Source organism: Helianthus annuus, chromosome 9, assembly GCF_002127325.2.
Source record: "Helianthus annuus cultivar XRQ/B chromosome 9, HanXRQr2.0-SUNRISE, whole genome shotgun sequence".
Classification (NCBI taxonomy): domain Eukaryota; kingdom Viridiplantae; phylum Streptophyta; class Magnoliopsida; order Asterales; family Asteraceae; genus Helianthus; species Helianthus annuus.
In genome coordinates, this window is record NC_035441.2 from 185,291,477 (window position 1) to 185,418,736 (window position 127,260).

General features: G+C 34.9%; 11 protein-coding genes and 1 long non-coding RNA gene across 19 annotated transcripts; 4 read left to right on the plus strand and 8 right to left on the minus strand.

Moving 5' to 3' along the window:
* The first annotated feature begins 26,661 nt into the window (after positions 1-26,661).
* On the plus strand, positions 26,662-29,376 carry LOC110880115 (trihelix transcription factor ASIL2). 2 transcript variants are annotated; one of them, XM_022128684.2, is made up of 2 exons: positions 26,662-26,824; positions 28,091-29,376. In XM_022128684.2, exon 2 carries the CDS (start codon positions 28,133-28,135, stop codon positions 29,231-29,233), a length of 1,101 nt encoding a protein of 366 aa, XP_021984376.1. In that variant the 5' UTR covers positions 26,662-26,824; positions 28,091-28,132; the 3' UTR covers positions 29,234-29,376. The 2 variants fall into 2 exon arrangements, with proteins under 2 accessions (XP_021984376.1, XP_035833908.1); XM_035978015.1 differs by lacking the exon at positions 26,662-26,824 and adding an exon at positions 27,244-27,347.
* Positions 29,377-30,003: 627 nt separating this feature from the next.
* On the plus strand, positions 30,004-34,391 carry LOC110880114 (vacuolar protein sorting-associated protein 45 homolog). The gene is made up of 9 exons (XM_022128683.2): positions 30,004-30,315; positions 30,769-30,970; positions 31,055-31,362; positions 31,454-31,579; positions 31,649-31,723; positions 32,310-32,451; positions 32,539-33,103; positions 33,897-34,028; positions 34,099-34,391. The coding sequence occupies exons 1-9, from the start codon at positions 30,226-30,228 to the stop codon at positions 34,157-34,159; spliced, it is 1,701 nt and encodes a 566-aa protein (XP_021984375.1). The 5' UTR covers positions 30,004-30,225; the 3' UTR covers positions 34,160-34,391.
* A 605-nt stretch (positions 34,392-34,996) lies between these two features.
* On the minus strand, positions 34,997-38,881 carry LOC110880113 (pentatricopeptide repeat-containing protein At3g16010). 2 transcript variants are annotated; one of them, XM_022128681.2, is made up of 3 exons: positions 38,496-38,881; positions 35,827-37,681; positions 34,997-35,358 (listed from the first exon to the last, which is right to left on the minus strand). In XM_022128681.2, the coding sequence occupies exons 1-2, from the start codon at positions 38,578-38,580 to the stop codon at positions 35,838-35,840; spliced, it is 1,929 nt and encodes a 642-aa protein (XP_021984373.1). In that variant the 5' UTR covers positions 38,581-38,881; the 3' UTR covers positions 34,997-35,358; positions 35,827-35,837. The 2 variants fall into 2 exon arrangements, with proteins under 2 accessions (XP_021984373.1, XP_021984374.1); XM_022128682.2 differs by having other exon boundaries at positions 35,822-37,681.
* Positions 38,882-41,737: 2,856 nt separating this feature from the next.
* Positions 41,738-51,880, plus strand: LOC110880112 (regulator of telomere elongation helicase 1 homolog). 3 transcript variants are annotated; one of them, XM_022128678.2, is made up of 24 exons: positions 41,738-41,995; positions 42,936-43,177; positions 43,275-43,423; positions 43,534-43,615; positions 43,705-43,852; positions 44,374-44,530; positions 44,600-44,776; positions 45,761-45,879; positions 46,031-46,079; positions 46,636-46,777; positions 46,865-47,019; positions 47,956-48,047; positions 48,124-48,237; positions 48,320-48,388; positions 48,947-49,033; positions 49,146-49,205; positions 49,307-49,422; positions 49,499-49,556; positions 49,706-49,811; positions 49,902-49,954; positions 50,082-50,543; positions 50,622-50,767; positions 51,480-51,588; positions 51,653-51,880. In XM_022128678.2, the coding sequence occupies exons 1-23, from the start codon at positions 41,894-41,896 to the stop codon at positions 51,562-51,564; spliced, it is 2,970 nt and encodes a 989-aa protein (XP_021984370.1). In that variant the 5' UTR covers positions 41,738-41,893; the 3' UTR covers positions 51,565-51,588; positions 51,653-51,880. The 3 variants fall into 3 exon arrangements, with proteins under 3 accessions (XP_021984370.1, XP_021984369.1, XP_021984371.1); XM_022128677.2 differs by having other exon boundaries at positions 51,480-51,570; XM_022128679.2 differs by having other exon boundaries at positions 46,031-46,076; positions 51,480-51,570.
* Positions 51,881-57,408: 5,528 nt separating this feature from the next.
* On the minus strand, positions 57,409-60,488 carry LOC110880110. 2 transcript variants are annotated; one of them, XM_022128676.2, is made up of 6 exons: positions 60,329-60,488; positions 60,115-60,247; positions 59,126-59,229; positions 58,622-58,766; positions 58,349-58,504; positions 57,409-58,300 (listed from the first exon to the last, which is right to left on the minus strand). In XM_022128676.2, exons 1-6 carry the CDS (start codon positions 60,367-60,369, stop codon positions 57,587-57,589), a joined length of 1,293 nt encoding a protein of 430 aa, XP_021984368.1. In that variant the 5' UTR covers positions 60,370-60,488; the 3' UTR covers positions 57,409-57,586. The 2 variants fall into 2 exon arrangements, with proteins under 2 accessions (XP_021984368.1, XP_021984367.1); XM_022128675.2 differs by having other exon boundaries at positions 57,409-58,504.
* A 5,484-nt stretch (positions 60,489-65,972) lies between these two features.
* On the minus strand, positions 65,973-68,091 carry LOC110880109 (tRNA (guanine-N(7)-)-methyltransferase). Of its 3 annotated transcripts, XM_035978016.1 has the most exons (3): positions 67,957-68,090; positions 66,805-67,562; positions 65,973-66,153 (listed from the first exon to the last, which is right to left on the minus strand). In XM_035978016.1, exon 2 carries the CDS (start codon positions 67,559-67,561, stop codon positions 66,806-66,808), a length of 756 nt encoding a protein of 251 aa, XP_035833909.1. In that variant the 5' UTR covers position 67,562; positions 67,957-68,090; the 3' UTR covers positions 65,973-66,153; position 66,805. The 3 variants fall into 3 exon arrangements, with proteins under 3 accessions (XP_035833909.1, XP_021984366.1, XP_021984365.1); XM_022128674.2 differs by lacking the exon at positions 65,973-66,153 and having other exon boundaries at positions 66,666-67,562; positions 67,979-68,091; XM_022128673.2 differs by lacking the exon at positions 65,973-66,153 and having other exon boundaries at positions 66,666-67,562.
* Positions 68,092-73,767: 5,676 nt separating this feature from the next.
* Positions 73,768-74,463, minus strand: LOC110875109. Its single transcript, XR_002556517.2, has 2 exons — positions 74,155-74,463; positions 73,768-74,066 (listed from the first exon to the last, which is right to left on the minus strand). It is a non-coding gene; the product is annotated as an uncharacterized LOC110875109 (long non-coding RNA).
* A 9,383-nt stretch (positions 74,464-83,846) lies between these two features.
* LOC110880107 (mitochondrial arginine transporter BAC2) lies at positions 83,847-85,866 on the plus strand. Its single transcript, XM_022128671.2, has 2 exons — positions 83,847-84,382; positions 85,102-85,866. The coding sequence occupies exons 1-2, from the start codon at positions 84,149-84,151 to the stop codon at positions 85,792-85,794; spliced, it is 927 nt and encodes a 308-aa protein (XP_021984363.1). The 5' UTR covers positions 83,847-84,148; the 3' UTR covers positions 85,795-85,866.
* On the minus strand, positions 85,827-87,110 carry LOC110880108 (pyridoxal 5'-phosphate synthase-like subunit PDX1.2). Its single transcript, XM_022128672.2, has one exon. The coding sequence runs from the start codon at positions 86,947-86,949 to the stop codon at positions 86,110-86,112; it is 840 nt and encodes a 279-aa protein (XP_021984364.1). The 5' UTR covers positions 86,950-87,110; the 3' UTR covers positions 85,827-86,109.
* Positions 87,111-88,381: 1,271 nt separating this feature from the next.
* LOC110880106 lies at positions 88,382-89,498 on the minus strand. Its single transcript, XM_022128670.2, has one exon. The coding sequence runs from the start codon at positions 89,170-89,172 to the stop codon at positions 88,570-88,572; it is 603 nt and encodes a 200-aa protein (XP_021984362.1). The 5' UTR covers positions 89,173-89,498; the 3' UTR covers positions 88,382-88,569.
* A 1,199-nt stretch (positions 89,499-90,697) lies between these two features.
* Positions 90,698-94,841, minus strand: LOC110880105 (ATP-dependent DNA helicase DDX11). The gene is made up of 8 exons (XM_022128669.2): positions 94,646-94,841; positions 93,871-94,512; positions 93,699-93,787; positions 93,283-93,636; positions 92,706-93,188; positions 92,403-92,624; positions 91,255-91,774; positions 90,698-91,148 (listed from the first exon to the last, which is right to left on the minus strand). The coding sequence occupies exons 1-8, from the start codon at positions 94,815-94,817 to the stop codon at positions 90,937-90,939; spliced, it is 2,694 nt and encodes an 897-aa protein (XP_021984361.1). The 5' UTR covers positions 94,818-94,841; the 3' UTR covers positions 90,698-90,936.
* A 2,039-nt stretch (positions 94,842-96,880) lies between these two features.
* On the minus strand, positions 96,881-99,199 carry LOC110880104. Its single transcript, XM_022128668.2, has 3 exons — positions 98,556-99,199; positions 97,781-97,966; positions 96,881-97,351 (listed from the first exon to the last, which is right to left on the minus strand). Exons 1-3 carry the CDS (start codon positions 99,018-99,020, stop codon positions 97,070-97,072), a joined length of 933 nt encoding a protein of 310 aa, XP_021984360.1. The 5' UTR covers positions 99,021-99,199; the 3' UTR covers positions 96,881-97,069.
* Between the last annotated feature and the right edge of the window lie 28,061 nt (positions 99,200-127,260).

Here is a 127,260-nt window from a genome sequence, read left to right on the forward strand (position 1 = left end):
TGGGTGTTTTTGTATAAAAAATATGATAAAGTGGGTTGATATATATAGTGGGGTAAATTTTTAAATTAAAAAAAAAAAAGTTAACTATTTTGACCGTTTGCCAACGGTCTAATTTGGATCCCCAAGAATTTTTCAGCGTTTTAATTAAAACGCCACATTCGTTTTTTTTCAAAAATAACGCCCGGTCACGCCCTGTATAATAGGGGCCGGGGCGTTATAAGGCGTTTTTTTTTTTTGAAAAATTTTTAAAAATCACGCTCTACTACGGACGGTCTAACAATATAAATGTTTTTAAAGTGTATACCACAACAAAAGAAAAGGTGATTTTAAAAATATGGAATATTAAATTAGAAATTGTTTAACTGAGCTTAAGTAAAATTCATCAGATACAAATTTAATAAAATAAAAAAGAGTTGCAATAATGTCACATATAAATAGCTTTTGAATGAAAAAAAAAATCAAGGTGAATCTTTGTTGCAAGTAATTCACAATTTATTATAAATAATTAAACTATACATGTATTGTGTATTTCGTATAAAACACTGTGTTACTTCGTGTTCAATAGTGATAAGTTTTGCCGAAATATGAATTTGTTATTGATGATTACCGTTAAATCTCATAATTATAAAACAAAGTCACGCCAAAACAACCGCACGTGTTTTCATAAACCCATTAATATCATGACGCTTGTATTAAAAAATATTGACATTTAAAAAATGCAAAATGAAAAGTTCAAACATACCATCGCATGACTCGTAATCTTAACGGAAAACAAACATCTGTTTTGACTCGTCATTATCGAATTTCTTGTTACAAAAACATTCATCCATATTATTGTAAAATAAATGTATTGTGTACTTCGTATGAAACATGATTTGGTCATTAATTCATGTTAGCGATGATTAGGGGTGTTCAAAACCGGATATCCGAAAATTCGGATATCCGAATTTCGGATATCCGAAATTTTCGGATACCATGTTTTACTATCCGAATCCGTATCCGAAATTTCGGATATCCGATTTCGGATATCTGAAATTTCGGATACGGATTCGGATAGTAAATCGGAAATCCGAAAATCCAACTTTTTATTTAATTTTTATTTTTTCATTATTTTTTTCATATTCAGAAACGGATATTTTGGATAGTTTCGGACATCCGAATATAAGTTTTCGGATATTTTTTGGATATTTTCGGATATTTTTCGGATATTTCGGATACTTTCGGATATCCGAAAAAAATGAAACTTAAATTTTCGGATATTTCGGATATCCGAAATATCTGAAAATTTTGAAAATCACTATCCGAATCCGAATCCGAAAAATTCGGATAACCGAAATTTCGGATATTCGATTTTTCGGATATTTCGGATTTGGATATCGGATATTTCGGATCGGATTTTTGGATACGAATAGTTTTGAACACCCCTAGTGATGATAAGTCAAAAACGAAAATGGCATTATTATTAATGACTATTGTTGAAGTTCATAATTACCATAAAAGGTCACGTTGAAACAAGTTCATGTGAACTAAGCCTTGGTTTTCGATTTTCATAAACTAGTTAGCATAACACTTGAATTAAAAACATACTGAAATAAAAAAAACGCATAACTAGAAGTTAAAACATATCATATCATGACTCGCAACTTCAACGAAAAACTTTTGTTCATGTCCTCCAACTCTAAGCTTCCTTGACGTCGATTTCTGCCCCCAAATAAACTCTAAGCTTCCTTGATGTCGCTTTCTACCCCTAAATCATCATTGTCGCATTCCTTGTTACATAAACCTCCATCCCTATTTTTTTAACATATCATAACAACGTAAACAAATAATAAAAATTATCAGTTTATACCGTATGAATTTTTAGCTATCATAGTATATATTGGTGATAAACGAAAAAGAAGAATACACATATTTATTTGTTTGTGTATATATGATTTTTGGAATTTATATTAATAAAAAAAATCTTACTTGTGCATGGAAGTGTCACTCATTTGCTTCTTGCTTTCCATGTTGCATATGTAACAACGGTTGAGGAACTCCTCTGATTGGCGGTGACCATTGGAAGACTCCCCACGATACATTCGACGGTGGTTACCACCACCACCACCACAGTCTGTTGCCACCATGGATTTAGGTATAGGGTGGCAATCAATGACATTGTTATCATAAAAGTGAGTCATTTTGGCGTATCCATCTTTAGTTGACACAACACAAGTGTAGTCCTCGGAGCGGGTGATTTCATCTGGGCTAGTCGGGATCACAATCCCATCACGAGCATTGATGGACCGAGTCATCAAGAAATCTCTTTGCTTTGGGTGATTCCAGTTCCAAAGGTCGCCTGGAGCGGAATACAGAATTTGAAGGGCAATGAGTGGAGGAAACACAATGAAATTGGAATTCAAAGGAATTGGATCATGAATGATGATTGTGAGACCCTTTGGAAATATGGAATATTAAATTAGAAATTGTTTAACTGAGCTTAAGTAATATTTATCAGATACAAGCTTAATAAAATAAAAAAGAGTTGCAATAATGTCACATATAAATAGCTTTTGAATGAAAAAAAATCAAGGTGAACCTTTGTTGCCAGTAATTCACAATTTATTATAAATAATTAAACTATACATCTATTGTGTATTTCGTATAAAACACTGTGTTACTTCGTGTTCAATAGTGATAAGTTTTGCCGAAATATGAATTTATTATTGATGATTACCGTTAAATCTCATAATTATAAAACAAAGTCACGCCAAAACAACCGCACGTGTTTTCATAAACCCATTAATATCATGACGCTTTTATTAAAAAATATTGACATTTAAAAAATGCAAAATGAAAAGTTCAAACATACCATCGCATGACTCGTAATCTTAACGGAAAACAAACATCTGTTTTGACTCGTCATTATCGAATTTCTTGTTACAAAAACATTCATCCATATTATTGTAAAATAAATGTATTGTGTACTTCGTATGAAACATGATTTGGTCATTAATTCATGTTAGTGATGAATTTAGGGGTGTTCAAAACCGGATATCCGATTCGGATAGTAAATCGGATATCCGAAAATCCAACTTTTTATTTAATTTTTATTTTTTCATTATTTTTTTCATATTCAGAAACGGATATTTTGGATAGTTTCGGATATCCGAATATAAGTTTTCGGATATTTCGGATATTTTTTGGATATTTCGGATATCCGAAAAAAAAATGGAACTTAAATTTCCGGATATTTCGGATATCCGATTTTTCGGATATTTCGGATTCGGATATCGGATTTCGGATCGGATTTTCGGATACGAATAGTTTTGAACACCCCTAGTGATGATAAGTCAAAAACGAAAATGGCATTATTATTAATGACTATTGTTGAAGTTCATAATTACCATAAAAGGTCATGTTGAAACAAGTTCATGTGAACTAAGCCTTGGTTTTCGATTTTCATAAACTAGTTAGCATAACACTTGAATTAGAAACATATTGAAATTAAAAAAAACCGCATAGCTAGAAGTTAAAACATATCATATCATGACTCGCAACTTCAACGAAAAACTTTTGTTCATGTCTTCCAACTCTAGGCTTCCTTGACGTCGATTTCTGCCCCCAAATAAACTCTAAGCTTCCTTGATGTCGATTTCTACCCCTAAATCATCATTGTCGCATTTCTTGTTACATAAACCTCCATCCCTATTTTTTTAACATATCATAACAGCGTAAACAAATAATAAAAATTATCAGTTTATACCGTATGAATTTTTAGCTATCATAGTATATATTGGTGATAAACGAAAAAGAAGAATACACATATTTATTTATTTGTGTATATATGATTTTTGGAATTTATATTAATAAAAAAATCTTACTTGTGCATGGAAGTGTCACTCATTTGTTTCTTGCTTTCCATGTTGCATATGTAACAACGGTTGAGGAACTCCTCTGATTGGCGGCGACCGTTGGAAGACTCCCCACGATACATCCGACGGTGGTTACCACCACCACCACAGTCTGTTGCCACCATTGATTTAGGTATAGGGTGGCAATCAATGACATTGTTATCATAAAAGTGAGTCATTTTAGCGTATCCATCTTTAGTTGACACAACACAAGTGTAGTCCTCGGAGCGGGTGATTTCATCTGGGCTAGTCGGGATCACAATCCCATCACGAGCATTGATGGACCGAGTCATCAAGAAATCTATTTGCTTTGGGTGATTCCAGTTCCAAAGGTCGCCTGGAGCGGAATACAGAATTTGAAGGGCAATGAGTGGAGGAAACACAATGAAATTGGAATTCAAAGGAATTGGATCATGAATGATGATTGTGAGACCCTTTGGTGGTGAGTTTTTAGGGATGAAAATGGACTTTTGTTTGAAAAAAAGGTGTTTGTCGAGTGAGTAGAGTCCCAAACCTGATGAGGGTGAGTTGGCTCGGTGGCTCGGTGAGTTACCCATTTCGCACGAGGGCCTGCATCAACCCAACTCAAAATGTTATGTATTTAACAGTGTAACTGTTTAATGCCTTTCGTACGTTTTGTACCATAAGGCACTTTGTACGTGAACTTAACCCAATCTAATTAGAAGCTGACGTTTGTTTTTGAAAGACTTCTATAGATAATCTTTGCTTGTATTTGTGATAAAACTATATTTTGAAGTACTCTTGCTTGAAAACAAAATGAAAACATATTTAGCATAGGAAAATTAATATAAACAACTTTTTTCGGTTAAAGTATGTTTTTATATAAAAAAATATATTTTTTTACTGAAAACGAATATTTTACAATTTTTTGACATTATGTAATATGTAATAATATCATGACATGAGGCATGTGATGCAGGTGTTAACAAAAGTTTCAGTTTTTCCATGATGTGAAGTGCTGCAAGGAATTCATTTATTCCAAAGAGTACATCCTTCATGGTAAAACATAAAAGTTAAATATAAAAAATGCAAACAAATACTCAAGATCATAGTTTTTTTTTTTCTATAGTTTGATGACACATTGCTTTTTTAATATATTTTGATTTTGAATTTGCCCTTTTAACCATAAACTGAGGGGGAAAAACAAACATAAACTTATTTTCACAAGATAAAAGGTAAAAGCATATTGCAATGGTTTGTGCTTGCAAAAAAAAAATTATAAAATAACATGTTACCTTATGTCTATGATGTGAACTTGCTTGAATTAAAAAAAGGTTCCACAAAATTGAATTAAAAAATGTTTTGTCACAAAATTGCCCATAATTTTATAACTGTAACTGAAAAAAAAAACATGTAAGAAGTATTGGTTGTTGATGTGAATGGCTAGAAAAAAAAAAAAAAAACTCATCTCAAAAAGATTTTATAGAATATAAGAATGAATAAAATGGGAGCTTGTAGATTTTGCACTGGGCACCTTACTGCTCTTGGTATGGAATCACCCCCCAAAACGGCAAAACCCAAGTGCTAACTTTTGTGTATAACATCATGTGTATATGTATATATGTGTATGTATATATGTGTATATATATGTGAGTGTATGTATATATGAATGTGTGTTTACTCCTTGTAATTTTGTATAAAATTGTTCATGTTTTTTTCCCAATGCATTATCTTTCTTTTTCTTCACATTGCACTTGTTTACACTATAATAGTTACAAGACTGTATATATGCTAAAAAAGCTTTTATACATGTTTAAATTAAAGAAGTATAATTATAAATTTAAAAAGGGGGTGGCGGCGCAGCTTGTTGCCCGTCTACCAACCCATGATTTGTAATTTGCTCTAACCTTCTAATGAGTTCTTTCTTAAATATTAAACGCATATTTAAAGGTGATAAACAAGCAGAAATTTATAAAAGAGTATCCTCAAGATTAATAATTATAGGATTTTATAAAATTCGTATAAACAATTTAACTATGTAATAATAAATAAATATATAAACATTACATTACATTAAATTGGATTATATGCTCAATCAAATATAACCTGATATTAAAGTGTTTAGAAGTTTCTAGATTCTCACTATTGAGCTTCAACAACTTCACAAGAAATGTGTGACTGCTTGTTGAATCATAAAATGGATTATGTTAAAATGGTATAATGATGATGTATAAAAAGGTTTATTGGGATTTGCATGCTTCCGAACATACCCGTTTCGTCTTTATCTGTCACGTGGAAAACCTTGTTTTTCTTTATCTTCTCATGTATCATTCCGTTGTTATTCCTTTTAATCCTTATAGTAAGTGGTTTGATTGTTTTAATGGTTTTGCCCTAATCTTTTAAGAACAGTCATTTTACTCTCTGATCTTTCTAATTTATCATCATTTTGCTCCGAACCTCAAACGCCATCTATTTCCACCGTTAATTCATGGTCACGTGCTCCTCACATGAGGAGCATTTTAGTCTTTTTCCATCCTCTCTATTAAAAATACCTATAATCTTGTTCACTTTTAAAACCCTAACTTGTCACAACCTTATCTTCTTCTAAATCTATTGAAGCTTAAAACCTGACATCTCATTCTCACCATTTATCTATCTCCGTACCATCACCCACCACAACCAGTTGCAAAATAGTGTGAGGGGGCACGTGACCAGAAATTAACAATGGTAATAGATGGTGTTTGAGACGGGGAGCAAAATATTGATAAGTTAGAAAGATCAGGGAGTAAAATGGCTATTTTTAAAGGATTTAGGCAAAACCATTAAAACGACAAAATCATAAGGAGTAAAATGGAAGTTTACTCTAATCGTTATATTTGTTTTTCTAAGTCCAGTTCCTCCGTGGAATGTTTAGAAAAAAAAAATCGAATGTAAAATCAAACTGATGACTAGTTTAAAAGATTTTTATGATTTTTAATCAAACCATAAATATCCTACACTCCTAGTTATAATATAGTATAGATGGTTTAATGCTAAATTGTTCATGTGTAAACACCTTCCTTTTACTTAAATATGTCATGTGATGTTTAACAGTAAGACCACGTGTAATGGTTAATGCCGTGTAAGAGGCATTTTTCGTCACATCACCATTATAAAGTCCCTTCAAGAAATGTGAAAGGCCTAGCCCTTTTGTACGAGAGGCCCTTTCGTAGGAAAGGGTCTGTTACTCGTTTTGTTTCGTACTTTTCCCGTATTTTGCAATGTGATTTGAACCTCTTTCACATCAGGATACTTACACTTTTGTTTACCCATTTCAGGGTAACTTCGGTGTTCCAAACTTCAACAACCCACTCTCGGCTTTCGTGGAACCCTACGCAAAACTGTGAGTATACTCGATCCCATTTTCATTTTAATCACTTTGGGTGCAACATGTACATTATACAAAATCACGCAACACTATGATACTTGTTTATCCACATCACACTCTATCCATTTTTAGACATGAAACTTGTTATACTTGTTAATCTCATATGCTCTGTTTATGCTGTGTTTATATGCTTATTAACTTTGCAAGCCTACCTTAACAATTATAGCTGTCACACCCCAACCAATGGCGGAAACATCGGGATGAGACGAAGTGTGAAGATTGCTAGAGTCATCATAACGCTATTTGTGACAATATTTAATAAACCGATTTCATTTCATAATTCTTTTGTCAATATTACAAAGAAATCAAATAACATCAAGTTCAAAGGAAATACAATACAACATAATCAACATTGATACAACGATTAAACCTAAACGTCTATATGTGTATCTAGGCATCAACGCTATTCATAGCATCATCGTCCTCAACCTGTAACATGTTTAAAATAAAGTTCAATGCAAAAGCAAAGGCGAGTATACAAGTTTGATACGTACATAGCAAAAGATAAGTTTGAACAATTCCTCATAGCAAGCATGTGATTCAAGATAAACATTTAAACATGGCATGTGTCTAACATATCAAACCAAGAAAACGCAATATGCTCATGACATAACCGATGATAAAGGGCAGGTCGTTAATCATATAGCGCTACATATGTCACGGTTTGGCTCGTACGAAGTTAATGATAAGTTCAACACATAAGAATCACCCAAGTTTAAAGTATCAAGCCATCACGCATACAAGCATGTTATAGGAATGTTCATGTGTTAAGCAAAACGTTCATGTGTAAGTTTGTTGGTAGATAAAACATGTTACACCCCAAAAGTGATAAAAGTAAAAGGGGAATACGAGTATACTCACAAAGTTTGCATATGTTTTCCGATTATCCAATGTGACAAAGTTGACGAGGTTGGAAGGTTGAATGCGTAAGGGTTTAAGTTCAAGCATGTTTAGAGTCGAGATTCGGAATGAAAGTGACATGAAAATATTATATCAAAATATTCATCTTCACACATAACACTTGTATGACACTTGGTAACCACAAGGGTTATAATGATTTCATGAGTTGAACACCCATAAGAATCATAACAAGGTTTAGGTCCTTAGATGATAACCTACTACTTTGACAAATGAATATGATTTCAACATCAATGATTCGAGTGTACATAGATAGTATTTAGGTTGTATAATATACACATATTAATAAGTCCAAATGTTCAAGTATTCAAGTAAGAGGTAGAAGATTACATCTTCATTTAGGTACCTCAAGTTGAGTCATGGGTGTCATGGATGGGGTAGGAAGACAAGGCTTCCATTTAGGTACCCCTTTGATGTTCACCACTACACTTGATGTAAAAACAACCAAGGAGGGTCATGAACTAAGGTCTTTACATGTATGTAAAGTAAACTAACTAATAGAAATCATCAAATCATGTGAGGATTGTATGTTTGGACAACCCAAGTTGTTCCATAATCACTCATGTATCAAAGACTATGTTTGACATGATTTGTGGGTTGAAACCCTAGACAAAACACCAAGTTTATGAGGTTTAATCCTCTGATTTCAAATGTCTCAACCTTGTTTTTAAGCTTAACCAACCATGGGATAAGTTGTAAGCATTAGGACATAGGCATGAGATGTGTTAGACACAAGTTGCATAGGTTTAAACAAGTTTTGAAGAACATAAAAATCAAACAGAAAGTTTATGGATGATTTCGGGGCATTTCCAGGTCTGATTTCTCCAAGGAGAAGTCTAGGAATCGAACCCCATGATTATCCAAGTAAGTAGGAAAAAGAATTAAGTGATTTCGTTAAGAAATGAGTGAGTTATGCTCATTTTCGTGAAGGGGTGTCAATCTGCTCGAACCTTTGCTTTCAGCTACGGTTTGGAGGATGTTTTGAGAGTTTTTAGTGTTGCAAAAGTGGTAGAGAGGCTGGTTATAAGTGGTATTTATAGGGGGAAGGATTAGGGTTTCAATGGGTTGGGCTTTGGAAGTGTTTAGAAGGGGTTACACCTTGAAACTAGCCCACAAAACCCAACTATATGGGGCTGAATTTTGCTGAATTGGGGCTGCCATATTTCTTTATTTTTTTATTTTTTTAAAACATTATAATGAGTAATTTTGTTAGTTAAGTTGTGTAATAATATGCAACAATGTTTCCCCTAACTTGTAACAAGGTGAAATATGAAATAAAACATGATTTAACTAGGTAAAAAGTGTAATGTACAAGTATGTAACATGTTTGTAAGTGGCAAGTATATGTCACATATTAGATGATTAACCGTTGTATAAATAAGCATATTATTAGGGGTTTTTAGGTATCAACAATTTAAGGACAAGCATGGACATGCATCGTGAATAAGTATCGTGTAAGTATGAATTACAAATAAGGATTCGATGTACAATGAATTCGAACGTATGAACATGTATGAATATGTAGATGGTGAATTTAAAGAAATACGAATTTTATTTATGATCCAAGTCTCGGATTTTACAACGAGAAGACGACTATAATAATACAAGATTTCCAAAAATAGCATTACAAGGCGAGCTTTCTAATTATGGAAAGTACGTAGAAGCAGGGCGTTACAATAGCGCTATAGGATTAACGCTCCGCCCGTATACTTGTGGTATTGTTAAGTAAAACACATTACACCCTCTTCATTTCATGTTGGGTAAACACGATTGCGTTAAACTCTGGTTTGACTCACACCCCCAAAATCCACATGCGAAGTATCACCGCTTGGAGGCGTGACTGACCATGATCAAGCCACCAATCATATTGAACAATACCATTAAGTAAATAAAACCAAACCCAATATAATTGGTGTTTCAAAATAAACCAAACATGTTTAAGAAATCAGCGGAAGCATAGTAATGTTTGAATAACCAAAACATAGTTTAAAGTTCAAATATTAAGCATAGGACATAACAGTCCATATCCCACAACGACCTGTCCTCCTCGTGCAAGCTCCATAAGCATCTATCGACCTGCAAGGCATGTAACAACGAGTCAACAACAAAGTTGAGCGAGTTCACAGTTGGTGTTCTTTGTTAGGTTGTTTCAAAAACCATGAGTTCGTTTGTAAGTTATAGTTATCCCGTTTTCCCTGTTTCCCAAACATATTCGTAACCCGTGGGGGCTTCCCCATGTGAACCACTAGACCCGTTTACCATATCGACCACTGACTAAAATAAGTTGGTGCCCTGACGTCAATGTCTATCATCATTGACTAGTGCCCAGATCCATTAGTTCACGCCTGTCCTCTGCGGCACGGTGTGAGGCTTGTCAAACCTAAATAGCGCTATCTAACTAATGACCCGCTCGCCATTGGCCCGGCGATTAAGTCGATATAAAAATGAGGGACTTAATGATAGAGTTTTGGTCTAGAATCCATGTTGTCACCCTTCAGTGAAGAGGGTGTGTACGTGTTCCAAACCAGGAGATCACGCAGTTCCCAATTAAATCCTTATCACCTGTTGTCACCCTTCAATTAAGAGGGTGTGTACGTGTTCCAAACCAGGATATCACGCAGTTTTGGTTTCAATCCTTTACCCATTCCCAACCCTTGGGAATCCCATGCCTTGTTGAAAGTGTGAACTCACCTTGGTTTGCTCGGTATGCTAAACTATGTGCTCACAAGTAATCAGTCAAGTCCTATAGTATGCACGTATACACAATCAGTTTTCGTTCGTAATGACTCGCACGCAAAATCTAATGTCACATAGTGTGCTTGGCAGTCAATATCATGTACCACGTAAGCAATTAATCAAATTCATGCAATTCATGCTTCACAGAAATGTCTTTCATAGTTTATTCTAACATGGTTGTCCATTAGCATACTTAACAGAGTTAGCAGGCTTAACAGAATTAACATACTTAACTTTATTAATAAACTAACGGAGTTAATAAACTAACAGAGTTAATAAGCTTAACAAAGTTACATACTTAACAGAGTTAACTAAGTTACTGTTTCCAGTTTGACAGAACACTCAGCGAAAACACATATGACAAAAACACTTAGTGGTGAAAATACTTCAGGCGAAATCCCCTTGTGGCGAAATCACTTTGGACGAAAACCCCAGGCGACGAAATCCAAGGGTTTTCGTCGGGCTTAGGGTGTGACGAAAACACCTAGTGTTTTCGCCTGATCCTGTGTTTTCGTTGACTACGACAGCATCAACAATATCAGTTACGCAAAACAACAACCCTAATCATCACTAACAATCTCGACGGTCTCAACAAACAAATCGTTCATTCATATCAGTTTGAAATCATTGTTTTATCATAACAGAACCATTGAACATCTACTCAAGTAATATATGATCACATATCCATCAAGATTAATCCCAACATAACATACAATACACGAAGATCTAGTTACTTATCAATCATCATTCATTCTTACGATCCTAACTACTTCATAATCACAGTTAACACATGATAATCAAACAAATAGTACATGATGAAACAAATCAAATAACTATCAACAGTTGATTACTAACCTAAGCAAAAGAGACAGTAAATCGATCGGTGAATGAAGCTCGAATGCTCAAGACTGCCGTCGGGTACAAAGGGTAGAGAGAGGGAAGGTGAGAAGTGATTAGGGTTTGCCGATTAAAACTCTCGCGTAAAGATTAATATCAAAACACTATAACCGGTCACTACTGGGCCGAAGCCCATTTGTTTTCGCCGTCCCACCTCCTGACGAAAACACTAAGGTGTTTTCATCCAGGAGTGTTTTCGTTGGGGAGGGGTGATTTCGGGTGGGGGTGTTTTCGTCCAAGGTTCCATTCTGTTGTTTTTAAATATACAAACATAATATTAATACAAAACATATTATTAACATACACACTTATAATGCACACCAACTATAAATATAAAAGCAACACTTTGTGAACAGTTATTAAGTCAAGTGGAGACCTTGAAAACTCGGGTTGTCACATTATCCCCAACTTGAAAGAAATTTCGTCCCGAAATTTAGCATGTGGTTACTAAGGAAGCTAGTTATGTTGCGAGGTTTCCTGGTTTTCCTGGGGTGTCACATATAGCTTACACCCATACAACATGTTAGTAACTTGTATACATTTGTCATGTTGGATATGAGTACACTTGAAACATTTTCTTATTATACTATATATCAAAACTTGTATACTCGCCAACATATTTGTTGATCATATTTTAATACATATTGCAGGTTGATAGATGATGAACGAAGAAACAAGTTTAGGGTGGACTTAGATACACGCTTAAATGAATAAACAATTATTTATGATTCTTTTATTTGATGCTACAATGTGATCATGTTTTTGTTTGGTTGAACGATGTATGACATCTAGCATTTATGAAATTTGATTTAACAATTATTGTCACAGTTTAGTGTTATGAAGCCATGAGCAATTTGTCACACCCCGAAATATCAGAGCTGGCGTGACTGGACCGGTATCTTCATTGCACAGCGGAAGCAAATAAAGCTAAGACTTCTAGAAAGTGAACGCCGTTATGTACTCGAATTCCCATGGGTTCTCCTATTCCAACCGTTCCATAGTTTTGAAAATGCAACATGAGAAAGAACATGCGAAAAAGTCAACATAAAGTTGAGCGAGTTCATAGTTTGTTTTGAAAAGATTTAAAATAAATCTTTTTGATAACCGGTTTTAAAGTTGCTGAGAAAATATAGTAAAATCATTTTCTTGGCATGATATATGAAAACTGTGAGTCTAGCCCACGAGAGTCTTTGTGCATTGCACGGGAGAGAATGGGCCGAGCCCAAACGAACCTTTGTAAGCAGGATCAGCGTGTCCTCTTACTTAGGTATAGTTTGAAAAACGTTACCAAAGTTTGTAAATCCATGTATTTGTGAGTTTACTTCAAATGAATCTTAAAAACATTTGAAAATCTGAGTATTAAAACTGGTATGTAAGCGTCTATGAACAGATCATTAATGTTTTGCAAGGACATTAATATGTGTGGCGACATAGGAAGCACTCAACCCTAGCGGATTTCCCCCGGTCCACCCGGTTAGAACAACAAAAGCACTACATGGGCCACACAAGGACCCAAGAGTGGGGCTCGCTACACCCGATAGATCTACCACTTTTGCCCTCGGTCTTATACAAGATTAATGGCACTTAAGAGAGATTACTATTCGCTCACCTGATCTAACAGTTCATTCCCTAGCTTAACCATACCCTAGTTAACGTATAATGTGAGAGTTATTCATGTCCTTGGGCCTCTGCCCATGTCCTTGGGCCTTTGCCCACGCCATTCGTGTTATTAAAACTCATGCATGTTTCGAAAAACACTAATGTTTTTATAAACCGGTATGTTTAGCATAATCTTTTCGTAAACCATTTGAGTTTGTTAAAATCATGTCGCAAAATGGTTTATAAATATGCAATATTCATTTATCGAAACCTTGTGTGATTTTGCAAAACTTGCATGTCTTTCCACCCCCGAAAACATTTTATAAAAATGTAAAACAGTAAAAAGTGGGGGTTATGAACTCACCTTGATATTCCTGTGCAAAGCTAGTTTAGTGTGATTCCGTAGTGTCGTTCCAATAACGTGAATTAGCTAGCGTGCATCTAGTATTCCTAAGAGGAAATAACATATCAGTTTTCTAATCTAAACGTAGCTAAACTACGTGTCCGAGCTCTACCGAATCGTTAACTAAACGGTTCTATAAAGGTGCTATCTTGACTTAGAATAACCAATCCATGATTATTTGATCCCATTTATAAACAGGATAAATACTAAGTCTCGAGAGCGACTTAGTTTTCTAGTGTTTTAGGCTATATATATATATTTATATCTATGAATATAAAATATATTTACATAGCCTTGTTAGTTTTCGCGAATAGAAATATGTATACGGATAAGGTTGCGTCTTGTTGTGTCGTATATGATACGGTAATATACCGTTGTAGTTTTCGTAGGATGGAAATATCTAAGTATATATTCATATACTTAATGTTTGAACGAATATAAACAAATATATTCTTTTTATAATAGTATTTGAACTCTAAATAATTTAGATAAACACAAACAATTATACTTATTTATATGATTTCCGAACATTAGACGTTTGAAATAATATAAAAGCTAATTTAATTCGTATGAGGGTTTAAGGTCGGCATTTGAAATAAATACAAACCTTATATTTATTTTACAAATATGTTCGGAAACATCGACGTTTGAATTAAATAGAAGTTCATATTTGTTTTATGAAAAACTCCATGCCTCGAGTTATTGGCGTTATGAAATAACAAAGATGATCATGTTTATTGTACATAGATGTCAAGTTTCGTTAAGTGGTAAATTAAGTTTGTCGGATGTTATACTTTGTTTTTGTAATTCGTAAAACATCACCAAAATAAATATATCTATATATTCATTTTATAATAAAAGCTCGGATTTTCAACAAGTGTCGTTTTTAAGCTTTAAATACGTTTTGGAATTCGGGTTTTTGCGAAAAACGGACAGTGTTTACTCTGTTTTTGGACAATCCCGACAACTAAGTTGTCGATTTATTTACCAAAATCCAATCAATTACTCAACAACATAACACTATATATGTAAATTTCGTCAAAGTATCAAAACTAAACTAATATTTAGTCGAATCGGGTCGAGCTCGGTCGCGTAACCTAACTATCTAAGCTAACGAAATAAATATTTGCTACGTCTAAACTTTACCGGGTCCTAGGTTGACCGCGTTTGACCCGAGAGTTGACTGCCGTTGACCGTCCGTTGAACCGAGTTGACCAGCATTGACCAGTCAACCTGTTGTGTTGACTGGTTTGACTCAGACCCGAACTGAGTTAACCCGGTTTGACCAGTCAACTCGCTGCGTTGACTCGGTTGACCCGTTGACTGAGTTGACCATCTTTGACCTACTTTGATCGGAAACTTCTTGTTGACGACTGTTGACCGAGCCAAAATGTTGACCGAACACGAGCCGAGACCGAAACCCGACTCAATCGGTAACACCACCAGAACCCATCCACCTCGCCTGAAACATTCACGTCGGTCGGAGAAATAAAAAGAAAAAAAAAGAAATATAAATAACACATAAAAGGCTCACCGGAGACACCACCATCGTCGGACTTCACTGTCGCCGCCATGAGCGGCGGCGCCGCTCCACCTCAGCCGTTCTTTCTCTCTCTCTCATCTCGATCTCTTCTCTCTTTCTGTCCCTCTCTCTCTCTTTCCTGCTTCGTCGTCATGCCACCACCAGACGGTGATGATGGTGGTGGTTGTTACACAGATCGAAGGAAAAGGGGGGTGGGGTTGCAGGTGTCGGTGAAGGGGAGTGGGTGTGGTCGTCGGCTAACCGGCACCGGCTCCACCTGTGACCGCCGATTGTTTGATCGAGAGGGAGAGGCAGAGTATTGAATCTTTGTTTATCTAATGTTGAGATTGTAGAGGGTATTTGGGGTTTGAAATCTTGATGAAGATGATAAAGTCTCAATTGAAGCAGACATATAATCGAGTGAGAGAGAGAAGGCAGGTAAAGTCTGTGCTTTTGCTTGAGGATTAGGGTTTTCAAATGTAGGGGAGAGCAGATGATGATGTTGTGTGCGTGTGTTTGTTTGATGTTAGAAAAAAAATGAGGATAAGGTTGGTTATGCAATATATATCTAGGGTTAGTTTTTAGTGGGCTTTGGGCTTGGGCCCAAGGCCCACAAGCCCAATCGCGTGTTTCAAGTGACCCGTAATCAAAACCCGTTATTCTAATAATTGTCGTAAAATAGTGTCGTTTGTCGGGTTCGACGCGTTCGTTCGTCGCTTTAACTAAAAATCGCCTAAAATACTACGTTGACCGTTTTAATTCCGTTTTTCGGTCCGGTTTAAACTACGGATATTAAAACTTAATTGCGGAGCTAAATATTTTGAAAAAATTTAATATTTGTTGGCGTCGTTAGTATTTTGTTCGGTTTCAGTTCGTTACCGTGTATTGTTCCGCAGATTTCTCCAGCAATCACCATATGCGCACTGTAACGTCGAGTAGGCGTTCCTAGACATTACAAAAGCCTAATTGGGTTTACTCGTGCCTTAAACACTATTAATTATTGCCTTAAACGTTCGCTAATTGCGTAATTAGAAGCCGTTAATTATCGGTTGTCACATTCTCCCCCTGTTGCAGAAATTTCGTCCTCGAAATTTAGACTATGTTATCTTCCCAGAGTTGTGTCATTCCTAGGTAAGTCCGAATAATAACAAAGTGAATGATCACGTAATCAAGTCAAGACTTATTCGACTTATGTGAATTCAAGGTCATTTTTCATCAATAAGAACTCAACGGTTCAACTAAGTTTGTTCCAGAAATCGAGGTCAAGTGAACGAGATGTTGTGATACTATCACCAATGTAACTAGGTTTACTGGGTTCAACAAAAGAGGAAATTCAACCAATGGAATTCCAAATGAACGTTCACAAACTGCAAACCAATTTTTTTTTTAAACAATAGAATTCACTACCAACAGAAACTGGTGTTGGTTATTGTATATGATTGAAACTCGAGTTTAACAAGTTTAAATAAATAGACTCATAAAAATTATTTATCAACAATCAACCCGTTAAATGAATAAAATTAACGTGTTGACATTACCGAGTTGCAAGGATACACCGAAACAAAATACAACTGAACCTGGTGTATCATCGTCTTAATACATATTTGCATTAAGACTATTCGAACGATGTGTCAAATGAAAAAAAAAAACATAAATAGTTTCCAATGAAACGGCTGATCGTGATTAGCACAAGCTACAAGTCTATACAGACACCACAAGGTATCGTAGTGAATGAAACAATTCAATAATAGCGGTGATCGAACAAGTATCACCAGTGTTTTGCATGAAACACTCGATCATGATTAGCCCAAGCTACAAGTTTATACCGACACCACAAGGCGTCGTAGTGAATGAAATAATTAAACAATAGCGGTGACCGAACAAGTATCACCATGTTTTAAAATCAGACGAAAGGTTTAACGAAGTAAATCTGAATTGTTGTTTCAAACAAATCTGATAGGATTTTCAATTGATAATGAAATGAATAAATAATGTTTTTCGATCGAAGATGAAAGAGCACTAAATATCGCAAAACGTTCGATCGATGATGAATGATCTGTTAAGAGGTACACCGGAATATGACATAAATTTGTGTACCATTATCTTAACACACGATTGTGTTAAGATTGCTTTAATATGATAAACCAACAAAGCGGATTTAATATCAATAAACAAATAAATAAATAATTAAATCCGTACATGATGTGCGTAAACAAGGTTAGCGCAAGCTTCAAATTTATGAAAACGTCACCACAAGGTGATCGTGATCAAGGAAACGATTCAATGAAGTCAAAGACCAAACAAGCCTGTTATGGTTCAAAGCGAATGAAGTGCTTGTTAGGATTATGTTGAATATGATAACTTCAAACCATCATATTAGGCCTTGAATTGAATATATACCATGAGCAAGTTCAAACAATGGAACTTGGTTTAGTCACATTCCAACAATGAATGCACGTACCGATACGAAATTTCGACATGGTTACAACGAAAAACCATGTATGTAGCTTGAAAAGGAAAGGAGTTTCAACAAGTTTCATTGACTCGATATCAAGGAGTCAACGCTTTGCAACAATGCAATCATCCAAATCACAATGCAATAATCGACATAGCGAAACAATATTGAACATTGATAAAGCAACAATTTCGAGTGAAGTCACATGCGTAACAAACAACGCATGTAGAAATATGAATTCATCAAGAATGAAACAAACGAGCATTCGCTATTACGAAAGAACATTTTTCGTGATGCAAGGATCATTAGGGAGAGTGGAAATATGAAAGTCTACTCGCTATATGCAAAAGTCAGAATTTCAACAAAAGAAGTTTAAGGACTTTACCTGGAACTTCGTGTGATGGTCGGTTGTTAGGTGACATTACCATGGAATGTCGAACATAGCGTATTCGCCATTAATGAAGTAGGGGGAATGCGAAGACACGTGACTTCTTGTGCAGCACCAATAGTTGCGAGTCTCTTTAGACTAAGTATCGATCGTTGCGAAATCTTGTTTAAACGTACCTCAGCGTGTTTGGTGTCGTTTGCAGGATCACGTGGTAATTTGCCGCATTTCGATCAGTAATTCTCTCGCTGACAGAATTAGCATCGTTGTTGTCGTGTCCATTTGCGTTTTTCCCGAGGCCTTGCCTCGAAAGTCGTGTGTGATGTACTCCGACGTCCGCTGACGTATAGTTTAAGTTTCATGTATACTTGTGCACTAGCGTTTCGTTCCGCGTAGAATGTGATGTGTTCCGACATCCGTTGACGTGTAATTTGAGGTTCATGTGCTCTTGTGCACTAACATTTCGTTCCGCGTAGGTTACCTGCTCGGGTAAGTGAAATAGCATAGACGGCATAATATAATGGCGTTTGCCCGAGTTAATAGTCACAGTTCTGACGTAATGACCTTTAATGGATTTTGACATAAGTTCTCCAAAGGTCCTAGATGCATGTTATCAAAACTCTCAAGTTTTTGCTTACTTTATGTAATCGTTACGTGTACCATGTATCAAACACAACACTTGTGTATTTTTAAAACGAAAACGTTTACTCATTGTTTCGGCAACGGTTGGAACCCATATTCGAGTCCTAGGCGTTCTGTATATATTCAAAGGCTTAACAATCTAAGTCCCAGGGGAAAGTGAGGTTAAAGCCTAGGTATCTCTACACACAACCCTAATTCGCTGAAACCTATAGCTCTGATACCACTCTGTCACACCCCGAAATATCAGAGCTGGCGTGACTGGACCGGTATCTTCATTGCACAGCGGAAGCAAATAAAGCTAAGACTTCTAGAAAGTGAACGCCGCTATGTACTCGAATTCCCATGGGTTCTCCTATTCCAACCGTTCCATAGTTTTGAAAATGCAACCTGAGAAAGAACATGCGAAAAAGTCAACATAAAGTTGAGCGAGTTCATAGTTTGTTTTGAAAAGATTTAAAATAAATCTTTTTGATAACCGGTTTTAAAGTTGCTGAGAAAATATAGTAAAATCATTTTCTTGGCATGATATATGAAAACTGTGAGTCTAGCCCACGAGAGTCTTTGTGCATTGCACGGGAGAGAATGGGCCGAGCCCAAACGAACCTTTGTAAGCAGGATCAGCGTGTCCTCTTACTTAGGTATAGTTTGAAAAACGTTACCAAAGTTTGTAAATCCATGTATTTGTGAGTTTACTTCAAATGAATCTTAAAAACATTTGAAAATCTGAGTATTAAAACTGGTATGTAAGCGTCTATGAACAGATCATTAATGTTTTGCAAGGACATTAATATGTGTGGCGACATAGGAAGCACTCAACCCTAGCGGATTTCCCCCGGTCCACCCGGTTAGAACAACAAAAGCACTACATGGGCCACACAAGGACCCAAGAGTGGGGCTCGCTACACCCGATAGATCTACCACTTTTGCCCTCGGTCTTATACAAGATTAATGGCACTTAAGAGAGATTACTATTCGCTCACCTGATCTAACAGTTCATTCCCTAGCTTAACCATACCCTAGTTAACGTATAATGTGAGAGTTATTCATGTCCTTGGGCCTCTGCCCATGTCCTTGGGCCTTTGCCCACGCCATTCGTGTTATTAAAACTCATGCATGTTTCGAAAAACACTAATGTTTTTATAAACCGGTATGTTTAGCATAATCTTTTCGTAAACCATTTGAGTTTGTTAAAATCATGTCGCAAAATGGTTTATAAATATGCAATATTCATTTATCGAAACCTTGTGTGATTTTGCAAAACTTGCATGTCTTTCCACCCCCGAAAACATTTTATAAAAATGTAAAACAGTAAAAAGTGGGGGTTATGAACTCACCTTGATATTCCTGTGCAAAGCTAGTTTAGTGTGATTCCGTAGTGTCGTTCCAATAACGTGAATTAGCTAGCGTGCATCTAGTATTCCTAAGAGGAAATAACATATCAGTTTTCTAATCTAAACGTAGCTAAACTACGTGTCCGAGCTCTACCGAATCGTTAACTAAACGGTTCTATAAAGGTGCTATCTTGACTTAGAATAACCAATCCATGATTATTTGATCCCATTTATAAACAGGATAAATACTAAGTCTCGAGAGCGACTTAGTTTTCTAGTGTTTTAGGCTATATATATATATTTATATCTATGAATATAAAATATATTTACATAGCCTTGTTAGTTTTCGCGAATAGAAATATGTATACGGATAAGGTTGCGTCTTGTTGTGTCGTATATGATACGGTAATATACCGTTGTAGTTTTCGTAGGATGGAAATATCTAAGTATATATTCATATACTTAATGTTTGAACGAATATAAACAAATATATTCTTTTTATAATAGTATTTGAACTCTAAATAATTTAGATAAACACAAACAATTATACTTATTTATATGATTTCCGAACATTAGACGTTTGAAATAATATAAAAGCTAATTTAATTCGTATGAGGGTTTAAGGTCGGCATTTGAAATAAATACAAACCTTATATTTATTTTACAAATATGTTCGGAAACATCGACGTTTGAATTAAATAGAAGTTCATATTTGTTTTATGAAAAACTCCATGCCTCGAGTTATTGGCGTTATGAAATAACAAAGATGATCATGTTTATTGTACATAGATGTCAAGTTTCGTTAAGTGGTAAATTAAGTTTGTCGGATGTTATACTTTGTTTTTGTAATTCGTAAAACATCACCAAAATAAATATATCTATATATTCATTTTATAATAAAAGCTCGGATTTTCAACAAGTGTCGTTTTTAAGCTTTAAATACGTTTTGGAATTCGGGTTTTTGCGAAAAACGGACAGTGTTTACTCTGTTTTTGGACAATCCCGACAACTAAGTTGTCGATTTATTTACCAAAATCCAATCAATTACTCAACAACATAACACTATATATGTAAATTTCGTCAAAGTATCAAAACTAAACTAATATTTAGTCGAATCGGGTCGAGCTCGGTCGCGTAACCTAACTATCTAAGCTAACGAAATAAATATTTGCTACGTCTAAACTTTACCGGGTCCTAGGTTGACCGCGTTTGACCCGAGAGTTGACTGCCGTTGACCGTCCGTTGAACCGAGTTGACCAGCATTGACCAGTCAACCTGTTGTGTTGACTGGTTTGACTCAGACCCGAACTGAGTTAACCCGGTTTGACCAGTCAACTCGCTGCGTTGACTCGGTTGACCCGTTGACTGAGTTGACCATCTTTGACCTACTTTGATCGGAAACTTCTTGTTGACGACTGTTGACCGAGCCAAAATGTTGACCGAACACGAGCCGAGACCGAAACCCGACTCAATCGGTAACACCACCAGAACCCATCCACCTCGCCTGAAACATTCACGTCGGTCGGAGAAATAAAAAGAAAAAAAAAAGAAATATAAATAACACATAAAAGGCTCACCGGAGACACCACCATCGTCGGACTTCACTGTCGCCGCCATGAGCGGCGGCGCCGCTCCACCTCAGCCGTTCTTTCTCTCTCTCTCATCTCGATCTCTTCTCTCTTTCTGTCCCTCTCTCTCTCTTTCCTGCTTCGTCGTCATGCCACCACCAGACGGTGATGATGGTGGTGGTTGTTACACAGATCGAAGGAAAAGGGGGGTGGGGTTGCAGGTGTCGGTGAAGGGGAGTGGGTGTGGTCGTCGGCTAACCGGCACCGGCTCCACCTGTGACCGCCGATTGTTTGATCGAGAGGGAGAGGCAGAGTATTGAATCTTTGTTTATCTAATGTTGAGATTGTAGAGGGTATTTGGGGTTTGAAATCTTGATGAAGATGATAAAGTCTCAATTGAAGCAGACATATAATCGAGTGAGAGAGAGAAGGCAGGTAAAGTCTGTGCTTTTGCTTGAGGATTAGGGTTTTCAAATGTAGGGGAGAGCAGATGATGATGTTGTGTGCGTGTGTTTGTTTGATGTTAGAAAAAAAATGAGGATAAGGTTGGTTATGCAATATATATCTAGGGTTAGTTTTTAGTGGGCTTTGGGCTTGGGCCCAAGGCCCACAAGCCCAATCGCGTGTTTCAAGTGACCCGTAATCAAAACCCGTTATTCTAATAATTGTCGTAAAATAGTGTCGTTTGTCGGGTTCGACGCGTTCGTTCGTCGCTTTAACTAAAAATCGCCTAAAATACTACGTTGACCGTTTTAATTCCGTTTTTCGGTCCGGTTTAAACTACGGATATTAAAACTTAATTGCGGAGCTAAATATTTTGAAAAAATTTAATATTTGTTGGCGTCGTTAGTATTTTGTTCGGTTTCAGTTCGTTACCGTGTATTGTTCCGCAGATTTCTCCAGCAATCACCATATGCGCACTGTAACGTCGAGTAGGCGTTCCTAGACATTATTAAAGCCTAATTGGGTTTACTCGTGCCTTAAACACTATTAATTATTGCCTTAAACGTTCGCTAATTGCGTAATTAGAAGCCGTTAATTATCGGTTGTCACACAATTTGTTTTCGTCTCAGTCCGATGTTTCCACCATCGGTTGGGGTGTGACACTGTTCTTGTGTAATAAACATAGTGTGTAAACGTATAATGCAATTGATGTTTCTCTAGTGTTTAATACAATATCTTTACGAACAAATGTGTTTGTGCCATGTGTCTGTTGCACCTCGCGTGCGCTTCCGCTGCGAGTCGGGGTGTGACAATAATGGAATGGACAAATGAATGATTTGGATTATTAAAATTCCACTGTCTTGTTTGATTACCGTTTAGAATGAAATGAATCATTACATTGTGTTGTTTGGCAACCAAAAAGAGACAAAGGAATAAAATAGGTAGTGGTGTGGCGTTAGCAAGTGAGCGGCAGTGGGTGGTGGGTAGGTGGCAATGATGGTGTTGGCGGGGGTAAGTGGCGACAATGGTGGGGATGGTGGAGGTGATAAAGGGTGAAAGAGGGAATAGAAATGAAGGAGAGGGGAGGGGGGTGAATTTGCTATTTAGAGGGAATATGAACCCGTATATAATAGGCAATTTTATTACATTCATGCATGCACCCTTATTTTTTTCACTCAGTGATACATTCCATTCCGTCTTACGTTCAAGCAATACTAAACACTATGGTAGTGTTTGGCATGCATAAATGAAAACGGAATGGAATGGACAACTACGAGAGAATGAAAAAACTAGTTTTTAGTTGGCCAATGTAATGAAATCACCTATTACTTCAACCATTTCATTCTTTCTAAAAACCCTAAATTCATTCCATTTACCCCCTTATTTTTTTCATTACATTTCCTCTTTCATCCTACATCATCGTTACCACAACAATCGTCGCCGCCACCCACCATCGCTATCACCAACCTCCGCCCCCATTACCGCCACCCAACACCACCATCCGCCACAGCCACTACTACCACCCACTCACCACCAATTTAATTTTATTCCTTTGTTTTTTCCCGTCTACCAAACAACACAAAATAATGATTCATTTCATTCCCACATGATAACCAAAATAGACAACAAAATAGGTTAATCCATTTCATTCCTTTATCTATTTCATTCACTTATCTAATCCATTGCCTTATACCAAACAAAACTACCTAAAAAACATAATCACCACATTAATTTATATGGGTGGAGATACAATAGGAAGATTATTTGGCTAGGAAGGCTAGGAAGTGATCTTGACCATTCATTAAGTTAATCAAGGGCTAAGATTAAATCAGGGAAATTGAAAGGAAGAAAAGAGGCGCGTGAGTTTGTTCAAGGGCATTCTAGTCAATCCAAGCCAATAGATTCTCTCTCCTCCAATTCCCCCCTATTTTTTAAACGTTAATAACTCTTTCATACGACATTATTTTTTTATAAAAATTGCACCAAAAAAACGAGCGTTTTTTTATCTTTAAAACGAGCATACTATTGCTATATTTTTTTAAAAAAAATTTAAAACCCAGTTGCGTAAAACGCAATAGAAAAACCACCAGTTACGTAAAACGCAATGAAAAAAAAACCTAAAAAATGACATTTTTCTACAACGCAATGCACCAAAAACACAAAGAAATGACTTATTTGTAAAACGCAATGGCCAGAGAACACATAAAAATGTGTTTTACCTAAAACGCAATGCACCAAAAACACAAAGAAATGTCTTATTTGTAAAACGCAATGGCCAGAAAACACTTAAAATGTCTGTTTTCTAAAACGCAATGGACTGAAAACACATAAAAAAGTGTTTTACCTAAAACGCAATGCACCAAAAACACAAAGAAATGTCTTATATGTAAAACGCAATGGCCAGAAAACACTTAAAAATGACTCATTCTAAAACGCAATGGACTGAAAACACCTAAAAATGTGTTTTACCTAAAACGCAATGACTAAAAACACTTAAAATTATGTTTTTTTTTCTAAACGCAATAGCCAGAAACCACATATAACTCTCTTATTTCTAAAACGCAATGGACACATAAAACTGTCTGTCACTGTGAACTGTCTGAATTGTCTATGAATTACTGTCTTCAAAATGAGCCAATTTCTGGAAAATTAATTTTTCTGATGCGTTTTTAGTACAGCAATTTAATCGAAAAAACCCCAGCCAGGGGCTCTGCCCCTTGGACCCCGCCAGGGGCTGCCGCCCCTGGGACCCCGCTACCAGGGGCTGCTGCCACCGGACCCCCGCAAAGACCGTAAAACACAATGACTGAATCAAAAACCCAGATCATGAAAATGAAATTAAAGAATTTCTTACATGGATCGAAGCCAATTTCTTCATCAATTGACGAAAATTGAATGATAGAAACACTTATCAACGCTCGAATCGAACGAATCGAGTGATTATCTCCGAAATCATCGGCAAAACGAGATTTTTTTATGAAATTAAATTGGGTTTTCTTCAAAAAAAGATGAAGAACACGTTGATCGGGTTTTGAATCATTGATTGGTGATGAAAATCGCACTATAATGTAGTGATTATTGAGATAGAAAGTGAAGAAATAGTTGAAGATGGTGGGTTTTGAAAATGGTGGGTTTTGAAGTTACTGGGTTTTGAAAAAGGAAGAAGAAGGAGTTGGATTGACTAAAATACCCTTTCTCTTTATTTTAAAATTTGGAGTAAATTACAAGTTTTGTCCTTTATGTTTACATCAAATTGCAGGCGTTGTCCTTTTGGCCAAAAGTTTACAGTCGGTGTCCTTAACCTTTCAAAATCTTGCACATTTTGTCCTTTAGGTCAAACCTGGTTAGAAATCTCAGTTAAAAATTATCATGTGTAATGCACATGAGGATAAAAAGGTAATTTTACTATCAACCCTGTCTATTCCCTATTTATAACCTCACCCCTCTTTCTTCAACAAATGATTAGGATTTAATGTAAACCTCCAGGCTTACGAACGTATTTATGTGTGAGTAAGTATAAACATTCACATATACCTGTCGATTACAATCTCCATACGAAAAAATACCACTTACAATTTAAATTCTGAAGACAATCAATTTTAAGGGTAGAATACCAAAGCAACTACATTTAACGCTTAACAAAGAACAAAAGGAACCTTTCTTGTTAAAACTGGAGAAAGGGAAGTCACCACTTGAAAGCAGCCGATGGAAGAACAAAAACTCAAGGAGGAAGGAAGGAACAGGGAGGCGGCTTTGACATGGAGGCTGGAGTGAGAAAACCCTAGATGGGAATTCAAAAGTACGGGTGTGAAAACCTAGATGTGAATTCAAAAGCATACTTGCAAAAAGCGAAACCATTAGCAACACCGGGAATATGTGAGCTCTAGCGTCCTTTCACCATTGCTGCTAACCACTATATTGCTGCTTCCCTTTAATTTACAGATCATGAATCAATGTTGAAGGAAGAGGGGTGAGGGTTATAAATGGAAAATATAAAAGGTTGAGAGGGAAATTACCATTTTACCTTTATGTGCATTGCATATGATAGTTTTTAACTGAGATTTCTAACCAGGTTTGGTTTAAAGGACAAAACGTGCAACATTTTGAAAGGTTAAGGACACCGCCTGTAAACTTTTGGTCAAAAGGACAATACCTGCAATTTGATGTAAACATAAAGGACAAAACTTGTAATTTACTCTAAAATTTGCCACATATCATAATCCTATGGCTTCCTATCCTTCCTAGCGAAAATTAACTTCCTATTTGACAGGTTTTACATAACGTGCGGGTACTAGATCAACTTAGTTATAACTAAAGAATCTCCGCCGCATTGCGGCGGGTCGCAATCCTAGTTTATATAGTATTATTAGTAATCCAATACACTTTCATGCCCATTCGGACCATCCAAAGTGGAGGAGACCCACAAGTGGGACCCGTACGCCCCGATTGTTACATCCTCGCGGCCCAAATATAAATATTAAATCTCTTCCCGATGCACACACACATTTTCTTCAACACCCCCAAACCATCACTCAGATTTATTTATACTCACTCACTCAACTTCAAATTAGGGTTTCTCTCATCCTCAATCACATAAATCCCCACTTTATCTCTTCATCTCTACACAATTTCATCCAATCCAGGTATAATTTCACTCATACATAACTTCCTAATTTGTTAAAAAGTACTGAAATTTTAACATGTTCAGCTTAAATTACTTGTTTTCAAAGACGATGCGATTATGTTTGCTGTATTGTTCTTTAACAGCTTTAGATTAGTTCCTGTTAAGAATAGTTTCTGTTTGTTGATAAAACTAGTTAACATAATGATGTGTGGTTTTGAGAAATTGATATCCATTATTTTTTGAAATTTAATTGTGTGTTTTTTTCTTGTATAGGGGATGAATTTGATTGTTGTAAGTTCATGTTTTTGTTTGGTAGGAGAAATGCAAATTAGCTAGGGTTTTAACTTTTAATGGACTATGCAATTGTTGGACTATACTATTACTATGGTTATTAGTGTGAGCTCACGGGTCCACCTTAGGAGGATTACGGAATCATTCAAAATTGTGACTTGTCAGTCATTGATACTATGGTTTGAAGAATGCAGGACTATGGAGTTTTGGCAGAATTACTGGACCGAAACTGAAGACTGTATTTTTTGGGGGTTGTTATTATTTTGGCAAATTGGATTTTAATAATCTCAACTTTCTCAATTGGCCGATAATAATCCCAACTCAGTTATTTGCTGATAATAATCCGAACCGGTCCAGCCAATAATAGTCTGTGTTAAAAATAGTTTAACGGAGATAAGTTTTTTTCTGAATTATAAACCGTTGTTTTAGGGCTTTTGATTAGAACGAGGATACGAGTTGATTGATGTAAAATTTACCTCGAAATACTGCACCAAACGACGAAAACGGTGCTTCAATTCGGGTGTTTAAACTTTCAATTAACAAAAATAAAGCCGTTTAGAGCATTGTTTTGAGATAAGTTTTACATAAATCGACTCGTATTCTCGTTCTGATCAAAATCCCTAAACATCGGTTTGTAATTCGGAAAAAAACTTAACTCCGTTAAGCTATTTTTAACGGCGGACTATTATCGGCCAAAAGTGGACCAGTTCGGATTATTATCGGCCAAATTAAGAAAGTTGGGATTATTTAAATCCAATTTGCCTATTATTTTTTTTATGTTTTTTTTCCGTCCGAGCTTCTAGCTTCATTCCGCTCCGACTGCGGGGGTGTTTTGGACTATTCTATTATTATGATTGTTGGTGTGAGCTCACAGGCCCACTTTAGGTTTCTAGGGTTCATATTCCGTTTTCTATATATTGTAATGCATTATTCGGTAATAATGAATTCGGCATTCGGTATTTTACCCTCTGTTGACATTTTTTTTTTGTTGCAGTTTGGATTTTGCGGACTTCTGTTATTGCTCTTGTGTGTTTTGATGGATGATGCTCGTGAATATAGTCCAAATCAAGGCTATGGGTCGTCGTCGCAGCTCCCGAAAGCGTATGCTAGTGATGTGAATTACAATCAGTCTCAAGCCGTTGTCAAGTACACTGACGAAGAAGATGATGAAGAAGAAGAAGAACAAGAAGAAACAAACGTTGGTGATAATGGGATGAATGAAACCGCTCTGCAGAATCTGGACGACGAAGATGATGACGAGGATGATAATGATAATCGATATGACGATGACAGGGATGATGACAACGGTGAAGATCAAACTGGGAGAAAGAAAAACGAAATTGTTAACATGCAACGGCATCCCAAAAAGAGGAAGTTGAAGAGCTTGTTATCAAGTTACGAACTCGCACCTCGGGTCCCACCACCTACTTCTACACCGAAACCATTGTTTGGTGGGAGAAACACACTTACAGATTGGACCGAACATGAGACATTCGTGTTGTTAGAAGCTTGGGGAGATCGGTATATAAAATGCGGAAAAAAAAGTCTCCGATCTGAAGAATGGCAAGAAGTTGCGGACCGAGTGTCTCGGGAATCAAAGATGGTAAGAACCGATTCTCAGTGTCGGAACCGTTTGGATACGTTGAAGAAAAAGTACAAGAAGGAGAAAGCAAATTTAAAAAGCGGCAAGATTGTAAATAGTAAATGGGTGTATTTCAAGAAAATGGATATGTTATTGTCACCAGTGGGAAATGACCGAAATGCTACCATAAACCCTAGCGTTAAGCAAAATAACTCCGTTGTTGTCCATGAAACAAGGGGTAGTTCTGGTAATTCAGATTATCATGAACAAGATGATGACGATGATGATTCGGATTTGCTTCCACCGAAGAAGTCAAAACCCGAAGCTTCGTTCAAATTGCTTGCGGAATCGATTAATAAATTTAGCGAGATGTATGAAAAGATCGAGAACAACAAGATACAGCAGATGATCGAGCTGGAGAAAATGCGGATGGATTTCCACAGGGATTTGGAATTGCAGAAACGGCAGATACTTGATAGAGCGCAAGCCGAGATTACAAAAGGACACGGGGATTATGAAGATAATGACGTTTCTGCTGGAAACGTTAGCGGGTGATGTATCTTTTGATTAGCGTATATTGACCTGTTGTGTAATAGTAGGGTGTAAGTGTAACTGTCTTGAGATTCTCTGTGCAATAAACAGGTGTATTTTAAACATTTAAAGTACTAGTTGGTATAAAAGTGTATCTTTGTCATCTATTCATTCTTTCTTGATCTGTGTTCTGTTTGGTGAATTCGAAAGGAAAACTCAAAATGTACGTTATGAATCTACATGTGATCTTGGAGCGAGGTGCTGCTATGTTTGGCCTATTTATTGGTGTTAACAGTGGCGGATCTTGCCTGTTGAATGTGTCAGGGCCGAAAGACACGGGCACTAAAAAAAACCCGGGCAACCCAGGGCCAAACATAGTATATATAAAAAATTTCGATCGAAATGCGGAAATTAGCACTAAGGCCGAAAAACTTGCCGGGCCGTGGCCCTGCCACACCCCTACTAAGAACCGCCCCTGGGTGTTATTGTTTATGCAATACTTTTTTTATACCTGAACGACGTATGGTTAGGATGTCGCTAACCTGGTTAATAGTATGTTAATATCACCGAGTTAGTATTCAAATCTCCTCTTTGCTTGGATTGAACCCTTGACCTTCAAGAGAAGCAAAGCTTCCCACCTCCCCCTTGACCGTCGATGAGAATCGAGTACGTAAAAGAGCAATACTGATATTTTATTTTTGATTTTTTTCCAACTCTTTTTCTACTTTATTAGTTTTACAACAAGCCCGGCCCGGTATGCTTATAACATAGTGTTTATCAGAACCACATCGGGCTTACAAGCATATTCTATTACCCGACCCGATAACCGAACCGACTAGTACCCGAAAAAAATACCCAAAACAAATCATGGGTAACCGACCGACCCTAAAACTTGAATTTATTTATTCGTTATGAACAGTCGCATTGAGGATTAGGAAATCACAACCTGCAATTGTTGTTGCGATCTGAATCCCTAAAATAGATCTATCTATCCCATTGAGATTTGGATTTTAAAGATGGTGGTGGTGTCATCTGTAAGAGACTACATAAATCGTATGCTACAAGATATTTCTGGCATGAAAGTCCTCATACTTGATTCCCAAACGGTACTCTTCTTCTTCTTCTTCTTCCTCATGTAATTATTTCTCATAGGGATCATCAATTCATGCTAGGGTTTACTTATTGGGCCAAATTTATTGATCTACAACATTTGCTTTCATAGTCATTGCTGCCTTTAAGTTTGATTACCTGCTGCTGCTGTGATGTAGAAAAGATACTAGAATTGAGTTGATGTATGTTGTCTTGTGTTCATGGTTGTAAAAATCCCGACTAGTCTCCGATTAATCACTAATCAGAGGTTCACCGGCCAAATTTCGACCAAACCTTGTAAATTTCTGTTAATTACTTAAAAAATGGGTCAATGAGGGGTTAAAAAATGTGTGTATATAACTAAAAATTACATATAAAAATCCCGATCCAGTTAATTCCGATTAATCGCGAGTCGGTACTCCACGGACCGACTAACGCCTAGCGATTCTTACAACGCTGGTGTGTTGCAGGTAAGTGTTGTGAGCGTGGTGTATTCTCAGTCAGAACTTTTGCAAAAACAAGTGTTTCTGGTAGAATTGGTTGATTCGATTTCCATGTCAAAGGAGTCCATGTCACATCTCAAAGCCGTTTATTTTCTCCGCCCGACTTCAGAAAATATTCAGCATTTCAAACGCCAGCTTGCTAAACCGAGATTTGGAGAATATAACCTTTGTAAACAACTTCCTCTAAACCTCGATTTCATCTTTCAATTCATTCTGCAGCATTGTATGTATAATTATTTTTTATTTGTTGCAGTTTTTTCAAATATGTTGAATACTACTCAGCTCCATATCTTAGCGGATTCAGACGAACATGAAGTTGTTCAACAAGTGCAGGAGTTTTTTGCCGATTTTGTCGCACTAGACCCCTACCATTTCACTTTGAACACACCATCAAATCATATGTATATGCTCCCTGCTGTCGTAGACCCTCCAAAGCTACAAACTTACTGTGATCGAATCGTAGATGGAATTGCAGCCATCTTTTTGGCTCTTAAAAGGAGGCCCGTTATTCGATATTCACGAACATCTGATATCGCTAAACGCATAGCACATGAAGCTTCTGTCAGTTCTTCATCTTTCTATTTTATTTTTAATTTTCTTTTGCATACTAATAGTTCTATATTCATGTTTTTTTCTCCTGTCGATGCAACAGAAGCTGATGTATCAGCAGGAAAGTGGCCTTTTCGATTTCAGACGCACCGAAATCTCTCCTTTGTTGCTTGTAATTGATAGGAGAGATGATCCTGTTACTCCTTTACTGAACCAATGGACTTATCAGGTGCCAATCTTTGTAGTTTTGGTCCGTAAACTATTGGAAACCGTAATGCTGATTTGTTAAGTTTTGTAGGCTATGGTGCATGAGTTGATAGGTATTAAAGACAATAAGGTAGATTTAGGAAATGTTGGAAAAGATGAGCAGCAGGTCAGATTTCACTTCTTTATATATTATCCACATGTAGGGGTGTAAACGAGCCGATCCGAGCCCGAGCCCGACTAGGCTCGAGCTCGGCTCGTTATGTTTTTATGAAGCTCAAGCTTGAGCTCGGCTCGGTTCGAGCCTACTTCTCTGAGCTCGAGCTCGTCTCACGAGTAAAACCCAAAGCTCGAGCTCGGCTCGAGCTATTTCGAGAACAACCACAAATGAGTTAAAAGCTCGGCTCGAGCTCGTTTCAACAGCGATTAAGCGAGCCAAAGCTCGGCTCGAGCTTGGTTCACCAATGTTATCATCATCATTATTATATTATATATATAAAAAACTAAAATTTTGTTTAGGCTCGTTTGGGCTCGCGAGACTAAACGAGCTTTGTATTTCAGGCTCGAGCTCGGGCTCGATAACTAAACGAGTTCTATTTCAGGCTCGAGCTCGTGCTCGGGCTCGTTAAGGCTCGACTCGTTCAAGCTTTCAACCGAGCCGATCACGAGTAGCTCTCGAGCCTCTGGGCTTGTTTACACCCCTATCCACATGTAATTTCAAGAATACATTGTGATAGTTGTTATTTACGAAACAGGAGGTTGTATTGTCGTCTGAACAAGATGCCTTTTTCAAGGCTAATATGTATGAAAACTTTGGAGACATTGGAATGAGTATAAAGCGGATGGTGGATGATTTTCAGCAAGTGGCCAAAAGCAATCAGAACATTCAAACAATAGGTTTGTACAAACATCTATTATCTCTACTCGGTACTAGTTACAAAACTGCAACAATCTGACTGTAACACTTTTTTTCTTCGAGTGCAGAAGATATGGCTAAATTTGTTGACAATTATCCAGAATATAGAAAAATGCAAGGAAACGTGTCTAAGCATGTAACCCTGGTGACAGAAATGAGCAAGATAGTTGAAGAGCGAAAACTTATGTTAGTTTCACAGACCGAACAAGAATTGGCTTGCAACGGTGGTCAAGGAGCTGCATTTGAGGCTGTGACAAATCTTTTGAATAACGAAAGTGTGTCGGACATGGATCGACTACGGCTGGTAATGTTGTATGCTTTACGTTATGAGAAAGAGAGCCCTGTTCAACTGATGCAGCTTTTCAATAAGTTGGCTTCTCGGTCCCCCAAGTATAAGCCTGGGCTTGTACAATTCCTTCTAAAGCAAGCAGGGGTTGATAGACGAACGGGAGATCTGTATGGTAACAGGGATATCTTGAATATTGCACGTAACATGGCTCGTGGACTAAAGGGGGTTGAGAACGTCTACACCCAGCATCAACCGCTTTTATTCCAAACAATGGAGAGCATTACAAAGGGCAGGTTGAGAGATCTTGATTATCCTTTTGTTGGCAATCACTTTCAGCAGGGCAGGTTTGTCCTCTATGATATGACCAGTCTTCTTTTCAGTAACCTTTTCTATTTTACTCGTTAGAGATACGACTAGGGCTGTAAACGAACCGAACGAACACGAACAAGGCCATGTTTGTGTTCGTTCGTTAAGAAAATTAACATGTTCGCGAACTGTTCACGAATGCATACCGAACATAAGTTTATGTTCGTGTTCGTTCGTTAAGGAAATTCAGTTGTTCACGAACAGTTCGTGAACACTGGTCTCGAACACAAACAAATAAAAACAAACGCAAACAAACATTTAACTTGAAAATAAAAACATTTTTATCTTTAAACATTGGATATAAGTAGTTAAATACAACAATCGAATGATAAATCAAAACACAAGAAGTCTACTAGACCACTAAACGACGAATCAAGTTTAACTAATTTAGACATAATTATCCCCAAAAATGTCTTAGAATGTCCAAATTTTAGTTAACTTTGAAAAAAATAGGGCTTCAAGTTTTCAATATGTTTAGATAAAAGGTTTATTATTTATTATTTTTTTGATATAATCAAATGGACACGAATGAACGTAAACGAACGTATTACGGAATGTTCACGAACGTAGTCGAATGAACGAGACCTGTGTTCGTGTTTGTTCGCTAAGCTAACCAAACGAAACTTTTTGTTCGTGTTCGTTCGTTAAGCTAATCGAACGGACATAAACGAACTTCCTGCCGAACGGTTCACGAACTGTTCACTGAACGTTCGGTTCGTTTACAACCCTAGATACGACATAACACGAACCTGCTCATTCATAACTTGGCAGGCCACAAGAGGTGGTGATCTTTATTGTTGGTGGGACTACATACGAGGAATCTCGTTCAGTTGCTCTACAGAATTCATTGAATTCCGGAATTCGCTTTATACTCGGAGGATCCACTCTTCTAAATTCTAAAAGGTACACACATAGCTATGATGACTTGAAGTTCTGAGATATGAAGAAGATAATCTATATTTGGTAAATGCAGGTTTCTTAAGGATCTTGAAGAAGCTCAAAGGATTGTTCGATCAAGCACCGGTGTTGTTTAGATGTTAAATATGAATTTACATATTTCTTTTTCTTGAAATTGCACTTGGGATATGTGTTTTAACTTTTGAGCACGCGCTGGAGATGTAAAAAATTTAACCGGAGATGGACCTGTCAATCGAGCTCTGATAATTGTTCGAGACATGGACCATAGTATAGTGGCTTGTTTGATGTGGTTAATAAGATCTTTACAGGGATATATACATGAATGCTAGCTGTATAATTTGTTTTTTGTTAGTACTATAACTATCGGTCGGAACTAAAATGAGCCGGGTTGAATGGATTTAAAAAATTAGCGAAGAAATAGTCGTATTGAATCGTGATTGTTTTTATCATATACTTTAAAAACTTGTGCAACAAATTTTATATGACTAGGGCGGCATATCTCGGATTTGACTGAAAAACCCCTAAAACCGAACCAGTAAAATCCCAAACAGGTGGGTTTTTCGGTTTTGGGCAGTTTGCCTCACAAATCGGGTGGGTTTTTTTATATACCCAAATCCGGGTATGGAACTGGGTTCCTCGAGCTCGAAAACAAAATGAGCCTTTTTTCGAACGAGCTTCTTTCAAGCGTCGAGTTTTTTGAACACCCTTAGAAACGTGTGTGCCAGCGTTGTTATTAGCCCATGATCAAGTAGCCGGTACTCACAATCAAGAATTCCATCAAAACCGTATGAAGCCTATAACCATATCTGGAAAAAGAAATGTTTTTCAACCATGACTAAAGTCTTTGATCACCACGTTTAACAGGAATATCTTTACCAGCTTCCAAATGATTATGAAACACAAACCAGCAGCCCGGTGTGACGATCGTGTAAATATAAAGAATTGGGCTGGGGTTTAAGTTAGTTATATATGTTGATGATTAAGAAGTTATACAGTGTTTACGAATTTTATTTCGAAACTGTAACACAATAAACATATACAAATCCATCCATCATGTTTACCCGTAAGGAAATAGGCCAGTAAACCAGTCGGATTAGAGTAAACTGTGTGACTAAAGTCATTCAAGCATCTCTATTCACCACCAGGCCCCTTAAAACCACCTGCTAGGGGTAAATTTGTCTTTTTAGTTCATTTCGGACTCTAAACAAACCTGTAATCACCAAATTCGACGTTTTGCGTCTTGCTAGAGGATCAAGATCACAGCTTTGACCACAGAGTCTCATAGAAAAATTGATTTAAATGAGCCCGTTTACGCCTGGAAAAGATCAAAACCAAAATGAAACTAATAAGTTGTTAAATATTAATCCTGTCAATAATCTAACTTCTAGAAAAGAGTAAATTACGTTTTTGGCCCCTGTGGTTATATCACTTTTACTATATTAGCCCAAAATAAGAATTTTTAACATATCTGCCCCCATGGTCTCTATAACTAACCATTTTGGTCCCTAAGTCTAGAGATCATGGGGGCCAAAATGGTTAGTTATAGAGACCATGGGGGCCAAAATGGTTAGTTATAGAGACCATGGGGGCAGATATGTTAAAAATTCTTATTTTGGGCTAATATAGTAAAAGTGATACAACCACAGGGGCCAAAAACGTAATTTACTCTTTAGAAAAAAAAAGGAGACTCCAATAAAAAAAAGTGAAATCAAATAGTAAAACCAAGAAACATAAAAAACATAACTTTAATAATAAAAAGTGATATCATATGGTAAAACCTTACAAAAATCATTTTTATGTAGCTTGATGTGTTGGATCTTCATCATCAATCTTGCCAACTGCATCAAGTATCGATGAATACGTAATAGCATCATATTCAAAACCACATGATCGCATCTCTCTCATAAGTTTCGCAGCCTCATCAAACATGCCCGCGTGACTAAGACACCCAAGAAGTGTGTTATAAGTAACCGCATCCGGTTTATTTTGCGAACGCTTCATTTTTTCAAACATAACCATTGCACGTTGCGGGCCACCACATTTAGCCAAGCCATTTAAAATTATATTATGCGAGTTTATATCCGCCACACAACCGTTTTCTTCCATATCCCTCATTAACGAATACGCTTCATCGATCAAACCGCCCCGTACCATACCCGACAAAAGCGCATTGTAAGCGTAAACATCCGGAACCGACCCCGTTTTCTTGATCTCGTTAAAAAGATCCTTTGCTTCATCCAACCGCCCACATTTTCCCAAGTTTTTTATCATAACCGCGTATACCCTAGAGCTAGACGACCCGCAATTTTCCCTTAATTCTTGAAACAACTCGTTCGCAGCTTCGTAACGTTTCGCTTTTCCGAGAGTGTTAATTATACTACAGTAAGCGGCCGGGCAAGGAGGAAAGCCCTTTTCATCCATTTCTTCTAGAAGCAACAACGCTTTTTCGACTTTATTAGTTTTACAACAACCGTCGATGAGAATCGAGTACGTAAACGAGCTCGGAACAATCCCCTTCTCCTTCATTTTCTCGAACAATAAAAAAGCTTCATACGATGACGTTTTAGAATCAAAAAGAGCCTTAATCATAGTGTTGTACGTCACTACATTCGGTTCACAATGATACAGCTTCATCTCCTCGAAAACCTTTTTAGCATCAGCTACAAGCCCGGCCCGGCCCAATATGTTTATAACATTGTTTATCAGAACCACATCGGGCTTACAACCTTGTTTTAGCATGTTTACGTAAACCCCATATGCTTCTTTTACTTTCCCGGCTTTTCCGAGCCCTTTTATCAACTCCGTATAAGTGTAAACAGTGGGCGCGCAATTTCCATCTTTCATTTCTGTCACTAAATCTAGCGCCTTTTCTACCCTACCAGCTTTAAAATGTATTCCTAATAACGTTGTGTAAATTTTCGCATTCGGATGAAACCCGTTCTCCTTCATTTCGTCAAACAATCTTATAGCAGGTTGATCATGGCCTAATTTGGCAAAAGCCGACATCAATGCACTGTACGTTATCGTGTCGGGAAAGCAATTACCTTCATTACACATCTCACTGTAAAGATCGTACACTTTGTCGGGATGATTTTCTTGCATTAGCATTAAAATAATGGAGTTATAAGTACTTGCAGTCGGTTTGCATTTCCGTCCTTTGACTTGATAAAACAGGGAAAGTGCTTTGTTGACCATCTTTGACTTTCCTAGTAGTTTAACAATTTCCGATAAATCTTTCGGATCGATAACAACTGAATTTCGTACCATTTCTTGGATCATCTTCCACATATCCCCAAACATTCCGGAATCCGCCAAACAGTATATTAAAGCCATGTAAGTAGTTGAATCATGCTCAAAGTTTCGTCTTTTACCAGCCCATTTAAAAAACCGCATCTTAACATTAACGTCTACGTCTATATTCAAAACCTCACGAACTAATCGATGATCAACTCGTAACTTTAGTACCTCTAGAGCCTTTTCTGCATCAGGCCCCCACTTGAAAATCTTTAGTATCCTAATAAATCGCTCGTCCAGTATCCTTGCAGAGTTGTTCTTTCTTGATGTTCTTTGATTAACAGGTAAATTTCTTGTATCGTCTCTGGGACCCGACAACCGGAACATTTGAACAATCTCATTTTCTGCCATGACAATTTCATCTCATGTTCAGACTCAGAAGATGACAATGATTCATACAAACTAATAATATTTGTATTGAACTTGAATTAGCAGCATGCATACCCATATCAAATTAGCATTTCAAACAGAAAAAAAAATACAATTTTTTTAGGCAAATTGGATTTAAATAATCCCAACTTGCTCAATTTGGCCGATAATAATCCCAACTCAGTTATTGGCCGATAATAATCCGAACTGGTCCACTTTTGGCCGATAATAGTCCGCCGTTAAAAATAACTTAACGGAGTTAAGCTTTTTTCCGAATTACAAACCGATGTTTTATGGATTTTGATCAAAACGAGGATACGATTCGATTGATATAAAACTTACCTCGAAACGGTGCTTCAAACGACTTAATTTTTGTTAATTGGAAGCTTAAACACCCGAATTGAAGCACCGTTTTCGTCGTTTGGGGCAGTATTTCGAGGTAAATTTCAACTCATATCCTCGTTTTGATCAAAATCCATAAAACATGGTTTGTAATTCGGAAAAAAGCTTAACTCCGTTAAGTTATTTTTAACGGCGGACTATTATCGGCCAAAAGTGGACGAGTTAGGATTATTATCGGCCAATAACTGAGTTGGGATTATTATCGGCCAAATTGAGCAAGTTGGGATTATTTAAATCCAATTTGCCTAATATCAGAAACAAAAACCGCAGCATTATTAAACTAAGTGTATAGATTAAAAGGTTCAAATGTATCTACTTTCTGCAACTAAAGATCATTATGTTTGACATGTAATGGAAAAAATAAGAAAGAATAAGAATGCACACCACCTGTTTGTTTAATTCTCTCAGAGAGAAAAGGCATGGTAAAGATAGATCGTTGCAGTGGTGTTGAATGGAGCTTCATCTTTGGCATTATTGACAAGATATAGCTGAAATTTATTGTTGACCGCCCTAATCTTTGAACCACTGAAAGGGTTTTAGGGTTCTTACACTGGCGAGTACAGAATTCTTACACCAAATATGGAGGTTTCAATTGACTGTCACTCGATGAAATGTTTTGTTTATCGAAGGGGATGGGGAATGGGTGGCAGTGGGGCGGACAGTGGTGGCGATAGGGCGGTGGGGGAGTGGTGATATGGAAGAGGGGAAAAAGTTACGGTGAGTTGGGTTTTTTATTTATTTTTTTTAATTGAGTTAAATCCTATTTTAGTCCCAGTGGTTTGAGTCATTTTCCAGTTTAGTTTAAAGGTTTCATTTTTCGCCTGTGGGTCCAAAAATGTTTCAGCGTTGCCTTTTTAGTCCACTAGGTTAACTTCATCCATTTTTTCTGTTAACGAGAAGCACAATTCGGTCATTTTTTATGTAATTCTGTGAACTAAAAGGGCAATTCGGGCATATAAAATGACCGAATTGTCTTTGTCGTTAACAAATATAATGGATGAAGTTAACCCAGTGGACTAAAATGGCAACGATGAAACTTTTTTCAACCCACAGGCGAAAAATAAAACTTTTAAACTAAACTAGCAAAATAGTCTAAACGACCGGGACTAAAAGGGCATTTAACTCATAAAGGTTTTTTTTTTTTTTCAATTTGGATCGAATATTACAGAGGGCTAGTGGACCTTGTTCCAATGAGTGATCCACCATGAAATAGGTTGCTTCATCAAATATGCATGCCCACCAATAGCCCATATAGCAATTGGCTCATATTTTGGATTTTTTTTTGTCGTTTTCTTTTTGTATTAGTGTCAACTTCGACCTGCTAATCCACGAGTACGGCCCGTTTTAACACCCCTATCATTGAAACATATGGGATTAAGTGGTTAAGAACATTTCCAACAAGACGTCTGTGTGCTTAGATGGAGGGCTTGTGGGACGAACAAGGGTTGAAGAAGGCACTTTCAAGCAAGGTGCGTGAGAGGAGGCGGATGAGGAAGGGAGAGGACATGAATTTGTCCAATTTATGAAAAAAGGAGAAGGGTTTGGTTAGGGCGAGCAACTAGCTAACTACCGAGGTGAATGAAGGAGAAGACACGTTGTGACCCGTCCCGTTGAAATTGCTCTAACTAAACAAGTTGGATTCTGGGAGAAATAGCTCCTTAGTTACTGACCAAACAAAACCTTGGATTTGTTAGGGGATTTTTGTAATTTAACTATCACCGATCAAACTGACCAAACAAAACCTTGGATTTGTTAGGGGATTTTTGTAATTTAACTATCACCGATCAAAAGATTAACTTTGTTTATGTTAAAAAAAAGTTAGCATCCTAAAACTAAAACTAACCAGTTAAATGAGAAGATTAAAATAAAACTAAGTGGGTAGGTTAATGTCGTTTATATATATGTTATAAATTTTAAATATATTACGATAATGTTAACTTTAAACTTCTTTATAAGAAAAAACTCCCAAATAGTGTTTTTTTTCCATCAAATATTAAAAAAAAAAACTAAAACACAAATTAAAGCCTCTTATTTTCACCTATATATTTTAGTCGAATTCTACGTGTCACATCTTTTAAACGTCTTGCTCATTAACGTGAAAGCATAATGATGTGGTTAGCAGAGTCAAACTAACTCTCATACGGACATCACATTACACACACTTTCCTATTACAAATACGATTTTAATCAAATGCAACATTTCTTACACGATACAGCAAAATTGATTTTTGTCGGCTAAGACGACCTAGGTAATCAACCATTTAAATCTAAGTGCTTTTTAAGAAGCTTCGTTTAGCTTTTAGATAGGCTATTTAAAACATAATAGGGGGTAGGGGCGCGCCGTGATAACACAATCTTCACACATTGATCCACGTGATACACCGCCTCCGGTAAAGTTTTCAACGCGTTGAATTCAAAACCCATGTGACAAGCGGTCAAATTAAAGAGATTATGAAATTGCCAAAAGCTTCCTGAACTTGAAGATTTGTAGGTTTTGAGGGAAAAAAAGAGAGAAAGAGAGAGAGAAAGGTGAACTTGAAGATATGCATGATTTAAAAAAGAAGAAAAGAAGAAATGAACTAAAAAACAACCGCCCATTCATGGAACTCGAGCCCACAACTTTATTATGCATATGTTTATAATTTTAGTTTGTAATTTAGGATTTATTTCAATGAAATTTATAATTTTATTGTTACTTTATATTTTAAAAATAGAAAAAAACCATCACTAGTGATGAACACCCCTAGTAAAATCCATGACTAGTAATGGAATGAAGCTCGATGACATGACCTAACTTGATTGGATGTTGTGAATGATGGAACTCTATCACTAGTAGAGTGCCCCTACCCTTATCATTTAAAGTTTGGTACTTTGATATATCCTCAGTATTCATTTGTATAAGTGAAATTAAGTGAAGTTTTAATTTTAAACTATTCATTAACCTTTTATTTTCAATAACTTTATTAGTTGTTTGCAACTATCAATTCTTCAATCATTCAGAGTCTAAATCATCTAACATCAATTTTATGTCTAAACCCTAGTTTGCTAACCGAGAACGATAGAAAATAAAACAAAAACAATTAAAAATACACCACGAAAAGACTTAAAATATTATAAAGTTATTGACTGTTTAAATTGTCACTAGGTAGTGATGCATTATTATATTCACAAAATCAACTTAAACCACCAAAAAACACGACACACCTTTAAATACGTGTGAGTTAAAGTGATAATAACTTTGCCACAAATAAATACAGGAATCGTTTTTGAGTATTACCTATTCAATCCATCAACCTCTTCAAATAAATACGAGGTAGTGTTTTACCCATCAACCCCTAACCCTAACGTATGTTAAACGGTAACCCCACAATTGAAACCCTAATATTAATAATTTCGAAATATGTCATTTCTTGTAACTTGTAAGTAGGGACGAGCATGGTACCCGTTTAACTGAAAGTACCGATACCAAAAAACTGGGAAAATTAGTACCGGTATTTACCAGTATTTTATCTGTAAATACCGATACTGTACCGATATAGAAAAAACAGAGAAAAAAGATATACTCGGTACGGTACGGTACCATAGTGATACCTGGCCCCAAATCATCATCCAACCTAGTAAGTTCATTTTGTCGTGAGAAGTACTGAACACATAAATGGCGGGAACTTAATTAGAGTGAAGCTTCCCGTGAAATATTTCTAGGGTTCGGAAACAGACACCGAGTGAGGGTCATTGACACATTTCATCCTCAAATTCCTCCATTTCGAGCATAGAATCAGTGAGAGATGCCGACGTACAAGATCAGAGGAATCAATGTGGAATTCCCCTTCGAGGCATACGATTGCCAGCTTGTTTACATGGAAAAAGTCATCCAATCTCTTCAAGAGGTACGGTTACATTCTTCATATCTTTTCCAGTCGATTAAATCTCTCTGTTCTCGTTTAGTATAGTTTCCTAATTGCTTATATACTTGTCGAAGCAAAATCGTTAGGTTTTAGGTCTCATATCATCATTTACAGCTTGCCAATATCACGAGCCCTAAACTAATTTGGATGTGAAATAGTAAAAGAGGCTTACTTGATAATTTGATATGTGGTTTACATCTTAATCAAGGCTAATTTGTGTTGTATTAGATTAAACCTATATCAAAGTATTGTTTGTAGGGCTGCAAACTAACCGAACGTTTAGCATACAATCCGTTAACCATTCATTGGGAAGTTCGTTTGTTTAGTTAAATAAACGAACACGAACGGAGGCCGCGTCTGATCATCTGTATTCGTGAATGTTCAGTAACGTAATCTTTTGTGCTCAATAGTTCATTAGGGTTTCTAAATTTTATAATTTCTTCAAGTATTATCAAATTTATACTAATAAAATATTTAATAAATATTTGTGTATTGTATTTTACATACCTGTTAACAATTTAGGGTTCACAACCTTTGCAAATCGTACCTTTAAGAAATTTCTCTTTGCCACCTACATTGTCGACATCATCTTCTTGAGGACCACCGTCTTTGTGATGAAAGATGATGATTTTATCCGAAATTCAATATACGTTTGTTTGTGTTGGTTTCTGTTCATGAACTCTTGTTTGTGTTCGTTGGCGTCGTTACCTAAATTAACGCACGAACACAAACGAAAAAGTCTCCAACGGTAAGTGTTTATGAACAGTTCGTGAACACATTTATTTATTTCCTTAACGAATCTTGTTCGTGTTCGTTCGATTCATCTTCAGCCCTAATTGTTTGTAGTTTAGTTGTGGCTAATGCCTTCAGTTTTGGTGCCTGTATGTTTAATTATTCAATTACAATGCTTTTGACAATGCAGAAATCTAATGCACTGTTGGAGAGTCCTACCGGAACTGGCAAAACTTTGTGTCTTCTGTGTGCCACTTTGGCCTGGAGAAAAAGTTTGGGTAGTTTCTCAACTGGTAGACGCGCAGGTGGCAAACTTTCAGAAGGTTCATTATCCCAATCAGAATCACCGAGGTTGCCTACGATAGTATACACTTCACGCACTCACAGTCAGATTCGGCAAGTGGTTCAAGAACTGAAAAGAACTGTGTACAGGTCAGTGTTGATTTCTTCTGATAATAGTTGAATTCTACATTAGTTAGTTTCATGTTTTCAATGATGTTTATCATAAACACATAAATTACTTATGCAGACCCAAAATGGTTGTGTTAGGATCTCGGGAGCAATTATGCATTCACCCTGATGTAAGTTTACTTCACGGGAAAACACAGACAAACGCATGCCATTTTCTATGTCAAAAACGTACAAAACGTTACTGTACCCATTATCCACGTGTCTCAGGTAACATATATTTACACAACCCTTAGCAAAAAAAAAAAACTTGTTTTTCATCATTTCATTGATGACATGCCAATATTTATCATTTTATATATTCTTTTTTCTTTTCGCAGAATTTGTCAAAAATAATCCTGGTCTTGGGGATGAACCTATCGACATAGAGGACTTGGTTAATATTGGGAAGAACAACGGACCGTAGGTTTTTTCATCTTTTACTTGTAACAAATGGGGAAAGTTTGTTTCAAAATACTAGCATTTCACTCCATCTTGTTATATGTCATCAGATGCCCTTATTATACATCACGCGAGCTCCACAAGGTTGTTGATATCTTATTTGCACCGTACAACTATCTTATCGATCCTGGCAACCGAAAATCTTTGACCATCGAGTGGGAAAACAGTATAATAATATTCGACGAAGCTCACAATTTGGTAAGCATTAATATTTAGCATAGAGTAAAACACTATTTTCGTCCTGAGGTTTGACCAGTTTTGTGACTTTCGTCCAAAGGTTTGTTTTGTTTTCGCATCTGGATCCAAAAGGTTTAAAATCTTGCCATTTTCATCCTGCGCGTTAACTTCATCCATTTTTTCCCTTAAGTCAGGGGTATTTCCATCTTTTTGTTAACTTCAAACGCAATTTGGTCTTTTTCACTTTATGTAAAACGACTGAATACCCTTAAAAAATACTAAATTGCCCTTTAAGTTAACAAAAAAGACAGAAATACCCCTGACTTTATGGAGAAAAATGATTGGAGTTAACGAGGCGGATGAAAATGGCAAGAAATTAAACCTTTTGGATCCATATGTGGAAAAACAAACCTTTGGACGAAAGTCGCAAAACTGGCCAAACCTTAGGGACGAAAATGCCATTTTACTCTTTTGCATATACTTACACATGATTATGTAACGCACATGATAAATAAACTTCACTGTTTTTTATGAATATATAGGAGAGCATATGTGCAGATGCTGCTTCTTTTGACCTCCCTTCTACGCTCTTAACCACATGCATTTCCGAAGCACAAACCTGTGTCGACATTGCTGTCAATAGGAGAGATGCATTAAATGACAAAACATATAATCCTGAAAATTTCGCAATTCTTAGAGGTAGCTATTATATCTTTCATCTATGATAAAAAGTAAATGAAGAAATTACGCTTATGAATTGGTTTTCAGGACTTCTGCTTAAGCTTGAGAAGGCGATTGCGGCAATTTCTATTAATTCAAAAGAAATGGGTTTTACGCAACCTGGGGAGTACATCTATAAGTTGCTTAAAGAACTAGATATAACGCACAAAACAGCATCTGTGCTTATTGATGCAGTTGATGATGCCATGACACTACTCGAGGAAGGTACAAACTACACACCTACTATTATTGTTAGTGCATAAAGTGTCTGTAGCCGTTTTGGCAGTGTCTAGATCTATGTATAGGTCATATGTATGTTAGAAGTTAAGTTAGACAGAGTTTTGTACCTGATGTAATCCAATCGAATGATTCATTCAATTGGAAGTTTAGTCGATTGAGTCTTTAATCGTATGGCTTATACGTTTGTAAATGGTCAGTCGCATAGCTCATCCGATTTAGTCCAGTCGAATGAGTCATTCGACATGTTTCTATAAATAGATCAGCTCATGCGACTGAACATAACTCTGTCATTTGTCTACCTAGTCTGATCTTTCACGTGTAACAGAACTCTGTCCAAATTTTGTCAGATAATCGAAAAACATTTATTTACTTACTTGTGAACAATATCTAGCATGTATCATAGTTGTCAATGGTGATCGTAGCGATAAGCGATCGCTATAGCACGCTACGTAGCGTATAGGTCTAGTGTCGCTATTAGGGTTGTAGCGATGGATAGCGAGAATAGCGACACTTCATTTTTTTTTTGTTTTTATTTAATATAAATAGCAATATAGCTATAAAATAGCTGGATTTTAGGTTTTTGTTAAATATACATGTAAAATAGCATACATACCAGGGTATTTTGATATAATGTACATATAATTTTTTTTTTTTCTAGTGTATCGCTATTTATAAAATAGCTGCCCGCTATTTATCGCTATTCGCTATGTAACACATAGGTACCTTATCGCTATTTGTCGCTATTCGCCATTAACAACTATGGCATGTATGATGGATTCCGCGCTTCGTACATGTTAAAAACATAGAATTCTAGGTGTTAACGTGAAAACGTAGGGACAAGATCTGATTAAGGGAATTTCAATTATGTCAATAACTGAACAATTCAAAAATACAATCTTTTGTGTTTTGTTTCATCCAGCCTTTGAAATTGTGTAGCATGTTTTTAATGTGTCATTATTTGTTTTACAGATGCAAAGACGTCTGATTCTCAAAAGACAAAGGGAACTGTGTGTAGGTTGGAGACTATAGGGGACATTTTTAAAATAATCTTTAAAGAAGATGGGAACGCCCATGCTAAAAATTATCGTGTAAGTTTGAACCTTGAGGTCAACACTTTGGGAAAAGCTTATACTGTATGATAATTAGTTAATTACTTTTGTACTTTTAATGTTGCTTATGAACTCTGTTGATGCATGATTTGTTTATGACTTTAGACACCGTATTTATTGTTAACTTCAGGTTCATGTTCAAGAAGTTGAAGTTAATTCACCTGATACCATTAAAGGATGTATGCATTTTTCATAGTTTCAGTCTCTTTTTATAGAAATTATTTTAATAATCTTACTAAGTTATTTTTTAAAATAGTAAAATGCCATTTTCGTCCCTGAAGTTTGGTTAGTTTTGCGACTTTCGTCCAAAGGTTTGTTTTTTTTGTATCTGGATTCAAAAGGTTTGAAATCTTGTTCTTTTCATCCGGCTCGTTAACTCCATTCATTTTTCTCCATTAAGTCAGGGGTATTTCCGTATTTTTTGTTAACTTAAAGGGCAATCCGGTCTTTTTCACATTATGTACAATCGTGTAGCATAACGTACAAGTATTCACTTAAAGGGCAAATCGGTCCTTTTCACTTTATGTACGAAAATACCTCTGACTTAATGGGAAAAAAATGGATGGAGTTAACGAGCCAGATGAAAATGGCAAGATTAAACCTGTTGGATCCAGATACGAAAAAACAAACCTTTGGACGAAAGTCGCAAAACAGGCCAAACCTCAGGGACGAAAATGGCATTTACACTTTTTAAAAAAATAGTTCTCCGAACTTATTTTGTATTTGGTGATGCAGCTAAGAAATCTAGAATTTTTAGCTGGTGGTGTTTTAACCCTGGGGTTGCAATGGAAGAATTTGCGAAAAAAGATGTTGGATCTATAATATTGACATCTGGCACGTTATCCCCGATGGACTCGTTTGCTGAGGAGTTGAAGCTGTAAGTTAAATATTCATATGTTTTTTTCTTACCTGAATACATATTCTATTTCCAAACAACTCACTTCGTTTTATTCTCACAATCTAGTAAATTTCCCGTACGTTTGGAGAATCCTCATGTCATATCGGATAATCAGCTGTGGGCTGGAATTGTCCCAGTGGGTCCCTCTGGTCATCCGTTCAACTCTTCTTATAAGACCCGTGATTCTGCTGAATACAAGCTAAATTTGGGCAATTCCATTGGTAAGTTTTCGGAAAAAAGTAGTTGTTTGTACGGGTCAAAACATGAAGGTTTTTATATAATTGCTTCTAGGCCTGTAAATGAACCGAAGAAACATGAACCGAGGCATGTTCGTGTTCGTTCATTTAACTTTAACCAAACACAAACACGAATACGAACATATAATCGAACACATTTTTTGTTCGTGTTTGTTTATTAAGAAAATGGGCATGTTCGTGTTCGTTTATGTTCGTTCGTTTAAAACGTAAACGAACAGTTCATGAATGTAAACGAACATAAACAAACAAGCTTAAACCAACATAATTTAACAAATAATAAACAACACAAATGGACATAATTGAAGAAACATAAATGAAAATAAAGGAATTTTTTATATAAATTAGTGATTAACTAAATTAAATTCCATTGGAAAAACCATTGTTATTACTAGAAAGCCAAATTACCAATTAGTTATATTATATAAGTAGCTTGAAAGTTCCTTTTATGTTTAATCTTTATATAAATATAACTATTTATGTAGCTAAATAGAAACACACATAAACAAATGTAAATAAACAAACATAAATGAACACCAATGAACGAAAATAAACGGACGTTCACGAACAAAACCTTTTTTCATGTTTGTTCGTTTAATTAAATGAACAAACATTTGTGTTCATGTTCGTTCGTTTAATTAAATGAACAAACATTTGTGTTCATGTTCGTTCGTTTATTAGATAAACGAACTTGCCGCCAAACAAGTTCACGAGCAGTTCATGAACGTTCAGTTTGTTTACAGGCCTAATTACTTTGTCAACTTTGATTACAGAAGTTATAATATTTGATAATACTTACTTTTTGAATAAAATGTTTTAAGAGGTTTTTATGCATGTAAAACACACTCCTCTGACCCGTTCCCTTTTTAAAGTTTTTGATGAATTTTTGAAACCTGTTTCCAGTGAATTTTGCTCGAATTGTACCAGACGGGCTGCTAGTATTTTTTCCATCTTACTACCTGATGAATCTATGCATTGAATACTGGAAAAATACGGTATGGTATCTACTAAAACTGCTGTTATTCAGTTATTGTGACTAATGCTTTCTGAAGCTTGCTTCGTGTTTCTCAGAGCGGAGCTTCAACAAATACTAGTAATTCTAGTACAATATGGGAAAGAATCTGTAAACATAAGCGACCTGTTGTGGAACCTAGACAATCTTCACTTTTTCCTGAGGCTATTGATGTGAGTAACTGCTTCAGTTTTTTTAATCAAAATTTGTGTTTTTTTATTGTTATTGTTGTAAATGAATTTTACTTTTGAGCAGGATTATATGTCCAAATTAAGAGATACTTCAAGTAATGGTGCAGTATTTTTTGCTGTATGTCGTGGAAAGGTACCATTTCACCCTGACAGCAATGTTGGGTGTGTGTGTATATATATATATGTATATAGGGCAAAGATCCGTTAGGAACCACCCTTTATTGCGAGAATCGCGAGAACCAATGTGAACACAACCAAAAATGCCTAAAAATAGCTAAAAACACACAATTTTTTTTAAATATTTTTTATAAAAAATCGCTACTTTTCGTAGCCAAAAAAAAAAAAATTTTTTTTTTGGCTACTAAAAGTAGCGATTTTAACATAAAAAATATTAAAAAAAAAAATTTAGATTTTTTTAGGTTTTTTGGGGGTTTAGTTTTTAGCATTTTAGCTGGGGGGGGGGGGGGGTGGAGGTTAGGTTTTTTTAGCTATTTTAGGTTGTGTTCACATTGGTTCTCGCGGTTCTCGCAATAAAGGTGGTTCTCCCATGAACCTTACCCTATATATATATATATATATATATATATATATATATATATATATATATATATATATATATATATATCTGTATCTGCATTATAGATTGCTGATGATCTTTCAACTTGAATTTAATTTTTGAACTATTGATTAGGTAAGTGAAGGACTAGATTTTGCTGACCAGGCTGGTAGAGCTGTAATTGTCACCGGCATTCCATTTGCTTTGTGGAATGATCCTAAGGTATTCTTATGTCGCTTTTAATGTTATCTGATTATGTTACATTAATCTATGTTGTCATGCATTTAATTTAAATATTGTTCTTGAATTCGGCATTCTGATCGCTTTATGGCAGGTTCGGTTGAAGCGTGAGTTCTTGGATGAGCAAGCACGGTCGCAACGTACAGGATCTAAGGTAATTTTGATACACAGGAGCAAATCCACTTAAAACTAATCGTTAAATTACCATAATTGTATTTTTCTTTACTGAAAGTGTAGTTCTTTTACTTTTTCTAGGTTTTGACTGGAGATGAGTGGTATAGTCAACAAGCATCACGGGCTGTAAATCAAGCAGTTGGACGGGTCATTCGTCATCGTCATGATCATGGAGCAATCATTTTTTGTGATGAAAGGTTTTTATTTATTTATTTATTTGTTTGTTTATTGTTTAACTAGATTATGGTACTTATTTTAAGATGTGATAAATAGGTTTGCAAAACCAAATCATCAGTCTCAAATATCACTCTGGATACAACCTCGCATCAAGGTGAACCTTCCCGAAATTAATATTATAAACATGTGGCAAATTTGATCCATTTATTTATTTATAAATTGTTATTAAAATGAAATTACTTTTGTACGTGTATATATATATATATATATATATATAAAGTTACTGATATGTTCCCTATGCAGTGTTACTCAAAATTTGGGGATGTAGTTTTCACATTGACAAGATTTTTTCGAGATGCTGCAATCAACTATCCAACAAAGCCGAAGTTAACGCAGATTGAGGAATCAGGTTAACAATCTTTTATATATATTTTGAAATGAAGTTAACAACACTCTTACATTCTGATCTTGATGTCTTCTGCATGTTTTGACTTTTCAGGAGTCAAAAGTAGTCTGGTCAAACTTGACCCCGACATATTTCTTAAGCCCTTGGTATGTACTTGATTATTCTGATTGCATGCTTTGTATTATCTAGAGTTTGCAAGATGGGCTATTTATTGGGAAACGGGTCATTATATGTTTCTACGTTCTTCGTTATAATACTTGATGGGTATTTCAGGTTGATAAATCACACTCTATTGAATCATCATTTCCGGCTGAAGTCAAACGAGGCAGCATTTCCAGACAGCTTCACGAAATACTTCCTGCCAATCGCTCAAATCTTTCTTTTAACGATCAAAAACTGAGTTCAACCTCGAAATATACAAATAATAAGATTTTAGAACAGAGACTAATCATAAAAAAGGAAACGGTCGATTTGACCGAAGACGTAAGACCAGACGAAGAAACAGAAACGTGCAGTCAACTAACTGCACCCTATTTTGTAAAGAAACGTAAATTAGAAAAAGCTAAATGTAACTCATTACAACGGTGTGACAAATCTTGTGGCCCGCCTGTGCAAGAATGTTCATCGTTGCAAGTCAAAAGTGAGAGTCAACTTGTATCTTCAGGTATCCGAAGTGGAGTGTCGAGTTCGACTTCCGGCGATCAAGAGCAAAAAGGAAAAATGTTTATTAACCAGGTAAAAATATTTTGTAGAGGTGGTAACATTAATTTTTACCTTTTCAAATAATTTGTATACTTTTATAATGTTTATCAGGTGAAAGAGAAGCTTAGCGATGGAGAATACAATGAATTTTTGGGATTTATGAAGGCACTTAAGTCTAAGGCCATGAAGATAGGTCATGTTCTTGAAAGTATCATAAAAATATTTTCCGCCCCGGAGAGACTTTCTCTTCGCCAAAGGTACATAATGCTTTCGTTAGGTGTCGCAATTTTGACCAATTCACTAACCATGAGCGGATCTGCTTTCGTTACCTGTTTTTCATGCATTATTTGGTTGTTAATAAGTTAAAAATAGAGTAAATTGCGTTTTACATCCTTTAAGTTTGAGTAATATTGCAAACGATGTCCTTTGACTAACGAAATTACATTGGATGGCCTTTTTGTTACATTATCGCATCATGCGTTGTCCTTTTGCCCTAACCCAGTTAGTTATTTATGTTAGCTCTTAACCTGTGACTAACGAAATTACATTGGATGGCCTTTTTGTTACATAACTCATCATGCGTTGTCTTTTTGCCCCAACTCAGTTAGTTATTTATGTTAGCTCTTAACATGTGTCACTCACATGAGGGTATAATGGTCATTTTCACTTAAAACATATCTTCCTCTTGAAGTTTCACGGACAATTAATATATTTTTGTTTAAGTTATTAAGTGAAAATGACCATTATGCCCTTATGTGAGTGGCACGTGTTAAGAGTTAATGGAAAAAATTAATAATGTTAGGGCAAAAGGACACCGCATGGTAAGAAACGGTGACATAAAGGACATTCAGTGTAATTTCGTTAATTAAAGAACATCGCCTGCAAATTTGCTCAAAGTTAAAGAACGTAAAATGCAATTTACCCAAAAAAAATATGTACATATTTAATCTTCCATCTTTCCATTTACAGATTTAAGGATTATCTTCCTGCAAAGTATCATTCCTTATATGAGCATTACATACAGAAAACCAATGATCCAGCTGTAGATCTATGACAAATGGTACTCTAATCTCATCCGGTATTTTACACAAAAACAATTTTATTTTTTATTTTTTTACTAATGTTTGCTTGAACCCTTGCAGCTTCAAACTTATAAAGCAGCATTTCTAACAAGAAGCTGATGGCTTGATATATTGAAGGATGCACATGTAATTTTTGTTTTTTTGCCAAGATCCAGCAGTTAGAAATATTCAGGTTTATCACTAAATGTGGCCAAGATCCAATTTGGAAGTATAAGTTGTATGCTATTCCTTCGTAAATTGCACCTTGATCAATGAGAAGTTATATTTATACCAAAGATTCTGAATTCATTTTTTGTATTCAATATTCCTTTTGGGTGCAACTGCTTTCTTTTTTGTTCTAAATAAATCATAAAAAAGAGTAAAATGTCATTTTCGTCCCTGAGATTTGGCCAGTTTTGTGACTTTCGTCCAAACGTTTGTTTTTCCGCATCTGGGTCCAAAAGATTGAAATCTTGCCGTTTTTATCCGTCTCGTTAACTCCATCCATTTTTCTCTGTTAAGTCAAGGGTATAAACAAAACAAGCAAAAAAACAAAAAATAAGCATTTATCTCTGTTAACTCCATCCATTTTTTCTGTTAAGACAAGGGTATTTTCTTTGTTAAATTATGTACAAGCATTTAGCATAATTTACAAGTATAAACAAAACAAAACAAGTAAAAAAGACAAAAAATACCCTAGACTTAACAAGGAAAATTAGATGGAGTTAATGAGCCGGATGAAAATGACAAGATGTTAAACCTTTTGCATCCAGATGTGGAAAAACAAACTTTGGACGAAAGTCGCAAAACTGGCCCAACCTCATAAATGAACGAAAATGACATTTTACTCCATCAAAAAAATGATTTATCATGTTTTGATGCAGTAATAAGCTGTTTAGAGAGTGTTTGAGATTGGTTACCCAAACTACTTATCCGGTTATTTGTGATTTACATAATATAAGTTTTATAGAATAAAGTTGCTTATCTCAGAAATGAATAAGCAGGTAATTAGTTTTAATAAGAGCAGATGGATATTAATATATGCTGGCTGACCCATATAAAGCAAGCATTCAACTCCATTGGGTTGTGTAATATTATGATGCTTAGTTATCCACATAGATAGCATACCAATGGGCGGTGCTAAATTTGTCTTCTTTCTTTTTCTCAATTTGATGATGGTCCTGCATGCAAACGGACCCCCCCACCCCCAAATGGAGTTGCTAACAATTAGGAATGAACTATATCCACATAGATTTTTAACCTTTTTCTTATTACCTAAATTCATTAAAAATAAAAATTAAAAAATTTTGTACACAAGTATGATCACCCTCATCCCTTCAACGGTGAAAGCAATTATATTAGGTGAACTCATTCTCATACCTTTTTTATTAGATTAATCGTTAGTCGGAGGTTCATCGAGTATTTTTTATCTAAACGGTTAGTTAATTAGTAGGCGGTCAACAGTGGTCAAATTCAGTTCTAACTTCTAACTAGCCAAAAATCGGTGGCAATCTAGCGATTCTGGCCAGATTCTTGACAAAAACCTGTAAATTTCAGCAATTAATTCTATTTACTTGAAAAAAATGGGTTGAAGGTGTTAAAACATGTCTACTTTAAAAAATTCCTATAAAATGTGTGTATATGCATATAAAATTAAAAATTACATATAAAATCTCAATATGATTAATCTTAGTTAATCCCGATTACTCAATAGCGAACGTCTAGCGATTCTTACAACACTAGTTTTGACCTAAAACCATTTTAACCGAACCCAGTTTGATTTTTAGACTTATGATATATTTACCCAATATGACCAAAAAAACAAGGGAAATTGGCCTGTAATAATCTCACCTAGATCTTATTGGCCATTAATAATCCCACCTCAGAATATTCCCCCCATCAATCCCACCTTTCACATATTTTTCCTACAATGGTCCCCCGTTAAAAAAACTTAACGGAGTTAAGCTTGTTTGCAAATTACAAACAAATTTTTTAGGGCTTTTGATTAGAACGACGATAAGAGTCTATTGATGTAAAACTTGCCTCGAAACGGTTCTCCAAACGATGAAAACGGCGCTTCAATTCGGGTGTTTAAATTTCCAATTAACCAAAATCAAGTCACTTGGAGCACCATTTCGAAGTAAGTTTTACATCAATGGACTTGTATCATCGTTCTGATCAAAAGCCCGAAAAATTTTGTTTGTAATTTGGAAAAAAGCTTAACTCCGTTAAGTTTTTTTAACGGGGGACCATTGTAGAAAATATATGTGAAAGGTGGGACTGGTGGAGGGAATATTCTGAGGTGAGATTATTAACGGCCAATAAGATATAGATGGGATTATTCGAGGCGAATTCCAAACAAAAACAAACCCCATGCGCTAAGAAAAGAAATCCATGAAAAAAAGGAACAAGTCCATGTCAATGATTAGTATGAAATTCCAAATAAAAACAAACCACAAAAAAACAGGTGGTTTGAACCTTTGGTTGGCGCGTCATCACTTTATAAGCCAAGTGTGGTTCCGTTACATAACACCCAAATTTAGAATCAATCCTCTTCTTCTTCTCCTTTTTTGTTTTCCTTCACTCAATAATAATATTGTTATCATTATTCTATACCCATCACCACACCACAAATGTGTTATCCTCCTGCTGCTGCTGTACCCTCTATCATTGGATATGATTTGGAGATCCGGATCAGGCGCTTCGCCGCTCTCGCCATGACGGTGAACCACGCGGTTGCGGCGGTGGTGGGTGGTGGTGGTGAAGAAGAAAGAAGAGTGAAGAAACAGTGTCTGTGTTCACCGACGCATCACCCGGGTTCCTTCAGGTGCAGGCATCACCATTCGGAGTATATATGGGCTGCCCGACCCGCCCAGTAAGGAAATAAATAGTTTAAATGTTTAGTGTTTAATCCTATGCAAGTGTATAATATGGGTAATGAATGAATTGTTTCTTCTTCTTCTTTTTTTTTTCTTTTTTCCTCATGTAATGATTCTGTTCATCTATCTGTCTGTTATTATATTTCCTTTTTTTTACATTACTTTTTTTAATAATATCTTAAACGAGTATCATCATCATACTCGGCCAATCCCACTAATACTATTGGCAAAGCGAAGATATGGTCTGAGAAGGGTACTATATCCCGTAGCAGTGGCGGAGCTTGAGATTTCCGACCGGGGGTCGAAAACATATATACAAAAAATTTCTATAAAACCAGGGGGTCAAAATGTATATACCCAAAAATTTCTATACGAAAATTACATACTCTCCACTACTGAGCGAAAAGTTCGGGGGGTCGGCCGCCCCCACAAAGCTACGCCCTTGTCCGTAGGGAGGGAGAGACTGCTTCCGGTGAGACTCCCGGCTCGATAATAGTTTTGCATCAAGCCTTGGACCTAAGGCACATAATACTCGGCAATTGGGACAAGGCCAATTAGTGCATATACCACTTGTCTTTCGATACGTGATTAACCGTCTCCCGCTTTTAACGTTATTTTCACAAAATTAGTAAAATCACGTTAAAATTAGTGCAATTTCACTTTTGCCCCTGAGGGCCCACCCATATATAGATGACATGCGCATATAGTAAACAGGGCGTATATCTTAAACGAGTATAATGTTACTTTTTTTTCAATACAAGAACAATTCAAGTAGATAACTAATAAATCTAAACTATGTAGTATGTAATTTTACATTGTGTTTGGTAGATATATAGAGTTAGAAAAAAGAGTGATATAAGCTGTCTCTAGTAGTCTAGTATATTAAAGTTAAACCAAAATATATATCTTTTTCTTTTCATAATGTTATATGCATAATTATAACATTAAATGTTAATTATAGGCAACTTTATGGATTCATGGATCATGGTTACTTTTCTTAAAGAAGCAAACCTCTGTTATAGAGAATGACAACTAGAGTTAATTCAAGGAATTGGTGAAACTAGAGGTGTAAACGAGTTTTAGTTGTGTGAGCTAGTCAAAATCGACTTTGCCAAAAGACTCGAATCGACTCGAATTTAGGTTAAAAACTAAACTCATTTAATAAAGCTTAGCATGAGATTCACATGAGTTTGGTTAGACTCACGAACCTAAACGGCGATTAATATAATTATGTAAATGTATAATATAATTATGATTAATATAATTATGTTCTAAAAAAATGTAATATATATTATGTCATATATGATTGTAATTATACAAAAACCATTGTGTTTTGAGCCTTAGAGAGTTCGAGATAGAGTGGGAATGTTATGTTACTTTTGATTCGGAATTATTTCAATATGAGCAAACATGACAAAAAGTTAACCACTACAAAATCACATGCATAATGAATACAAAATTAGGTCATATATCACTTCAACTTTATGAATAGAATCAGAGCCAAATTGAGTCACTTCATGCCATCGGCCGACGATCTAATGAGCATCGCTGAAAAAATGACGCTTTTAGTAACGTCAGTCGAGGTTATTCAAGCATTAGTGACGTGCATACTTCAATCAAAAAACTTAAAGAAATAGAATTAGAGCTTGTCATGAATCTCGATATTGAACATTTGATCAGGGGCCGACAGAGGGTGTCGGGGGGTGTTTAGAAAAATGTAACCCGGCCCAAACTGGACTGGAAAATCTTAAATCTAGTGTTAAGCATTCGAATATTGAAAATTTTCAGACAACCATGAAAAAAATTATGGTTCCGCAACTAAATGTGACCATGAACTTGAGATAACGATGAATGCATTATCAAGTATTTTGAGAATGTATCACATGAGGAACTTTTTTTTTTTTTTTTTCTAAAATATGTGTTAAAAGAATATTGCTAAAAATGATATTTTAAATAGCATTATTGACGAATCTTGCTTGATGGATGATCTTTTTATAAAGTATCCCTAATGACAAATCAATTAATACCAATAATAAAAAACTTTGTCCATTTTAGTTCAACAACTTTACTGCTTTAGGAGGTCTAACTCAAAACCAAAAGGCAAAGTGGTTTAAAATTAGTCTTGTCCTCAATCGGGCAATGAACTTCAAATAATATGCTAGACTATGTGATATAAGCCTAATTATTATTAACTACACAACATTGTTTCATCAATTCATCAAATGACAATATTTTCATAGCAGGAATGATCATTGAACCAGTTATGCTTGGATGGGTTTCAAAAATCACATCTTAAATAACTTAAAAATTAATTAATTATCATAACTTTTATAATAATTATTAAAGATAGAGCATAAAATATTAAAATTATTAAAAAAGACAACATTTCAATTTTTTTTTCAAAAATGAAAAAAGTGTATATATATATAGAGAAAGTATAATGTACAAAATGGCTTAACCTACATTAACATACGCGACAGAATTTATAACGTGCGTAATTATTTTTTTCACCATTATAACGTGCGTGATTATCACCCAAAAACTGCTCCCATGCGTTATTAGGGCTCCCATGCGTGATTATTGCCCAGATCTGATGGTTGAGCGCGTCGCGTACGTGAAGTAGGATAAGGACTTTAGAATAAAAAAAAAATCCATTTTCGTTAAAACCAATTACGAGACCAAAAAATACTTTATTTTAAAAAAATAACCCGATTTCATTGAAGTTTATATCGAAATGCTCAGAAGAAATAGATAACAAGCACAAGTTATTTCAAAAAAATCAAATTAATTTTTGGTGTTAAACTCAGCACTTACATGCCACATAGGATTTTTTTCATCGATACCGTGTAGACTGCCTTAAAACGGGCCTAGAAACCTTCTAGATTCAGGTTTGATGGTGGAGGTGGATCCGACTTTTTTACACTCAATTTGTACTATTTACATTAACTTGTGTTCAAGTTCAACAACTAGTAAATTTCATATGGTATGGTATTAATGTATACCGGTAAAACTTGTGTTCAATAACACTCTTTACAAACACCAATTCTACCAAAAATATCAGAAAAAAAACACTGATTAATGTAAAAAAAAAAAAAAAAAAAAACCTCCTACATGTTATACTCAGTCGATCTACGATTTATGAACTTGCTCTAAAAGCAGCTAACCGCGCAACAAAATCATCATAATCCGGAAGTTTAGGATGCACATGACTTCTTGAATCCGGTTGATAAGTGACCGCCCTTGATAGCCCTTTTCTTTCATCTACAACACCAGCAGCAGCCACCGGTTCAGATGGAAGCGAACCGCTTCGCTTTGGTGCAGGTACATGCGATGGTTTTCGGCTGTAGTGCGACAAAAGCTTGTCCATTTTCTTTTCTTCATCAACAAACTTATTTTCACCATTTGGAATAGTAGAACTTGTTTTTTCGACGCCATTGTCCCCGCGAGACGAACCTACAGCTTGCTTTAACGGCTTTCGAATCCGCATTGATCTTGGTATCTGTTTACTAATATCATCATTAACAGCTGTCTTTTTGCTTAAATCTGGTTTAGTATAAGGAGGACCCATTGACCTTAACCCATTTGTGTCTGTTGACTTTTTGGTTGACTCGGTTATGATGTAGGGCGGAGCCATTGACTTATATTCATTAAACTTTCTTCCTTGTGGTATATCCTCAGAAGCACTATCGTCTGCGCTAGTTGCACTGTCGCTGCTAGAGCTACCGTTGCTTGACCAACAAGGCGATAACCGACCATGATCATGTTTTTCTTCCTTTTTGGTTTCGGTTTCGGTTTCTGCCCTTGATTTGTATGGCAGATTCTTTCCAATAGTCGGCTTCTTGTGTTTTTCTTCCGCTGTTTCTTTTTTCATGTTTGTTTCCAGATCAGTTTGACGTCGGGTTTTAACTGATTCGTTTACAAATGGAGGCGGTTTGTACAGTTTCTGTTCCAAAACCTTTGAATCCCAATTTAAATCGTATTCCAACGCAATCTCTTGCATCATTTGCAGCTTTGTATGCTTCGCGGGAGGGGCTGCCTTCAAGTTCGTGACAAACTATAATAAAATCGCATCCCTTTTAGTATTACTCGATTAAATACCACACGAAACAAATCAAATTTAAAAAGTTTTAAAACATTTTTTTACCAGGCATGTGTAAGAACTAAGAAGTACCTGTTGGTTGACATACGGTTCAAGATGATTCGCATATCGCTCAGCGAATAACGTTCTTAATTCGCGCAATTCTGGCAAATCCGAAAATATTGCAGCAGCAAACATCAAAGTTGAGATTGCTTCTTTGCATTGCTCAGGGCATTCCCTACATGTGACAGAAAAATAGAATTTAAATCCAAATTTCACAAGAACATATGATTTAACAATAGAGTTAATTACTGTTTTCGTCCTTCTGGTTTGTCAAAAATCACTATTTCAGTCCATTAGTTTAAAAATTGCGATTTCAGTCCCTGTGGTTTCACTTTCGTAACCATTTCAATCCATTTATTCTGTAAGTACAGGGACTGTAATGGTTACGAGATGGACTGAAATGGTTACGAAAGTGAAACCACAGGGACTGAAATCGCAATTTTTAAACTAATGGACTGAAATAGTGATTTTTGACAAACCAGAAGGACGAAAACAGTAATTAACTCTTAACAATATTTACAAATATATTTATACCTTTGTTTATTCATAGCTGAGAGCTCGCTTAAAACGAGCAAGCAACATTGTTCGACATATTCGTAACACCATGATAGATTCTGGTCTGCATATAACTGTTCAACCTGTTTTCATCAAATGATCAATCTTGAAATAATTAAAATCAAAGAATCTTTAAAGAAATTCAATCTTGTTTATACATAACATCAATGATCAATCAATCTAATAGCCTAATGAAGATTAGTCATTAATTGAACTTCCTAGGGGTATGCATGGGTCGGTTATGGCCAAAAACCATAAGCAAAACCACGATGTCGGTTAATGAATAATCATAACCATAACTGATCGGTTATGGTGGTTTTGGTTAATCGGTTTTGAAGGTTATAAGTCGGTTATGGGCGGTTAACCATGAATTTACGTCTAGCTAAAAATAACTCAAATTTTTTTTACCACGGAATAAATTGTTATTATACCTTTGTATATATTATTATATTACATATAAAAAGTATATATATAATCTATAATATTAAGACTGATTATTTATGAATATTCAAACACAACGATATGATATAAACAACAAATTCAAACAAAATTTCAACCAAAACGATATGATATAATTCATAAATTCCAAAAAACGTCTAATCAAAAAACAATTAACCGACCCATCGGCTTTTAAGTTGGTTCAGTTTTATTGGTTAATTCGGTTATGAGTCGGTTAATTCGGTTTTTTCTCGCCCTTCCGGCTAATCAAACCTGCAATTTTCATGGTACCAAAGACACATTCATCATCAATTATAAAATCAAACAACTCTCCTGAATTCACGTGTAGAATCTATAAATATTAACTTTATTATTATAAAACATTACACATAATATGAATGAAACTATTTATTGTCAAATATGGTCCACCTATATTCCCAGCTACTTTCAACTATAATTCGTTTAAATCATACGCAATCGATAATCATACTTATCAAACAAGATTATAACATATAACATAAAACATTTACCCTATTAAACGCATTAGAATCAAGACCGGTTTTAATAAGATCAGCAACATCATTCCTCAAAAACTTCTGCATTGCGTTCCTCTTTCTCCGAATCATCTCGATTCGCTTCATCGTCAGCTTGATTTCCGACTTACTAACAACATAAAATTAATCATATAAAAAACTATAATTCACAAAAAAGAAAAAAAAAATACATAATTCATCAATTCCTCACCATCTGGAGTAAAACTTGCTCTTCAAGAATCCGTCAAACATGTTTACAATCAACAATTAATCACACCGGAAAGAATACATATAGATATTGTATCTATAGGTGTATCTAACAAATGAGAATTAAAGAAGGTGAAGATGTATCTATAGGGTGGGGAGAGTGAAATCTGGTGAGCTGTACAATTCAGTTATTGTGTGGTGGTTTAAAAAAGTGGGCCCAGGTCAACGAGATGGGGACTATGTTTTGTGAGATCAACGGTGAGGATGAGATTGGGGGAAAGTGGGGCACCGATAATATGGTGCCTTGTGTCACACGAGATGTTTGCTCCGCCGAATATACGAACGGAGTGGGTTGACACGTTGGAATAACTTTTTGTTTAATGACGACTTTGCCCTTTAGGTAAAACACCGGCAAATTACGCATCATTAATAATTATCATTTCAGATATATATTTTTGTGTATTTGATAAGATTGGATGAATGTGTATTTGGTAAGATTGGATGAATGTGTATTTGATAATTAATACTAAATCTTTTTTATCTTTTAAATTTTTAAATTTGTGAATATGATATTAGGGAATACGGAGTAGAGCGGCAAACTTCTTGTTTACCGCCATTTGTCGATCGGTGACCCAATGCCAAGGATAATGTTTACTGAATTTGGGGTGAAATCGGTGAACTTTCACCGATTCGGTGAAGGTGAAGGAAAGAGGGAGAGAGAGGGTGTGTGGTGGGGTCCATGTCATCTCAACCAATCACACATTTTTCTTTTAAAAAAAAAAATAGTTTACCAATTCATGAAGTGTCAAACCATTGCCAACACTTTTGAGCATAGTTTAAACACTTTTCATTAAATGACATGACACACTCTCATTGGTTGATTTTGAAGTTTACCACTTTCAAGTGTCTAACCACTCTCTACACTCTTATGAAAGTTGTTAGGGTGTATATAAAATTACCCCATTATTCATTCAATAATTATTTAGTGTAATTGATAATGTTAATTTTGTATCAATACGGGTAAAATTATTCTACAAAGACTCTTAAAGATAAGAACTGCACAAAGACACAATTGATCACAAAATATAACACAATGTTTTAAACAATCGGAACATGAACAGGAAATTTCATTCATTTAGTTAAATAAACGAACATGAACAAAGGCCGTGTTCGTTCATTTATCTTCTTGAACGTTCGGAAATGTGTTTGTTTGTGTTCGATATCAATAGTTCATTAGTGTTTTTAATTTTTATATTTCATTTAAATAATTCAAAATTCCGACAAATAAATATTTAATAAGTGTCAGTTTATTATATATTATATATCAGTTCATGAACGTTTGTTTGTGTTTATTTGTTTCCATTTGTGTTAATAAACATTAGTTTGTGCTTATTTGTGTTCATCAACGTTTGTTGCTAAAATTAACAAACACAAACAAGTTCTTTTCTTAACAAACGCACACGAACATAAAATCTTGAAAAATAGAGCACAGTGACGAAGAAAAAAAACACAATGAGTCGCGAAAAAGACACGATGATTCAAATATAGAAAATACACAATGACGCAAATAAAAAGACACATGATGTAAACAAAAAGTCTAAAATCCACAAGCTAAATATCTAAAAACAAAAACCTAAAATCTCACATCGTATATTTCGATGAGATGGTTTCAATGCCGATTGAATGAGGTCAATCGGAGCCTGTTTGATACCCTTTGCACATAATCTTATTTTTAGGAGACTTTGTATTTGATCCTAACCCTAAGCATATCTGATTAAATATAACACAATTATATATTGTTTTTGGAACGATGAATTTATTTAATATGTCATTCGTAAGACTTGAACTCAATACCTTCAAATCTAGGTGTTGTTAAACATTTTATCTTATAACACAACTAGAATTACCACCCGCCGCAATACGGCGGGGATTCATTAGTTATATATTATGTTAGATGAAAGGCAAATGTTTCTCACATGACCACGAGCCTATGTGTAAAATAGAGAAAAAAAAATAACTAAGTCGATCTCTGACTCGCACGTTGGGACAGACCTATCAAACGGGAAAAATAGACGCGCTGCGACGGACATGTCAAACAGGAAAAAAAATAGATGAAAAAAACGTTGAACCTCACACGCACGTTGCGGCGTGTTAACTCGGAAATTTAGAACGACACGTTAAACGGAGAACTTATGAAAGATGAAAAGTATATAAGAGACTAAAGTGGAAAGTAAAAAAAGTGTTGAGATTAAATTGCGAAAGATGAAAAGCTTTGAGTTGAAAGTAAAAAAAAATTAAAGGAGTTAAATTGCAAAAGATGAAAACTTTTAAATTAGAAGTGAAAAATCAAATTAATCAAAGGGGTTAAAATATCAAAGATTAAAACTTTAGACTTAAATTTCCAAATATTGAAACTTTAGAGTTAAAAAAGAAATCACTTTCAAATTATAAAAACAAAAGAGATAAATAGATTTAGTTAAATTGATGTTTAATAATATTATTATTATTATTTAATAAAAAAGATAAAAAAAAAATAAGAGTGAGAAATTACCAGATAATGACACGTGTCCAAAAAGAATTTTTGTTTATTAATATAGAAAGATTATATAATACGTATAAGTTCAATACATTTCAATTTAGTAAACTCTAAATCACATGGATTTCCCTATCGTTTCATACCTATAAGTTATAATATCTATACTATATAATAAAAGAAACCATATTAGGGACACTTGTCATCATATTAGGCCTTCTCTTATAGATAATTATTATTTTAGTTTAATCTTTTTTAATTAATAATTAACAACTCTATATTAAATTAAATAAATTTTTTTTTGAAAGGCCTTAAATTAAATAAATAAACAAACAAAACCCGAACTAAGAGAAATTAGATTTAGTGTGTAGATTCCTAAATTTTTGCAACCACCCGAACAAGAAAGTAATAAATTAATATTGAATGTTATCCTAATTTATTAAAAATATAACTTTTTTTATTAATTGGTATACAAAATTATATTTATTCAACTCGTGTAAAACGCGGGGTTTTAAAAATATAACTTTTTTTATTATTTACTATACAAAGTTACATTTAAATAGCACGTGTAATACACGAAGTTTTTAAAGATATAACTTTTTATCATTTGCTATGTAAAATTAGATTTATTCAACACGTGTAATACACGGAGTTTTTAAGAATACAATTTTTTATTACTTGGTAGATTTTTCAACCCGACTATACACGAGTTTTTTAAAGATACGACGTTTTTAGTATTTAATATAAAAAATTGCATTTATTTAATATGTGTAATACACATGATTTTTAAAGATATAACTCTTTTTTAGATCTATTCAGCACATGTAATATACAGGGTTTTTAAGGATGTAATATTTTTATGATTTGGTAGATTTATTCAACCCGATTATACACGGGTTTTTAAAGATACGACGTTTTTAGTATACAAAATTACATTTATTTAATCTGTGTAATACACATGGTTTTTAAAGATATAACTATTTTTTATTGTTTAATATATAAAATTACATTTATTTAACCCGTACAATATACGGTGTTCATAAAGATATAACTTTTTATTATTTAATATATAAAATTACATTTATTCAACCCGTGTAATACACGGGGTTCTAACCTAGTTGAAGGATATATGAATATATCCTGCTAGTATTAAATTAAATGATTTAGCTCATAATTGAAGGAAATGGGCTAAGAACTTGATGCTTTCTAAAAGCTTGCACGTATGATATTGTAACGAATATATACGTCCCTGTTTATCCATAAGCTTTTTATGAAAAAAATGGATAACTTTAAACAAATTTATATTAGAAAAGGTTTGGAATTATATGCTAAATGTGTGGCTAAAAGAGAGCAAGTAAATGAATTCCAACGAAATGACATTTGTCGGACTCATAATTTTTTTTCAATAGGGTCCATTTTTTTGATGTTTAAAATTTTCATAACAAAACGTCAAAATTTTCGAGTAGGTCCTCGTTCGTGTCGGGTTAGAGCGATGTTTGAACTAGATTAAAAAAAACCCCAGAAAAAACAGACTATACAAGGATTACACTCATGACCTCTTGTTGTTAAAAAGGGAGGTGTACCACTACACCAGCTTTTCTTTTCTTTCTATAATGTCCACCTAATTGTATTTATGAGGTCCTTATAAATTTAAAATATCGGATCTACTAATTTTTTTAAAAACATTAGTGTCCGGAAATCCCGACTCGTTCAATATGGGTCCGCCCCAGCATTTATGCCCTTCTAATGTAATGATAAAAGGTGGTTATGGGAAGCATTTTAACACCACCAAGTTGACTTGTTAATCTAATTGATGTTTTTAAATAGAAGATGTTCATAATGGCATCCAAATACATCACTTTTGATTATTAATAGTGATGAATGACTTCTTTTTGTTATATTATATCAATAAGTGTTTGACATTGTTTGTGTTGATACATTGTCTATTCGAGACCACTAATAGATAAATACTTATATCACATTTAACATGATATATTAATTATTTATCATAGAAATTGGTCATGCATAATAATTATAGATATAAATTAGAAATACAAGAGCTTAAATGGGAATTAAACAAACCTTTTACTTGTTTAGTAAAACCTTAAACATAAACTACATATATATTTATTATTGAATAAAAACCCTTAATTCACTAACTAATAACAGAATTGAAGGTTGGGATGATAGATAGTTAAAAAATAGTTTTCACCATATATTTCAAATTAATGATCACGAATTCAAGCTAGAGGCGTAAAAAACCAATTCCTATAACCGTATCCAATTAATAATAAAAAACGTAACTGGTTCATAACTAATACACTAGAAACCGGTTTAGGTTCGAAAAAACTATGGGTTAGGAATCAGTTTGGAGATTTAGAATTTAGGTTCACACTACGCTACTCACATGTCTGAAGCCAAATAAATTAAATAATATTTTATTATTAATATGTTCTAAAAATATTTCAGTATCTAAATTATCCGAATATTTTTAATAGTATATCCAAATGAGAGCCTGAAATTTAAATATCCAAAATTTCAGATTTTTTTTTATAGTAGAGGCTCGGAATTTCAGATAATTCGGATTCTGATGTTTTTGCACACCCTGCTCCGAGCACGTCTCTCTTGCTCTATCTCTCCCTATTTCATAATAAGTCCCGATGACCATTGATTGTTTCTCAATTATTATCTTACGGTTATGAAATCACTATGTTTCACGTTGCTTTGCTTACAGTGCTTCGGGGTATCACCCCCATAAAAGAGTGTTGATGGATCAAATATCAACAGCCATCAATCAGTCTGTTAGATATCTCATAGGCTTCCGATCGATTTTTATTCGTTATTAATCGAACCGTTCTCTGTTATTAAAAGAAAACAAAACAAGAACCGTTGTCTGTTATTAAAAGAAAAACAAAACAAAACAAAACAAAACAAAACAAGACAAATCCGGAACCTTATTAAATTAAGAAACTGTTGTTTTGTTTCGCTCTTTTACAATTCAAATTACACACTGCGTACAGTCCTGCTCTGTATCGACTTGGCAATCCACAAACAACATATATTAAATCCATTATTCTTCTTATAAAATAAAAAGACTAAAAAATATAAGAGCATGAAAATTTTGATCCTACATGTTCATTACAAAATTTTGATCATGAAAATTTGGTGAAGTTTCTTTCTCATTGTCAGATGAAGTTTGAACTTCATTCGTTGGCCTACTCAATTTCTTTCAAGTTCAGCCCATTTTTGCAAATTCGGCCATACAGATGAAGCGAATCTAGATCAGCCAATCATATCTGTTGTTTTATGCAATACACCGTTATATAACTGCCTAACCGCCCTATGTACTACAGTTAAATTAGAAAACAGTCAAAATACATGTGTTTCAAACCTCTACAATGTTATACTCTAAAACACATTATCTTTTAACAAAGTAACTGGTTGCATAACGTGTCCCAGTTCTATGAGCCCAAGATTCTTTTTCCCACCTCTCTTTATCTCACTTGTTTGTATTCTCTATTTTTGTTAATATATCATACATATCTCAAAACATTGCTCAAAACATTGTTTCATTATTCTTAGGGTGTTGGGTATGGTGACGGAGGTGAAGACGGCGACGGGACGAAGACGGAGGGGGCGGGATGGGGTGACGGAGAGGACGCCGGAGAGAGAAGAAGGGGCCCACCATTTGGATCGTCCTCAACGTCGATATTCCGACGTTGAAGACGGGGACGGAGCTGAGACGGAGGGGGGCGGGATGGGGTGACGACGCCACCATACCGAGCAGCCTTAAATCTTCATTACTAACTATTTAATATTTCCTTTATTCATTCCGGGCAAATAACGATAAATTTACTAACAAGGTCTTTTCAGCAGAAATTGTCACCAAAAATAGTAATCCAAAATCAAGAAGATAAATTTAAACGCTAAACAACTACAAAACTTACTTCAATCTTTGAGGAGGACAATAATACGCCTAAAAACTGCTTTGAAAGTCTGCCCACCATTTCTCGACACCTTTTGCCCTTCTTCAGTTGCACAACTCAACAACTTCACCACCGGATCAGCTTCAAGTTCTTCTTCACTGAGCGATTCGAACATGGGATGATTTTCCAAACATGACTTCATCCACTCTCCAAGCTCTTCCACATCAGTTACAGTGTATATAATCCCACCAGGCTTAATAGCATACGCATATTCATCTAACAAAAACGGGCTAATCACACGCCTACGATGGTTCTTTTCTTTGAAGTGCGGGTCCGGGAACAAGAAAAACATCTTGGAAAGCTGTGCTTTTTCAAAGTAATTGGGAATGTATTTCATGGAATTGGTTCTAACAACGGATACATTCTGGTATTGGCCGGGGTTTGAAAGACGCAAAGCTAGAATACGTTGTTTGACGTATTCTGTTACCTTGTCTCTCAACTCCATTCCGATCATTAGGGTATCGGGGAAGAGGGTTGCAAGACTGATCAAAAGTCCTCCGAAGCCACAACCGATATCTGCAAATTCTATCTTCTTTTCGGAGGAGCTGGCTTGAGGAGAATCGGGAAAGTGAAGGGAGTAATCTAGATGGAGAGGGGAAGTGGGGACTGGGAAATGGGAATCGCTTAACGGGTTGCTATGAGCTCGTGCTCGGTAAAACCGTTTTCGTGGAAGACGGGTGGATTTGCTGATTGATGCTACTTTTTCCTCCAATTGCATTCTGTAATGACATTTTGAAAAGTTAGGGTTTATCAAGAAAGAAAATGCAAACTATTTGTATAATTAAAGCTACTAGCCTTAGTGACTGACTGACTGACTAACCAGCAACAAGAAACTAGTTGGGCTTTACTAAAAGGGTGTTATAGAGCTAGAAAAACTACGAGAGCCCTAAATTGAACGATTTATTATAAGTCCTACATCCTAACTGTCAGAGCTCTTCGTGCAATTTAAAACCAAGGCTGCTGCAGCACCATAGTCACATAATTCGCTTTCGTTTTGGTTCGTCCGATCCAATTCGCGGTACGAACACGATCCATAAGAAAAAAAACAATTCAAATGTAATAATAGAGAAGAAATGGTGGCTGGCTAATCGAAGCTGCTGAATCGAAGCTTACCTGCTGGCTGATTGAACCTTACCTTCCCTCAATGCTGCTGAATCGTAGAATGAAAGAAGATCTGTCAGTCGCCTGTTTGGTTTAGAAGATGGAGGAGCGAACAGGGTAGGAGATAGACGCTGCTTTGTTTAGGGTTATTTTAATTTTAACTAGGTTATAACCCCGTGTATTACACGGGTTAAGTAAATAAAATATCAAATAGTTAATAACGAAGATTTAACAATTATAAAACGATATTTTAAGACACTTTTTTAACAACCCAACAAAATTTTGTTTTATGTATGATCAAAACTTGTGATGCCACACCCTTTTTTAGTCTATCTCTTTCTTAATATATCCATGTATAGAGATGGGAATGGTGTGTGAATTTTAACACCCCATTAAGGCTTATTAAATTGGAATTAGTATAATGAGTGATGGATTAAAATTAATAAAAATGTCATTTCAGCTTTGACATGGGATATATAGGATTTATTTGACGTAATTTAGTAGTATGTTATTGTGACATTTGCCATTCAAAAACATTAATAAAGAGAAAGGGAATCAACAAAGTTAGAATAGAATGAATTAAACAAAAGGAAAGAAACTAAAAATAAAAAATTAGAAGAAAAAATTAATTGAAAATTGATTTTTTTGAAACCGTTGAAAAAAACATTTATTTGTTCAAATTATAAAGTTTGTTTTTTCCCACCCACCGAATTCATATTTTATTTTATTAGATTAAGTTTTTTAATTGATTAATTTATCTTTAACAAAAGATATAATCATACTCAAATAATATTTAAAAAAAAGTTTATCAAATTGAGACCACCTTATAGAGCGACATGTGTCCCTCAAATGGTTTCTTTTATTATATAGTATAGATTTTATTATAAAAAACCTACCACCTGCCAACTCCGTCTGCTTTTTGTAAAACATGGCATTTGTAATCCTCACTAGGGATGAGCATATGCCACCGAATACCGATCCTGTACCGATCCCGTACCGATCCCATACCGATCGGTATCCTGATCGGTATCAACTTTTTGGCGTTTTCGGTATCGGTACGGTACGGTATCGGTATTATACCGATACCGACCCTCAAAATACGGTATAATACCGATACCGTACCGTACCGATACCTAACTGACATGTTTCGGTATCGGTATCGGTACCTAGTTTGGGTGAAATTCGGGATCGGTATTAGGCGGTATCGGTATCAGTTCGGTATCGAATACCGATATGCTCATCCCTAATCCTCACTTCCTTCTTCAGATAAGGTTCTTGTAAAACATGGCATTTGTAATCCTCACTTCCTTCTTCAGATAAGGTTCTTATTTCTGTAAAGCGTTGTATTTTCTTTTTATTACTGGAGCGTAACCTACTCATAATTTGTATGCAAAAGTTTTAAATTTTTTGAAGTATGGGCCCTTAGAGAAGCTAAAGACAAGCTGGAGAAACGTGGTGAAGAGCTAACATGGAGATTAGACTTTTAAAAAGCATTTGATGGTACATCTTTTATATGTCCAACGAAGATTAACATGTTAATAGTAATAGAAAAAGTTATTTTCTAATCGTTTTATGTTACTTACATGTCGATCTTGAGGAAGGAAAGAGACAAGAAATCATAAAGTTAATTAAATAATTCCACATTACCCCTTTACCACTTTTCTTTTTATAGTTTTTTTTTAAATTTAAATAATTTAAATTTAAATATTATTTTAACACGCAATGAATAGTAAAAACTTGTGAAATCATACCTACATAGCAGTGAAAGTGACGTAGAGTAAATGTAGACATAACTAATAAAACAATGGTTTGGTAATTCATGGGCTCGTAGTGGCCTGTGGGTCAAAAGAAAGAGGCTTAATAAGTCCAATGAGTACTTGAGTCATGGGCCCAAATGTCATTTTAATATATATTTTGAGGAGATTTAAATAGGCAAATAAATAACATGTTTTTATAAAGTTTAGATGAAACGTCAAAATACTTGATAGTGGTTGATTTGAAAATTTTGCATCAAATTAGTGACGAATCCATAAATTTTTTTAAATGGGTTTCTATATAAGTTTTCACTAAAAATATATAGGTTTTCATTAAAAAATTTACAAAATTCTATATAGGTTCTCACTAAAAATTTCAAACCAAGTGAGTTCCTAGGAACCCACTATATAGGCTAAATGTCTAAAAATCATCATTTTTCACTCCACATTAGAACCACCATATCCATACCGCATTTTTATAATTTGAAAAATTGCTAGAATAACTTTTTATATATGAAAAGCTACTATTCATTCTCTATCAGATTATTATAAGTGTATAAAAACGAGAAATATAATAAAATAAGTATTGTGAGTAAGATAAAAAAAATGGTGGGTGAGATGTGGAATGTTTCTTAAATGAGCGATTAGTTTTGAAAAATATAATTTTTAGTTAAATTATAGGGTAGAAAATAGTGGAGTTGCAAATCCTGCTGGTTTACCAAACATATAATCTGGTCCGAAGTTAATTGATATCTAATTAGAGGTCAGATTTTCAAATCTTACAAGCATAACATTAATAAATATTTTTTTTATTTAGTGTTTTTATAAACCCTCTTAAATGATTTTTATAACTATTATTAAATACCTAAAACATAGATTAATTCTTTTAAACCTTAATTATTGTTTTACAAACAATCACCTTTTCGTAAATATGAAAAGCACAACATATAAACGATTGGTGAATCCACTAAATTAAAATAAATGAGTTTTATTATAAATACGAATATAAGACTTAGGACTATAAAATGGGAGATACAAAGGATATGAGAGTAAGTCTTTTACAATCCGAACGTGACCTTATGATATATATAAACCCAACGTAGGGTGACTTGAATATACATACACGCTTATTACTTACCTGTTTAAGGCAACTTATCAACGGTTAACGTAGGGATCCTTACCCATTTCTTTTGTTATATTATTTGATTTAATTAGTTATAAGTCTCTTTGATTATCGCTTCCTTGGAACTCCTAACGTCTTTGGCAATTCAATTCGATTGACCGCCCATCCGTTTCTTGCTCTAATAGTTATTTGATATATAAGATGCAATAGGTTATGGATTTATCGCACTCATTGTCACATGTTCCGATATCTATTGTCATATGTTACTGTTTACTGTTATATGGAATAATGTTTCTGATTGACCGAGATCTGTTACCCTAAGCTCTCTAGCTCCTCGCGTGACAAAGAGATCAGTTCATGGTATTCCGTTCTAGGCATTCGGTTCCTTTCGTAAACTTTATTTCCACGCAGGTTCACTTGTTAATTTAGACAGGGTGAAAAGAGAAGAATACACCATAGGATATGCTATATGAAGATGTGTGTATGTATTTTGGCATTTGGGCTATGAACTATCTACCAGCTTATAACCAATTACTTTTATAATCTAATAAATGAAATTATATCTCATGTCCACTGTGACCAGGGGCGGATCCAACCCATATTTGTGGGTTTCCAGGAACCCAGTGTGTTTGGAAAAAAAATGAAAAAAATTAGTGAGAATCTTATAGAATTTAGAAAAAATTAGTGTGAACTAAAGAGAATTTACCAAAAGGAACCCATTGAAATTAAATCCTGAATCCACCATTGACTATGACACATCATCCTTATATCTAGATTGAGGTGCTACATTAAAACCCGAAAAAAAAGCACGATATGAGCCACCATCCCGGGTTGTTATGTCCTAGTGTAAATTGTAACATATAATGCATGTTTCTTTGATTTCTCAAATATAAAGCAGAAAACAAACTATTGGTGGTGCAATTGTATTAGATTTAATTGGTCCTAGTTCTTACAAAGCAATTTAATATAAAATCTAATTTGGTCATTTCCCTGTGTGTTGTCGCAGTACGTTATTGCGGCCATTTGATTGGTTTTAATTCGATTCGTAATATTGGTTTTAATTCGATTCGTAATAGTACCTGTACGATATTTGTACTCAGCACAGAAATCAACACGTGTTTTACATTGACAAAAAAATGATAAAAACGAACACCGGTACCGTCGTACCGATACTAATGTTATTCGACAATATCGATCGGTTCAGATCGTCACAGTATTGTTACCGATATCCATTGATCAGCGCAAATAGAGTTGTATAGATGAATAATTCGAAACAAAAAAACCATAGAAATGAATGCTGGTATCTTGTTTAGTACGATACGATAGCAATACAATTTCGTTTATTGAAAGCAAAAAATAAATATTTTCAATAAAATTTATATTACAATGTTATTTAAAATATTATTACAATTCACGTAAAAATATCAAACGCTATTCATCCTCACCCTAAATTAATCTTCAAACTAGTAAGATTCCTTTCGCGCTTCGCGGCGAGAGTTTAGTCGGTATTTGTTCGTTTCGTTACAGTACTTGTACTTGTACTCACAATAGCCTATAGTGATCAAAACAGAAAACCTTACATCGTTCGAAAACAAAAAACAAAAAAATGAATATCGGTACCGGGACCTATGCTGTTCGATTAATATCGATTCGATTGGTTTGCGTTTTATGTTTTTTTTTTTTTTCAACATTGCGATATAATTTTTTTTGATAACGAATATTGTGCCGTAATCATACCAAACCGAACCGGAACCGACTAAACAACATCTGTATCAGTACCAACATTTATTTATTTTCATTTTCTTTCCGATTAATTGACACCGTATTGATACAATATTGTACCCAACCGAAGAACATCATTTTCGGTTTAGGAGTTTATTTATATATTTTTTCTTTCTATAAACTTATAAACTGACATTGTATTGCTACCCTACCATGCCGAACGTCAATAACGTTACCAGTACCGTGACACTCTAAACCGATCGGTGTCGTACGAATAACTTAGATGCTAGTACCGGTGTTTGTTTTTATCGTTTTCGGCCATGTAAAACATGTATTGATTTCTATACGAAATATATGTATCTTTTTGGTACAGTAACGAACCGAACCGATTTCGATCTAATGCACGTGGTAACATACCATCATAACGCGTGGGCAAATAACTTGAAATGTAAAAAAAAAATAAATAAACATACATATGGAATTTTTGTTAAACTTAACACTAAAAAGAAAACTAAATAATGAATAAGATATTACTAATAAAAAATAAAAATACTTAAAACACTATTTATTATTAAAAATAGCAAATAAATATTAAAAATTTGTTATTTACTGTTCATCACAAGTTTAGTTTAATATGTATAATAAATAAATAAATAAATTAATATATGTTTTTTTAACGGCAAATCTTACCCCCTCTAATTTATACCAAATATTCTAAAATATTCTCATCGCTCAAATTTTAATATGAGACCCCGTTTTAAGAGACATAACTAGATGATATAGTCAAAGATCGCCCAATTGAAAGTAAATAAATGTTTTAAAGCACAATTCTAATGACTCGAGAATAATTCCACTCCATTCACATGTTTAAAACGATGTCCCTCCAGATCAACGGTTCGAGTCTCAAAATAAACACTACCATAGAATTAAAAGTAGGTTCCGCTCGTGGCACGATTATACTCCAGTGTGGCACGATTATACTCCAGTGGTCCATCAGTGATACAAATCTGCCGTTAAAAAAAAAAAATTAAACAATAACTAATTACACAACATCCAGCCGTCTAAAACATGTCTCCCCCCAAAACTTTCTGCCGATTTAAGTGTTTGAGTCCCATGATAAACCGTAGAATTAAAAGTACATTAGATTAGATTCTTTACTGATACTAACTACTGACCCGATTAGCGACATCTTAACCGTATATTGTTAAAAAAAAAAGAAGAAGAAGATTAGATTCTTTAGACTCTTGTATTAGAAAAAAACACTAATTACACACCTCAAAACACAGCATATTTGGTCAAATTAGCTACCAGAAGCATGTCAAAATGCTGACAATAATTCTAAACAAAAAGTTATGTCGATTGAGCAACTCATGACGGATCAATCTTCTTCTCTCTAAATCGACGGTGAGATCGCGCGGTAGAAGACTACTGTAGTGGAGTATGGTAGTCACCGTGGCCGCCGGATGAATCGCCATTGCATTCACTTGTCTTGCTACTGACCCCAACAATAATCCTCTCATACCCTGCATGCTTACAAATTCAGTTATCCAAGTGCTAGCACAATGAGATGAATAACAATATAACATATATAATATACATATATTAACTTACCATGGCGATTTGAACAGGTACGGCGTCGTTTTCTGTGTTGGTTGAAAGAGATGTTGATGGTGGTATAAATGGTGTTGCTGGAGACAATGGAGAATCCCAAGAGAGAAATTAATCAACTATATATACGTACAAACCAAAACATTGGGCTCAAGTCTTTGGAGTTAACGAACACCAGACCAAACTAAACTAGACACCCCTCAATTTTGACAATGACAATTTGTATAAATGTGTAGATACTATTTATTATAATGGCCCGGATCGGTTAAAACAGAAACGACACCAAGACACAAGGTTGAGAGAACTCGACTCTTTTTGTTATAAACGAAAGCGTATGAATTGTAATGACTGTAACCATCTATTTATACTAACCAAACATCTTAGAAAACAAGAAACCTTAACATTTAAATAGGAAACTAAATAAAAACTCAATCTTGAACCAAATATTTAAAAATATGACTCCATAAATAGATCTTTTAAAATAAATAAACCTAACTCAAAAGACATTTATACGGTTATACCCTTGTCTCATTCGGTTATGTGAACATTTAATGTTTTAAATTCAACATGTAATAATGTTATAGGGAATGCATGTACATTTTGTTGAATTTGTTGCAAATATTCCATTTGTCAAACGAAGACAATGTTGCTATCGAATGTTTTGAGGGTTAAAATTGTCTTTTCAAACAAGGAGTTTCTTTCTTGAAGACAGCTTTTGGAATACCTTGTGTTTCTAGTGTGGTGCTTGAGGTTGTTGAATAAATTTGAAAAGGCATTAACCAAGTTGATGGTTTTGAGGTAGAGGGTAAATCTTGTGGGCTCGTTAACCTCTGATTCCAAAGCAAATAACTTTTAAAATATTTTTTTAGTTATGTATGTAGGCAAATAACTTTTAAATGTATTTTTAGAGTTAATTACATAGATGGTCTTTATAGTTTATTGAAAATAACGTCTTTGAGTACTAACTTATTTTTTTAACAGGTTCAGGTTTCATGGTTTCGATTTTGTACACCTTTAAGTATTAAGGCTAACTTCTGTTAGTTTTTATGTTAAATCAACATAAAATGACTAAAATACCGTTATATAACTCTCTGTTAGTACTCAAAGATGTTACTTTAATAAACCACAAAGACTATCTGTGTAATTAACTCTAAAAAATATAAAAACTCATTACATTTGTAAAAAAAATTATAAAATATACTACATAACATATTCAATAATTATATTCCTAAATTAATATATATATATATTACCAAATGTCTATTGGAATTACGTTGTCAAAAGATGACCTTTACTTCAAATATAATCTAAATGTATTTATGTTTAGATAAGTTATCGACCCGTGTCTTACACGAGCTTATTGTTTATTCAACAAAAATAAATAACATTCGAAAGAAAGTTATTTTTTGTCGTGTTAATAATATTATATTATACCAGGTTAGAGACTCGTGTAATAAACGAGTTTAATGATAATTTGACATAAATAAATAAGATCAGAAACAAAATTATTTTTTGGATTCCATTGATATTCTAGAAAAATTAATGAATAAGTAATTGATATTAAAATATATTGACGCTTTATTTTTTTATTAAATAGTTTGTATAATAAATGTTAAATATTATTTCATAAACTTACTTTTTATTTAATGTCAAATGTGTAATAAATGTTTTTCTACATAAAACGTTACAAATGGATAGTAACTAATATTTAAAAAACATTTACTTTTCAATTTTACATAAAAAGTTACAAAAGAATTGTAACTAATATTTGAAAAACATTTGCTTTTTATATTTTACATAAAAAGTTACAAATGAATTGTAACTAATATTTGAAAAACATTTAATTTTTATATAATGGTTAAATAAGTTTGTGTAACCTATATTAAACATTATAAATTTAATCATTAAAAAGTAACTTTTATATTTAATGCCAGATATATATTAAACATATTCTTTTTACATAAAACGATTACAAAGTATACTTTATAAATAATATAAAGTTAACCTATTTGTAACATGAATTAAACGCAACATTATGTGACAAATATAAATCTAAACATTTTATATTGAAAATTTTGCACAAAATAATTACAAAATTGAAAAAGCTTTATTTTTTTTTTTATAAAGAAGTTACAAAAGTATGGATATCTTATCTAAACATAAATACAATTAGATTATATTTGAAGTAAGGATCATTTTTTGACAACGTAATTCTAATAGACATTAGGTAATATAGATTAATTTTAGGAATATAATTATTAAATATTTTTATGTTGCATGTTTTATAATATGTTTTTTACAAATATAATGAGTTTTTATACTTTTTAGAGTTAATTATGCTGATAGTCCTTGTGTTTTATTGAAAGTAACATCTTTGAGTACTAACATAAAGTTATATAAGGGTATTTTAGTCATTTTATGTTGATTTAGCAGAAAAACTAACGGAAGTTAGCCTTAATATTCAAAGGTGTTACAAAATCGAAACCATAGAACCTAAACTTGTTAAAAAAATAAGTTAGTACTCAAAGACATTACTTTCAATAAACCACAAGGACTATATGTGTATTTAACTCTATATTTTTATGTATATATATATATATATATATGTATATGAATGTATGCATGTACGTACGTACGTACGTACGTATGTATGTATGTATGTATGTATGTATGTATGTATGTATGTATGTATGTATGTATGTATGTATGTATGTATGTATGTATGTATGTATGTATGTATGTATGTATGTATGTATGTATGTATGTATGTATGTATGCATGCATGCATGCATGCATGCATGCATGCATGCATGCATGCATGCATGCATGCATGCATGTATGTATGTGTCCACAAGCAGATACAATTACTGTTTTTCACTAGCGTTTCTATTCTTCGGGTTGCATGTGTCTGTATGTCTATAAAGCGGGAGTTTAGTTTTATCGAGTTGCCTTACCAAAACACTTTTTAACCGGATTGAATTAGGTTAACGTAAATTTGAAATCAAATAGGGTCCAGTTTTACTTTTTTTTATACCTAATTGCTCTACTCATACTCGGTAGTCAGCACTAGAAAGAAACACATCAATGTGGAGCGTTGACACTTAAGTAACAATCAAGCTATTAATCTAGTGACCAATCACTTTTACAAAAATTCATTACACATTTTTAGAACTTCATACCTAAATTTATTTTCAAAGTTGATAGACACATGTAATAGTGTTTTGATTTAAATGGTTTTATTGTAATACTAGTTTTTTTTTTCATATCGCGCATTGCGACGAAACCGAGTAAATGATAATGTAAAACAAACGTGATTTGAAAATAAAGCATGTTGTTTAGAAAGTCAAACCATTAGAACGATTTAGTTTATCATCGTACTGTTTTATGATACCAAATAAATACTTTATTTTAAGTATAACCTCGTTTTTAACAAAACTTATAACGGAATGTTAGGGAAAGAAATCAAGCATAACTACGTACTTAAGTTTTTAGGAAAAAATTATAAACGTAACTTGTTAAAGAAGTATCAAATTAATCGATAAATTAATATATGTTAAAAAAAGAAAAAAACAATTGTTAAAAAAAGGTAAAGGAAATATATGTTTAAAAAAAAGAAAAATATGTTATTAAAAACAAATATAATAATAAACTATTATAATATATTAAATAATAATAAAATAATAAAATAATAAAAAACTATATATATTATAAAAATAAAGTTACTATTCATCATTCCTTGAAACAATATATATATATATATATATATAATACTAATATTTCTAACTAGTCTTTAAACCCTGCGTTGCGGGGTCGTAAATCATAATAAGTGGTAAGCAAAGCAAACGACAATCAAGATCGGAAAAAATCTTAAAGCAAAACGCGAATTCATAGCGCCACATGACATGAAACGAATGTAAAGACATACAAATTTATACCACGACCTAGTGTAAAACGTAGACAAACTCAACTTTACACAGCAATGCGTAAGTCATAGATATAGTTTAAAAGAGATAAATACCACTAATTTGATTAATTAATATGATCTTTTAAAAAAAAATAAAAGTTATTTGATATTAAATATTTAGTTTCTTAAATACTATGATAAGTCATCACCCACCATCCACTTCTCTCTAAAAGTTACAGCACGCAACATCAGTAAAAGCAGACAACCACCACCCAAATGGAAAGCAAGGGAGTGGTAGTTTTGTAATTAAATTTAAAAATGAGGGTACTATATATACTGTAGCTAAGAAGCTACTTAAATTGTTATATATAGATAACTAGTTGATGCTCCACCCGCGTTGCGGGGCGATGGTCAAATAATTCTCAATCAATTAAAAGAAGACTACTATAATTTTGCTAGAAAAAAAAAACAAAAACGATGATAAGACTGTAATTTCGGGCTCAGGGTAAAATTGTAATTTTTCAGGACTAATGAGCCAGTGTTAGGCAGCTCCTTGACACGAAAAAAATTAAATCGAGTCAACTAATTAAAACAAAAAACCTTTATAGTTTTGAAAAAAAAAAAAAACTAAAACGATAGGAAAAACGTAATTTTTAACTGAGGGCGAATCATAATTTTAATTCAGGGATAAAATCGTAAATTAAATGGACCAACGGGGGAGTGCCAGGCAGCTGCCAGCATGACTGTAATTTTACACTGGGGCAAAATTGTAATTTCACCAGCAAAACAAACACAAACGATGGACCAGATGTAAATTTAAGTTGACGGCAAAATCGTAACTTGGCTGTGAGAAAAAAAACTAATGTCAAAACTATAAATTTATACGGTCCAAAATCGTAATTTTGAACCGAGTGCAAAATTGGATTTTTTAGCTGGGAGCAAAAGCGTAAATTTATTTTTAAGTAGGGGTAAAAACCTAATTTTGAACTGATGGCAAAATCGTAATTTTAAGGGGAAAAAACTAATGGCAAAACTGTAAATTGAACGTGGCAAAATCGTATTTTTGAACCGGGGGCAAAATAGAAATATTTAGCTGGGAGCAAAAGCGTAAATTTATTTTTAATTGGGGGCAAAAGCATAATTTTGAACTGATGGAACAATCGTAATTTTAAAACGGGATAAAATCGTAAATTTGTTGGGCCAATAGGGGAGTGCCAGGTAGCTGCTTGGCACTATTCCCTCTGTCGCCCATTTAGCCCAATAGACGTCAACCACTATTGTCCCTCATGGGGTTTGTAGATATTGAATTCTTGAATGTTTTATATATAGATCATATGTTTGTATCTAGTAACGAATCAATGAATTTTTCTAGTGAGTTATATTTGATAGATTCTCACTTTTTATTCTAAATCATACAAGGTTCTTAGTAATCTTGTACTTGTAAAGATTAAATTCATACTATTTTTGTGTGAGACATACATTATACAACTAGACCAATGAGTTATAGGTATATGTATAAGGTACATACTAAGCATTATATGTGTATTTCTGAGCATATATACATATTTTAAATCAAATAAAACAAAGTTTTAGCATAATTTCTTCACATCCACCATCTAAGGATAAACTCTATAGTAAGAAAGTTTTGTTTTTTTTTTATTTCAACACATAACTCTTACTAAAATTATCATCTTCAGGAACACACATATAACATTGTAATTGTTGTTTTCTGACCCATAAAGTGTATTTTTTCCGCAACTATCTTCATTTATAATGTTTTTAAGAAAAACGATATTTGATACCGATATGAGACGAAAGCTTGATCCCTAGTTGATAAAATGAGATTGATCATATTGACGCTACCGAACTATTAGCGCAAAAATGTATTTAAAAGACAAAGTTTTTAGTTAGAATAATTTCAATCTAAGTTTATGGGTCTCTCTCTAGGGGGTTGAAAGAACATGCCCCATATAGATCATGAGAATGAAAGTGAGTGGTGTGGCTGCGTCGGGAGGTGTTACTTAGAGAAAGGGGTTGATGAGCAATGGAGGGGACGCTGACAGAGTAGAGAAGGCTTCTGAGGAAGGGGATTGGAGGGCAGTTATATTTTGTATCTGGCCTTTTTTTCCCTTAAGTTTAAGGGTAAAACGACGACTTAACTTCTTTTTAACATTTGTTAATTATATGGACCAAACGTGTTACGATTTAGCATACAGTGAGAACCAAATCAGTAATTTATAAAAATTAAAGAACAAAACTACAAAACAAGCATATTAAAAATACGACTATTATTAGCAATATAACTATATTGACCACTAAAAAGGTTAATCGTGAAACAAATAAATAAAGAACTCAAGATGAATTATGAAACACGAGTTTTGGAAAGAGTTGGTTGCACAATCGATCAAGATTCGGTCAATAAACTTATACGGCCCACTACCACAACCAGCCCGTTACATCAACCCAACAGACGGCCCAACCTTATAATCTGTTTCCAAGTGTTCTACCTTAACACATTAGAGCATTCACATCCCTAGAGGTGCACAAACCGGGTTTTTTTTCCTAATACCCGGTTCGGGTATATACCCGGGTACGGGTATGACCGGGTTTTAACTTTTCGGGTATTGGTCATACCCGGGTCGGGTTTGGGTCCGGGTCCGGGTTTTGGCCAGAAAATCTATACCCTGTGTACCCGGGTTCGGGTAGAGTTCGGATTCGGGTTTTTTTAATACCCGGGTATTAGAATACCTTATTTATGGGCCTGGGTAGGGTTCGGGTATTGGTCGGGTATGGTTCGAGTTCGGGTATTGATCGGGTATGGTTCGGGCTCGGGTACAGATCGGGTTTGTTACCTCTACACATCCCTTCCACCATTTCCACCCTATAATTACAGTAAAACAACTATATTTTCTCTCTCATATATATTTTCTTTCTTTTTTAAATTAAATAATATCTTTTTATATCTTTATTATTATTTTTTCTCTCTCATCCACTCACAAACATTTTCAAAATATATTTAAAAAAATATAAAGGGTGAACAATGTTCACTCAAATATACAGATAAATAGTAATATTTTCTGTTTCCTCCATTCACAACCACTTTGTATAATATAAAAACCACCCTCACAAAAGTTTAAAACCATCCACTTTTCCTATTATTTTACCAGTTTGTGATCTATCTGGGAACACCGCCTTTGAACCTGGTGAAAAAAACCCGCCAAATGGGGAATCGACATTGATTCTGGGGAAGTGGTGTATGAATTTCATTTGCGTGTGAGTTTCTCTTTTGTTTTTGTAGGTGTGAAGAACACTAAGAAGGAAGGAGAAGTTGCCGTTTTTTTTTTTTGTTAATGATTATCTATTATTTTAATTTATATTTAAAACATATTATTTATTTTAATTTATAACTAAAAATATATTGAAATTTGATTTATTTTTTGTTTATATATCTTTAATTTTATTTATATTTACAATATATCTTTTATTTTAAACTATATATATAAAATATATCGTTTATTTTAATTTATAACTAAAATATATTAAAATTTGATTTATTTTTTTGTTTATATATCTTTTATTTAAATTTATATTTAAAACATTTAAATATATAAATTGTTTTAAAGTTTAAACTAAATTAAAATAATTTGGTTTTGGGGAAATTTGGAACGACACCGCGCAATCTGGGGAAATCTGGGGAGAACTAGAAAAAACTGATGTGGCGTTGATGTGTCACACAGAAAAAACGGGGAAAACTAGAACGACACCCTTCACCCTTAGTTATAATTTTTATTACGTTAATTTCCAAATAATTTAAGGTTGCTTTTAAAAAGATAAGCAGAGAATCGATGTAGAAGTGGATTACTTAATTTTCCATGATATTGACATTATAAATTTACACTAAATTGGTTTCTTTCATCATAATGCAATTTAAGTTTAGCTTAAATAATTAAAGATGCTCTAATAGGTACAAACCATTGAAATAAACGACTTGTCTCACATCACTTATATAAGCAAGAGATGCGAGATTTATAGAACAAATGAACTCTCTTACCCACTAAACAAGTTTTATGAAGATGCAATTCTAGAAACCAACTCTTAAAAGTGACAAGAAAAAAAAAGAAGCTTTGTTTTGGGTTGTCACCGACTTTGAGGGTCGCTTTTTAGCTTACTTGCGTTTCTTATTTATTCTGATGTGGCTTGGATTTTGTCTCGGTCGTTTGACTTCCTATGTTGCATTTGGCTGCAACTTCGTTAGTGGGCTTGAATTGAACGAGTGACGATGATTGAAGAGCTTGGTAATTAGGTTTACGTAAGGGTAGAGATCAACAAAAAATGGGGTTGGGGATCGACCCCCCTTGGATTTAGGAATGATGGATACCAAACCTTAGGAATTATGCGTTTTTTTGTCATGCTAACGTGTTGCTTCATTCTCTCTTTAAATGTATTTTTGGAAATACTTAGATATTTGAAGTCTTTGGAGGTATCTTGAGCCAAGCTTTTGGAGTCTTGATTGGTTATAAGAGAATCTGTGTACAAAACAAACACTAAGAACCAAGTAGACAGAATTAGAAAAAGAAGAAAAAGCAGATAAGCTTTCACAGAAGAAGAGAAAAACGCGATACCTAAGATGGCGGGGTGTATGAACACTTCTGTATGAACACTTCTGTTAATTTTAAAGATAGATAGATTGAATTCCACACTTGAATTATTATTGTCATTCTCTATTTCTTGTAAGAAGGCCATTGAGTCAAAGTATTCATATGATGTCATGGTCAAACAACTTGAATTGACGGAACTGGAAGATCACCATCCTAGATTGATAAGATCGTTTAACTCAAAACGTAATCCATTTCAGATGACTATTCGTAAAAAGTATCTTGAGTCTTCCTTTACAGAACACATGCAAATTTTATAAATTTTTGTGCTAACGTTTCGAAGCAAATTTTTTATATTAAAATTTACCACTCGATTTAACAAAATTGTGACATCAATAATTCTAATTATGTGACACATGTCATACGATAATGTCATATAAATCTAAGGTGCTCCATTATAGAAATATAGATGTCCTACAGAATCCATTATTATATTTTAAAAATTGTCATGGAAAACTTTAATTTGATTTATTATAAGAAAATTGTCATGGAAAACTTTAATTTGATTTATATATTTGGTTGGATAATGATAACGTGCAAATAATAAAATAAGAAACCTTGGAATCGAGTCATCAAACCACTTTACTTTAATCTCCATTATCTTAAAACCAAACCAAATACCTCATCAAAAAAAAAAAAAAAAAAAAAAAAAAAAAAACCAACAACATTCAAACGTTTAAAGTTATAAAATAAGAGAGCCATAAATTCCATTCCTAAAATATATTTTATGGGATGAGATGAAGTAATCATAATTTTTTCTTTAGATTTTCATCGTTTATTAAAGCCAAACTTCGTGAAAAAGCAATACTTGCACCTTAAAATGAAATTGTTCATAATATTTAACATTTATGACTTATATATTTTATTATGGAATATGGAATGAGATGAAGTAATCATAACTTTTTTCTTAAATTTAATCGATAAATATTTCAAGATAATGACCCACCTTGAAGCCAAACTTCGTCGTTTTTCTTGTAACAGTTTTTGATTTAATAATGATAAGCCACGTCCAGTAACCAACAAAATAACGTGTGTAGGTGCTTTCATCATCCCTTTTCCAAATCTCTTGGCTTTTGTAATATACAAGAAAAACATGCTTCTAACCAACTAATAAATCCCTAATTTCTTCTTTCTATTTACTTCAGTCACATGAACTCTTCTTATGTCCTTTTCATACTCTTTTTCAGGAAAACAAACACATAAAGACATTAAAATTCTCTTCTAATATGGATATCTTTTTTTTAATTCATAATATTTCAAAGAGAGAGATAGAAAGAGAATCCCATTATTGTTAGGTTTGAGGCCTATCTGCATCTATCGTGGATTTCATAAAGGATCAGAATATCCCGGGTCGGATCTTGCATGATACCAAAAGGGTTTCTCTGATTTCATTCTTTTTATATTCCTAGTTTATATTAAGACAAGATTTTATAAGAGAATGGATTTCTGGCCAGAGTTTCTTGCAAGCAGTTGGGGCAAGGAGTTTGTGGCTGGAGGGTGTGGTGGGATTGCTGGGATCATGGCGGGATACCCGCTTGATAGTATCAGAGTTCGGCAACAAAGCTCGCCTGCCGGTTCGGCTTTTAGCATCCTTAAGAATGTTGTAGCCAAAGAAGGACCTTTTGCTCTTTACAGAGGCATGGCTGCCCCTCTTGCTTCTGTTACCTTCCAGGTTATTATTCTTGTTTTCAGTTACATGTTCTTAATTTAATTAGATTGTCATTCAATTATCTTTTTTTTAAATGGCGAACCCGATGCACGAGGCTTCCACATGTGTGGGTCCAGACACTCCAGGGTGTCGGGCCAACTTAGACCTGATGTCCGCATCCTTAAATAGATTGAGGTTCGCATCTTTGGAATCAACCGATTTTAAATAGATTGAGGCTAAACGTACCCCTCCAGTATGCTTAACATACCCTATATGAGAAAAAGTACTGAGATGATGTGACTTATTTCTATGCAGTTAATTCAGTGATATATAGGTTATCGGTGCCCATGTAAAATATCGGTCAGAATATCGATAGCGATATTATCAGCGATAGTGACCGATATATCACCAATTTTCCCGATGTCAGTACTTTTCTTCTGAGTTCTACCATTTGTGTTTCTTCTTATTGCTACTATTAGTGTTTTAAGTCTTAACCAGTTCCAACTTGCTACAATTGTTAGTGTTATGCAAGTTGCAAAAGATTATTTTGTTAATGGTAGGAGAGTATACTGAATTGTTAGCGTTAAATTGCTATATATATATAAATCCTGCATGATATTAAAATAACCGATATCCCTTCGCGATATTTAGTAGGGGGGGGGGGGTCCCCTTACTTAGCATAAGCCTCTAAATTACCTAATTATTGTGTTTCATACAACTACTTAACAAATCTTTTGCTGCAGAATGCGATGGTTTTTCAAATCTACGCAATCTTGTCGCGATCGTTTGACTCGTCTACTTGCGCAAACGAACCCCCGTCTTACAAAGGTGCTGCTCTAGGTGGAGTAGGTGCAGGGGCCTTACAAAGCCTAATGCTTTCCCCAATTGAACTAATCAAGATCCGGTTACAATTACAAACCCGAATCCAACATAAACACATGGAAAAAGGTCCCTTAAGTGTTGCAAGAAGCATAATAACAACCGAGGGTTGGCGAGGAATGTACAGAGGATTAACAATCACTGCGTTACGCGACGCACCATCACATGGTTTCTACTTTTGGACGTACGAGTTCATGAGAGAAAAACTTCATCCGGGCTGTCGGAAAAGTGGTCAAGAAAGCTTTAACACGATGCTTGTCGCCGGTGGTCTTGCAGGTGTTGCTAGTTGGGTCTGTTGCTACCCGTTAGACGTTGTTAAAACTAGAATTCAAGCGCAAACGCCTGATTCTATAGTAAAGTATAACGGGATTATCGATTGTTTCAAGAAAAGTGTCACGAATGATGGATACGGTGTGCTGTTTAGAGGATTGGGAACCGCGGTTTGTAGAGCTTTTGTGGTTAACGGAGCCATTTTCACGGCTTATGAAACGGCGTTACGGGTGTTTTTCAACAACAATGGCGATACGAACGCCCTTCAAACAGATACTCCTATATAAACAAATTTGCATCAAAGATATGATGTTGAAAGTGTAATTCAAAGTTATAGTTAATGTAAAAAATTCAAGAAAGGCTATATGAACACTACTTGACAAGTCATACGACCCGTATAACATAATACCATAATACCACTGACAGGTCATACGGCCCGTATAGCATTTTTTATATAGCATACGGCCCGTATACGGCCCGTATAACCTAATACAACATGTATAACTTAACTAAAGCCGACATACGTGACATGAAACTGGTCTGCAAAAGTTATACGGCCCGTATGATATATAACATTGTGTACGTATAGCAACACTCTAATTTCAGTAACTACCTTCCGCGCCTCTAAGGTTAAGCCCCGTCAACATATCAACATCGTTATAATTCCTAACAGCTTGAACGATCGCTCGAACACGTTCATAAGCATCCGAATACTCGAAAACATCCGAATCGACAAACACACCATCACACCCCAACTGCATCATCATAGCAGCATCCGCAACCGTAACGATCCCACCGGAAGCAAAATGCACAACAGGCAGTCTACCCAACTGCTTAACCTGCGCCACAACATCATAAGGCGCACAAATCTCTTTAGCAAAATTAAACACCTCATCTTCATCCATATTACTCAAAACCCTAATTTTCCCCATAACATTTCTCACATTTCTCACTGTATTAACGAACGTGTTTCCTTGTGTTCTAATCATTGCAGCACCTTCTCTCACTCTCATCAATCCCTCACCCAGATTACTACACCCACACACAAACGGAACCCTAAAGTTATGTTTGTTTATATGATTGCTGACGTCAGCAGCTTCAAGAAGCTCATTTTCATCAATGTAGTCAACACCAACAGCTTCGAGGATCTGGGCTTCAACGAAGTGACCCACTCGGGCTTTGGCCATCACGGGGATGGGAACAGAGGCTTGGATTTGTTTGATGAGGGATGGATCGGGCATTCGTGATGGGTCGGATACGGTTATGCAAGAAGCTCCGGCGGATTCGGCGATTTTGGCTTGGTCAACGGTGGTGACGTGGATGATTGCGCCGCCGGTGAGTTGTTGGGCGAGTTTGACTTTGGTGGAGAAGGGGTTTGGGTCTGTTTTGGTGAGGTTGGAGACGGTGGTGGTGTAGAGGGTGAGTGTAGAGTTGGTGGACATTGTGTGGGAGGTGTTTGATGAAATGTCTGAAAGAAGAATTGGTGTTATTGAAGTTTGGTGTTATGGGAATCTTTGTAGTTGTGGAGGATGTGGAGTCAGGGAAGGTGGAAACTTCCGCCAGTGTTCGCTGGTGGCATCTTTTTGGGAATCTGTGTATGATTCCCATAATTGAGATAACTAATTTTTCTAAAATTAGTATTTTTTATACGTAGGGGAGGTTAAACCCTTGCCATCTCACTAATTTCCGGCGCCAAGGGCTTTTTGCCAAGCCTTTAAAAGACTAGAAGGTATGATGAGGCTCATCCCTAAGTGGATGGACCGCCATATAAACAGGTGTGAGAATGGGCCTAAAGAGGATCAATCTAAATAATGGGGGATGAACCCCTTTATTTATTTATGTATGTGTGTGTGTGCATTTTTTATATAGGCCGTAGTGCTAACGAGCCCCATACCGTCCGGTCTAACGAGCGTTACGAGCATGAAGCTTCATGAGAGAGAGGGAGAGAGTGAAACCCTTTTTTTATTCTTTTTCAAGTCAATCACCATAAACACATCATTCAAGAGTACATTTCAAGTACAATTTAACTTAACCTTCGTCCTCATTTTCTCTCTCTACTTCCTCTCTCTAAATAAATACTTATCCTTATGTCGGAGGGTGGTCGCAGAATGGCTCTCCCACCTCTACGGCGAGCCTAACGGGTTGTTATTTGTGCAGGTCAGCATCCTTACAACTTTCGAGATCTAATTGATTGGACCGAATCCTAGTTCAGATTTTGGATCTTCAATTGTCGCCATCCGTGGGACAATATTTGCCACCACAGTTGTCTCCTTTGCCATCACGACCTACTAGTGAGTCAGATCATCGACACCACGGCAACTTCATCTCCTTTTACCGTCACTGGTGCCACTAGTCGTCATAAAACAAATATAGTGGGTGAGCTATGTTTTACCCAACAAATTTCTTTTCATACCCACGCGGCCTACTTTTCAAAGCAACTTGTTTTGACTCGAACTTAATTTGACCCGGATCCATTTCACAAATTAGACTACCTCACCATTTTGCTACTCATTTTCCAATAGAGGTCCGAAAGTTAAGTGTCACTTACCTTATGTTGTGTATGCAATTATGCATTGCATGTGCACAAGTACGGGAACCACAACTTTAAATACGGTTCAGGTAGTTCAATGTCTACTTACTAATTTTAGTAAAAGGTGCATAAATCACTCACTTTAATAAAGATAGTATCCTATGGATAGACATATGTAACATCTCATGAATGTACAAATGTTACACTCTAAATAGGTGCCATAATTAGGCATACTAAAAAATTACACAAGTAGCCCCATTATCATTACATAAAGAACAAAATATCAATTTCATAATGATCTAACAAAACAATGAAAAATAAAAGAAAGTCTCCTTCGACGAAAATTTTAGCCAAACGCGGCAAATTTTGTAGCAAACCTTCATTGTATGTAAATATATAGCTACATAATCAATAAACATCACTCAATATTGATGTTAAAAAGTAATAAAGAAAACACACAAACACACACTCAAATGCACACACTTAATAAGTCACCTTATAGATTAAAGTAGGATGAGTGATCATCTATATTCTAGATGTTCAAGGGGCCTAATCTTCTTATTGAGCTATTGAGACTATCACTTCTTACTGGTTGTTGAGGAATATTGAAATCAGAGTACATATCTGTGAAAAATTTATCAACAAGACCTTGATAAATTGGACTTGTAAGTAGAGAATAATAGTGCAAAACCTCTTCTATATCCAACACATGCTCTTCATCCTTCACATCCATCATCTCCAATTCTTTCATTTTCTGCTCCAAAAGATTGCTTTGATTAACACCATCAACGTTTTTAGAGCACCCGACATCTTTCTGTTCTTCAACACGCCTACTTGCCGCTGATCCTTGATCTCGTGAGTTGATCATGCTTGTGTTTGATTCGAGGTCATGTTTTTCTGAAACTTTGATGTCTTGGTTGATGTTGTTGTCGTCGGTGTCCCACTGCTCGCAGAATTCTTTGTAGAAGGTGTCTAGATGTTGCATCTTTCGGGTATTGAGATTATTGGTGGATAATAGGGTCAAAGATGGGGCTTTGGTTAGCTTTTTGTACCCTCCAAAGATGAAGGTTTTGAAGCTTTGGATGGTTTTGTTGAAAAACTTTTTGGTTTTGTGTATGGTTTTTCGGAGCAGCATTTGTATCTCTGTCGTTTTGTCTCTCGTTAAGAATTTGCTTACAACACGAAACACACACAGTGTCACACACAAACGAAAGAGAGAGAGAGAGAGAGAGAGAGAGAGAGAGGGAGAGATAGTAAGAGGGATAGAGAGGAGAGGGGAGAGAGATGTAGGAGATGATATTTATGGTGACAACCCCCAAACTGAAAATTTAGTTAAAAGAAACGGGCCAGAATATCTACTTTGACTGGAAAACATTCTGACCCATTGCCAACATGTCTATTTTGCGACTTCGAGTTCCAAACAAAGAGTATGTTGGTTTATAAATCCAAAAAACTAACAAGATGTGTTTGATATCAGATTAATAACTAATATATAAACAAAAAGATTGATGCCGAATTTTTTTCAAAACGCCGCAGGCTTGAAATTTCAAAATAAAAACAGGAATCTTTTTTTTTTTTCTGGGACAGGAGGGATTTTCTTTCTTTTTGTTTGCACACTAATAAAAAGTAGTGTATATGAATTGTGATAGTGTAAAGCTATGAAATGGAATGTATTTTTAAAAAGCATATGGAATGTGTAATTATGATGAACACTTTAATATTTGACCATATGTTGTCAAAAAAGTATTGCCACTGATTAAGGAGCAAAGCTAAAGATGTAGGGTACCTGCTAAAATTCCTTCTGATGTTTTTGAGTTCAATAGTATAGCTCACATGAAATCTAATGATTCTAATTATGTGATTATAAAACACATATAGAAGAAGAGGGTCATTTAATATATAACCAATTTTAAGTAAAGAATTGCAAGAACCACGAGAACCGCATAAACACGTAAGACGGTTATGTAACGCATAACAACTCTTTATCTATTTCCCACTATATCTTACTAACACTATGTGCAAGTGTTTGTGCAGTTCTCGTTGTTAAAACGGGATTTGTATTGAATGCGCCTCTATCTATATATGATGGGTTGCTGAAAATAAAGGATTAATCTTGATACAAATGAAGAAAGGTACTTTCCACTCATTGTATTTATTAGGAGCTTAGCTGTATGGACCATTAAACAATCTTCAAACAAAGTGGTACCAGTGTGTTGGTGAAAAGGGGGATAATTAAACAGAATGCATTGAAAGCAATGCAAATGGTGTACAGGGGTTTGACATCAAGACATGTAGAGTCATTTTCCACTGGTTTTTGTGAGTCAGAAACATGCAACTTTTATTAAACAAGGTCAATAGCAAAATGCCATTTACTTTCAACATATTCATATATCTAAATAAGAAAAAAAATGTTTTTTTTTGCTCTGTTATATGTAACATTATTCTTATCTTACACCTTTTTATACAAGTAACATACGGTGATAAGGCACCAACTCTTTTGATGATACTGCGCTGTCATGTCACCATTCTACATGACAGCGCAATAATGGTAAAAATGTTACAAAAACGTAATGTGTCACCAGTTTATTTGCTAACATGGCAGTGTAGTGCTGCCATACCATCGTTTTACCAGTGATAAAAAGTTGCATACAATGGCGAACGAGATTAATACTCTTTCCTTATATACAATTACAATAACGACAAGACAAATAAACATTTTTGGTGTGGGAGTCGCACATGCAACAAGAGATGAAAGTCGACCCATATAAATATGAGACGACAACATGTATCATATGTTTAAGCTATTAATTAGAAAGCTCAACGTTGATTTCACCAACTAGACAAGAAAAAATACAAAATTCTATGGACCCTTGGGGTCTAAACTCTAAATATCTACCGACTAAATCAACTTACTTTTGTGAAATTTGAAAAATTGATGAAGTAATCGATGAACTTCTCCATAACTACTGGTTTTTGAAACGAGACGGTTTTTAATCCAATGTGGAAGCTTGTTTGTGGGGTGAGAGATATTCTTTTTTGAAGAATCTGACGTGTAACGCGTGTCTACCAACAAGATTGCTGCATAATCATTAATGTGCCTGATTGCTCTGCCTGATAAACAAAAAGTCCAACATAAAAACCAAAATATCAATGACTCGAACAAATATCTACGATAACTGATAATAATAATAATAAAAACATATTTGCTAACACATACCGATTGACTGATTTACAGCTTTCATGCAAAGATTTTCATAATACTCTTTCCCTCGGTGCTTACAACTTCTTAAAACCTCAAATCCCGCTTGAGCATCTCCATTAAAGCATGTAACATTGGAATTTTTTTTCGGGTCACCAATACGGTCAATATGTTTGACCCGTTCCATCAACTCAATATCAGATGGGCTTGGATACGGCAACCCAACCATGACAATACATCGGCCCAGCCCGTCACTGAAATTAATACCTTCTGAAATCTTTCCTCCAACTACAGCAAGAATCACAGCACCACTATTTGCATCGATTGATTCCTTGTATTCTTTTAGAATAAGTTCGACTTCTGTATTTTTTCTTGGCTCTCTGAATAAACGTTTTTTCTTTGTAATTCTACCGAGAATTCCGGAAGCTTTCCAAGCGTCGTAGACGTATTCTTCATAATCGAATGAAGAGAAGAAGACAATAATACCTTGTGGAACTGCTGTTACTAGATTACAAAGTAGAAGCCCTAACTCCCCAACCTACAAATTTATGCAAGTTAAAATGCTTTAGTAATGTGATGCACACAAGTATACACGACCTCCATAATGTTTTACTCGTATATTTGAATTATTATTGATGACATGACAATATTGCTTCTATTATCAAAACTAGTAAATTTCTCCCGCGCGTTGTGGCGGCGTCGAAACCTAAACTAACGCGAAGTTATATTGTCTAATGAAACCGCATTATATTTAACCCGACGCGTTTCCAAACAAAATTTACGTCAAAACGTAGACCAACTGAAAACATACATAATAATAAGCACGAAAACGTTTTATATTTGACCAGACTTATTTTCTAAAAAAATTACGTCAAAACATAAGAAAATAGTGTTTTACTAAGTTAAAGAATGGTACTGCGTTGCGGCGCGTCGAAACGTAAAGTAACTTGAACTTATACCATCTAATGAAAACGTATTGTATTTGACCCGACTCGTTTCCATACAACATTTACGTCAAAATGTAGACCAACTGAAAACATACATAAACATATGCGCGAAAACGTATTATATTTGACCCGGCAAAATTTACGTCGAACGTAAACCAACTTGAACTTATACCGACACGTACATATATTCAAATAAGAACTTAAAGGTGAGATACTGACCATGGCTGACGTACTTCTACAGCTATAGCTGAAGTCAAAGGGTTGACCCGTAGGCCCGGTTGAAACAGAAATAGGTAAAATATTGTCTGGTGAGATTATATGACCACACGAGAAGAAATGCAGCTGATCTTGCGCTAACCATGGAAAGAGCCGCACCCGTGTTTCTTCAATCGGTTGGAGAGTCCCGCCAGCCAATACAACAGCATGTGCTTCATTAACAATCTATCAATGGTTTTCAATAGTTCGAAGTTAACCTTATCTGAAGTAAATGTTACAGCATATAAAATGACAATTTTAGCAAACCTCATGAAAGATCTTTTCCCCTGTGAGCATAACGTATTTTAGATATCCTCCTTGTTGTCCAGATTCTGTCGGTTTTTTTCTTGAGATTATTATCCTTCCGTCACTATCGTGATTCGTTAGCGAGAGTAATATTCCAGCTAACGCACGAAAAGCTGATAAAACGCTTGTAGTATCATTTTGTAGGCTAATTATTTTATCTCCGTACCCACTAACCTTGTGAATCATATTACTGTCTTTAATATATAGCAGCAACTTGACTAAATTTATGTTGTCAATGTTGAGAGAAAACACAAATTCATTGATGCACAAAGAGCACTCCGAGCCACTAGAATTTACGAAATTAGCATCATCTGTGTTGCATAAAGTTTGTATAAAAGCACGAGTGAGAACCATTAATGTTTGAATATGTCTTCTATTTCCTGGTCCCAAGAGGTTCTGAAACCGTTGAAAGTAGCCCTCTAAACTTGAATTAACAAGTTCCAACTGTAAAAAATATAATTTGATTAAAACAAAGATGGTTACCTTATTATGCAATTAGCCGTTTTACAAAGTAGCTACTAAGAGTTACTCGTTTTACCTGAGACAACGTAACTTTTGAGTCATACATGCTGATGAGGGAGTCAGCAAGATTGTGAGCCTCGTCTATGATAACAACGCTATTTTTCAAGCTTAAACCAAGTGATTCCCGTGAAGACTTAGATAAAAGAGATTGATAAGGAAGAACCACGAGATCAGCTGCGGAAACCATGCTTCTAGAACCATAATACGGACAAGTTCCTAAATTGCCTCCGAGGCGAACAAGATCTTCAATATCAAGGGGGCCTTTCTCGGTCATTTCGGTTTTGAACTGCTTTTGTAGCTTACGTTTGCTAAGCATTGGGCATCCACTTGAAGCCTTTGTTTGGCGTTTTCTTCCATCAACACCCGAATTCTGAAAACTAGCATTAGAAAACAGATTTCATTACTGGGATAAAAGCAAAGATTCAGCTATACCTTCTTTTTTGAAACTTGGCTATTCTTATTCTTTTGAAGATCCAAACACCGCTCGTTAATAAGAGTAGAATTTCCAAGCTTGATTACCTCTGCGAAATATCAACGAAAGTAAATGAATCATATATCTCTATTAAGAGCAATAAGCGAAAAAAAAAAAAAAAATACAGTTTACCTTCGTTTATGCAGAAGTTCTTCCTAGAGCCCAAGCAAGCAACCTTCAACTCATTACCAAAAGTAGTCTTCCTCAACTCTTTTACAAACTGCGATAGCTGTGAATGAGTTCTACTACAGAAATAAATTTTAAAATCCGTCTCTTCTTCTTCATCATCGCTAAACCCTTTATCTTCATTGTCATCGTCACTCGAAGACGAACCGCAACAAACTCCGCCCCCCTTTCTCTTCGACAACCCATTCTTCTCATCTCCACTCTCGTATTCGTCTACCAAAAACTCCTTATCATCTAACCTCTCTCCATCACCTCTCACTATCACATTATGTTCCAAATCAACTTCAATTTCTCTCAACTGACTATACAAATCCCTAAAACTCTCCTCGATTTCCGTCTCTTCACGCTTTTTACTACTAAACCCTAACCTTTTCTTCACCTTAACCTTCTTTTTAGGGCTTTCAACCTCTTTACTCCCAAAACTATTCCTCAACCAATCCGGTTCCTCATCCGATCCAACACAATCTCCATTCTTTCCGTTCGTTCCATTCGGATGTGTATCGACTAAACTATCATCATTTAAACTTTGTTTTCGATCAACAAGCCACTGCAAAGCGCTACAGATTATACTTAGGGTTTTTCCTGTACCTGTAAGCAATTAAATGTTTTCATTTTGAACAATTTATTTCTGTTCATTGCCCTAAAAGGCTAAAATTCAACACATACTAACAGAAACAGAACTACAGATTATATGTGTTCATTTTTAACAACTTAGGGTTACCTGTAGGGCTTTCGAGCATAGCGATTCCTCCTTTATCAAGAGAATCGTAGAGAGCGTTCATGAAATCAATCTGAATGGTGTAGGGTTTGTACGGAAAAGCCCTAAATTTCTGCTTCATTTCTTCTCCCATTTCTCCGTTAATTGTCATCGACATTTTCCCGCCAGATTTCATAGAGGAGTAGTACTTCTTATTGTTGAAATATGGGCTTTTATTTTGTAGATTAATAAACTTGGGCCTTAAGAAGACCCAATTTAATATGAGCCCTAAAATCGTAAATAGAGGTGTAAAGAAACTCGGGTTTGGCGCGAACGAAATCCAGCCCGTAAAAAAAAGTCGGTCTGAGGCGAACCGGTTTGTGCCTTGACCCAACGCGATGGCTTGAGCCTAGTTCAAGGTTTCATATGTATAAATTGGTTTGAACTTGAACTACTTTGACTGGCGGATCTAGGGAAAACGTAAAGGAGCAACTTTTCAAAAATTTCTTATAAACTATATATATTTTTTAAACAATTTTGGGCCCCTGGATATTTTGGGCCTTGTGCGGTGGCATCTCCCGCACAGGCCCAAAGCTGGCCCTGATCTAAGACTCTAGCAAATAGGACGGAGAAGGTGATGGATTACATTATTTATGAGATTCAAACGGCATTGGTTTCAAGAAGAAAAATTTTAGATGGCCCATGATTTAAAACGAGATGCATTCCTACCTAAAGGCATCAAAAAGGAATGCAATGTTCTATAAAGTTGATTTAGAGAAAGCCTAGTAAACGATTAATTGTGTATTCTTAGGGGCTGTTTGTTTACCTCTTAATGGGCTCTTAATGGTTCAGACTGTTTGTTTCGCGAGCACATGTTTGAATGGTTCAGACATTTGCCTATGAATAGTTAAGCATTATACTAAGTCTTAATGGTTAAGACCTCTAATCTAAATTGGTCAGACATTTGTCTCTAAACGGTTAAACATTATACTGCCTCTTAATGGTTCGGACCTCTTAATGGTTCAGACTTTTTACTGGTTCAGCACTTAACCATTCAGAAGTTGCCAAACAGCCCCTTAGATGTTGTTATGGTTCATATGGGATTTTCGTATTTGCGGAATAAATGGATTAGAGGATGCCTAGAATAGAGCTATTATTCAATAATTGTATATGGTGCTCCCACGAAAGAGTTTCATGTTCAAAGAGAAGTGAGACAATTCTTATTTATACTTGGAATGGAAGCACTTTATGTGGTGATGTAATCGGCTTGTGATTGGGGATATTGGATGGTCCAAATCTATCACATCTATTCTTCACGGACGCGACACGATGTTCATCGATGAGTGGAGTCTAGCAAACAAGTTAAACTTAGCTAGAATTCTCATATGCTTATATCAGTTGAAAGTGAAATTTAACAAGTCAAATTTTTTTTTTATTGAGTATATAAGTTGAAAGTGAAATTTAACAAGTCAAAAGGTTTTTTTTTTTTTTTTTTTTTTTTTTTTTTTTTTTTTGTGTGTGTGTGTGTAGGTGTACCCATACTCAAGAAGATGACATGGCTAGAATTCTAGGGTGCGAAAAGGGATCCTTTCAGTTTAATTATCTCGGACTTCATGTGGGGAAAATATGAATTTAATAAAAATAAATAAATAAATAAATAAAATATTGACAGCGGTTGATTGAGAAATTAGAAAAAAGAAGATATTTTAAAACAGAAGCTAACTATTTTAATGGGACAAGATTGTTTGAAAGAAACATAACTGAATGGACCCATCTTCACCCAATGTTTAAAATGAATAGAAAACAAGAACTGATAAACATAAAATGAATTGCAACTACTTGACTGTTTTTGTGTTTGCCACTGTTTGGCATCTTCATCTATAATGGAAAGGTGATAAATGCACTATAAGTTGGGTATATTTTTAATTTTCAAATAACCACATATTTGATTTCGACATATAGTTTAATAAAGTGGACAAGGCTAATATACTTTATAACAAATTATTATTATTATTATTATTATTATTATTATTATTATTATTATTATTATTATTATTTAATTTATCTTTTGTTGTAATTAATTTTGATTTTGTTATTGTTTAATTTAATTTACCTCCAGGCACAACACACATCTGAACTAAAACATCATACTATCAACCATTCAACCCTACTAAAAGTGGTACCCAAATTCATCTCCATAATGGGGGTTTGGAGCAGTCATTAATCAATAATCATTATAATTCACATATATGAATGTTGTTCTTGGTAAACTCATAGGACATTTTATTAACACACCAACCAACATTTACACATCTTTAATTAAACAAAATGATATTGCAAGTCTTGACTATGTGAATTCATAAACATTTTGATCCATTTTCAATAAGGAAAAACATATTTGACCAAAACTAACTCCATTTATACAAATAACTCTTTGAAAAAGACCATTCATTTGTAGATGCAAGAACTCTTTCTAAACCTGATTGGTTTGATTGTGTTCGACGGCAATGTCATGTTGCAAGAAATTTGCCTCCGATGCTTTGTGGTCACTAGTTTACCAACAACTTCTCCTTTTGATCGGATCTCGAACTCTAACCTCAATGGAATTTCAAAAACTCCATTATCGGCGACAACTAGGCTAGAACCCGCACCATACAAGGGTACTTTTGATGCTTCAAAGTTCACAATGGCCGTCCTTCTACTCTTTCTTTGTTGATAATACTTCTTTAACTGATATCACATATGTGATAGCAAAATTAGTATGCGTGACATTTCCGTTTTTTAATTTTTATCTTTTGAAAGTGTTGATTTGGACTGTGTTTAATCTCAAATGTGACAATCAAATAGTTTAGCTAGAAGATAAACGCGTTAGATAAGTTGAACTTGTCAAGAATCATTTCGACAATTCATTTTTTGATACATATAACCTCCTAAAACGTTTTTGTTAAAAAAAGTTATGTTAGAATCATAACGTTTTTTTAATCATAACTAATACATTAGCTATTTATATCTTACTCGAAAGGAACAAATAAATATTTGCGAATGAACCCAACCCAACTTAGTAATTTCGACATACTAAGAAAATGGCCCGTTTTGTCCGCTTTAACCAATTATCCAACCCAACTTAGTAATTTCGACATTAGACTCATTAGTTCTAACCTGTCCGGTTGCAATCACAATCTCTGAATAGACTAGGTTCACTGGGGTGGAGCTAACATGGATGCCAAAGAATGTAGCTGGGTTATGAACACCGAGGTGCAATGAACCATTGAGGGTCAGCAACTTGGTTATGACCCCAGAAGAGTCCGAACCCTGCCCGATGTAGAGGTTATTCACAGCCAAACTCTGCAACAAACATATCGATCGTTCATCACTAATTAGGAATAAAACTGAAGCCCAATTCAATATTCCAAGATTCTTATAAATTCTGTTTTATATGATATAGAATAATCAATCTTAACTTAACAGGGTTTGACTATGTTTGATTTCCATTTGATTTCTTCTTCTTTTGTCACAGATTAATCTCTCTTTGTGATTTTTTGTCTTTTAGAAACTATATACAAGACATATGTGTCCCCACATTTTAGGACCCTATGCTAAAAATATTACTTTTTTTTTTTTTTTTTACAAAAGTGCCCGAACTTAGAACTCGTTTTACGCCTCCAAAAAGATATTTAGAGCCGAGGTCTTAGCGAAGCAGTCTCCCTATCTTTTGGGATAGTGTAAATGCCAAACCCTAAAAACAACTTGCTACGACTAAAATTTTACTAGGTACGTTTGACTGTTCAGTCCTTCGAAAAGATTGAGTCGACCCTGCTTTTTAACTAACACACTATATTCATGTTCATAAAAAAACCTAATCCATGATTAATTAATAACACTTGGAGTACTTACTACAATTAAAGTAATTAAAATATAAGTGAATTCAACAAACCTTAACAGTGATCTCAGCTTTATAAGGTCTAGCTGCACCCCATATAATCAAGCACAAAATAGTGAACAACACAATAAAACTGAAAAGAGCCAATAAAGCCTGCAATCTTCTAGTAAGCCTCTTTTCATCATCATACCCCTCATACTTTCCTTCTTCCACTATCACATTACACTCCGGCCAACCCTTATCATTCCTTTTCCGGTGAAGTTTCCTGCCGGAATGCGACCGAAAAATCCCCGAAAACCGACTGGATGATGAGTTCCTGGAGTGCCTACCCATAGAAGGGTGTGAAGGAGACTCCATAGGACTCCTGTAGTTAGGTGTAGCTTGTATTGAACTTGATTTATCACCATCTTGAGAGTCTCTTGATGGGCTTTGCACATAGTAAACCAACCCTTTTTGTGATCTTGATGGTGAAGATGGGGCTAAACTGGTGATATCAGACTCTGATTTTGTGTGCAACATGTTTTTGTTTTGTGGGGTTTAAAGTTCAAACTTCAAAGATAAAGTTCAAGCAAGAATATATTATATATAATCTTGCACACACAAAACACACAGTTTGTGTGTGTGTGTGTATGTGTGTTTATCTTCTTTTTTTGGGAGCTTTGTAATGGAGTGGTTAGTATGTTTTTGCAAATGAAAACATGGTGAAGTGGGGTTGTGTTTGCAACATGCATGTGTAGACCAAAATACCGAGCCTTAGTCCGAACTTACCTTCGCCAAACAAATTTTTACCGAACCTTATTCCGAGCCTGCTTCCATGCCTACAAGGGTTTTTGCCAGTTGCCACCAAACAACAATATACAGTGTCGGTAGCCAGCCTTTTCACTGATATTTTGGTGGAAAATGGATGTAATTAATTTTTTTAACCACTTCAAATTTTATAATTATTTGATAATTATGTTTGTGTGATAAATTTAACACTTTTTTTTATTAACAAATGTTTTTCTTAGTTATAAAACCAAATAAATCGAAGTTTATTTTTTCTTAGTTATAAAACCAAATAAATCGAAGTTTATGTTTAAATCATTAAATGGAGTGCGGACACTATGAAAATTTGTTAGTCGCGTCATAACTTTTAACTTTGAGTTTTGCTGGGTTAGGTCATTGAAATTTTATTCTACCCGATTAAATTGGGTCACAAAGATCTTTCTTTTTGGACGGCAAGAATCTCAGTGTAAACCTACTCTGTTAAGGTTATGTCCAAGATTGACTCCTCGACTGCCATGAGACTGTACCTCTTGATGTGCGGGAACCGGATGGAATCCGTAAACCCTGGCCCTTCGTTAGGTTCGAACCCGGGATTAAAGCCTCGATTCGTCCTTTCACCCAGATGTCCATAAAAATGGCCCAAGCGGGAATCGAACATGCGTCTACACTAGACAGGGCAGGCCAATTAACCGTTGAACCAAATTCTCATAACGGGTCACAAAGATCTAATTTCGGGTTTGTTTTTCCCGATTGAATTGTTTTTTCCATTAGTTTCTGCTTAAAACGGTAACCGAAAAGAAGTATAAAAATCTGAAATTTGTGGTTAAATTATAATAGTGTTCAATATTAAAGATAAAATATTTATAGATACTAACCTTTTTAAAATATATGTTTGAGTAATTAAAGATACTGACATTTATATATTTTTGAGTAAAATGTAATTTGCGATCCTATGGTATGTGTCAAAAATTAACCTGAGTCCATATTTAAAAAAATCGTCATTTGCATTCATGTGGTTTGAAAAGCGCTACACGCTGACTCCCTGAAGCTAACATTGTTAGTTTTAGACATTCAAAAGACTATGTTACCCTTATATCCTTTCAACATGCGTCCTTGCTATATGTTAAGTGTTTTCCCTTGCGTTCATGTGGTTTTTTACTTGCTTTACAAATTTTCCCTCCATATTCAAACGCACCTTTTCAATATGCGTCCCTATCGCTTTTAATATTTCTCACCATACGTCCCTATGCTTCATTAACTTCTTCCCTCCAAATTCAAATGTGTATTACGTTAACTATTTGTGATTATGAAAACATATTATGTAATCTACTTAACCACATCATAAGTGATGATTACTTTAAAATTTCTACATATATAACACATTAATTATAAGTTAGGATTACATGAAAAGTTAGATCATCCTCCAAACACCTATCAAAAGTTAGATTATCCAAACACCTAGATTGTCAAAAACCCTAATCAACTAACAAACATCATCAGTAAAACAACATGGGTTATCAATCCTACTCCATTAGCTCATACCTCCAATCAAACGTTATGTTGTTCTAGAACCTGAAAACCACCCTCGCGTGCAGTACGAGGTGGCCTAGGGTACCGGTGACCCCAAGCTTGGCTACAAATTTTCAAATCAGTTGTATCAAGTTAAATTTTTGGAAATAACTACACTAAACAACGAGTATTAACCAAAATAACTACACTAAATCAACGAGTATTAACCAAAATAGCTACCAAAATAAACGATTATTAACCAAAATAACTACCAAAGTCAATGACTATTAACCAAAATAACTACCAAATCAACTAGTATAAACCAAAATAACTAACAAAATCAATGAGTATTAACCAAAAGAACTACATAAATACACTAAAATCAACGAGTATTAACCAAAATCAACGAGTATTAACTACACTACTTGCCACACGTTGGGTATGGATAGTTTCCTGAGCTTCAAATGCCATTTGAGGTGTTGTTCCAGTGGGTGTGCATGTGCGATGAGGTGATGCAGGGGTGACGGGTGGTGTAAGGGTGTCGTGGAATGGATGGATCCAGTGGTGGAAGGTGTTGTCAGGATGTGCGATGGTTGGCTTGGGTATTCGTGCGTCGCCGGAGAAGAACAACAGGGGTGGTCTGCCGCTAGAGAAGAAAGAGTGTGTAGGTGGAAAAAGTTGGGGACACAATCTGAAGTGGCCTCAAATGGTGGGATGTGAAAAGACCATATTACCCCCGTTCCGTTAACTTTTTAACGATTATAGCTAATGGTGTTAGCTTCAGGGACTCAGAGCGTAGCATTTTTGTAAACCACAAGGACGTAACTATCCATATCAATCTTTTTAAAACCTTTTTCCTACACTTTTTATAAAATTTCTTTTTTAGACTTAGGCTCTCTTCAACCCTGTGAGCCCGTCGCCAATGTGGCATCTTTCGCTACAAGGGCGACATTGGAGATGTTTTAATTTTTTTTTTTCAAAAACACTACAAACACAACCATACAACACTATATTTTACCACACCAACTTCATACTATTCCATTTCACCTCTCATTCCTGCATACCAAACCCTACCTTATTTTATAAATTATCTACAAACCCTACCTTATTTTATAAATTATCTACAACCGTTGTCTAAAATCATGAACCGAAACCATCACTAGTTTACGCAATAGTTAAATAAGGGAAACCAAGAAGAAAACCCATATCAAATCCCGTTTCCGACATGAAGCATTACAAGGATATTAACCAACCATTTCCAATTGTCGGCTTCTTGCAATTCCAAAATTATGATATCATGAGAGTAGCATGAAAAATTATTGTTTAATAGGAGTGAGAATCAGCAAAATAAAGGTGAGGAGACAATAGAGAATAAAACACGTCCTTAAATATTTTCATTTATTAAATAGTATAAATAAATATAAATATAAATATAGATTTAAAATCTTCTATTTAAATACATAACTAACGTTTTTTCATATTCATTAATAGATTATTTTACTAAGTGTTACTCATACTTTAACAAAATTTTCTTAGTTTTTCTTATTAATTTTACTCAAGTAATGAATTTTCACCCCTTATTATTATTCTTTTTACAATTATTTACATATTGGTTTTAAAAAATTTGAGTGTTACCCGACAACTTGCTCGCCCAAGCAAAATGCTTCCTGACAGAGAATGTTTCCCCCCCTCCCCCTTACAAGGAAGACTTTGTTTTCCTTCTCACCCTATGTGAGACTTACACCTCCACCCCCTTTTAGGTACTCCATCATCCTCGCTGGAACACCAACTCAACACATGACTCTGTTATCATTTGTAATATTTGGTATCTCGTACTACCAAAATTGTCCGCTTTGCCCACGATGAGCTTATAGATTTGTTTTTTTTTGTTGCCCCAGTGGAGACACTCTGGAGGCTACCTATCTAGCATTACTCTCGTGTACGCACACTTAATTGTGGAGTTCTGATAGGATCCATAATTAAGTATAAGTGATGATGTTGAACCGCGTTTGATGATGAGGGACAAAGCTAAGGAGAATGAGAAGGGGAATGTGGAATCATCTCTCGACCAAAAAAACATAAGATATCAAATGAAGGATTTTATGGAAACATAAGAAAAGACAAACTCCTTATACGTGTCACATGGGATCATGTCACATGAGCATAACATGAAGAAATGTGTGCTACGATTAGAGTTGAATATAACATTAAAAGAACAATATAATCCAAGAGATTTCTAGTTTATGTAACGTTTGTTGTTTGTAGTTTTTAATTTATGTAACGTTTGTTGTTTGTATTTCTAAATAATGTAATATTTAAATTTATCATAATATATTACAAAAAATATAAGTTTAAATTTAAATATTATAATAGATTCTTTTGATATATATTCTCTTTATTTAAATAATACGAATTAATAAAAACTAGTATTGAGAACCAGCATGTTATGATAGCCTATAATTAGGGCTGTAAACGAACCGAACAAACACGAACGAGGCCTTGTTCGTGTTCGTTCGTTAAGGAAATAAATGTGTTCACGAACAGTTCATGAACACTTGTCGAACCAGATTTTATGTTCGTGTTCGTTCATTAAGGAAAGGAGCGTGTTCACGAACGGTTCACGAACACAAGCGAACACAAATAAATTTGGCGAACACGATGAAGGATAAAGGTGGATGGCCCAGAGAGTAGCACTAGAACTTGAATCCCTTATTGCGGAACGGAGGTAGATCATATTCGTCGATGTAACTAATGAGAAGAGAAAGGGAAATGGTGCATAAACAAGGTAAAAGAGGGTTTCCTAGTTTAATTGTTAGGGTAATGATATAAATAAAAGTTTAATAGTATAAAAAGTATAGATAAAATATATGAAAGTATAAAAATCTTTAATTAAAACACGAACATACGAACATAAATGAACGCAAATGAACGAATGTTCACGAACACCTTACCGAACGTTCACGAACACAATTGAACGAACGAGACCTTTGTTCATGTTCGTTCATTTAACTAATCGAACGAAATTTCTTGTTCATGTTCGTTCGTTTATTAAACGAACGAACATAAACGAACTTCCCGCCGAACGGTTCACGAACTGTTCGCTGAACGTTCGGTTCGTTTACAGCCCTACCTATAATCATATACGTATTTAGGTAAACCACATGGAATATTTGAATGTAAAACATGTTTAAAATCTCAAAAACTAATTTGCCTATAGTTTAAATTTAGTATGCATTTTATATTTGTATGTTAAAAAATGAAATTTAGTATGCATTTTAAATTGGTATGTTAGAAAAAAAAGAGTTAATTGCTCAGATGGTCCCTGTGGTTTCATGTTTTTTCACGTTTAGTCCCCATCTTTTGGAAATAACAGGTATGCTCCCTATGGTTTGTCATTTTGCTACTCGGATAGTCCCCTGACATTTACTCAGGGGACTATCCGAGTAACAAAATGACAAACCATAGGCTGCTATTTCCAAACTAACTGACATATACTCAGGGACTATCCGAGTAACAAAATAACAAACCATAGGGAGCATACCTGCAATTTTCAAAAGTTAGGTACTAAATGTGAAAAAACATGAAACCACAGGGACCATCCGGGCAATTAACTCGAAAAAAAAATATGACCATCAAATAATTCCATGTCCTTTAGTTCGGTTTCCTTGAAACCCTCCTAAATAAAATTAGCAACCACGCTCAATTATGTGTCTATCCGGATTTTCGTCTTAATCCAATGTTTTAAAAACCAGTTTTTAAATTGTATCGGATTTGGCTTAGAAATGGTTCAACTAGGTTGTATCAAACGGTTCAACCGTGGTGACTAATTAACCCTATAAATCTATATAATACAATTTAAACTAAAAAATAATCTAAAATTACATCATTCCATAATAAACATATTCCAAAAGTTAATCCACAATCAAAAGATAATCCAAAAATACACTATTGGTACCTTTTTGGGTATTAGGTTTTACTAAGACCATGTGTAGTGGGGCGTTTTTTTTTAAAAAATTTCAAAAATAACGCCCGAAAACGCCCACCCCTCCACTACATGGGGCGTTATAATAAAAAAAAATTGAAAAATGCACCCTTGGCGTTATAATGAAAACGCCGGATGCTTAATGTTGGCAGGGAAATGGACCAATGGTGGCAGGGAACAAGTTTGACTAGCCAATAGGATTAATGTTGCTTTTTTTTTTTTTTTTTTTTGTTAATGATTGAATGGGGCATTATGGGGCATTATACCCACTACACCACTTTTGCTATAATGCCCCCTTGCTGATTAGGACGCCACATGGCGCAAAACGCCCCATGGTGGGGGCATTATAACCTTCTACCACTACGCATGGTCTAAGAAGGTAAGTCGTCACATTTTTTGGCCCATAAAAGATTAAAAATCCAAATTTTAACCTTTCACCCAGTATTGGTATACCGGTATAACCCAAATTTACCGGCGTTCCAACTTATTTGCCATTCTATCAGTTTACCGGTATGATTCGTATCGGCCAAACTTCCGGCATCCGGTTTAAACGGTTCAACCGGCCGCTATAAATCGGGTTTTAGAAAATTGTCTGAATCCCAAAAGAGAATTCAAACCTCATTGTAGAATATCGAATTTCATATTGATCTTGATCATTTGTGCCACAAATTTAAAATAAAATGACACAAATAATCACACTTGTGAGAACCTGGCTCAACACTGAAGGCTGAAACAACTTCACTGATCCAAATCTTGCTTAAATATTGGCGTGGCGGCGCACAAAATTTCTTTAGAAACAACCAGCCCATATAAAATAATTCTTGTTGTCCACATTTCTTGAAATAGCTGCGGCCCAGTATCACTTTGACTATCATTTTCGGCCCACAAAGAAACTTTAAGTGTTGGCCCATAGTATCATTTAATAACCGGTCCATTATAATTTCTTTAACACCCGGATTACCTATATTGACATACTAGGTTATAACCCCGTGTATTACACAGGTTGAGAAAATAAATTTATATACTAAATAACAAAACATTATATCTTTAAAAACTTCCTTTATTGCACGGGTTGAATAAATATGATTTTATATATTAAAAAATAAAAATTATATATATAAGAACCATATTGTACGGGTTGAATTAATGTAATTTTATATACCAAATAAAAAACTATATCTTTAAAACCACATGTATTACACAGATTGAATAAATGTAATATTGTTTACCAAATAATAAAATAATACATCTTTAAAAAAACCTCATTTATTACACTAGTTAAATAAATGTAATTTTATATACCAAATAATAAAAAAGTTAGTAAATGAAATTTTGTATAGTGAAAATAAAAATATTTAATATATTTATACAAAGTTTGATTTTCGTGATAAATAATTTGTTTTATTTAAAATGTTTTAAATTTACAATTTACAATTTCGTACATTCGGATTAAAAATAGGTCCGCGTTCTTTCGTGGAAAGATTGGGTTGGTTTCAGTTTGTAACTTTGTAAGTCTGTACTTTGTTTTTTCTAGCTTCTTGCTAGTTTTTGTTCTATGATAGTTGTTGTTCAAAAAAAAAAAAAAAAAACAATTTACAATTTTGGATAATATTTTATTAGAAGAATAGAAGAATGGTATTCGAAATTTAAAGTAGGATAAAAATTAATATTAGCTTATTATTCATTTATTTATTTAATTAATATAAGATAAGTTTGGAAGTGGGACAAGAAAATCATAAAATAAATACCTACAATGAACGACATGTGCCATACATTAAGTTTGGAAGTGGGGCAAGAAAATCACTTTTAACCTTTTAGCCAAAAAAGAATTTTTTAACATCTGAGCCCCCAACGTCTTTTTTTCTAACCCTTTTGGCCCCTAACACTAACCCCATCCATTAAATGTTAGGGGCCAAAAGGATTAGAAAAAAGACGTTAGGGGCCAAAAAGATTAGAAAAAAAGACGTTGAAGGCTCAGATGTTAAAAATTGTCTTTGGGCTAAAAGAATAAAAGTGATATAACTACAGGGGCCAAAATCGTAATTTACTCTATTAGTTAAATAAATAATATTATAAATGAGAAGGAGATTAAACTAAATAATAATTATCCATAAGAAATTAAACTAAATAATATTTAGTAGGAGGATTATCTATAATTAATTAAAAAAAATTAAACTAAAATAATACTTATCTATAAAACATGGCCTAATATGATGACAAGTGTCCCCAAGATGGTTTCTTTTATTATATAGTATAGATATAAATTACATGGGCGGAAATAGTTTCCACCATCTATTGGTCAAAAAGGTCGGCACCCGTCCTCTATTGGTTGAAAAGGGCGGCACCCAATCACTGCCTCTCTTTATTTATTTATTTTTTTGCATTTCCAAAGTTAGTATTTAAAAATTGCATACGCATTTCAGCATCAAAAGCGCATTTGTTAGTGGCTGTATTGTTTGTTTTATGACTAAACAGATCAAGAGACCCGGGTTTGAGACCCAGGTAGGGCATCTTTTTTAAATATTACATTTGATATGCCAAAAGTTAACCCATTTAAGTCAATTTACGCTACTATATTTGGACTTTAATAAAGTTACTCTACGGTTCCTAAACTTTAATAAGAAAATCTGTTTGACGAGCGTATTGTTATCTACATCTCAATGTTTTTTTTTGAGATTGTGTTACAAGTAGTATGTAATATAACCGAAAAAAAAACCTAACATGTTATCAAACCGAGAAATTCTCGGTTTAGCGTCCCGCGATGCGTGCGGACATAAAACTAGTTTGAAAATATATTGAAGATCACAATTTATTGCTTTACTTTCATTTATCATTCCTAATTACTTTTATAACATGCGTGATTAGGTTTTTACCCCATGCGTGATTTCTGATTTTATACATGCATTCAACATGAATGATTAGGGTTTTGAGTTTTATAGCGTGCGTAATTTAAATCTCATACGTATCGTACGTTAAGGAATATTGTACGTTAACCGGCCTCTCTCTCTATATATATATCCAACTTCAATTTAAAAATATAGTACAACCATGGTTGCACATTGTGGGCCTATTTATAAGATCTTAATCCATGTGTGACAACCGGTACTTAACGCCTCTTAATTGCGCGATTAACAAACGTCTAGGACGATAATAAAGAGTGTTTAGGCACAAATTAAATTAATTAGGCCTTTGGAGTGCCTAGTAACTTCTAACCGGCTTTACAGTGCGCGAATGGAGATTTGCAAAAAAAAAATCTACTAAACGCTGAACAGTAACGAACGGAAACCGAACAGAATACTGACAACGCCGACAGGCATGAATTTTCTACGAATATTCTATACTTAAAAAAAATTGTTTTTCGATTTTTTTTGTACTTTCGTAATATCACGAACGCATATAGATCGAAAAACGTGACTACAAGAACGCACCGATAACGAACACGCAAACACCGACTACTGACCCTAATATACGTTTTTTTTTACCCTAAATAAATACTTTACGACATCTCACGAAGTTCGGGTGCGAAAATGGGCCTCGGAGTGGTTGGGCTCGGGTTACAAGGAAAACAAGGGTGTGCGGTCTCGGTTCGGGTTCAGTCAAACTTAGTCAACACGGGTCAAAAGCTCGGGTCTCGTTGTTCGTGGTTCGGTTTTATGAGGAACAAGCAAATTTTTGGTGTTTTGGGTCAAACCCGGTCAACTTGGTCAGTTTGGGTATCTCACGTCAAACCCCGGTCAACATGGTCAATGCGGTCAACTACGATCATATTCGGTCAACGGGTCAACACCAGACTTGGCAAAATTTTAACGACGCGAAATATAATATATTGTTTACATAAATATTAGTTTAACGCGAAGCCGAGCTCTAAACCGACCAATAATGAAACCATATATTAACAACCGAACCGGCGTATATAACTTGTGTATATAAGTTAATGACCGAAACGAAACGACTCGACTCCGCGTTTCATGACAAGCCACCACCTTACCATCCCTTTTGTTTTATTATTTGTTTTATCAAATTCTAGTCACGGTACCATACCCTCCATGTATTCTCAATATTATTACTTCCTTTTACTATACAATCACACTTGAATATGAATGATTATTTAAATACTAGCACATGTGCTTATTACTTGAGTGTGTAAGAGTTTTATTAGTCAAACAAGGCAATCTTTCTTTGCTTCTTGACATATCCAACGTCCATCCCCACCATACCACTTTCAAGTTTCATCATTTATTTTTTTTCTTTGAGAAAATATCTTAAAATCTTGGTTTCTTTTCCTATAAAAAAAAGAGCCAACTCTTAGACCTGAAAGAGCTTTTATAGCACATATCATCCCACAAATATCTCTTGGCTCTCTCTTTAAACAATCATCATACCTCCCTCACTTGAAGGTTTTGCAAGTCTCTCATTCTACAACTTCTGTCCTTGGTATGATTCCTTTTCGATTCCTACCATGTTTTATTATGCAATTTATATTATTATGGATCAAGTCATAATCACCCAACAATTTACTAGTTCTTAGTTAGAGTTTTAAAAACTAAAGATGCAAGAATTTCTCTAAAATAGACTCATAAGTGTATATCATATGTCTTCATGCATACTATAATTTTATGTTTATATACTTGGTTTAATCTTATATAAATATTCAACTTTGAAAGACTACACATGCCATATGGAGGCTCGAGATTTACACAAAATTTGATTTGTAATTCTATTAAACACCTTACTAGTTAAAAAAAAAAAAGAAAAGAAAAAAAAAAGTGATTACAGGTACGTACACTATTTTTGAAGTTGATATTTTGATAAAATCATTACAAATGGTTTATGTGTTTGTTAAAGTATATATGTGTTTATATAAATGTTTACACCTTATTTCAAGAAACTAAAGAAAGGGTTTCTTACTAGTGTATATTTTGTTAATAAGGGTATAGATTCAAACTCGTTGTTAATGGCATAATTGTCACAAAGACAATGATTGATTTTATGTCATGGTTAAATTCCTAGCTAAATTCTAGTAGCAATATATAAAAGCATTTTTGTATAAATATATGTACAAGTGTAATGGCCAGTCTATGAAAAGTAAACTATACATATATATTTTTTTTTTGATATATAAAAATACACATATGGTTGGATAACCCTAGAGACAACAAAATTATTGTAGTGATAATTATATGAATATGTATTTGTTTGGCCATATTCTTCTAAAAATAAAATATATTTAAGTACCAAACTAGACAGAACCACTAAGAAAATATGTATTGGTTCCTCTGTTAGTTTTGTACTTGACCATTTGGTGTTAAACTACTATCCGTTTTCAAAGTCAAAATATGATTGTTTAAATGAAGTTATTTTTCTTAAAAATAAATATATAAATATATTTATTTGACAAACTAACCGTGTCCGGGTTTTATACACCCGAACACGGATTTCAAAGTTGGGTACTAACACAAGTCATGGCTTCATGCGTGGTGTATATTATATATTTTATAGAAAATATAAATATATTTTCAAGAAACGTAAACAAATCACCAACGGTTCTCTATGTTTCAAATGCTCATATTTTTCAAGTATTCACGACGAGTCTAGTTAGTTGGGTGAACTTGACACATAACCAACTTGGATGCTTGAAACATTGTATAGACCTTAAGATGTCATTTATTCTTTAGGGCACCAATAGGAGGGTTCACATAGACACGGACCTTGCTATTTACGATTTGCTTTGACACATTTGTTTGCGTATCAGGTGAGTTCATAACCCCCACTTTTTACTGTTTTACATTTTTTATAAATGTTTTCGGGGGTGGAAAGACATGCAAGTTTTGCAAAAATAAACAACTTTTCGATGAACGAAAACTCATATTTCTAAACCGTGTTGCGAATGAAATTCAAGGAACTTAAATGGTTTACGAATGGTTTCGATCAAACATACCGGTTTTACAAAACACATCCGTATATTTACGAAACGTGCATGATTTTCTAATGGGTATGGGCGACACAGTCGAGGGTATTCGACACAGTCGAGGTGATTCGACACAGTCGAGGGTATTCGACACAGTCGAGGGTATTCGACACAGTCGAGGTGATTTGACACAGTCGAGGTTATTCGACACAGTCGAGGTGATTCACACAGTCGAGGTGATTTGACACAGTCGAGGTTATTCGACACAGTCGACGTGATTCACACAGTCGAGGGGATTCGACACAGTCGAGGTGATTCGACACTAAAAACCGTCTACACGGGTTGAGTACATCCTATGTCGCCGCATACGTTAATGTCCTCGCGAAACATTAACGATCAACCTGTTCATAGACGCTTTACATACCCATTTACAACACTAAAACTTTCATATGTTCATAAGATTCATTTGATGGAAACTCAGAAATACATGGATTTATAAACTTTGGTAACGTTTTTCAAATTATGCCTAAGTAAGAGGACGCGCTGATCCTGCTTACAAAGGTTCGTTTGGGCTTGGCCCATTCTCTCTCATGCAATGCACAAACACTCTCGTGGGCTAGACTCACAGTTCTCATATATCATGCCAAGAAAATGCTTTTACTATATTTTCTCAAAAACTTTAAAACCGGTTATCAAAAAGATTTCTTTTGAATCTTTTCAAAACAAACTATGAACTCGCTCAACTTTATGTTGATTTTTTTCGCATGTTCTTTCTCAGGTTGCATTTTTAAAACTACGGAACGGTTGGAATAGGAGAACCCATGGGAATTCGAGTACTTAGCGGCGTTCATTATCTAGAAGTCTTAGCTTATTTGCTTCCGCTGTGCAATGAAGATACCGGTCCAGTCACGCCAACTCTGATATTTCGGGGTGTGACAGATTGGTATCAGAGCATTAGGTTTCAGCGAATTAGGTTTCTGTAGAGATACCTAGGCTTTAACCTTACTTCCTCTGGGAACTTAGATTATTAAGACTTGGACACATACAGAACGCCTAGGACTGAATATGGGTTTCCAACCGTTGCCGAAAACAATGAGTCAACACTTTTGGTTTTAAACATACACAAGTGTTGTGTTGGATACACGGTACATGAAACGATTACATATAGTAAGCAAAACTTTGAGAGTTTTGGATAACATGCATTTAGGACCTTTGGAAAACTTACGTCGAAACTCATTAGAGGTCCTCACTTAGAAACTGCAACTAGTAACTCGCACAAACGCCATTATATTATGTCGTCTATGCTATCTTACTTACCAGAGTAGGTAACCTACGCGGAACGAAATGCTAGTGCGCACGAGTATACATGAAACTCAAATTATACATCAACGGATGTCGGAGCACATCATATTCTACGCAGAACGAAATGCTAGTGAACAGGTATACATGACACTTAAACTATACGTCAGTGGACGTCGAAGTACATCACACACGATTTTCGAGGCAAGGCCTTGGGGAAAACCACAAATGGTCACGACAACAACGATGCTAATCCTGTCAGCGGGAGAACTACGGATCGAAATGCGGCAATTTGCCAAGTGATCCTGCAAGCAACACAAATCATGCTGAGGTACGTTGAAACAAGGTTTCATAACGATCGATACTAGGTCTAATGAGACTCACAACTATGGGCGTTGCAAAAGAAGTCACACGTCTCCGCATTCCCCCTATTTCATTTATGGCGAATATGCTATGTTCGACATTCCATGGTAATGTCACTTAACAACCGGTTATCACGCGAAATTCCAGGTAAAGTCCATAAATTTCTTTTGTTGAAATTCTGACTTTTGCATACAGTGAGTAGATTTTCGTATTTCTACTCCCCCTAATGATCATTGCACCACAAAGATTTTCTTCCATGATAGCGAACACTCATTTGCTTATTTCTTGACAAATTTGTATGCTACACATGCATTGTTTGTTACGCATGTGGTTTCACTTCGAATGGTTGTTTTGTCAACATATCATATATCGTTTCGCTATACTCAATCTTTGCATTGTGATCTAGATTAACCGCATTATTGCAAAGCGTTGACTCTTTGATATCGAGTCGACAGATTTCTTGGAAAACTCATCTTCTTTTGAGTGGCATACATGGTTTTTCATTGTGGCCATGTCGAAACTTTCTTATTGATACATGATTTCATTGTTGGATTATGTTTCAACCAAGTTCAATTGATTGAACTTGCTCATAATATATATTCGATTCAAGATTCCATATGATGGATTGAGGCTATCATATTCGAAATAATCCCCACAAGCACTTCATTTGCTTTGAACCATAACATGCTTGTCTGGTCTTCGACTTCGTTGAATCGTTTCTTTGATCACGATCACCTTGTGGTGGCGTTTTTTTTTCACAAGTTTGAAGCTTGCGCTAACCTCGTTGCTCACCTCATGTACGGATTTAATTATTTATTTATTGATATTAAATCCACATCGTTGGTCATTCATTTTAAAGCAATCTTAATACAATCGTGTGTTAAGATGATGGTACACAAGTTCATGTCATATTTCGGTGTACCTCTTAACGGTTCTTTCGCCATCGAGCAAACATTTGTGATATTCATTGTTTTTCATCTTCGCTCGAAAACATTATTTATTTCTTTCATTTTCAATCGAAAATCCTATGAGATTTGTTTGAAACAAACATTCGGATTTACTTCGTTGGACCTTCATTTGATTTCAAACATAGGTGATACTTGTTCGATCACCGCTATTATTGAATTATTTCAAATCACTACAACACCTTGTGGTGTCGGTATAAACTTGTAGCTTGGGCTAATCATCATCAAGCGTTTTATGCAAAACACAGGTGATGCTTGTTCGATCACCTCTATTATTGAATTGTTTCATTCACTACGACACCTTGTGGCGTCGGTATGAACTTGAAGCTTGTGCTAATCACGATCAATCGCTTCATGCGAAACTACGTATGCTTTTGTTTGACTAATCACTTAAATAGTCTTAATGCAACTATGTATTAAGATGATGATACACCAGGTTCGGTTGTATTTCATTTCGGTGTATCCTTGCAACTCAACAATGTCAACACGTTGATTTTATCTTATTCATTTATTGGTTCAATAGTTGACAAATCATTTTTCTGATTCTATTTATTAGAGTTTGTGGAATTCGAGTTTCAATTAAACGACAACCAACACAACTTTTCGTTGGAATTGAATTATATTGTCTCAAAATTTATTTGTATACTGTGAACGTTCATTTGGAATTCTATTGGTCAAAATTCCTCTTTTGTTGGGCCTTCGTAACCATAATCACATTGGTGATAGTATCACAACGCTTCGTTCACTTGACATCGATTTCTAGAACAAACTCTGTTGAACAATTGGGTTCTTGTTGATGCAAAAATGTCCTTGCATTCACGTAGTTTGAATAAGTCTTGATTCACTCAAGTTGTCATTCACTTTGGAATTTTTTGGACTTACCTGCGAAACGTCACAACTTTGAGGATATAACATAGTCTAAATTTCGAGGACGAAATTTCTGTAACAGGGGGAGAATGTGACAACCGGTACTTAACGCCTCTTAATTGCGCGATTAACAAACGTCTAGGACGATAATAAAGAGTGTTTAGGCACAAATTAAATTAATTAGGCCTTTGGAGTGCCTAGTAACTTCTAACCGGCTTTACAGTGCGCGAATGGAGATTTGCAAAAAAAAAAATCTACTAAACGCTGAACAGTAACGAACGGAAACCGAACAGAATACTGACAACGCCGACAGGCATGAATTTTCTACGAATATTCTATACTTAAAAAAAATTGTTTTTCGATTTTTTTTGTACTTTCGTAATATCACGAACGCATATAGATCGAAAAACGTGACTACAAGAACGCACCGATAACGAACACGCAAACACCGACTACTGACCCTAATATACGTTTTTTTTTACCCTAAATAAATACTTTACGACATCTCACGAAGTTCGGGTGCGAAAATGGGCCTCGGAGTGGTTGGGCTCGGGTTACAAGGAAAACAAGGGTGTGCGGTCTCGGTTCGGGTTCAGTCAAACTTAGTCAACACGGGTCAAAAGCTCGGGTCTCGTTGTTCGTGGTTCGGTTTTATGAGGAACAAGCAAATTTTTGGTGTTTTGGGTCAAACCCGGTCAACTTGGTCAGTTTGGGTATCTCACGTCAAACCCCGGTCAACATGGTCAATGCGGTCAACTACGATCATATTCGGTCAACGGGTCAACACCAGACTTGGCAAAATTTTAACGACGCGAAATATAATATATTGTTTACATAAATATTAGTTTAACGCGAAGCCGAGCTCTAAACCGACCAATAATGAAACCATATATTAACAACCGAACCGGCGTATATAACTTGTGTATATAAGTTAATGACCGAAACGAAACGACTCGACTCCGCGTTTCATGACAAGCCACCACCTTACCATCCCTTTTGTTTTATTATTTGTTTTATCAAATTCTAGTCACGGTACCATACCCTCCATGTATTCTCAATATTATTACTTCCTTTTACTATACAATCACACTTGAATATGAATGATTATTTAAATACTAGCACATGTGCTTATTACTTGAGTGTGTAAGAGTTTTATTAGTCAAACAAGGCAATCTTTCTTTGCTTCTTGACATATCCAACGTCCATCCCCACCATACCACTTTCAAGTTTCATCATTTATTTTTTTTCTTTGAGAAAATATCTTAAAATCTTGGTTTCTTTTCCTATAAAAAAAAAAGAGCCAACTCTTAGACCTGAAAGAGCTTTTATAGCACATATCATCCCACAAATATCTCTTGGCTCTCTCTTTAAACAATCATCATACCTCCCTCACTTGAAGGTTTTGCAAGTCTCTCATTCTACAACTTCTGTCCTTGGTATGATTCCTTTTCGATTCCTACCATGTTTTATTATGCAATTTATATTATTATGGATCAAGTCATAATCACCCAACAATTTACTAGTTCTTAGTTAGAGTTTTAAAAACTAAAGATGCAAGAATTTCTCTAAAATAGACTCATAAGTGTATATCATATGTCTTCATGCATACTATAATTTTATGTTTATATACTTGGTTTAATCTTATATAAATATTCAACTTTGAAAGACTACACATGCCATATGGAGGCTCGAGATTTACACAAAATTTGATTTGTAATTCTATTAAACACCTTACTAGTTAAAAAAAAAAAAGAAAAGAAAAAAAAAGTGATTACAGGTACGTACACTATTTTTGAAGTTGATATTTTGATAAAATCATTACAAATGGTTTATGTGTTTGTTAAAGTATATATGTGTTTATATAAATGTTTACACCTTATTTCAAGAAACTAAAGAAAGGGTTTCTTACTAGTGTATATTTTGTTAATAAGGGTATAGATTCAAACTCGTTGTTAATGGCATAATTGTCACAAAGACAATGATTGATTTTATGTCATGGTTAAATTCCTAGCTAAATTCTAGTAGCAATATATAAAAGCATTTTTGTATAAATATATGTACAAGTGTAATGGCCAGTCTATGAAAAGTAAACTATACATATATATTTTTTTTTTGATATATAAAAATACACATATGGTTGGATAACCCTAGAGACAACAAAATTATTGTAGTGATAATTATATGAATATGTATTTGTTTGGCCATATTCTTCTAAAAATAAAATATATTTAAGTACCAAACTAGACAGAACCACTAAGAAAATATGTATTGGTTCCTCTGTTAGTTTTGTACTTGACCATTTGGTGTTAAACTACTATCCGTTTTCAAAGTCAAAATATGATTGTTTAAATGAAGTTATTTTTCTTAAAAATAAATATATAAATATATTTATTTGACAAACTAACCGTGTCCGGGTTTTATACACCCGAACACGGATTTCAAAGTTGGGTACTAACACAAGTCATGGCTTCATGCGTGGTGTATATTATATATTTTATAGAAAATATAAATATATTTTCAAGAAACGTAAACAAATCACCAACGGTTCTCTATGTTTCAAATGCTCATATTTTTCAAGTATTCACGACGAGTCTAGTTAGTTGGGTGAACTTGACACATAACCAACTTGGATGCTTGAAACATTGTATAGACCTTAAGATGTCATTTATTCTTTAGGGCACCAATAGGAGGGTTCACATAGACACGGACCTTGCTATTTACGATTTGCTTTGACACATTTGTTTGCGTATCAGGTGAGTTCATAACCCCCACTTTTTACTGTTTTACATTTTTTATAAATGTTTTCGGGGGTGGAAAGACATGCAAGTTTTGCAAAAATAAACAACTTTTCGATGAACGAAAACTCATATTTCTAAACCGTGTTGCGAATGAAATTCAAGGAACTTAAATGGTTTACGAATGGTTTCGATCAAACATACCGGTTTTACAAAACACATCCGTATATTTACGAAACGTGCATGATTTTCTAATGGGTACGGGCGACACAGTCGAGGGTATTCGACACAGTCGAGGTGATTCGACACAGTCGAGGGTATTCGACACAGTCGAGGGTATTCGACACAGTCGAGGTGATTTGACACAGTCGAGGTTATTCGACACAGTCGAGGTGATTCACACAGTCGAGGTGATTTGACACAGTCGAGGTTATTCGACACAGTCGACGTGATTCACACAGTCGAGGGGATTCGACACAGTCGAGGTGATTCGACACTAAAAACCGTCTACACGGGTTGAGTACATCCTATGTCGCCGCATACGTTAATGTCCTCGCGAAACATTAACGATCAACCTGTTCATAGACGCTTTACATACCCATTTACAACACTAAAACTTTCATATGTTCATAAGATTCATTTGATGGAAACTCAGAAATACATGGATTTATAAACTTTGGTAACGTTTTTCAAATTATGCCTAAGTAAGAGGACGCGCTGATCCTGCTTACAAAGGTTCGTTTGGGCTTGGCCCATTCTCTCTCATGCAATGCACAAACACTCTCGTGGGCTAGACTCACAGTTCTCATATATCATGCCAAGAAAATGCTTTTACTATATTTTCTCAAAAACTTTAAAACCGGTTATCAAAAAGATTTCTTTTGAATCTTTTCAAAACAAACTATGAACTCGCTCAACTTTATGTTGATTTTTTTCGCATGTTCTTTCTCAGGTTGCATTTTTAAAACTACGGAACGGTTGGAATAGGAGAACCCATGGGAATTCGAGTACTTAGCGGCGTTCATTATCTAGAAGTCTTAGCTTATTTGCTTCCGCTGTGCAATGAAGATACCGGTCCAGTCACGCCAACTCTGATATTTCGGGGTGTGACAGATTGGTATCAGAGCATTAGGTTTCAGCGAATTAGGTTTCTGTAGAGATACCTAGGCTTTAACCTTACTTCCTCTGGGAACTTAGATTATTAAGACTTGGACACATACAGAACGCCTAGGACTGAATATGGGTTTCCAACCGTTGCCGAAAACAATGAGTCAACACTTTTGGTTTTAAACATACACAAGTGTTGTGTTGGATACACGGTACATGAAACGATTACATATAGTAAGCAAAACTTTGAGAGTTTTGGATAACATGCATTTAGGACCTTTGGAAAACTTACGTCGAAACTCATTAGAGGTCCTCACTTAGAAACTGCAACTAGTAACTCGCACAAACGCCATTATATTATGTCGTCTATGCTATCTTACTTACCAGAGTAGGTAACCTACGCAGAACGAAATGCTAGTGCGCACGAGTATACATGAAACTCAAATTATACATCAACGGATGTCGGAGCACATCATATTCTACGCAGAACGAAATGCTAGTGAACAGGTATACATGACACTTAAACTATACGTCAGTGGACGTCGAAGTACATCACACACGATTTTCGAGGCAAGGCCTTGGGGAAAACCACAAATGGTCACGACAACAACGATGCTAATCCTGTCAGCGGGAGAACTACGGATCGAAATGCGGCAATTTGCCAAGTGATCCTGCAAGCAACACAAATCATGCTGAGGTACGTTGAAACAAGGTTTCATAACGATCGATACTAGGTCTAATGAGACTCACAACTATGGGCGTTGCAAAAGAAGTCACACGTCTCCGCATTCCCCCTATTTCATTTATGGCGAATATGCTATGTTCGACATTCCATGGTAATGTCACTTAACAACCGGTTATCACGCGAAATTCCAGGTAAAGTCCATAAATTTCTTTTGTTGAAATTCTGACTTTTGCATACAGTGAGTAGATTTTCGTATTTCTACTCCCCCTAATGATCATTGCACCACAAAGATTTTCTTCCATGATAGCGAACACTCATTTGCTTATTTCTTGACAAATTTGTATGCTACACATGCATTGTTTGTTACGCATGTGGTTTCACTTCGAATGGTTGTTTTGTCAACATATCATATATCGTTTCGCTATACTCAATCTTTGCATTGTGATCTAGATTAACCGCATTATTGCAAAGCGTTGACTCTTTGATATCGAGTCGACAGATTTCTTGGAAAACTCATCTTCTTTTGAGTGGCATACATGGTTTTTCATTGTGGCCATGTCGAAACTTTCTTATTGATACATGATTTCATTGTTGGATTATGTTTCAACCAAGTTCAATTGATTGAACTTGCTCATAATATATATTCGATTCAAGATTCCATATGATGGATTGAGGCTATCATATTCGAAATAATCCCCACAAGCACTTCATTTGCTTTGAACCATAACATGCTTGTCTGGTCTTCGACTTCGTTGAATCGTTTCTTTGATCACGATCACCTTGTGGTGGCGTTTTTTTTTCACAAGTTTGAAGCTTGCGCTAACCTCGTTGCTCACCTCATGTACGGATTTAATTATTTATTTATTGATATTAAATCCACATCGTTGGTCATTCATTTTAAAGCAATCTTAATACAATCGTGTGTTAAGATGATGGTACACAAGTTCATGTCATATTTCGGTGTACCTCTTAACGGTTCTTTCGCCATCGAGCAAACATTTGTGATATTCATTGTTTTTCATCTTCGCTCGAAAACATTATTTATTTCTTTCATTTTCAATCGAAAATCCTATGAGATTTGTTTGAAACAAACATTCGGATTTACTTCGTTGGACCTTCATTTGATTTCAAACATAGGTGATACTTGTTCGATCACCGCTATTATTGAATTATTTCAAATCACTACAACACCTTGTGGTGTCGGTATAAACTTGTAGCTTGGGCTAATCATCATCAAGCGTTTTATGCAAAACACAGGTGATGCTTGTTCGATCACCTCTATTATTGAATTGTTTCATTCACTACGACACCTTGTGGCGTCGGTATGAACTTGAAGCTTGTGCTAATCACGATCAATCGCTTCATGCGAAACTACGTATGCTTTTGTTTGACTAATCACTTAAATAGTCTTAATGCAACTATGTATTAAGATGATGATACACCAGGTTCGGTTGTATTTCATTTCGGTGTATCCTTGCAACTCAACAATGTCAACACGTTGATTTTATCTTATTCATTTATTGGTTCAATAGTTGACAAATCATTTTTCTGATTCTATTTATTAGAGTTTGTGGAATTCGAGTTTCAATTAAACGACAACCAACACAACTTTTCGTTGGAATTGAATTATATTGTCTCAAAATTTATTTGTATACTGTGAACGTTCATTTGGAATTCTATTGGTCAAAATTCCTCTTTTGTTGGGCCTTCGTAACCATAATCACATTGGTGATAGTATCACAACGCTTCGTTCACTTGACATCGATTTCTAGAACAAACTCTGTTGAACAATTGGGTTCTTGTTGATGCAAAAATGTCCTTGCATTCACGTAGTTTGAATAAGTCTTGATTCACTCAAGTTGTCATTCACTTTGGAATTTTTTGGACTTACCTGCGAAACGTCACAACTTTGAGGATATAACATAGTCTAAATTTCGAGGACGAAATTTCTGTAACAGGGGGAGAATGTGACAACCGGTACTTAACGCCTCTTAATTGCGCGATTAACAAACGTCTAGGACGATAATAAAGAGTGTTTAGGCACAAATTAAATTAATTAGGCCTTTGGAGTGCCTAGTAACTTCTAACCGGCTTTACAGTGCGCGAATGGAGATTTGCAAAAAAAAAAATCTACTAAACGCTGAACAGTAACGAACGGAAACCGAACAGAATACTGACAACGCCGACAGGCATGAATTTTCTACGAATATTCTATACTTAAAAAAAATTGTTTTTCGATTTTTTTTGTACTTTCGTAATATCACGAACGCATATAGATCGAAAAACGTGACTACAAGAACGCACCGATAACGAACACGCAAACACCGACTACTGACCCTAATATACGTTTTTTTTTTACCCTAAATAAATACTTTACGACATCTCACGAAGTTCGGGTGCGAAAATGGGCCTCGGAGTGGTTGGGCTCGGGTTACAAGGAAAACAAGGGTGTGCGGTCTCGGTTCGGGTTCAGTCAAACTTAGTCAACACGGGTCAAAAGCTCGGGTCTCGTTGTTCGTGGTTCGGTTTTATGAGGAACAAGCAAATTTTTGGTGTTTTGGGTCAAACCCGGTCAACTTGGTCAGTTTGGGTATCTCACGTCAAACCCCGGTCAACATGGTCAATGCGGTCAACTACGATCATATTCGGTCAACGGGTCAACACCAGACTTGGCAAAATTTTAACGACGCGAAATATAATATATTGTTTACATAAATATTAGTTTAACGCGAAGCCGAGCTCTAAACCGACCAATAATGAAACCATATATTAACAACCGAACCGGCGTATATAACTTGTGTATATAAGTTAATGACCGAAACGAAACGACTCGACTCCGCGTTTCATGACAAGCCACCACCTTACCATCCCTTTTGTTTTATTATTTGTTTTATCAAATTCTAGTCACGGTACCATACCCTCCATGTATTCTCAATATTATTACTTCCTTTTACTATACAATCACACTTGAATATGAATGATTATTTAAATACTAGCACATGTGCTTATTACTTGAGTGTGTAAGAGTTTTATTAGTCAAACAAGGCAATCTTTCTTTGCTTCTTGACATATCCAACGTCCATCCCCACCATACCACTTTCAAGTTTCATCATTTATTTTTTTTCTTTGAGAAAATATCTTAAAATCTTGGTTTCTTTTCCTATAAAAAAAAAAGAGCCAACTCTTAGACCTGAAAGAGCTTTTATAGCACATATCATCCCACAAATATCTCTTGGCTCTCTCTTTAAACAATCATCATACCTCCCTCACTTGAAGGTTTTGCAAGTCTCTCATTCTACAACTTCTGTCCTTGGTATGATTCCTTTTCGATTCCTACCATGTTTTATTATGCAATTTATATTATTATGGATCAAGTCATAATCACCCAACAATTTACTAGTTCTTAGTTAGAGTTTTAAAAACTAAAGATGCAAGAATTTCTCTAAAATAGACTCATAAGTGTATATCATATGTCTTCATGCATACTATAATTTTATGTTTATATACTTGGTTTAATCTTATATAAATATTCAACTTTGAAAGACTACACATGCCATATGGAGGCTCGAGATTTACACAAAATTTGATTTGTAATTCTATTAAACACCTTACTAGTTAAAAAAAAAAAAGAAAAGAAAAAAAAAAGTGATTACAGGTACGTACACTATTTTTGAAGTTGATATTTTGATAAAATCATTACAAATGGTTTATGTGTTTGTTAAAGTATATATGTGTTTATATAAATGTTTACACCTTATTTCAAGAAACTAAAGAAAGGGTTTCTTACTAGTGTATATTTTGTTAATAAGGGTATAGATTCAAACTCGTTGTTAATGGCATAATTGTCACAAAGACAATGATTGATTTTATGTCATGGTTAAATTCCTAGCTAAATTCTAGTAGCAATATATAAAAGCATTTTTGTATAAATATATGTACAAGTGTAATGGCCAGTCTATGAAAAGTAAACTATACATATATATTTTTTTTTGATATATAAAAATACACATATGGTTGGATAACCCTAGAGACAACAAAATTATTGTAGTGATAATTATATGAATATGTATTTGTTTGGCCATATTCTTCTAAAAATAAAATATATTTAAGTACCAAACTAGACAGAACCACTAAGAAAATATGTATTGGTTCCTCTGTTAGTTTTGTACTTGACCATTTGGTGTTAAACTACTATCCGTTTTCAAAGTCAAAATATGATTGTTTAAATGAAGTTATTTTTCTTAAAAATAAATATATAAATATATTTATTTGACAAACTAACCGTGTCCGGGTTTTATACACCCGAACACGGATTTCAAAGTTGGGTACTAACACAAGTCATGGCTTCATGCGTGGTGTATATTATATATTTTATAGAAAATATAAATATATTTTCAAGAAACGTAAACAAATCACCAACGGTTCTCTATGTTTCAAATGCTCATATTTTTCAAGTATTCACGACGAGTCTAGTTAGTTGGGTGAACTTGACACATAACCAACTTGGATGCTTGAAACATTGTATAGACCTTAAGATGTCATTTATTCTTTAGGGCACCAATAGGAGGGTTCACATAGACACGGACCTTGCTATTTACGATTTGCTTTGACACATTTGTTTGCGTATCAGGTGAGTTCATAACCCCCACTTTTTACTGTTTTACATTTTTTATAAATGTTTTCGGGGGTGGAAAGACATGCAAGTTTTGCAAAAATAAACAACTTTTCGATGAACGAAAACTCATATTTCTAAACCGTGTTGCGAATGAAATTCAAGGAACTTAAATGGTTTACGAATGGTTTCGATCAAACATACCGGTTTTACAAAACACATCCGTATATTTACGAAACGTGCATGATTTTCTAATGGGTACGGGCGACACAGTCGAGGGTATTCGACACAGTCGAGGTGATTCGACACAGTCGAGGGTATTCGACACAGTCGAGGGTATTCGACACAGTCGAGGTGATTTGACACAGTCGAGGTTATTCGACACAGTCGAGGTGATTCACACAGTCGAGGTGATTTGACACAGTCGAGGTTATTCGACACAGTCGACGTGATTCACACAGTCGAGGGGATTCGACACAGTCGAGGTGATTCGACACTAAAAACCGTCTACACGGGTTGAGTACATCCTATGTCGCCGCATACGTTAATGTCCTCGCGAAACATTAACGATCAACCTGTTCATAGACGCTTTACATACCCATTTACAACACTAAAACTTTCATATGTTCATAAGATTCATTTGATGGAAACTCAGAAATACATGGATTTATAAACTTTGGTAACGTTTTTCAAATTATGCCTAAGTAAGAGGACGCGCTGATCCTGCTTACAAAGGTTCGTTTGGGCTTGGCCCATTCTCTCTCATGCAATGCACAAACACTCTCGTGGGCTAGACTCACAGTTCTCATATATCATGCCAAGAAAATGCTTTTACTATATTTTCTCAAAAACTTTAAAACCGGTTATCAAAAAGATTTCTTTTGAATCTTTTCAAAACAAACTATGAACTCGCTCAACTTTATGTTGATTTTTTTCGCATGTTCTTTCTCAGGTTGCATTTTTAAAACTACGGAACGGTTGGAATAGGAGAACCCATGGGAATTCGAGTACTTAGCGGCGTTCATTATCTAGAAGTCTTAGCTTATTTGCTTCCGCTGTGCAATGAAGATACCGGTCCAGTCACGCCAACTCTGATATTTCGGGGTGTGACACCATGGCCTAAGACCATGCGTAGTGGTAAGGTTTTTGGACGTTTTACCCTTGGAAAATGCCCCTAAACGCCCAATCGACCGCCCCTAGGGCGTTTTGTTCGAATATTTGCTCCAAGGCGTCCTTTTTTCCACGCCGAAAAAGGGGATGAAGTGGCCAATCAAAGTTAATCTCCTTTTTTTGCCAATAAGATTTTTTTGATGGTTTTTTATTTATTTAATTGTTTAACACCCCTTTTAACATAATGCCCCACATCCCCACTACACCCATTTTAAAAAACGCCCCATAATGCCTCATTGCTGACTGGGCTACCACATGACGCAAGACGCCCAGGGGTAGGGGCATTACCACTACACATGGTCTAAGCCCTTTTTCGTTACTTCAACCTTGTGCAGGGGCGGATTTAGAGCCTTTTTACGGGTTCCCAGGAACCCAGTCGATTTGGAAAAACACGTTTTTTTGTAGTGTAAACCTTGTATGATTTGGAAAAAAAAAACGTTTTTTTGTAGTGTAAACCTTGTATGATTTGGAAAAAGGAACCCAGTGTAAAAACTGGCTGGATCCGCCACTGACCTTGTGGACAGTGAACCCATTTTATCTTCAGTTGCCAAATGAGTAATGCAGTTAGAGGTTGTATAAGGTGCATATTATGCTAGTTGTACCATGTAAATACTTTGTTGTGACTTGTGCCTTATGTTAGTTGTACCATGTAAATGCTTTGTTGGGCTTTTGTAAACGTATGAGGACCCTCAGATTTTTTTAACGTATTTAGTTAATGCAATGAAATATTTCATTTGAAATGCAGCCATGGTTCACACACGATGCATTTGTGCAATATTAATGTAACAGTCACCATATGATGTTCAATATTAAACAACTAGATCATGAAATGTCTCACTTCTGATTTCAGATGACTAACACTATGTTAGTTTGTGTCTAATGGTTCTTTCAAGCTTCAATAATCTCCATACTTCAGTTTCTTGTAGGTAAGGGCTGTTGAAACACTACTGGCCTAAAGATGACAGAAGTTATATAGAAAAAAAGCCTTTTGATGATTTGTAGAATTATATAAATCAGTTGAAGGTCTTTGGGCCCAAATTTTAAGCAGTTTTAAGTCAAGAGATTTTGACGATCCATGTCAACGGAGCAGGTCAAAGTCTATAAGTGAAACCTTTAATGCTAGACGATCTAAAAAGTGACGTAAGTCGACGCTCTTTGTAGGTCAACCGTTAACGCTCTTGACCGTCATCGATAAAATGATTGTTATCGCAGACTTGAAAGCTCAGAAGCAATATTCAAGAAGATAAGATGGTGGTAAGTTGACTTTTTGGTATTTAATCTGAGGCAAATGTGCAGAAGTTGCTAAACATTTTAAAAAAAAAGTTATTGAATGTGTAGTATAATAAGCATCAATTTTCTAGAGTTGTGCCAATCAAGTGATTTTCCTAGCTTGTACAAAAAAAAACTTATGTATAATGCCATCTATACAATGAAGAAAAATTAATTTGCTTCTGTTTGTTTGTTCCTAAACATAACTGTGTCTGCATTTACACTTGCTTGATCTTGCAAATGTTATTTATTGCAAAAAAATGTGATTCATTCCATTTTTTATGCAGCATAATTAATTTTTGAACTTTGTACTAATGGAAACTTATGTATATCACCGGCTGATGCCAATCAATCATATCAAACACAGAAGTTAGTTTCAGCTTATTAATTTCTACCTGATCAATCTGAAAGGTGAAACACTAAAACTTGAAGAACAAACTGATGTTGTTTTGGATCTCAGGAGGATTGATCTTTGATCAATGGAAGGAAATGGGGTGGCAAGTAGTTAATCCATCTACTGACTTTAGGTACAATGTACAGTCAACAATGTTGCATTTTATAAAGGCTACACCAAGGTGCATATTTGCACACTTTAGGGTTTATATACCCTGCGTATAGGGTTGTATAAAAATCAATGTCTCTGAATGATGTCAGTTTTGGTCTAACTGTTCCTATACGCCGCGTATAGGCTTATATGCGGCGTATATAAGTGTTTTTTTTTTAATTTTTAGAAACATTTATACAATATTAATCGTTTTTTCAAAGTTTTATAAAATAATAAGTTTTCTAATTTAAATAAATAAAAAAGTAAGTATTTCTTACAAACTTGTTATACAACATGTATAGGTCCCCTGTATTGACCTCGTATAAGCCTATAAGTGTGATATCGTATAGTGTAGTATAGATCTCGTATCGTATCGTATAGTATAGGTCCCGTATAGGCTTCATATAGAACTATAGATGTAGTATCGTATCGTATAGTGTAGTATAGGTCCCTTATAGGCCTATAGGTGTGGTTTAGGTCCTGTATAAGCCTATAGGCACATACAAGACCTATATGGAATCTATACCAGACTTATACTATAAATTATACGATATGATACTATACGATACGATACAATACGATACTATAGGATACCATACAACACCCATATAGGCCTATAGGTATAGTATAGGTCCCGCATAGGCCTATAGGTGTGGTTTAGATCCCACATGATATCAGAGATTCTCTTGGAAATTGAAAAAGGTGGCTATACGCAGCGTACAAACCTATATGCGGCGTATATAAAGCTAGGGTTTGGTGTGCAAATATGTACACCCTTTATAAACGAATCAACGACAGCTTTTCTCCAAACTAATAATGTTTTTGTTTAGACGCAAAAACAAATACTTATGTCATTATGACAATAAAAACCCGTCTACTACTAGTTAATATATAGTTAATAGGATTTAATCATAAATTGAAGTTGAATATTAAAACTAAATATAAAAATGATGATTTATATTTGAAATATAAAAATTAG

What these genes read in the sequence shown, in the direction of transcription:
- LOC110880115 (XM_022128684.2), top strand. Translation starts at nt 28,133, where the DNA reads ATGGATGATGCTCGTGAATATAGTCCAAATCAAGGCTATGGGTCGTCG.
- LOC110880114 (XM_022128683.2), top strand. Translation starts at nt 30,226, where the DNA reads ATGGTGGTGGTGTCATCTGTAAGAGACTACATAAATCGTATGCTACAA. An exon ending in TGAACCAATGGACTTATCAG is followed by an intron (nt 31,580 to 31,648) that starts GTGCCAATCTTT and finishes TAAGTTTTGTAG; the next exon opens with GCTATGGTGCATGAGTTGAT. An exon ending in AATCACTTTCAGCAGGGCAG is followed by an intron (nt 33,104 to 33,896) that starts GTTTGTCCTCTA and finishes ATAACTTGGCAG; the next exon opens with GCCACAAGAGGTGGTGATCT.
- LOC110880113 (XM_022128681.2), bottom strand. Translation starts at nt 38,580, where the DNA reads ATGCCAAAGATGAAGCTCCATTCAACACCACTGCAACGATCTATCTTT. An exon ending in TGAGAGAATTAAACAAACAG is followed by an intron (nt 37,682 to 38,495) that starts GTGGTGTGCATT and finishes TTGTCATGGCAG; the next exon opens with AAAATGAGATTGTTCAAATG.
- LOC110880112 (XM_022128678.2), top strand. Translation starts at nt 41,894, where the DNA reads ATGCCGACGTACAAGATCAGAGGAATCAATGTGGAATTCCCCTTCGAG. An exon ending in CATGACACTACTCGAGGAAG is followed by an intron (nt 44,777 to 45,760) that starts GTACAAACTACA and finishes TTTGTTTTACAG; the next exon opens with ATGCAAAGACGTCTGATTCT. An exon ending in TTTTTCCTGAGGCTATTGAT is followed by an intron (nt 48,238 to 48,319) that starts GTGAGTAACTGC and finishes ACTTTTGAGCAG; the next exon opens with GATTATATGTCCAAATTAAG.
- LOC110880110 (XM_022128675.2), bottom strand. Translation starts at nt 60,369, where the DNA reads ATGTTTGACGGATTCTTGAAGAGCAAGTTTTACTCCAGATG. An exon ending in AGCAAGTTTTACTCCAGATG is followed by an intron (nt 60,248 to 60,328) that starts GTGAGGAATTGA and finishes TTATGTTGTTAG; the next exon opens with TAAGTCGGAAATCAAGCTGA. An exon ending in AACCGTATGTCAACCAACAG is followed by an intron (nt 58,505 to 58,621) that starts GTACTTCTTAGT and finishes ATTTTATTATAG; the next exon opens with TTTGTCACGAACTTGAAGGC.
- LOC110880109 (XM_035978016.1), bottom strand. Translation starts at nt 67,561, where the DNA reads ATGCAATTGGAGGAAAAAGTAGCATCAATCAGCAAATCCACCCGTCTT.
- LOC110880107 (XM_022128671.2), top strand. Translation starts at nt 84,149, where the DNA reads ATGGATTTCTGGCCAGAGTTTCTTGCAAGCAGTTGGGGCAAGGAGTTT. An exon ending in TTGCTTCTGTTACCTTCCAG is followed by an intron (nt 84,383 to 85,101) that starts GTTATTATTCTT and finishes CTTTTGCTGCAG; the next exon opens with AATGCGATGGTTTTTCAAAT.
- LOC110880108 (XM_022128672.2), bottom strand. Translation starts at nt 86,949, where the DNA reads ATGTCCACCAACTCTACACTCACCCTCTACACCACCACCGTCTCCAAC.
- LOC110880106 (XM_022128670.2), bottom strand. Translation starts at nt 89,172, where the DNA reads ATGCTGCTCCGAAAAACCATACACAAAACCAAAAAGTTTTTCAACAAA.
- LOC110880105 (XM_022128669.2), bottom strand. Translation starts at nt 94,817, where the DNA reads ATGAAATCTGGCGGGAAAATGTCGATGACAATTAACGGAGAAATGGGA. An exon ending in GCCAAGTTTCAAAAAAGAAG is followed by an intron (nt 93,637 to 93,698) that starts GTATAGCTGAAT and finishes GCTAGTTTTCAG; the next exon opens with AATTCGGGTGTTGATGGAAG. An exon ending in CAAAAGTTACGTTGTCTCAG is followed by an intron (nt 93,189 to 93,282) that starts GTAAAACGAGTA and finishes TATTTTTTACAG; the next exon opens with TTGGAACTTGTTAATTCAAG.
- LOC110880104 (XM_022128668.2), bottom strand. Translation starts at nt 99,020, where the DNA reads ATGTTGCACACAAAATCAGAGTCTGATATCACCAGTTTAGCCCCATCT. An exon ending in AAGCTGAGATCACTGTTAAG is followed by an intron (nt 97,967 to 98,555) that starts GTTTGTTGAATT and finishes TGTTTGTTGCAG; the next exon opens with AGTTTGGCTGTGAATAACCT. An exon ending in TTGTGATTGCAACCGGACAG is followed by an intron (nt 97,352 to 97,780) that starts GTTAGAACTAAT and finishes ATGTGATATCAG; the next exon opens with TTAAAGAAGTATTATCAACA.